The 144,179-nt window shown below is 47.6% G+C and overlaps 1 protein-coding gene across 1 annotated transcript; it reads left to right on the forward strand.

Moving 5' to 3' along the window:
• The first annotated feature begins 27,451 nt into the window (after positions 1-27,451).
• Positions 27,452-108,539, forward strand: LOC147661135 (uncharacterized). Its single transcript, XM_086951296.1, has 2 exons — positions 27,452-27,775; positions 104,472-108,539. Exon 2 carries the CDS (start codon positions 105,610-105,612, stop codon positions 106,753-106,755), a length of 1,146 nt encoding a protein of 381 aa, XP_086807422.1. The 5' UTR covers positions 27,452-27,775; positions 104,472-105,609; the 3' UTR covers positions 106,756-108,539.
• Positions 108,540-144,179: the final 35,640 nt, after the last annotated feature.

The raw sequence follows: 144,179 nt of genomic DNA on the forward strand, positions 1-144,179 counted from the left end.
CTTGGACCCAGTTTATTAGTAATTTTTTAATTATATGTTTACAGGAGACTTGGCTAGTTGATTGTAACTTTTCTCTTGAAGGGTACAAAGCCTTTTATGTCCCTGCGGTCCCCGCAGCTAGAGGGAGAGCTAGGGGAGGTTTGGTAATTTTTACCTCCCTGGCATTAAACTGTAAAATCAGGTCTATCCCCTCTCTGAATAGTGACATACAGGCAATTGTTCTTGAACGGGGAAATCTTAGCCTTTGCCTAATACATTTTTATGATGCTGTTAATAGGGAAGAAGGCAGTAAGATCACGGAGCTGGATACATTTGTTAAGCTGCACTGTGGCCTACAAAGAAAGAGTATAATGATCATGGGGGCTTTAATATACACCCCTGCGGAACGCCCGGGCTCTCCAAAATGATTGAAATGGGCTGCCTGAAGGTGAAGGTCCTACACTTCGAGCACTCAACACAAGGTGATGCACTAAACGATATGCTAGACGATTTTGATCTTTTCCTAGCCGCTAGTCTGTTATCCCCACTAAATATTCAAAAGCTACCCACTTTTAAAGGAGGTCATGGTGGGTCATTTATTGACCATATATTAGTTTCTACTAATTTCTATACCTCGATAACGGGTTACACAACCTTGGAAAGCCCCTCTAGTGATCATAACCCCGTCTGTACCAGAATAAGCAATAATCTCTTGCCTAGGAAGGAGCTTGTGCAGGCAGTGGGGACCCTTAAAACAACTAATAACAGGCGGCGCCTTAAGTGGACCCAAGTAACTCCCCCATTGTTTTATGAAAATCTGCAAGAATTATTTAAGGCAGAATTCTTGTATTGCTTAGACCCCGAGTCCTCTGCCATGGGCACAATACCTGCCTTCAAAGGTATAATTAGCAAAGTTGGGACCCTGTTAACCGTTGGTGGCCAGAATAAAATCAATGACGATCCAAAATGGATCGACCACAGTTGTTCAAAAGCTGCCAGGAACCTAAAAGATGCTTTAAAGAGTACCCCTAGGGACCATGTGTTAATCCGCTCTGCTCGAGCTGCATATAAAACACAGCTAGGTTCGTAAGAGGGAGGTGAAGGAGGACATATGGCGAGAACTCTTAGAGCCCCAGACTCTATCAAGTAGCTCCAGATTCTGGAATATTATTAATAGTCCTTTATTTCCATCTAAAAAATCTGAAGATCGGGGAACTAACATAACAGAGGAGGAATGGACGGACCATTTCAGGGCTATCTTTGAATGCACAACATCTGCCCCGTGTTTCAAATAAACTCAGAGCGTGGAAATGATATCATATTTACAGCACAAGAAGTGGAAAATAGCATTAATAACCTTATGTGTAAAAAGGCTCCAGGCCCGGACGGTGCTCCACCTGATCTCTACAAATCCAATTTATCCCTGTGGGTGCCAGTCTCGGTGGCAGTATTGAATGCAGCAGTAAAGGCTGGATGCCCTGAACCGGGGGGATTGTCTACAATAGTACCTGTGTTTAAAAAGGGGGACAGAAATTGTACAATGAATTACAGACCCTCCTCCCTGATCGATTCAGTCGTGAAAGTTGTAGGGGGAATAGTGTTGAACAGATTGAGTGCTTGGCCCGAAGAAAATAAAATTATATCAGAAGTGCAGTATAGGTTTCGCCCGGGAAGATCTACTGTGGCCCAATGTGTCAATTTACATCTCATTCTGGGAAAATACACTGTAGCCCGAGGGGGAACAATCTACATGGCATTCATGGACCTATCCTCAGCCTACGACTGTGTTAATCGGGAGGGGCTGTGGGGGTCCATGGATGCCATGGGGGTTGACGCTAACCTGGTGGATTTCTTGAGAGATCTCCACAAAGAGGCCAAGGCAAACGTCAGGTACTCGCAGGATCTAAGGGTCTCGAGGGATTTTAGCTCAGAAAGGGTGGTACGTCAGGGTTGTATCCAAGCCCCCTTTCTTTTGAACCTTTATATAAATGATTTGGACCGAATCTTGCAGGCAACTGGGGTGGATTATCCGTATGTGGGTGACAGGGGTCTTACCGTCTTGCTATACGCAGACAACGCGGATCTCCTAGCACGAACCCCTAAAAGCCTACAAGTTCTGCTAAACACATTTTGGGGGTTTATGGCAGAAAGAGATCTGGCCATAAACAATGCAAAATCTTTTATAATGCAGGTGGGGCCTGGATCTAAGCTCCAATACCCATTAATGGTAAATGGAACGAGAGTGCCAACAACCTCTACCTTCTCGAATCTGGGCGTTCTCCTAGACGAGAGACAAAACTGGGCCCCCTTGATTAAGAAGAAGCGGGGGGAGGTGACCAGGAGCAACGCTGCAATTCGTAACTTTGCGAGCAAGATGGGCAATCGCCCAGTGGCCGCAATGTTGAAAATGTATCAAGCCAGGAGCGTAGCCATAGCCACATACGGGAGGGAGTGAGTTGTGGGGGTACACCAGAGCTGAAGGGATTCAGGTGGCCGAAAATACCTTCCTAAAACAACTGCTGGGGGTCCCCCAAGGGACATCAAACTTCTCCGATCACGAAGAAACTGGTGTTCAATACATCTGCTGTGGTATTGGGTTCTCCAGGTCTACATATTCCGCAAAACCGCTTACACCATAAAGAGAAATTGGCACGGAAACTGGAAAATGCAAAAGACAAGTTTATTAAGACCCCATGGGGTGGAGGTACATTCCTACAGCACCCTTCGGCAATGCAAGAAGTATCACCCCGAACATCGGTGCGGGACCTCTTTTATACAGTTTTACAGTAATAAAAAGAGTAGGCGGAACACATTTGCTCAGTTTAGGAACATATAAGGTCATTTTTGGAACACAGCCAACTTATGGGAGGAGTTACAACACCACTGGTCAGTTCGGAGAACATTCCTAAGTGATGACTGTTCACTAGTACAAAGGGTTTAACTGCGCATATGCGAGCTTGACCAGTACTAAAAATAGCCTGTTGCTGGGCAAGTTTAAGTGGTCAGTGGTACAGAGAAAGGACAAAAGGGCATGCTGACCACGAGGCAGTGCGTTCATATAAAATGGACGCCAGTGTTCTCAAAATGGCCTCCGAACACCATAGTCAAGATAAGGGGAAATCCGTGTAGCAAAGCTTAACGCTAACCCGATCACTGTCAAATTACGACACTGCGACACCCTTGGCTTGCACCCCATGCTCTTCTGGCTAAAAAGTTGGCTAAACAAAGATCTCGTTCTTACACACAAAATATACAGGGATTTGTTGAATTTGGACCACATGCCTGTAATACCTTGGTTCAAATACTTAATGAGATCCTTTAATGAGCTGGGACGCCTGGATCTTTTCTTAACTCCAGAGTGCATAACAAAGGAAGGCGTGGCCTTTGAAAAGGAATCCTCTTTAGAGCGTAAGCAGATCAAGCATGAGGAACAGGAACTCCAGAAATCTGGAGCACGCAGACATCTAATGCTCAAAACTTCTCCAGGAATGGAGGACTATCTTGCATGGACTCTATCAATGCACAAAAGATTTCTGCAGGTAAGGTTTAGATTGGACTATTTTCACCTCTTACTGGCAGTACCTAGGGGGAGCCATAAAGGACAGGTGTTAGCACCCTGTGGCTGCGAAAACCTGTCTCCACAGGATCTGTTACACTTTGTCCTTTTTTGCGACTTTTATGCGGCCCCGTAGATTGTTTTTAAAATCTCTCTTAAAAAACAACATTTTTCACAGGCACGCCCAGCTTTGTTTTACCTGCAATTGTTAAAACCCGACTGTATACCGCTGATTGTAGGGTTTTTAAAATGCTCTTTAAGATACAGAAAAAGCCTGGATTTCAAATGAATAGGAAAAAATGTATTACTATGAATTGCTTTTAACTTTATATATTGCCTTTATACTCTTACTTAATGTGTACCGACCCTATTGAACTCATGTAACCTGATCCGTGATGTCCATTTTTAAATTCGCTTGTTCACTTGTGTAAATGTAACTTTTATGGTTCTCATTTTTGAAGCCGAATAAAGTTTAAATGAAATGAAATGAATGAATGAAATCAGCACAGCGTAGCAGAGTCGAGAGACTGTGGCATGCAAAGATCTACATGCATTCCTTCCAGGGGCTTCAGGGGATCGCACGCCTTCACCAGCTCTAACCCCGCAAGCTGAGGGCTGTTATGTTATGTTAAATTAATTTTGTATAGCACACAGCTACCCAAAAAGGGTTTCGCAGTGCTAAACCTGACAGAGAGCAAAAGAAAACAAGACTGCAGAGGGAAGCAAACTATTGGTTAAATAACCACGTTTTTAAAAGTTTCCGAAAATTCATGTAAGAAGTTTTATTATGAAGTGCGATAGGAGGAGAGTTCCATATGGATGGGCCAAGGGAAGCAAATGAGCGACCTCCCATTCTGGAAAGTTTAATCCTCGGCACCAGGAATTTTCCCTGAGTGGTCGATCGTAATAGACGGGACGGTTGATAAAGTTGAACTAAGGTTTGCAAGTATTTAGGAGCAGAGCCAGCCTTGATTTTATACATGTAGCTCAGGCCTTAAACTTAACGTGGTTTTCAATCCTGAGCTAATGAAGGTTACGCAAAACACTGGAGGTGGAAGATGTTTTAGAAAGCTGACAGAGCAGCCTGGCAGCAGAGTTCTGTATTACCTGCAGCCTCCGCATGACATCCTTATTTGAACCCAAATAAAGGATGTTACCGTAGTCCATTCTAGATGTCACACGTGCCTGGACTACGTTTTTTTTGAGTGGAGACCGGGAGCATCCAGATGATTTTTTTCAACCATTTTAAAATGGTGAAACAAGTAGCTGCCACTTTTACTACCTGCTGCTTCACAGATAATTTGTCATCAATGATGACTCCCAAGTTACGGACATGATCAGTGGGCTGATGTAGAGCACCCATTTCACTAGGCCAGTGCTGTGGGCCCCCAAGATTTTTATTTTTTCCCGAAAATTAGGACTTCAGTTTTCTCGCTGTTAAGCTTGAGTAGATTTATTTGCATCCAAGATGCAATGTTTTTCAGGCCAATCTGAAGAACTGAAGGTCCAGGCATCCTATCCATAGATAGGGAAAAGATGATTTGAGTATCATCTGCATAGGAAAAAAGGCTCAACCCTGCCTCTTCTGCAAAGGTCGCCAAAGGTTTAACATACAAGTTGAACAGGAGAGGACTAAGGATTGAACCTTGGGGTACCCCATAAGAAGAGGTCTGTATTTTAGAGTTGGCTCTAGATGAAAACACTTGAAATGTCCATTTAGTTAAAAAAGATGAAAGCCAGTCAAGCTCTGAACCGGTGATGCCAAGAGATTGCAAGGACTTAATTAACACAGTGTCGCTGTCTTAGCATTTCTGTTACTCCAAGAAGAGTAGTTTCAGTCGAATAGCCGGCCCTAAAGCCAGATTGAGAGGAGTGCAGAAAGTCAGCAGATTCGACAAATTGGGTTATTTGTAAGTTAACAGAGTATGCGAACAGTTCTGGGCTTTAGAAATAGTGGAAGACACATAGTCCTTCCTAGCTGTTTTACAAAGTGCTTGATAGTACTTTAACACTTGCTTATATTTTAATTTGGCCTCCTGTGCGTAATTTCTTCTCCAACTTCTTTCCAGAGCTTTACATTTGTTTTCTTCAATTTTCAAGTGCTCCGTGAACCAAGGAGCTGGAAGACGATGATTATAGATTTTTTTTAAAGATAAAGGAAAACAGTACTCAACTGCATTAAAGATCCAATCGTGTATTGACCTCAATGAAGTGGTTGACATATGATCAATAGAAGGTGTACTATTAGCAAGGTGTTTGTTAAAAGCATCCATGTCCAGCTTACTCCAATTCCAGGATTTCTGTGGAATACTAGTATTATCAACATTTGGAGTCACCGAAAAAATACAATAAAATTTAACTGCAAAATGATCTGACCAGCAGATAGGAAGAGCAGGGTCACACTGCAGATCAGATAAGTTTGAAAAAATTGGATCTAGAAGGTGGGCAGCAATATGTGTGGAACCAGTATTACAAAGAATGAGATTTAATGCAACAAACTCAGCGATCAATGTATTGCTGACCGTGCAGTCTGGTTTATCGAGATGTAAATTAAAATCACCCAAAATAGTGAAATTTGCCGCTTTAAGAAGATGGGGGGTGACAAGTCTGGACGTGAAGAAACCCAGGAGCTTGATGGTGCGGGAGGCCGATAGATAAGAATAACAGAAAAGGTCATTTGCGGGGTCATTGTAATTTTAAATAGAGCTGCTTCACAGCTCAGAAAAGATGAATCTTACAGTTTACATTGATAGGATTTATCATAGATTTTAGCAATTCTTCAGCCTTTCCCGTCAAGTCTATCATTTCTAACTATAGCATAGTTAGATGGTAAGCCTGAGGCCACATCAGTGCCGGAGATATCATGAAGCCACATTTCAGTTACAAAGATGGCATCAGGATGTTCACTATTCAAGAAGTCAAATATGTCCATCCTATGTTTAGGAAGGGAACGGCAATAAATATTCCAAAAAGTAAAAGCTTTATTAATAGGGTTATTGCCCAATGATAAGCTGTTTTTTAAAAGAGGTGAGTTATTTGAAATCTTACTTGGATAGGCTTTTAAGGATGTTGTGCAAAACATAAAATTACAACAAGGGCAGCAAGACGCATTGTCTAACGGCAGACAAACGTTGCAGTCCGATCAATAATTGGATCAGTTGTTCAGCAGAATGATGTATTGAGGTGTCAGATTAATAAAATATTTGACCAGGTTCATGGCCCTTGGTCCCGAAAGGGCGCAGACGGGCTTGCCTTTGGCGCACCTTCGGCTGTGGGGCCCCTGGGGGTGCTGTGTCGCATCCCACAGAGGCCTTGTAGTTCCAGGGAAGGCCCTGCTGTCTGTTTTCAAAATGGTGGGCGCGCCATCTAGTGCTTGGCTGAGGGGGTGCTAAACTCCATCGATACTGCACTGATGGCCTGGAGTCATTCTCCATGCACTATCGTTGCTTCCACTGTGGATTAATGACTGCCCAGGTACTGACATATGGGAGGTAATGTCGGCACAGGGTGCTTCTCCCGCAACTAGCTGCCTTGTAACTCAGCCTCTCCAGTTACACTAGGGACCCAGGGCTCCTCTCCTTTCTGGGGCCCGGGGTGCCCCTGTTCCCATCTGGAGACAAGGCAGGGGGCACAACATGAGCTAAAGGGTATACATCGGGGGTTCCCTTTCTCGCGCTTACGGGAGAGTTTAAACTAAAAGACACACCTGCCGTGTTAACGCTAATTTTGCATCTGTGTACTGTGCAAATACAATCAGGCACTAGTGAAACATGCCCAGAACAACAAGCGTGCTACAGTGAGCACCAACAGGTCTGTGCTGACCAACCAGCTACAAACCTTCCTGTCTTGGCAGAGCCCACCTCCATAATTAGAGTAAACAGGAACTGCATCCCCTGATAATGCAGTATACTTCAGCCCTACAAGAGCTTTCCAGGGGATATATTGGCCACACTATAGCTAAATGGACACATTCCAGCAATCTAGAGGGCACAAAGACATCTAAGAAGGCCGTGGCCCATCGCTTGGGGGAACTAACTCGCCAACCTTGTACTTGCATCAGAAGCCATATTCCACAGGCCTCAGAAAACCCCACAAAAGAACAGTGTGTCGAGCTACTTTGAACTGACTGAAGTACAAGACTTGCACTCATCTGCAACCACATAAGGCAAAATGGAATTAACTAAGGAGGATCTCCTATCCTCCCCTCAGGACTTTAAAAAAGAATTGCGAGAAGAACTTAAAGAAGACCTCGCTACCTCTCTGGAGAATTTGCAGACAGACCTCCACTCCAAATTCACTACTCTACAACAAGACGTATGCTCCATTGGAGTGCGGACACTTGACCTCGATACTACATGCCAGACCCGTGTTCCTAATATACCTTGGGAGAGAGTAAACTCCAATCTGTGTTCCTAGTATATTTTAGGAGTGTGTAAACTCCAACCTGTGTTCCTAGTATACCTTGGGAGTGTGTAAACTCCAACCTGTGTTCCTAGTATACCTTGGGAGTGTGTAAACTCCAACCTGTGTTCCTTGTATACCTTGGGAGTGTGTAAACTTCAACCTCTGTTCCTAGGATGCCTTGGGAGTGTGTATACTTCAACCTGTGTTCCTAGTATACCTTGGGAGTGTGTAAACTCCAGCCTGTGTTCCTAGTATACCTTACGAGTGTGTAAACTTCAACCTGTGTCCTAGTATACCTTGGGGGTGTGTAAACTCCAGCCTGTGTTCCTAGTATACCTTGGGAGTGTGTAAACCCCAACCTGTGTTTCTAGTATATCTTGGGAGTGTGTAAACTTCAACCTGTGTTCCTAGTATACCTTGGGAGTGTGTAAGCTCCAGCCTGTGTTCCTTGTAAACCTTGGGAGTGTGTAAACTTCAACCTGTGTTCCTAGTATACATTGGGAGTGTGTAAACTTCAACCTGTGTTCCTGGTATACCTTGGGAGTGTGTAAACTCCAGCCTGTGTTCCTTGTATACCTTGGGAGTGTGTAAACTCCAACCTGTGTTCCTAGTATACCTTGGGAGTGTGTAAACTCCAGCCTGTGTTCCTTGTATACCTTGGGAGTGTGTAAACTCCAGCCTGTGTTCCTAGTATACCTTGGGAGTGTGTAAACTCCAGCCTGTGTTCCTTGTATACATTGGGAGTGTGTAAACTCCAGCCTGTGTTCCTTGTATACCTTGGGAGTGCCAGAAACTCTACCTTGTGTTTCAAGTGTGCTCTCCAACTCATGTTTTAAGTGTGACCTTGAGAGTGCCAGAAAACTCCAACTCATGTTCCAAGTTTTATCCCAGGAGTCCCAGAGTCTCCAAGCTGGGCTATGACTTTTCCTCGAGAGTCTCAGAGATTCCAAGTTGTGAATTTTATCATTCACCTTTCATGCCATATGCAGAAGAAGCGTGTAAGTGAATGTCATGTAAGTTTATGCAATGCACATGCATGATAAGGCCTGTTGGTGTATGATGGTAATTGTGTCTTCTTGTTTTTCCAGTGCATTGCGTCTTTGCAAGCCAGAGGACCATGTCCTGCGCTCATCTACCTTTGAAGACTCAGCCGCTCTCTAGTTTTTGCTGTGTCGCACACTTGCTGACCGTAACTAGCACCGCAAGTCGCAGTTTACTTTTTTTGTTACAACCTCCCTTCTCCCCAGTGGCCATGCTTTGTTTAGGTCTTGCCCTGCGAGGGATAGGAGGTCTAGCATCAGCTCAAGTGTCTCCACGGTTGGAACCAGGTGAGTGTGAGACACTCTGCGTAACCTGCTAACACCAAGACAAAACAGCAGCAACTCTGGGCCACCTGGAAACGGGTAAAGTGACTAACAGGCAAATGAAACTGCCCTTTGAAACATGGTGTGAGTCCCAGTTGACCTCTCAGGGACAGCCGCCTCTGAAAGAGATCGACACCCGTCCTTTTTAGACCCGGCTGGGTAGGACATGAACGTCTTGCTCAAGGTGACACAGGACAGGCTCGTTTTCATAGACACCAAGATGGATGCCATGACGTATCGCATGGATTCCATAACAAGCAAGATGGAAAAGCATGAGGACCACTTGACGGAGGCTGAACACCACATTTCCACAACTGTGGACATGCTTGCGTCGAAAAGAAAAATGCTTCAAAATATGGAGAAGGTCCTCTGAGTCAATGCTGTAAAAAATGAACATTTAGAGGCCAGGTTGTGCTGCAATAATATTCACATGCTAGGTGCTCACGAATCAGTGAATACTGACCTGATGGAGGACTGCATCGATAGTCTGCTCATAGGTTTGTTTGGTGGGGAGCGCTTCTCTCGACTACTGGTGGTGGAGAGGACACACAGTGCCACCAGGAGACCCTGCACGGCCAATAACAGCACTTCTGCTAAACTTTTGCCATTGAGATACAGCACTAAGCCGCACCAGAGAAAAGGGGAAATAAACTTTGATGGAAACAACATCTCCATTTACCCAGACTTCACACTGGCAGTCCAGGAGGCCAGGCGTAAGATCCTGCCACAGCATTTTACCTATGGGCGATATGTTATTTACTGAAGCTATGGCTCACACAGGAGCACACTCAGCTATACATGCTCCCATCATGACTGACACAGGGCACACTCAGATTCCTGAGATGGTGTGCATCACATGGAATGTGCGATAGTTGGGGGGGGGTCCACGTTAAAAGCGCCTTCTCTAATAGACATAAGCTATCAATAGGCCTACGGCAGAAAACTCATTTCAACCCAAAGGCAGCCCTGCCTTTGACAGGAAGTAGGCGTTGCACATATAACTACCCTCCTACTCCTCATATGTGAGAGGTGAGGCCCTACCTATTAAGAAAAAAACTCCCTTAAGGGTGGAGGAGTCACACTCGGACCACTAGGGTTTATATGTGATGGTAGATGGGGGACGCTGCCTCTCACGACTGTGAACTGCTATGGTTCCAACAATGATGACCCTCACTTCTTCAACGCTCTATGGGGGATCATAGCGTCCTCCTCCCTACTTTGGGCAGGAGACTTTAACTGCCCCTCAACAACACCCAGGACATATCCTGGTGTCTCACTCATGACAGAGCTCTGGGGACCAGGTGCCTGAGAGATATAGTTGAAGATCATATGGTGGTTGAGATTGGGAGACGGAAATCAGGTTGTATGATGTTACAATGCATGCCAACCCCCGCATGCCGTTGCAACGCAAATCTTTACCCCGACTTGCTGTCGGGGCGCTCTGGAAGTTGGAATAGTGTAATTTACTATAGGGAAGGTGTTGGAGTTAAATCCAACACCTTCTACCCCCTGCAACAAGCCTTTTGCGTTGCAATGACATGCAGGGCAATGGCATGCATTGTAACGCATGCGTTGCAACAGTTGTTTCCCGCAAAATCCTGATGGGCGGGAGGTCACCTTCTACTCAGCTGTTCATGAGGTGTGGTCCAGAATTGTTTTTTGGCTTGCTTCTCTGGACGTGTGCCTGTGGGTCACATGTGTGCAATTCCTCGCTCATACATTTTCTGAGCATTCCCTGGTTGTTCTGCATGAAGCGTTGTCCTGGAGAGGGTGTGATTGGCACCTAAATGCCTGGAGGATGACAAGGTAGATCATTGGCGTAACAAATTAAACACCCCTGGGCATCATTCTGTAGTCTATCAGGGTGTTATGTTATGTTATGTTAAAATTATTTCTACCGCGCACGGTCACCAGTCGGTTTCATGGCGCACATTATGAGACTCCACAGATCCTGCACAACTTCCACACACATTATTCCAACCTCTATACCATCTGAGGAACCTCCAGTACCAATCTGTGAGCGAATATTTAGACAATGTCACGCTGGGCTGGCGTACGTCAACGCAGCATCAGTTCCTGTCTCAGCCTATCACATTGGACGAACTCGAGGAGGTGATCTGTGGCCAGCTGACACATAAAGCCCCACATCCGTTAGCACTGTAAGAAGAATCACGAGCAAAACATGTTCTCCCTGAACCTCTGTGAAGCCATCCTAGTTACCTTGATAAAACCATCTCAATACTGTGATCAATACCGCCCTTTATCACTGCTAAATGAAGACAACAGTTTCATCCAAAGTATTTACCAAGCAACAAGATGAGAGCAATAAGGCTAACAAAGATTTTAAGGATTCAGTGTTGTTCTCAAAACTAGAGAAATGCAAAAAAGACTTAGAGAAGTTTTCAAAGGAGAAAGTGTATCCCTACACTAGCGCCACATACACACCAACACCATACAATAGAAATGGGAGGAAAGGAGGTTCAACTTATGGCACCTCAACGTCCGAAGATCTTTCCAGTGATTCTGATTCTTCAAACCAGGGCTCCAATATGAATTACAACCGTGGGAGAGGCAATAGAAGACAAAGGAGAGGCAATACCTTTAATCAAGGGCAATTCAATCCATGGTGGATTCCCAACCCATGGACTCCGGGTCAATTTCCCTTTACGCATCAAGCAGGACCCTATGGTCCATCACCTTTCCCACCAGGTCAAAATTTTCCACCAAGTCAAAATCTACCTCCTTTTTTAGGGTTTGGCCAAGGGAGACCGCGTGGCAGGAGAAGAGCTCAGCAAAGTCAGGTACAGTGGAATCTGCCCCCACAGTGGATGGACTTGAGGAGCGGGAGGAAAATACCCCAGGATCAAGCGAGCACCAGCACCAACACGGAGAAGGGCTCATAGTGAATCTCAGTTCACGGACACTGACACCCATTGAAGAGAAAGTCCTAAATCGTGGTCTGGGTTTTGTAGCAACGAACCAAGGTGATGCTTTTTAAACCCAGATTGAACTCTCCAAGTTCTTCCGTAAAATACGGTTACATTTCTTCTTTGAAAAAAACACCGGCAAGAACATTGAACAAACCACGACTGAACTAAATACGGGCTTAAGAAACCCTTCAACTTTCCCGCCTCTCAATACTACAGTTCCAGCCAAAGTTACAGCCTTTGAAGAAGCTGTCAAACATGATGTGCAAAATCTTTTTTTGGAAAGACACAAACCTTTTGTTAACATTACAAAAGCGGAACAGGAAGCAATTCGAAAATTGTCCAAAGACCCTCTTATCACGATAAAACCGGGTGATAAGGGCGGAGCCACTGTCCTGCTGGATACTACAACCTACAGGACAGAGTGCATGAAACAATTGAGCGACAGTCAAGCGTATAGACGTCTACCGGAAGATCCCACACCTAGACTGATGACACAGATTGGCCATCTGGTGGAAGAAGCACTCTCTGAAGGTTGGATAACCTCCAATGAAAGTAACTATCTACGCAGAACACATCCCACCATGCCATACTTCTACATCTTACCCAAGATTCACAAAGCACAGCGGCCGCCCCCAGGACGCCCGATAATCTCGGGCATTGGCTCACTTATGGAACCTCTTTCATCATTTGTGGATTTTTTTCTGAGACCACTGGTGCGAACTATGCCGTCTTACTTACAAGACACCAAAGACGTGCTCAGGCTACTACCGGGAATTGAATTCGACTCCACATCGGACATACTTGTATCCTTCGATGTGGAGTCGCTCTACACCTCTATTCCACAAAATGAGACACTTGAAGTAATTGAAGAACTTCTCAATGCGAGCAATTTGGATTCCATCACGCCGGTCTCATTTATCATGGACCTTGCATCCTTAGCGATGAAAGAAAATTTCTTTCAGTTTGAGGACGATGTCTATCTACAAACGTCAGGTACCAGTATGGGCAGCGTTTTTGCGCCAAGCCTGCAAACCTCTATATGCACAAATTTGAACAAGACCATGCATTGAATATCGCAAACCCGTATTTATCATCTATACGGGTTTGGAAGAGGTACATAGATGACATTCTGGTGGTCTGGAGGGGTGAGGTGAAAGATCTCTTACATTTTCACTCCTGGTTGAACAACTGCAACAACTTTCTTAAGTTCACCATAGAGTACAATCACCAATCTTTTGCTTTTTTGGATCTACTGATAACTGTATCCCCAGATGGACTGCAATCAGAGCTGTATAAGAAACCGATGGCCCGCAACTCACTCCTGGAATATGGGAGCTGTCATCCTAAATCTCTGAGGAACAATCTCCCATTTGGACAATTTTTACGTGTCCAACGTAATTGTTCTACAACAGAGTCTTTCAAAAAGCATGCCCATGATTTGGAAGAGAAACTCCTTGAGAGGAAATATCTCAATAAACTGATTCGCACATCCCAGAAGAGGGCTTCTCACAACAACCGTGAGGCTCTGCTGGAACCACCTCTACCTAAAGAACAGAACGAGAGAATCACGTGTGTTAACACGTTCAGTACCAGATCCAATGCCATCCAACAGATCATCCGCAGACATTGGAAGATCCTCAATACTGGTGCTGACGAGCTAGAACAACCCCTATTTGCTTTCAAGAGGGGTACCAGCATCAGAGATCAAATTATACATACAAGACCACGTCCGGCTACCATCCACCAGATTGGGCCACTGTGGGACATGCCTGCAGTGACCGGACACCACCCTTGTGGAAATTGTGCAGCTTGCCCGCAAACAAATAAATCTACAAGCATCAATATTGGGACAAGCAGAGCCTGGGAACAACGACGTTTTACTAATTGTATTAGCAGCAATCTAATATATTTAATCACTTGCCCATGCTCTTTGAGATATGTCGGAATGACGACCAGGAAAGTAAGAACTAGGATCTCTGAGCATAAAAGCACCATCCGCTGCGAAAAATAGGTGACCCGCCTAACCAACCATTTCTTGGAAGTCAACCATAAACCCACAGACTTCGTTTGGACAGTGATTGAACAACCTGTCATTCCAACTCATATCACTGATGTGTCAAAATACCTGTTCAAATTAGAACAGAAATGGGTATACAAACTTAACACTGATAAGGCTGGGCTTAATGAGGATATCCCATGGATGTCATTGTAGATTCCTTTAGGTTAAAGCTTAAAATTCTGGACTGTAATAAAATGATCAGTTTTACATACATGCGCCTTCTTCCATGCATTTGGACCCACCTCTGATGATAAATATGACATCTCTTGTTCATAACTGCCAAGAGATACTATTGCTCCAGGCTTATCTGCTCAATTTACACATTAGGTATAGTGGCTCTATGTCAAAAGCTGCACCTAGGCTACTGCGCACTGCTCTCCTTCTCCCTTATTAACTTCCACACACATTGAGGCATATATAGCATGTTTAATGATTACAGCTATGCCTAATTCATTTTAATACTACTTATACCTTTACCATATTGAATATGCTGGCAATAAATAAACAACAGTAACCTGCAACAGGTATGTGGCACGACCAGCGTAATGATCAGTACACGTTTGTATTCCTAACTTCAGATTGGCAGATGTATGTGAACCGAACAACATGCTTATGATCAGATCAAAAATCGGCACACGAATGTGAACCGAACTACATTTCCCGGCAGACGTTGGCGCGTATGCGTCTACTGCACGGAGAATACAGAACCGGACTACAATTCCCGGCAAACCTAGTCGCGCACGAGCACCTTCGAAGCGTACTAATGACGCTGACAAACCGAGCCCGGGTACCTCCCCAGACAGCCCAGACGGCTGCTGAGTGTACCGACGGGCAGGTAAGCCCTATACCTCCTTGCGTGTTTGGAATGAGTGGGCGCACGAACAGATAGGCTTGTGTGTGAAAGGTGTATACAAAACTAAGATCGGCTCGATTAAACTAACGTTGGCGGTACTATAATTATCTTAGTGACTACCGCTACAAATGCAGCATTAATACAATGCAAAGACCTCGAGTACAAGTGATAACACAAAAGAATGAATGCTGGGTCAGAAAAACGAACACATGTACGCTGGGGCAATCATGTACACTGATGTGATAACTTGCATTCAAGCCACTACCGCTTGCATAAGGTTCTGAACGGTGCATTTATAGCATGTAGCGCTTTACGACCTGAACCATAATATGGATAATGGTAGATCATCGGGGTAAAAAGAAAGAACAAAAGTAGTCTGAGATGAGACAGAGAGGGATGAGAAGCGCACAGGGCAGCTGTTTGTCCTTTAGACATTCAATTAGACCGATGTTAAACACATGAAGTGACCTTGATTTATAAATTGGTTTAATCCGGGAGACATCTCCGAGCAGAAATAAGCAACATAAGCGGTTGGGTATAGGTTATGCGACTATATGAACAAGAGACATTTTACATGGGCTTTGATACCTTTTCTGAATAAGAGGAAGTGTTGTAATTACTGGCCTTCGCGTTGTTTTTATTTTGACTTGCACATATCACTTTCTCTATATCTTAGAGCAGTGCGCTATCTTCCTGAGCTGTGGCCAGGCGAGGAGTGGCACGTTCCTCTTACCCTATAGGTGAGCGAGAGGGCTTTTATCTACCTGGCGACCAGATACTGACTGCTTTAGGTTTTCCACATAATCATGTGTCCAAAAGAGATGACTTACACTAATTTTGGTAATGTCGTTTTTGTCTTTGTTTGTGTCTAATATCTATGTTATTGTGTCTTGATGACGTTTGTTCCTGGGACATCCCTTGCAGAATTGAGAGGACAACCAGGTTTGAGCAGGTGATATCTGTATCAGAAACCTTTTTATATCGCACTTTTTGAGCAGTAGCAAATGTTATAGGTCCTGAAGAAGCGGGAGATACGTAGTGATCTTTAAACTACCGCAGAAACATGTCGACCAACATCTAGGGTCAGTGACTATTAGGGTTAATCACTGACTGTTTTGCACTGAATGGTTTTAATTTTGAAAATGAACGGCACCAGAATAAAGTTTTCTTGCGTTCATTATTCAATTTTATCTTAGAGCACGTCACTATCTTTCTTTTGATTTTCATAACTTTCTTTTGCACTGCTCCTCAGTTACAAATACAGCACTTCCGCTTGCACCATTTTGTACAACACTAACCTTTCCCTGCCTAGGTGGCAACAACCTAGACTCTCCACTATGGGAAGTGGTTCAAAGGATGAAAGGGCGGAAAAGGAAGAGTAACTGATGGATTTCCTTCCCAAACAGTGCGATGTCTGGTTGTGTGCTTTTTTAACAACTTCTAGCACACATTGACTCATCTAGACACATTTCATTTCTTTGACACATTTTCTGACCCATAGTTATTCTTTGTTGTATTTACTGATCTGAGTAGGGGGCTGTAACTGTGTGGTCGTTAAATATTCCCTGGGACCCTCCACCCAAAAATTTTCTTGTTGTTTATGCCAGTCTGGAGCAACCAGACCAGTGTCGTAGTTTTCAAAGTTCGTCGCCAAGATGGCCACTAGCCAACGGACCAGTGACCGGTTAGGCGCGTCGAGTGGCAAAATGCAGAAGGGCCCCATGCAGATCGTGGAGATGCTGGAGTGCTCACACCAGGTGCAAATGCTGCCCGGGGTTGGGGCTTCTCAGTCCCAAAGCACAACTTGGAGGGAGCCTCGGTTGTCACGCTGTCAGCTTTTCGGGTGTCTTCCAAGATGGCTGGCTCCACGTGTCTCGGTGCCTCCACGGGTCTCTTTGCAGGGACTGTGGATCGGGCTGTGAAAGGTCTGGAGGTCCAGTTCTTGTTGGTCTCTGAGCTTGGGCTCCGGCGGGAGGCGGCGGCAAAGCAGAAGTCGAGTAGCTGGGTGGTCACTCCTTGACCACAAGGGAAATTTTTCTTCAGTCTTCTGTGCAGCAGAACTTCGAAGTTCCCGTTTTCTTCTTGGTATTAAGTTGATTTCAGGATGTCTGAAGTCCTAGGACACAGCTCCTACCTTTAAACGAATTCTAGGGGCTGGACTACCTGCTAGGTCCCTCCTATGGGTGGGACCAGGAAGGGGGGTGGTTACACCCCCTATCCTTTGTCCAGTTTCACGCCAGAGCTGGGGCTGGAGTGCCCCAGCACTGGTTTGAACTGGACTATGCACGGGGACACCTTGTGGGCCCCAAGCCCTGCCTGACCAATATACAAAATCCTGTCTGGGGTGGTGTTAGCAGCTCCCCTGGCAGAAAACCCTTTGTCCACGTCTCCCAAGCTGGAAGGACTCCCAGCAGCAGGAGAGCAGACTTGTGTCGCGGTGGCAGCATCCATTTTGTGAACACTGAGGCTGTGTTTAAGTTTAACCGGGGTTCAGGTTATGTACATGTCGTATCCCTCTAAAAGGGTGGAAAGCTACCCCCGTCGCCAGAACTGGCGAGGGGGTAGTATTCCAATTCGTATGACACCTTACCCGACATGTTTTGATAAAGCCAAACCAAAGATAGCATTTAACCGCGAGGTTCATAATGCACTTAAGAGTATATGGTATGGCAATATCTAGAAACAGCTAAAGGACATGGTTCCGAAAGCTGCAGACAGGCTCAGCTCATGCCAGAGCACCATCTCACATAAAACCAAGCACTCTGCCTCCAGGATTGTTATGGCCTGCCATAGAATAGAAGTGACTTATAGGTTAACATGTGTTCCATTTAAGGTTAGGTATAGGCATACTACACCTAAGTAAGAGGTGGATACACCAACTTACCCCAGCTGAGTGATCAGCCAGTTGTGTCAAATTGATAGGCCAGGCCAGGGGTGGCATAATACATGCTGCAGCCCCTGGTAGGCCTCAGATACACCTATGCCCTGGGTACCTAGGGTACACTAGTACAGGGGCTCACAAGGTGATCCAGTTCCAATTGGTAATGCACCTAAAGTGCATTGGTATGTACCTACGGTACATGGAGTCCATTTTAGGGAGAGAGCAATTAGCCTGGGCGCCTGATTAGCAGGATCCCAGGCCAACTAAAACCAGCTAAACATTACGCAAAAATTTGGGGGTAACCATTGTCAGATATCCACCTTCCTACACACCCCAGTTCAGACATGGCCATATGGAAATCAGTCTGACCCTGTGCCTCATGGGAACAGGCCAGCCCGAACTTCCAAGCCATGCCTTCCCTGGACCGGACACAAGCTTCTGAGGACCGGTACCACTTTGTTCGCCATAAGTTGGCAGGGTATGCTCAGACGTGACTACTGCCTTCGATGCGGACAGCAGGGCTCACAATTTAGATGCAGTGGCGATTGCAGATGACGCACCCCAGTACGCAAGACACGTTGCTCCAAGTGTGGCCCACACAGACCGCGCATGTGTAACAGGCTGTGCACACGCTTCAGGTGCTACTAACTCACTGCGCCACAAGTCATCGCCACATGGCCTTATTAAGGCAGAATTTATTAGACAAAAGACATTGCTCCCAGTGCAGCCCGCCAGGACCACGTATCATTGTAGGGTGCGCACACACTGAGTGCTCCAGGTGCTGCTAACTGTGCAGCTCAACTCAATGCCATGTGGCTGTGCGCCCATCCTGACCGCTGCCTCCGGCCTACACTGGGGTTACCACGGTTCGCAAGTCAAGATTAGTAGCAATGCAAATTGTGTAAGTGACTATAATGGGTTAAGTAGACCAAATGCTCCCAATCTGTGCAACTTAAGTCAACGTCACGTGGCTGTGGGCCTTTGCTGACCGCTGCCTCTGGCCTACACTGTAGAAGGCCGGCGACACGTGGTGCCACTAACCCTCTTTAACACAAGCCAACCCCACATGTGTAACTGTGCCCTGAGTCCTGAATGGCAGTGACCCCAAGTCCGTGGCACCAACCACAGCACCACACTCCCTCAGATTAGTGAGGCATATTTCGATATGCAAGGCCAGTGACAGGAAGTCCCACTAACTCTCTTTAACGCAAGCCGATCCCACACGTGTAACTGTGTCCTGAGTCCTGAATGACAGTGACCCCAAGTCTGTGGCAGCGACAACAGCACCATACTCCCTTCAATTTGTGAGGCATATTTTTATATGCAAGCCGGTGACACGTTGTGCCACTAACCCTCTTTAACAGAAGCCGATCCCACATGTGTAACTGTGTCTTGAGTCCTGATTGGCAGTGACCCCAACTTCGTGACAGTGACCACAGCACCTGACTCCCTTCGATTAGTGAGGAGTATTTGCATATTGAAGGCTGGCAAAAAGAGGTGCCACTGAACCTGCACTATGCAGGCCGGTAGGGCCACCGACACATGCACATGGCTGTGGGCCCTTCCTCGTCGCTACCTCAGGCCAACACTACGGTCAGCAGGCCTCACAATCCAGATACAGTCCTGACTCCACATGACGCAGTCCAGTAGGCAACACTCATTACTCCCAGTGAGGTCATCCACACCAGGCACCATCCCAGGCTCACACAGTCTCAATACTTCTGGTGCCACTAACCCTATTTAACACAAACCAATCCCACATGTGTAACTGTGTCCTGAGTCATGAGTGGCAGCGACCACAGCACCAGACTCCCTTCGATCAGTGAGGCATATTTCCATATGCAAGGCTGGTGACACGTAGTCCCACTAACCCTCTTTAACACAAGCCGATCCCATATGTGTAACTGTGTCCTGAGTCCTGAATGGCAGTGACCCCAACTTCGTGGCAGCAACCACAGCACCAGACTCCCTTCAGTCTTATTTGTTGTTTTCTTTACATACATTTTTTATATGCAAATCTATACATGACTAAGATTCTTCTTTGTCCAACCACACAGGGACACTTCCGGGCCCAAGAAGGGTGTTGAGGGTATGTTGGTAATGTGGGAAGAGGGTATGTTACCTGCTAATGTGGGGAGAGGGAGCGTCAAAGGGGTATCTCTCACAGAAAGAACTCCAATATTCTTTCACAAATGCCTCGGACAGATGCCAGCTGATTAACTGAATCACAAAATGATTCTTTACTACGTATGTAGTGTGAGTTATGAATAGTTTTCACCCAGTCTCGCAAAGAGACCGCTGTGGCCCATCCGCTCGACTCACAGATGCAGTTCTACGAGCCGTCCGCGTCATTGTGGCTATCCCTGCCCTGTTCTGTCATACGCCACGCCACTCCGATTACCTTCTGACATTGGCCCCACATAGCTACCTGTCGCAGGCATACTCGCTGCAGGTTTGCAGGTCAGTGGTCTAGTTCTCAACATATTACGGCCACTCCCTGAGGGCAGGTTTGCATACACACACACCCATCCGGCACATGCGTCACAGATCAAGTGACCATGCAAATATAATAGATCGACAATGTCACATCCTTTATTGCCGATGCTGACTGGATGGCGGACACTCCACGGGTCTCAACCATAAAGAGTCCATAAAAAATTACGCAGAAGGCCGTCAGAAACCTTCCATCCCCTTGGCGCGAACTTCATATACATAGGGATAATGCCACCCGAAACTCATGTGGCCATAAGGCTGCCAGAAAGGAAGAGATCCTTTTTAGGTCTCGGCCTAGCATACACTGCGCAGCTGAGAATTTATGTCTCTTAGTACGGGGGCTTGAACCCGCCCCTCTTCTCCATTGGCTGGCTTCCTAAACTCTGTTTAAGCCCCGTCTTTTTCGGATTCAGGGGCGTGTTTTTAGCAGTTTTTTAACTCTGTGACATCATCAGTCACTCAACTGCAAAAACCACGCCCCGAATGCGAAAATGGCGCCGCTTTTGTGGCGCTATTTCTGCCCGACCGCCGCAAGAAGTTGAGAAGCTGCTGAGTCCTCCAGTGAGTACTCGCTTTTCTTGCCTCTCTACCCGGATTGTGCCCGTGTTTTTGCCTCTGTCTCCTCGTTGTGCGTCTGCCCCCTCGTTGTGCATCTGCCCCCTCGCTGTGCTTGCTCCCCTGCCCTCTCATTGCTCGTGCTTGCTCTCCTGCTCCCTCATTCGTTGTGCTTGCTCCCCTGACCCCTTGTTGCTTGTGCTTGCTCCCCTGACCCCTCGTTGCTTGTGCTTGCTCCCCTGCCCCCTCGTTCGTTGTGCTTGCTCCCCTGCCCCCTCGTTGCTTGTGCTTGCTCCCCTGCCCCCTTGTTGCTTGTTGTGCCTCTGTGCCCTGCTTGTGATCCGGTTTTTGTGCCTGTGCCCGGTTTTTGTGCCTCTGTGCTCCCCTGCCCCCTCGTTGCTTGTTGTGCCTCTTTGCACTGATTGTGACCCGGTTTTTGTGCCTCTGTGCCCCCCTGCCCCATCGTTGCTTGTTGTGCCCCCCTAGCCCCTCGTTGCTTGTTGTGCCTCTTTGCCCTGCTTGTGATCCGGTTTTTGTGCCTCTGTGCCTGGTTTTTGTGCCTCTGTGGCCCCCTGCCCCCTTGTTGCTTGTTGTGCCTCTGTGCCCTGCTTGTGATCTGTTTTTTGTGCCTCTGCCCCCCCACCACCCTCGTTTGTTGTGCTTGATGTCCTGCCCCCCCCCTCGTTGGTCATGCTTGCTGTCCTGCCCCCTCGTTGCTTGTGCGTCTGCCCCCTCGCTGTGCTTGCTCCCCTACCCCCTCATTGCTCGTGCTTGCTCTCCTGCTCCCTCGTTCATTGTGCTTGCTCCCCTGTCCCCTTGTTGCGCCTCTGTGCCCTGCTTGTGCTGTTTTTTGTGCCTCTGTGCCCTTTTTTGTGCCTCTGTGCCCCCCTGCCCCCTCGTTGCTTGTTGTGCCTCTGTGTCCCCCTGCCCCCTCGTTGCTTGTTGTGCCTCTATGCCCTGCTTGTGATCCGTTTTTTTTGCCTCTGTGCTGCCTTGCTCGTGATCCGGTTTTTTTGCCTCTGTGCTGCCTTGCTCGTGATCCGGTTTTTGTGCCTCTGTGCTCCCCTGCCTGTGATCCGGTTTTGTGTCTCTGTGCTCACCTTGATCCAGTTTTTGTGCCTTCCTGCCCCCTCGTTGCTTGTTGTGCCTCTGTGCCCTGATTGTGATCCGATTTTTGTGCCTCTGGGCCCCCCTGCCCCCTCGTTGCTTGTTGTGCCTCTGTGCCCTGCTTGTGGTCCGGTTTTTGTGCCTGTCCCCCCCTGTCTCCTCGTTGCTTGTTGTGCCTCCCTGCCCCCTCGTTTTTTGTGCCTCTGTGCCCGGTTTTTGTGCCTCTGTCCTACCCTGCCCCCTCATTGCTCGTGATCCCTCGTTTGTTGTGCTTGCTCCCCTGACCCATCGTTTCTTGTGCTTGCTCCCCTGCCCCCTCGTTAGTTGTGCTTGCTCCCCTGCCCCCTCGTTGCTTGTGCTTGCTCCCCTGCCCCCTCGTTGCTTGTTGTGCCTCTGTGCCCTGCTTGTGATCAGGTTTTTGTGCCTGCTTTTTGTGCCTCTGTGCTCCCCTGCCCCCTCGTTGCTTGTTGTGCCTCTGTGCCCCCCTGCCCCCTTGTTGCTTGTTGTGCCTCTTTGCACTGCTTGTGACCCGGTTTTTGTGCCTCTGTGCCCCCCTGCCCCATCGTTGCTTGTTGGGCCCCCCTACCCCCTTGTTGCTTGTTGTGCCTCTGTGCCCTGCTTGTGATCCGGTTTTGTGCCTCTGGCCCGGTTTTTGTGCCTCTGTGGCCCCCTGCCCCCTCGTTGCTTGTTGTGCCTCTGTGCCCTGCTTGTGATCCGGTTTTTGTGCCTCTGCCCCCCCCTCGTTGGTTGTGCTTGCTGTCCTGCCCCCTTGTTGCTTGTGCTTGTTCCCCTGTCCCCTCGTTGCTTGTTGTGCCTCTGTGCCCTGCTTGTGATCCAGTTTTTATGCCTCTGTGCCCCCCTGCCCCCTCGTTGCTTGCTGTGCCTCTTTTGCACTGCTTGTGACCCGGTTTTTGTGCCTCTGTGCCCTCCTGCCCCATCGTTGCTCGTGGTGCCCCCCTACCCCCACGTTGCTTGTTGTACCTCTGTGCCCTGCTTGTGATCCGTTTTTTGTGCCTCTGTGGCCCCCTGCCCCCTCGTTGCTTGTTGTGCCTCTGTGCCCTGCTTGTGATCCGGTTTTTGTGGCTCTGTGCCCTGCTTGTGATCCGGTTTTTGTGCCTCTGTGCCCTGCTTGTGCCTCTACGCCCTGCTTGTGCCTCTGTTCCCTGCTTGTGATCCGGTTTTTGTGCCCTGCTTGTGACCCGGTTTTTGTGTTGCGCCCCGGCCCCCTCGTTGGTTGTGCTTGCTGTCCTGCCCCCCCCCCCCCTTGTTGGTTATGTTGGCTGTCATGCCCCCCCCCCTTGTTGGTTGTGCTGCTGTCCTGACCCCGCCCTCATTGGTTGCGCTTGCTGTCCTGCCCCCCCTCGTTGGTTGTTCTTGCTGTCCTGCCCCCCCGTTGGTTGTGCTTGCTTGTGATACGGTTTTTGTGCCTCTGTTCCCTGCTTGTGATCCATTTTTTGTGTTGCTCTCCTGCCCCTGCCCCCTCGTTGGTTGTGCTTGCTCTCCTGACCACCCCCCTCGTTTGTTGTGCTTGCTGTCCTGCCCCCCCCCCCTCCCTCGTTGTGCTTGCTGTCCTGCCCCCCCCCCCCCCCCCGCCCCACGGTTGTGCTTGCTTGTGATCCGGTTTTTGTGCCTCTGTGCCCTGCTTGTGCCTCTGTGCGCTGATTGTGATCCGGTTTTTGTGCCTCTGTGCCCTGCTTGTGATTCGGTTTTTGTGCCTCTGTGCCCCACTTGCGATCCGGTTTTTGTGCCTCTGTGCCCTGCTTGTGATCCGGTTTTTGTGCCGCTGTGCCCTGCTTTTGCCTCTGTGCCCTGCTTGTGATCCGGTTTTTCGTGCCTCTGTTCCCTAGGGCATTACTGGGCAGAGAAGTGTTTGTGTGTGTGGCTCTCTGTGGGTGTGTGTGGCTCTCTGTGCGTGTGTGTGGCTCTCTGTGCGTGTGTGTGGCTCTCTGTGCGTGTGTGTGGCTCTCTGTGCGTGTGTGTGGCTCTCTGTGCGTGTGTGTGGCTCTGTGTGTGTGTGTGTGGCTCTGTGTGTGTGTGTGGCTCTGTGTAGGTGGCTCTGTGAATGACTGTGGGTGGCTCTGTATGTGTGTGGGTGGCTTTGTTTGTGTGGGTGTGTGGCTCTGTGTGGGTGTGTGGCTCTGTGTAGGTGGCTCTGTGTAGATTACTCTGTGTAGGTGGCTCTGTGTGAATGACTGTGGGTGGCTCTATGTGTGTGTGTTGGCTTTGTGTGTGTGGCTATGTGTGGGTGCAAATGCAATAGGTCTCGCATTTCTGAGCGATTAAGCTATTGGCATTGTAAATGACAATGCCATTTATTTATGTTTTAAAAACAAAAACATAAATAACAAGCATTGGAAATGCAATAGGTCTCACACCATTAGAGTTAGAGCTTTTAGAAATGTTTTTTGTTTTTTAATTCTTAATGGTGCGAGACCTATTGCATTTGGAACTGAGGAGCCAGGTTGAGGCATGGAGTTGCGATTCTGGAAGCTTCCCGTGCCTATCGGGAAAAAACGTGACCTTGCGTAATGTAACTGTTGTTCATGCACAGAGCTCCAACTACAGGACAAAGGTATGTTTTTTTCTTGAAGCGTTACAATCCTAAAACGAAACAAAACACAATAGTCCTGCGATTGTAACCGGAAGCCCGTCATTTCGGATTGCAACCCTACTAATTGGGTTATCTTGTTTTTACCTCATAAATTAGGAAATAGAGGCTGAAATGCTAGAGCTTCTAGTACCTTAAAACTGCATTTAAAAAGCACAAATAATAGTAATCATTCTTCTTTTCATATACCTCTCCGATTTCCCAGCCGTATCCTCGCGTGTACACAATTATGTCGGAAGTCGGCACAGGCAGGGGAAGTTACTTCCGGTGCAACCGGATGTGTGTACCAAAGTGCTAGGTCAGAAGCGTGCGAGGGGGCGTAGAGCAGGGGGCGGAGCTGGGGGAGGCACGGCCTAGCGGCCGTGCAAGTGATGCAAGTAGAGTAGGGGGAGGAGAGGCAGGGGGAGGAGAGTTAAAGGAGGCACGGCCTAGCGGCCGTGCAACCAGGAAGATTAACGAATAAGCCGATTTGATGGGCGTGGCTTAAAGCGCGTGCACATCATCAAGTCGGATTTCTCGTTAAACTCTGGTTAAGCCCCTATATCTCTTGCCAGCTCAATGCGCATGCGCATCGGAAGGCAAGACCTAAAAATGTCATGAGCAATGCCAATAGCTCAAACTTTAACAATGCTGAGACCATTGCATTGTAAATGCCTGTTTAAAATATGCTGCCTTACTTGTAATGCTCTTACTGGCAGAGGCCCTTACTATCTACGAAAGAAACCGGTAAAACAAGTACCAGGTACAAATCTCAGATTTGGTTCATTAGGACTGCTACAGATCCCTCGTATATGCTTGAGCCGCACTGGGGGTAAAGCCTTTTCGTACCTTGCTCCAAAGTACTGGAACAGACTGCCCATGGCCCTGCAGGAAACTCTGACTTATTGCACCTTCAGGAAACAACTAAAAGCCTTCCTGTTTTAAAATAGCTGCTCACTTGACTCTCAGCTATTTGGTTTTTTTTCCTAGGCAGCGCCAAGATGCCCCAGGGTGAATTGTGCGCTATAAAAGATCTTACAACATAACACCAGCAGATAACAGCATTGGGTTAGGCCCCGGACAGGACTGGGTGGGGAAAAGGGAATGGAGGCAGGGAAGGGCTGCACCAGCAGATAACAGCGCTGGGTCAGAACCCAGACAGGACTCGGTGGGGCCAAGAGTAGGGAGGCAGGAAGGGATGGGTCAGACCCCGGACAGGACTGGGTGGGGGACAAGGGAGGCAGGGAAGGGCTGCACCAGCAGATAACAGCGCTGGGTCAGACCCCAGACAGGACAGGGTGTGGACAAGGGAAGGGCTGGGGCAGCATATAACAGCGCTGGGTTAGACCCCGGACAGGACTGGGAGGGGAGGGGAGGGGACAAAAGAATGGAGGCAGGGAAGGGTTGGAGCAGCAGATAACAGCGCTGGGTCACACCCCGGAGAGGATTGGGTATGGGTAGGGAAAGAGAAGGGAGGCAGGGAAAAGCTGGAGCAGCAGATACTAGCGCTGGGTCAGACCCCGGACAGGACAGGGTGTGGACAAGGGATGGGTCAGTTCAGCCATAAATGTAATCTCCGGAATTCGGCAGGGAGGTGGCTGGCACAGGCCCCTCTTTCTACGGGGAATTTTCACAAGAGAAGAGGTGCTGCAGAGTGTGAGGTGAGGGGGTGGGGATGGTCCGGGGAGCAGTGGGCCTTGGGAGGGATGAAGTACCGTCAAAGTGAAGGGGAGGTGAGATGCTGTTTGTGGCTGGGCCGTCACTATTAAGGACACGTAGACAGCAACAGAGTTTATTTAGGTTTGTGAGAATGCTAGCAAAGATAATGTGTCACCACGAACGGAGGTGGAAACAAAAAACAAAACGTGAAGGAACTATACAGACTGTAGCAAAGAAGAAGTAAGGCGCTGACAGCAGGGCTCACGGTAACTGTGTTTAATGTGCAACCAAAGGGCTAAAATATACCTCCACGCGCGTGCACTTGTTGGGGAAATATAGCAGTAGAAACTCATGAGTGGAATGAGAGCCTCCCTGCGCCAGGCGCAGCAGACCCGCGCCTCGTTTGGAGGCAGTGCAGTGAATTGGATGCGGGTGTGTGTCTGGGGGGTTGGGGGCACAGGAGGAGGACAATGCAGGGAGGTGAAATGCCTCAACGGGGGCACCCAGGGGGAGGGGGAGGAGAGGCAGGGGCGACGCTCGAGAGGGAGGCTGGCTCTCGGGTTAGACGAGTCAATGGCAGAGACAAGAGGGGGAAGGGGCCTCCGGGGGGTCTGGGGGGTGACTGCAGCTCTGCGTGTGAGGCGGTGATCCTCGGCCGCAGGACGGTATACCCCCCCACCCACCACCACCGCAGGCCGGCTCCTCGGGCCGGGGGTGCAGGGCTACAGCAGGGGTGGAGGGGGCTCGAGGCTCTGGGGTTTGAATCTCGGCGCCTCTTGTGACCCTGGGCGGTCGGTCGGTGCGTCTCCCTGGGAGGGGGTCGTTCCGGGGTGGGGTGGCGTGGGGGCCGACGGACGGGGCACTCAGGGGTCTGACCAGGAGGCTGCCGCGGGGAGGGAGCTGCGGCGCCGCCGTCTTTACACGTCTTTAGTCGACGGCGCTGGAGCCCTGTGGTACCGGTGGCCCCCACCGGAGCGCGCGGCCCGCAGCCTGACTGGATATCGCGTCATGACCGATAGTCCACGTCACTGGAACAAGGAACAGAAGAACCCGGAAGGAGCGGAGCACGCGGATGCTCAGCTGTCCACCTCTGACCCCAGAGACGAGGGGCGCGCGAGGCCAGCTGACCCCAGAGACGAGGGGGGCACGAGGCCGACGTCAACAGCTGACCCCAGAGACGAGGGGCGCGCGGCGCGAGGCCAGCTGACCCCAGAGACGAGGGGCGCGCGAGGCCAGCTGACCCCAGAGACGAGGGGGGGCACGAGTCCGACGTCAACAGCTGACCCCAGAGAGGAGGGGCGCGCGAGGCCAACGCCACCACGTTCATGCAGGCGCGCAGCTGACGCGGGTACGTGCGGAGCTGGAGGGGGGCCGGGAGGGGTCAGACTCCATCACCATGGGGGGGGGGGGGGGTTTCTTTTTAAAAAAAAAAATGTATATAATGTGATTTTCTATAGCGCGAACTTTGCCCGATGGTGTCAGAGCGCTTTACAAAAGAACCAGGTTCAAAACATAAGGACTTAGGAATGCATAAGTTACATAAAGGATACAAACAGGAAAACATTGCCAATGTACAAGTTGTAAATTCACTCAAAGAAGGGATACAAATGGATAAACTCTAAGAGACACATAGGAATGGTAGAGAGTACAAAGGTCTACAGCATATACTAGTGATTGGAGTTATCTCTGTATGCATAAATATACACATAGCAGATTTTCTCAGGTCAAGACCCCAAAAAAAACGACAACCAAGAGAGCAGAGTGCCATTAAGTGGGGTGGGGGGGGGGCACAGTCACAGCACCAAGGGAGGGAGGGATACAAGGGTATGGAGAAAAGGCAAATCAGAGGATCATCAAGGGGGAAATGAGAGAAAAGGGTAAAGGGCGAGGGAATGGACAAGATGGCGGGTCGGGGTCCAGAGAAAAGTGGCCGAGAACAGCAGCAAAATGGCGGCCAGGACAAACGAAAAAGTAAAAAGTCCATTAGAGTCCTTCCTGGTTTGTTGACTGATGGCTGGCAGTCACTGATGCTTTTCGTTGGGCCGCTTTATAAATCAAGAGTTGGGTGTCCCACGGTTCCCTGCCTCGAGCTGCAGCTTGAAGAAGGCTGTCCCGCTGTTGGTAGCAGGAGAGCTCACTGGTCTGCCGGCTTCCGTCCTTGCCATTAGCTATTATGGGGTAGCCCAGTGACCCTCAAAACCTGGGTCCTAATGTTTAAACAAAAACAATAGTTCTTGACAGGACTGGTATCTATAATAAGAGATATCATTCAAACCAAGATTGTAGTTGTGTGTCATTGTATACTGCATATTCAATGTGTATGTCAATCAATCAATCAATCAATCAGTGACACTTATAGAGCGCGCTACATACCCGTACGGTTTCAAGGCTCGGGGGGGGGGGGGGCGCTACTGCTCGAACAGCCAGGTCTTCAGCTTCTTCCTGAAGGAGAGGTGGTCTTGGGTCAGGCGCAGGTCGGGAGGGAGGGAGTTCCAGGTCTTGGTAGCCAGGTAGGAGAAGGACCTTCCTCCTGTAGTCGCTCTTCGGATGCGGGGGACGGCGGCGAGGGCGTGGTTGGCTGATCGGAGGTGGCGTTTGGGAGCGTAGAAGTTGATCCGGCTGTTGAGGTAGCTCGGGCCTTGGTCGTGTAGGGCTTTGTGTGCGTGGGTGAGGAGGCGGGAGGTGATTCTTTTGTTGACGGGGAGCCAGTGAAGGTCTCTCAGATGTCCGGTGATGTGGCTGGTTCGTGGGATGTCGAGGATGAGTCTGGCTGAGGCGTTCTGGATCCGCTAGAGTCTCTTCTGGAGCTTGGCGGTGGTACCAGCGTAGAGGGCGTTGCCGTAGTCCAGTCGGCTGGTGACGAGGGCCTGGGTGACGGTCTTCCTGGTCTCGATGGGGATCCACCGGAAGATCTTCCGTAGCATGCGTAGGATGTTGAAGCACGCCGAGGAGACGTTGTTGACTTGCCTGGTCATGGAGAGGGAGGAGTCCAGGATGAAGCCCAGGTTGCGTGCATGGTCTGTCGGTTTGGGTGCGGTGCCCAGGGCGGGAGGCCACCAGGAGTCGTCCCAGGCGGAGGGGGAAGAGCCCAGGATGAGGACCTCCGTCTTGTCAGAGTTCAGTTTCAGGCGGCTGGTCGTCATCCACTCGGCTACCTCTTTCATCCCTTCGTGCAGGTTGGCTCTGGCGGAGGCGGGGTCGTTGGTCAGGGAGAGGATCAGCTGGGTGTCGTCGGCGTAGGAGATTATGCTGAGGTTGTGTTTGCGTACGATGGCCGCGAGGGGGCTCATGTAGACGTTGAAGAGGGTGGGGCTCAGAGATGATCCTTGAGGGACGCCGCAGATGACTTCGGAGGCCTCTGACTTGTACGGTGGTAGGCGGACTCTCTGTGTTCTTCCGTCGAGGAAGGAGATGATCCATTCCAGCGCCTTGTCCTGGATTCCGATGTTGCTGAGGCGCTGTACTAGGGTGCGGTGGCAGACCGTGTCGAATGCCGCGGAGAGGTCTAGGAGGATGAGGGCCGCTGTTTCTCCATTGTCCATCAGGGCTCGGATGTCATCGGTGGCGGCGATGAGGGCGGTCTCGGTGCTGTGATTGGCTCGGAATCCGGACTGTGAGGGGTCGAGGGATCCGTTCGTCTCGAGGAAGGCGGCCATCTGCTTGTTGACGGTCTTCTCGATGACTTTGGCAGGAAACGGGAGGAGCGAGATGGGGCGGTAGTTCTTGAGTTCAGTGGGGTCCGCTGTTGGTTTCTTGAGTAGGGCACTGAGTTCGGCGTGTTTCCAGCTCTCAGGGAAGGTGGCGGTGTCGAATGATGTGTTGATGATGTCTCGCAGGTGGGGTGCGATGACAGCGTCGGCCTTGTTGAAGACGTGGTGAGGGCAGGGGTCGGTCGGTGATCCGGAGTGGATGGAGTTCATCGTGCGGATGGTGTCTTCGGTGCTGATCGGGGTCCAGGCGTGGAGGGTGGTGGTGGGGGGTGGCTGTTCGGTCATGGTTGGTTGTTGAAGCTGTTGTGTATGTCCACGATCTTGTTGTGGAAGTATGAAGCGAGGGAGTTGCAGAGGTCTTGCGATGGGGTGATGTCGTTGTTTCCTGCGCTGGGGTTGGAAAGCTCTTTCACGATGTTGAAGAGTTCCTTGCAGTTGTGTGCGTTGTTGTCCAACCGTTCCTTGAATGCTGTTTTCTTGGCGGCGCGGATCAGCTGGTGGTGCTTCCGGGTGGCAAGTTTGAAGGAGGTCCTGTTGTCCGGTGTAGGTTCCCTTCTCCAGACTTTCTCGAGGGCTCTGCAGTTCTTCTTGGAGCTCTTGAGTTCGTCGGTGAACCACGGGGCTTTCTTGCTTCCGGGTCTGCTGGGCGGGGTCCTCAGAGGGGCGAGCTCGTCCGCGCAGATGCTGATCCACTTCGTGAGGTTGTCGGCGGCCTGGCTGGGGTTCGCTGAGCTGGCAGGAGGGTGCTGGCTCAGGGAGGTGGCGAGCTGGTCTGCTGTGATCTTGTTCCAGCTTCTGCGGGCGGCCTGTTGCTGGTGGGGGTGGGTCGTCGTTCTCTTGAAGGTGAAGTGGACGCAGCTGTGGTCCGTCCATTGAAGCTCTGTGGCGTGGCTGAAGTCGATGTCTGTGCTGGAAGAGAAGACTGCGTCGAGTGTGTGTCCGGCGAGGTGGGTGGGGGTGGACACCAGTTGCTTGAGTCCCAGGTTAGCGAGGTTGTCCAGCAGGGTGGTGGTGTTGCGGTCGTTGTTGTTCTCCAGGTGGAAGTTGAGGTCCCCCAGGAGGATGTAGTCAGCGGAGGGGAGGGCATGCGGGCTGACGAAGTCGGCGATGTCCTCGCTGAATTGTGTGCGTGGTCCAGGGGGTCGGTAGATCAGGGTGCCTCTGAGGGTGGTGTTCGGGTTGGTGTGGATCTGGAAATGCAGGTGTTCGGCGGTGGTCAGGGTGTTGTCGGTGCTGGTCGTGAGACGGATGGTGTTCTTGTGGATGATGGCGATGCCTCCTCCCATCTGGTTGGCGTTGCGGTCCCTCCGGACGATCTTGTAGCCCTCTGGGATAGCGATGGCGATGTCGGGAGCTGATGTGGCGTTCATCCAGGTCTCCGTGAGGAAGGCAACGTCAGGGGCTGTGGCGTCTAGGAGGTTCCAGAGTTCGATGGCATGTCTGTGGACGGAGCGGGTGTTGAGCAGGATGCACTTGAGGTGGGTGCTGCTGGTGTTCGGCTTGGCGGGTGCTGGTGTGAGGCAGGTCCGGATGCAGGTGAATTTGCAGGCGTGGCAGCTGAAAGGTCCGTGGGTGCGTCGTGGTGTGGCTTGATGGCAATCTGGGAGTCGGCCGGAGTTGAGAGCGATGAGGGTGGCGGCGGAGTACGTCAGGCGGGTCGGTCGGGGTCTTCGGGGGCCAGGGGTCCTGGCGCTGGTCGCGATCCGGTCGCAGACGGGCTTACCTTCGGCGCACAATCGGCGCGCCCGCTGCGCGTTCGCACGGTCGCCATATAAAGGCGAAGTGGGCGGAGCAGCTGGGAGGCGGGAGCGGGGAGGGAACAGAAGGAAAAAAGGGGCGGGGTCTGCAGTGGTGGCGGGAAGCGGGGAGCGGGGAGGGAAGACGGAGGGCTGCGAGGTAGGCGGCCAAACAGGAAGGACACAAGCTGAAAAAAGCTGAAAAATAAACAGGCACTAATGGAAAAAAAACGCTAACACGGGCAAGAAATGCAGTATAATACAAAACAGTATGACAAGCACAAATGTCGGACAAAACAAAATAAAAACAAACGACAACAGAGTCAGCCGGCGGCGAGGCAGGCAGCGCGGCAGGGACAAGGCTAAGGGGCACACGCAGCAGCTGGTGGCCGTGCGGCGCGGGGGTGTCCCACAAGTGGGTCACACTTACCTGTGTCGCACGGTCGCCATTTAAAGGCCAAGTGCGCGGGTGGGCGGAGCAGCTGGGAGGCGGGAGCGGGGAGGGAACAGAAGGAAAAAAGGGGCGGGGTCTGCGGTGGTGGCGGGGAGCGGGGAGGGAAGACGGAGGGCGGCGAGGTAGGCGGCCAAACAGGAAGGACACAAGCTGAAAAAAGCTGAAAAATAAACAGGCACTAATGGAAAAAAAACGCTAACACGGGCAAGAAATGCAGTATAATACAAAACAGTATGACAAGCACAAATGTCGGACAAAACAAAATAAAAACAAACGACAACAGAGTCAGCCGGCGGCGAGGCAGGCAGCGCGGCAGGGACAAGGCTAAGGGGCACACGCAGCAGCTGGTGGCCGTGCGGCGCGGGGGTGTCCCACAAGTGGGTCATTGTGCCCATGTATGATTTATTCTAAGTATAGGAAAACACAGAAATTGGTGTACTCCCAACAGAACCACTGTTTTTGTTCCATCCTTGCGGCCCCTGCAGAACATAGAATACCCCGGGTTGTCCAGGCTCTCTGCGATCTTGTTCCCGTGCCCCTTGCAGCTGGGCCGGATCGGGTGCTGCCTTCCCCACCATCCCTGTGTTAGTCCCTATTACTTTCAAAGGTCCCTGTCCTCCCCTATTACCAATACCGCTTCAGTTTCTGGCTGCCGGAGCCAGCAGCGAGAGCCTTCAAATACAGCCTTCCACCCAGAGTTAAGAGACTCATGGGTCGGTATGAGGCCCAGGATCCGTGCCCTGCTTTGGTATAATAAATGAAATAAGAGCTTCACTCGGAGATGCAGTGACCCCCCCCCCCCTAGAAACAGCCATATGTTTAAAATATACACTTAATGTGCAGTGAGTTCAGATTAAGAGAATCATGGATCGCTGTGAGCCACAGGATCCGTGCCCTGCTTTGGTATAATAACTGAAACAAGAGCTTCACTCCGAAATGCAGTGACCACCCCCAGAGACAGCCATATGTTTAAAATAGACACAAAATCTTGATGTTAAGATCACCAACACCAATACAGGGTTTGAAACAAGTTTGTTCTGCAAAAAAACCGACAGGAACAACACTGTACATTATTCGAGTTTCCACCCTCAACCACTCAAAAATCATCTACCATACAGTCAACTCATTCGAGCCAAAAGAATAACTTCTGATCCCAATAAATTCAATGAAGAGGCAAACATTATAATATCACGCTTTAAAGCCCGAGGGTATACGAACCAGATCCTTGAGCAGGCCAAACAACGATGTGCAACCAAATCTAGAGACGATTTACTGAGCATTACAACTACGTCCAAAACCGATGTCATCACTATGGTTTCTAAATATTCCACAGCCAGCCGTAAGTTCAAACAAATCATCAAAAAACACTTGGACATTCTCAGAGTTGAACCTGACTTCAACAAAATCTTCGAGACAGAACCCATCTTTGCTTACTCCCGAGCCAAAAAATTGGGGAAACTTATCAAACATCCTAAAGTCACGTGCCAAATATTCAAAGGAACTATTCCATGTTGGAACTGTAATCACTGCAACAGTGCCATAAAAGGCACAACTGTTAACCATCCTATGAAAGGGCATCAAATAAAGATCAGAGCCACGGCTACGTGTGACACATCCAACGTAATTTATATGTTGAAGTGCCCATGCGGCAAAATTTATGTTGGACAAACCGAGAGAAAACTCAAAATAAGACTCACGGAACATAAGTCTAACATAAGAACTAAACAAACTAAATCAACAATAGCACAACATTTTCTTGAAGCAGGTCATGGCATCAGCCAATTGCGCTTTTGCGCATTGGAAACCGTCACTAAGGAACCAGGCAAAGACAATCACAATGAACTTCTGAGACATGAAAATTATTGGATTTTCACACTGTCCAGCATGAAACCACACAGACTCAATGATCGAGTGGAATATTCTTGTTATTTGTAATCCTCGTTTGGGTATCTCCTGAGTGCGACTATTGGTTAGCCCTGTGTGTTTTACTTTTATTTATGTTCTATCCATTTTCTGTGTAGCAACTATGCTTACACATGCATCGCTTTGTTTATTTGCCTTTCGGTTTATCTTATATATCATATTGTCTGCATTAACTCCTTTTTTTACACGTAGCAGCGTTTTTTTTGCCTGACACTCGCGATTGTTATTGCTTATTGTCACTTGGTTTCCTGTTTCTTTTCCCATTGCAATATGTACATTCCTTCGTTACACATCCAGCACAGATCTCTTTTCCGAGTCCTTTTTTCCTTTCTGATTAGCCTTCACTTCACCGCATTACCGTCAGCGCCACCCGTAACCTAGCAACCACTAACCTTTAACTACTTCCGGGATTTAGCTAAACGCCCTGACCCGGCAGACGACTGCGGTACCTTCACAAATCCTGTCCGTGCACGCCACGGTAAGCTTTTCATTAACTCTCACCCGTTAACTTTAGTTCACGGAAAAACGGCATGTTGTCAGCTTAAACTTCATTTCTTACCCGCATGTTTTTACTCGCGTTCACGTTATCTCACGGTTAGTATTCCGCCATCGTTCTTTCACTTAGTCACGAACCTATTCACTGGTTATCTGGCACCCGTGTTTTTAAATTGAACCGTACACCACTTTTTTCACCGCTATTCTTTCACCTGCACCCCTTTACCGATTTTTTTCATTTTCCAATCACTTCACTGTGATGTATCAGAAACGAAGATCGTTTTCTTAAACACACCCCGTTTTTCTTCTTCATTGACAGATATTTATCCCCTGGAAGAAGGCATCCACGTTATGCCGAAATGCATTGGGATTTATATGAGTGCATTTTGTAAAAATGAAAGATTCTTTTGAACTAAAGATTTTCTTGTGAATACAACAAGATGGAACAATAAAAACAAGCATTTCTAAAAACACGACTTTCACATCGTTTATATTGGTGTAACCTTCATATAAGGACTATTGAGGAGCCCGGGGGACACTTCTCACTACACGAGCAGTGCTACCTTCAGCATTTCTTACGCCCCCTGTCGGAGGGTGATACTCCGGAGCACCTTACAAACTTTAAAACTATCAAAAACAACGCTGTGCGTCCATCAATACCCCTTTGATACACCCCCAGAGACAGCCATATGTTTAAAATAGACACAAAATGTGTAGTGAGTTCAGATTAAGAGAGTCCTGGGTCCGACAACTACATTAGCCTCACCTCCCCCTCCCCCATTATCACCAACTACATTTTTTACTCCAAACGCCCCTCCAAATGGAAGAGCATCTTCCTTCAACACCTCCCACTCTCTAAAATACCAAAAATTCCACATGCATCCAAACTATCCACCACTCCCTCCCCAGCTTTTCTTGGTAATGTTAATATCTCCATCTACAAAACAGGTAACGTCTTCATACAAGCCATCCCATCTTGCCATCTTCGAACTCCACTTCTGCACTATGTCCCTCCTCCTCAAGCACTCGGCACCTAACACTCCACCTCCCCATACGAATAGCACCCCTAACACCTCCCCCCCTGCTCCACCTCCACTCTTTACTACCCGAGTAACACTGACACCCAACAATGGACCTCACTATCTCCCTCCTGGGACCTCTCTACTGAAAATGACATCATCCATCCCCAATCACTTACCTCACATCGCCCTCCTATCTCCCTCTCCCCCACCCCCTTGAACTCCCTCACTTCGAACTCCTTGAGAAATGATTGCCCCCACTCCCAATCACCCACCTACCTCTCCGCTCCCATGACCCCATGACCCCATCTACCCTCGACCCGCCAAAAGCCCTCCTCCCTGGCCCAACCTCTTGTGTACTCCTCTGCACCCTCCCCTCAATCACCTCCTTCACCGGAAACTCTATGCCCCCAAACAACCCAACCCCTCCACTGACACTAAACAGCTCCGTCTCCCATCACTCCTCACCTACCCACTCTCAATCACCCTTTCACCTCCCCCCTCCCACGACCCCACCTCCCCTTGACCCTGAGGAAACTCGACCATATGGGTCAAGCGGTGTTCAAGACGCCTGAAATTCCCCGGGTTCTTCTGCCTCAGCCACACAAGGAGTACTGGACACGTACAGAGACAATGGACACTCCGTCTTGGCGTAACAAGTCGATTTATTAGCTGCAGCTAGCACAGTTGTCTGCGAAGTCACTAGGAGAGCGATATTCGCAAGAGACTGCTCCTTAACATTGTAACAGACAAGCTTAAATACAGTACAATACAATACGAAAAGCAATAACACACATTGTTGAGACTTCGACAAACGAGAAACACAATAAATTGATCTCTGTGTAACTAAATATCAACAACCATGTTTGCATTTTGGCCCTTAAGCAAATTACTGAGAGAATCCCCATTATACGTTTTACAGCTAACGAAAACACAGGTGCGCTCTACAAGGGCAGACATAAGGCTATAGAATGCTTCGAGATGTGTAACAGAAAACTACAGATAAGATAGTAAAGAGGAAAGAATGGTGTGAATCAACAGTCGTCTGGGCAAGGGATTACATAGCTCAAACAACGGCTTAATGCACTCGACCAGTCCCAGACACTTCTTTAGTAAACAAGGTCACAGGAGTCATCTGACACGCGATGCCAGAAACGACAAGAACATCGCTTTCGTCTTGCTGCGGGGTGAAGGCAACCTAAAATGGCGGTGACAACAAAATGGATGCTGAAACATGGGCAAACCATTTTTTCCAGTTCCACAACCGGCCAAACGCCCTCCCCCTGTCCCAACTACTCACGCACTCCACCGCCCTCTCCCCTCAATCTCCCGTTTCACCTGAAACTCTTTGCCCCCCAACAACATAACCCTTCTACTGACACTTAACAACTCCATCTCCCCTCGCTCTTCACCTACCACCCAATCTCACCACCCACTCATCTCGCTACCTTCTGCAAATATTCAAGACCACCCCCTTTACCCAGGCCATATTCCTTGTTTCTCCTACGCCCCCTCCATCCCTCCCCTGAACTACATGTCTCAGAACCCACACAACTCCAAACCTGACCGATCTAACGTGACCACCGAACCCCTCAAAACTCCCAGCCACATTGCCTCCACCACACGTCTATCACCCCATCTCCCCACTCACACACAAATCTACCCTCCACAAATAACTCAGACCGCGCCTCCTCGACATCTCACCTCTCCTTAATTGCCCAAAGCCTACAAAACATTGAACGTGACCTTGTTAATGTAACCACCGAACTGACCTGACTCAGGAAAGATTTCATCTTCCTCCGTGCCAAAACCCTCCCCCACCATAAATCCCCTTCCCACCATCCCTCAAAAATCCGTCACACCACACACAACATTTGAAGATCAATCCCTCTCCACCGCGATGCACACAGACCTCGCCGCTCCTCTAACCATCTCTCCCCTCTGACACTGCCGACCTATGCAACTCCTACCCCCTAATGTACCAACCACAAATCCCCCACTTTCCCACCCCCACATCACGGTTATTATAGATACAAATAGAACCCCTTCCTCCCCCTCTTCCCCCAGACTACTGCCCCTACTCATGTTGATCCCCTCATGCCCTTCCCCCTTATGCAACCACACACCTTTGAAGTGCATGCTCGTCAACTGCCGATCGGCTGTCGTACACGCCACGGAAATCTCGGAAACAATCTTGAGTGAATCCATTGATATCGCATTCCTCACAGGAACCTGGCTAAATGACCACTCAACAAGCATACTTGACCCACTCTCCACTCCTGGATACTCTATTCTTAGAAAAGACAGACCAATCAGAGTGGGGGGTGGTCTCGCCATTATCTTCAAAAATAATTTCCATTTATCCCTTGTTACTAACCCAGGCTTCTCCTCCTGCGAATACCTAGAAGCGAAACTATCAACCCTAAACTCCCTCCCAATTCGCCTACACAGCTTTTATCGCCCCCATGTGCACCACAGCCCTTTATTGAGGATCTATCTGAGCTCCTAACAAAATCTGCTTTATCCAAATCAAAAAATATCTTTCTTAAGGATTTTAACCTCCATTGGAATGATACCAATGACCCCACTATCTCCCTCCTCACTACTCTCCTTGAGATCAGCGAACTCAAACAACTTTGCTCGTTCCCAACACACTCCAAAGGTTCCATACTTGACCTCATTCTGTCCAATGACGATCTGACATCCGTGACCAATATCATCCCCACCGACTGGTCTGACCACCACCTTATACTGTTCACCATAGATACAAAGGCAAGCCTCCCCACCTCTAAAGTTAACAGACCTAAAGGGTATCCCCCCCGACGAACTGGCTCCACCTAAACTCAAAACCCAAAGAAACATCCCCTCTAACTCTTGGTTTAATACTGAGTTAAATAATGAAAGACGGGCACTCAGACTAGCTGAAAGAACCTGGAGACACCAACCCTCTGCCGTCCATCTGGCTCAACTTAGACGTTCTAGATCCACGTACAAAAAGCACATCTTCAAGCAAAAGGCATCCTTCTTCCACACTCAACTAGATCGTGCCAAAAACAGACCCAGGGAACTCTTCAATATAATACCTAAGCAAACATCCCCAGCTCCTCCTAATATGACATCCTCCTTGGCCAGATGCAACAAAATTGCCCATTTCTTCTCCGAAAAAATTGCCAAAATTGATCAATCCTTACCTCCCACAAAACTACCCTCCAACCCATCCCCATACGACCCCTCTCACCCTCCCTCTACTCAACACCCCCCAATCACTCCGCTGACCTCCCTCATACCACTGCTCCGGCTACCAACTCCCCCGACTCACAACTAAAAAACAATGCATCCTTGCTCAACTTCCTCCCTGTCACAGAGCTAGAAGTCCTCAAAATAATTGGCAATCTTAAACCGTCCTCTCACACAAATGATCTTGTACCCTCCAACCTTGTCCCCTCCCTTAAACACATCATCGCCCCCTTCTGGACAAAAATTATCAACACCTCTCTCTCCACGGGCTGTGTCCCCACCTCCCTTCAACTGAGTCAAATGTCGCCCATAGTTAAAAATCCAAACGCAGACCCAAATGACCTTAACAATCTCCGACCTATCTCCAACCGCCCCCATCTCTCAAAGGTCCTTGAAAAACGTGTCCTACTGCAACTTGACAAACACATCGAAAACTTTAACCAACTTGACCCCCTTCAGTCTAGCTTCAGGAGAGGCTGTAGCACCGAAACGGCAATGCTCAATGTCATTGATGAATCCATCAATCACTTGATAATGGAGAGTCCTCCCTTCTTATCCTCCTGGATCTCTCCGCAGCATTCGATACAGTCAACCATTCAGCCTTACTCAATGTTCTTATGACCCGTTTCGGTCTTAACGACACTGCCCTCAAATGGTTCACCTCATACCTTCAAAACCGAACTCTGAAAATAAAAATTCTAAATTGTCTCTCTAATCCCTCTCCCGTCTCCCTTGGAGTCCCCCAAGGTTCTATCCTCTCCCCTTCCCTCTTTAACCTCTTTGTGGAACTTCTCACTCTCATTCTTAAACAAGCTGGCATCAACTACCACCTATACGCTGATGACACCCAAATCTATTACACGATTAAAACTCACGCTGACATCTTACACCTTAACAACTCCCTTCACAAGATCCAATCCTGGTTCCAGTCAAATCATCTCAAACTAAACACAAATAAAATTGAAATCCTCCTCTTCGCCCCTAAAAAGAACCGTCTCCCCATTCAATCGTGGATCTCAGACCATAATGCACTCAACTGCCCACTCACACTGTCCAACTCAGTCAAATCGCTTGGCATTACTATCGATAACGTCCTCACCCTAAACATTCACATAAAAAAATCTGCTAAAGGTGCCCTCTTCGCTCTCCATCACCTCAAGAAAATCAAACCATTCTTACCCATTGATGATTTTAAACTTGCAGTTAAATCACTGGTTCTCTCACGTATTGACTATGGCAACCCCATCCTCAACGGAATCCCCAAGGTCCACCTTGTTCCTATTAAAGCTGTGCTCAACCTTGCAGCCAGGCTCATCACAGACTCCAAACGCTTCGACCATATCTCCCCAGCTCTCAAATTGCTTAAATGGCTCCCAATTGAAGGGAGATCAACTTACATAACGGCCGGCATTACCCATAAAGCTCTCCAACAAAACTCTCTGCAGTACATATCCAAGAAACTCCTTATCGCTGGTACCACTCGTCCTCTGAGAAGCTCCAACGCCCTCCTCCTAATCCCACCTTTGCACAAAAATCTGATCTCGTTCCTTCTCTGGAAATGCCCCTACTATCTGGAACTCCCTCTCGAAAAACCTTTGCTGTAACCCCTCGTACGCCAGCTTAAAAAAAGGCCTCAAAACCCACCTCCTTAACTACTACTGGGGATCCCAATCTTGTGCCTGACTTCTGATCTCATCTCACTATACCATATCTGTCCCTGTAATATAGTGGCCTTCTTACTGTAATCCAATTACCTATATTACCAGTATTATACTGCTTTGTCCCCCCCATTACCCCCAAACGCCTCAGGGGAAATTCTTGCGGTCAGAAGAGTAGATTGGATTGGGAGGGGACCGATGACAGTGGTAGGAGATACTATAGTAATTAACTTTAGGGACACCTCTGCTGTGGACCATATTTCTAATGCCCCGCCTGGTAGACCAAACACCCAAATTTATCCATTACATCTGTCATATTTTTACCCTATCCCCCACCAGACATCAATTTACACGAACAGGGCTCATTGCATTAGGGGTCATTATGATCCACCAAATAGAAGGCAACATTGGCGATTGTCTGGGGAAGGCACATTTCCACACAACCCCACATACCCACTACAAGCCCATTGGAACAGGTTCAGCGTGCTGGGGGAGGTGGATTGACTACTACAGGATGAGAATTCTTCACTAGAAATTGTCAGTGAAGAGTTTACGAAAGGGCCTGAACTGAAGGGAATTATTCCAACCACCACCCTAGTAGTAAGCACGAGGGAAGCAGAGAGACGGGTGAATTGGAGCACCAACGGGGGACCCAGATCACAGCCCATGAGGAACCTAGTAAAGATACTTGGGATTTACCCAGCCCAGTTAAAAGGGAAGAGATAAACTTAAATAAGGAAACTGCCCCAAATTAAATAACGATTAATGAGGGAAATATGACCACCTACCCCGTTGGGGTTGGGCAAGTACTCTAGTTGGGCAGGACACACTAAAAATTGTGTCCTGGAATGTAGCAGGACTTGCTGCTAAATTTGAGGACCAAGAATGGAGGCAATACATCACCAGGTTTCATGTTATATGCCTTCAGGAGACCTGGATGATTGACTCCAATCACTTCTCCATGGAGGGGTTTAAGTGCTTCCCAGTCCCTGCTCAAAGGTCATCTTCAGGGAGAGCGGTGGGAGGGTTAATCACATATGTAGACCTTCGTATAGAAGTGGTCTGGTCCAATTTAAACTGGACATCACATAATATGCAGGCGATAGGTTTCCGCTCAAAAGGGGTAAACATCACCCTGGTTAATTGGTTCAACGCGGTGGGAGCAAATGGCAAGGGAAACACAGTAAAAGAACTGGACTCCTGCTTAAGTGCCCAGCTATCGGTGGCAAAGGCAGCAGTTGCCCCATCGGTGGTTCTTGTAGGTGATTTTAATTGCCATCTTTGTGGGATCCTAAGACCACTAAACAGGGACTGGTCACGGTGCACAGTGGAGAAAGGACCACACTTCCTGCATTCTCCAGAGGGGTGGGAGATAGATAGGGTGATGAAAAGCCATAATCTGGTCCATACCATGGACATGGTTGAAATGGGTAGCGGTGGGGAGCTTAATCCAAACTTTAAGGGCAGAGGATGTAATTCTAATATATATACTATATCATGGTCTCTCTTATACTAAAAACATGGGTTAGTAGGGTGGATATTGAAAATAGCATATTTAGCGACCATAACCCATTGGTGTTGGAGTTAAAGGACTAAAAATTTTAAATGCACCATCTAGAGTAGGAACGATAGAGAGAATATCAGGCCAAGGGAGGAGGCTTAGATGGTCCAAAATAGATGGGGACAGGTTTTATAAAATCTTAATAACCACAGGGTCAGATGCAATAAATATATGCCTCGACCTAAATAACAAGGGCGTGCCGGTAGTATCCGCATTTGAAGAGCTGGCCAACCTCATCGAGGGACTTTTAAAGACCACCACGACTAGGACAATAGCCACTACACCTCGATGGTTTGATAAAGAATGCTCAAAGGCACATAAAGATCTTAAATACAGCCTAAAAACGCATCCCAGGGATAACACTCACATAGTCCAATGTAGGTTGATATATAAGAAGGCCCTAAAAACCCGCAAAACCAGCCTCCAAAGGCTGGCCTGGGAGGACTTAAGGGAGGCGGAGGAGAGAAGAGATCTGACTGAGTTCTGGAAAATTATAAATAAACCATGTTTCCAGGACTCAAAATGCCCCAAAAATTCTGAATACCATTTTACCAGAGCAGTGGCATGCCCACTTCAATAATTTATCTAATCATACAGGTGAAATTAATAATGATGTGGGGCAGAGGCTACAATTGACGGCACAGCTAGAGATTACCCTGGCAGAAGTGGAAGGGGCAATCCTGGGGCTAACCAAAAATAAAGTACCTGGGCCAGACGGCATCCCCCCGACCTTTATCTTAGTAATGTAGAACTGTGGGCACCCATCCTCACAAGGCTCTTTAACGCAGCGGTGGAGGTGGGCCTGCCGCGCTCTTGGTCCACGGCAACTATAGTTCCAATATTTAAAAAAGGGAATCGGGATGACTCTCAATGCTGCCGCCCAATATCCTTGATTGATGTCACGGCGAATGTGCTGGGCCGTGTCATCTTAAACCGCCTGTCTGACTGGGTTGACGACCACCAGTTAATAACAGATATCCAATATGGGTTTAGGGCAGGAAGGTCAACCACGGACCAATGCCTGAACCTCTATCTGTTGATCGCCAAGTATACTATAGCCAGCAAGGAGGCGTCTATCTGGGGTTCATGGACCTCTCTGCGACATTTGACCATGTGAACAGGGAGAAGCTATGGGCCTTGATGATGGACCTAGGGGCAGAAGAAGATTTAGTTAACACCCTCAAGGCCCTGTACTGGAACACAACTGCGTCTGTCTGCTTTAATCAAGATGGAAGCAAGACCTCATCATTTCCATGCACTAGTGGAGTGCGGCAAGGCTGCATCCTAGCTCCATTTTTGTTCTCATTGTACGTTAACAACTTGGACAGGGAACTACGAAAACTTGGAGTGGATTCCCCACAAATAGGTTCCCGCCCAGTCCCCGTCCTGCTTTACGCGGATGATGCGGTGTTGTTAGCCCGGACGCCGCGGGAGCTGCAGAGGCTGATCAACGGATTTGTAAGCTTTATGGCAACACTTGATTTGTCAGCAAACCTGGACAAGTCATATGTTATGTTAGCGGGGGCAAGGCCAGACACAAAATTTTCTTATAAGATAGGAACTTACAAAATTGGTCAGGTTCAGTCTTTTTCCTACCTAGGTGTATTATTTGATGGGCTCTTAAAGTTCAAACCTCTGGTGGACAAACGGGCTGCAAAATTGGTGGCCTCTGCTGGGGCGATAATGGGTTATGGGAGAAGGCTGGGTAGATGGTCCCTGAGCAAGTGATGAATTTATATAGATCAATATGCTGTACTAAAGCAGCATATGGGGCAGAAGTCTGGGGTTTCGCGAATACATACCAGGTTCAGGCAGAAGAAAATAAGTTCTTCAGAAGTATCCTGAAAGTACCACATAGTACGTCTGCCTACATTATACATGAGGAACTGGGAGAACCTTATATTGAAGACCAAATCAAGATCAGGCCGCTTCTGACCTGGGTCAAAATTTGGTCCAACCCAGAGGTTGGCCTGAGTTGGCAAATCATCACAGACTGCCTGAATCGAGACAAAGGGTGCTCCATCCCCTGGATAAAATATGTAAAATCCACTCTAGGGGCTATAGGTTGTAAGAACTTCTATACCGCGCCTGAAGCCCTTATTGCCCAGACTAAGACAACCGTTAAGAAACTGTTTGGTGAATGGACAACCATGCGCAGGGCAGCTACAGAAGAGCGTAAATCTACGGTTGTGTCCTATAGACTATTGAAAACGGAAAGCGGAAGGGAACCCTACCTTTCAGTGACTCCTACCGCACAGGACAGATTTTATATGACCCGTTTTAGGTTTAACATGTTTCATCACTTACTGTCTGATGCTCTTGGTTTTACCTTAACGGTTGAGCGAAGGGTACCTGCGGCTGCGACAATAGGTCTCCGCAGGATACCCTTGTTATGTTATGTTATGTTAAATGGCGTTTTATATAGCGCGCGGCTACTCAAACAGAGTGTCCCGGCGCTGTACAGATCTATAGTGGGGGTCTGAGCACAACATAGCAAACTAAAGTCCAAAAAGCCATGTCTTGAGGTCCTTTCTACAGGACAGAAGGCTGTCTGCTTTCCTCAAAGAAAGGGGGAGCTTGTTCCAGAGCTGCGGCGCGCACGCCCTGTACGATCGACCTCCGATGTGCACGCGCTTTACTACTAGGACGACAGCTAGAGCTTGTGTGGCCGAGCGTAATGATCTGGAAGGGTGATAAAACTGGACATGCTTCCGTAAATAGGCTGCACCAATTCCATGCAGAGATTTAAAGGTCCCCTTCACTTTGTATTGTTATGCTCATTTTATTCATTACCTAGGCGTAAGTTCCTTGTGGGAATCCTGAAACGAGCTAAATTTAGACATGCCAAGGTAGCTCTATTGTTTTTGCAGAAGGCTACTGATGCTTATACATTGTCCTGTATCTCGAGTTTCATCAAGATGGCAATGAGGTTAAGGAACTCGAGACAGATGAGTGGTTTGTAACGCCCTGTATATTGAGACACCGGATATATGGACATAATTGATAAGAATGTAATGTTTTTTATCTTTCTAACTTTTTAATCGGGTTTTTTATCTTTCTCAATGTTTTTATGTACTTTTATCGTATCTTTTGAAGTGCTGAATAAATAAATTGAAAAGAATACTGCTTTGTCTCTTGCTTCATTCCTCCTTGATTTTGTAATATGGTTGTTTTTTACTTTGTTATTATGCTTTTTTACTACTTGTGGCCTTATTCTATCATGATCATGTAAAGCGCTCTGATACCTCTGGGTCTAGCCAGCGCTATATAAAACTTTTAAAATAAATGAGTATAATAACTGAAATAAGAGCTTCACTCTGAGATGCAGTGACCCCCCCCCCTCCACAGAGACAGCCATATGTTTAAAATAGACACTATCACCTCGGGGGCGTAATGCTCCATGCCCTGCTGGTCTATGAGCTTAGGTATGTGGTGATAATATTCACAACTTCTTATTTTAGTGGCCACATTTCTGCCCGGGCGCCCTCCCTCCCCATAGGCTCGCACCACATGTCTGCGTGCAATGTAGCGGATCTCAGATTCTGCCAGTGAGTCGTATTCCCTATTTTGTTCATGTATACGAGCTAGGGTTTCAGGACAGGGATTGTCTGTGTATTGCCTTACTAAACCTGTTAGTTTGTGCTCGGCCTGTGTTAGTTGGCCTCGAAGATCTTTAAGAATGCCCGCTGTGGTGCTAATACAAACCCCTCTAATAGTCACTTTAAAAGCTTCCCAAAGTGTGGATGCACTGTCCACCGTACCTGTGTTTACAGCAAAATATTGTTCAATGGCTTCCCTCACAGTATTATTATACAGCGGATCCAAAAGAGCCTGCGCACGGAAGCGCCATATGTATGGGCGATGTACATTAGTTGCATGTTTAAAGGAGAGCAGCACCGGATTATGAGCCGACGATGTGCGTGGGAGGATCGTGACATCCATAACCCAGTCATTGGCCCTCTCACTGAGAAGCCAGTAGTCCAATCGGGACCAGCTATTGTGTGCAGGTGTAGCATGCGTACCCTCCTTAGCTGTACCATTACGCAGTTTTCAGACATCTACAAGACCAAATTCAAGTATAGCATCATTAATGCACTTTGGTATTTTGGGTGTACGTATCCCCAGCGAGCTTGATTTATCCAGATGAGGATCTAGGTATGTGTTTAGGTCCCCCCTCACACAATGACCGCTTCAGGCCAGCCGTAGGAAGGTGTACGGCTCGTCCGCTATTGGCCCATAAGTGTTTATGATGGTGACAAGGGGGGGTCCAAGCTTACCTTGCCCCATGGCGCATCACCTTTCTTTGTCTATGTATGTGTTAATAGGCATAAATGCAATGCCTCTCTTCACTAATATGAGTACCCCTCTTGCATATGAGGAGTACGAGGAGGCTAGCTTGTATCCTGCCCATTTGCCTGCGATGTTAACCTCAGTGGACATACTCAGATGCGTCTCCTGCAGGAGGGCGATCTGTGCGCTGTGGCGGTCTAAGTAGGCAAACACTTGTGTGATTTCTTTTGGGGGGTATTAAGCCATTTGACACTCCATGTCATACAGTTATATTTCTTGCTCATTGTCATCACGAGGCGTTAAGTGTAATTGTGTCAGTGTCCTGCCGCCAAGGTCAAAGGATGCAATCCGTGTAAGTTCAAGCGTCTCTGGTAATTCAATCCCATTAACAAACCCAGATTTTGAAACTTGCCATCCCCCCTCACCCACCCACTTCAGCCGCACCAAATTGCTAAAGCCATCCCACAAACAAACTCTAGAACCTCCCTTCAAACAAACCCCATTACAAACAAGATGATAATGTGGTGCACACATGGAGGCGGGAGCCGCCCGCCGGAAACCCCAGTGACCTAGTGTATAGGCAGGCTTTTTGGCCCTAGTTGGCAGTGATATAGACTTTAATCTTGCTCACATCTAGGATATGTATTCCTAGCTTGTGTTGGCCCTTTTAAGCCCTTTCTTCCAGACCTAGAAGAGGCCATCTATTGCCTATTGGCTTTGGCCTGTCATTTTTGCTTATAGTAGAGGTTGGATCCTGTGGTCCTGACTTTATATTACACATTGGTATGGTTTATGTAGGTACTCTGACAGAGCTAAGGGTTATTTCATCCTTCTTAGGCGTACAAGGCCCAGAACTAGAGAGACTCCATTTTGATGGAGCTGAGAGGCTTCAGGGGTAAAGGTAAAGTTTATAGTTAAGGCTGTTGACTGCTAGGGGAAAACCAGTCTGGACTGCTTCTTATCCGAGGAATGTGTTTGTCTCTTGGGCCCAGACGTAATAAGCAGCTGGCCACTGTGTTGCGCAAAGAGCTCTGGAGCTGGCACAGGAATTCGGTGGGAGGCAGCCCTCTGTTGGAAATTTCCATGAGGGGAGAGGAATCCATATTAGCGAGCTGCAGGAGAGGAGGAGTGGTCAGTGCAGTTTGGTTCTTGCAGAGGAGAGAGCAGGATGTCTGCTGGAGCTGCAGAATGCAGTGCAGTTCTGGAATGGAGAAAGAAGGCAGATGATTGCTGAAGCTGAAGAGAGAGCAGTGACTATCAGCTGGGACTGCCAGTTTGTCAGAGAGCATCAAAGCAGATGGAGGAGCTAAGGCTGTCAGCTGGAGCAATTGAACCAGAGGCGTGGTGTTGTGGTGACGGAGGGAGAGACTGAGAGAGCCCTGATCCCACCAGAGACAGAGAGAGCCCTGATCCCACCAGAGTCAGAGAGAAATCTTCCTTCTAATAGGTGAGGTAGTCTAAACTAGTCCCCTTTACACTTACACCTTAATCTTGTCCTTATTCCCTAGGCTATTGTATGTCTAATCCTTTTCTTTCAGCGGTGTGTTAAAAGTTCCTGTCCCCGCAGATAACCTTGTACTGTATATCTAATCCTTTTATTTCAGCGGTGTGTTAAAGTTCCTGTTAGTTATAGAGACCCCGCAGATTTGTGTATGTGTATTTCATCATTGTTAAAATAAAGAGACCCCAGTTCTTAGTGAACTAGTGTGTATGGGTTGTTTTTTTTTTGATAGAGAGTGTTTTTATTCCTGCAAACAGAGTGTCTCCTATTTCAGAGAACAGGTAACCTTTTCTTCTAGTCAGATGTTACAGCCAGAACAGATGCTGCCCCTGATCCGGTAAGTCTGAACAAGTAGGGAGAAAGAGGAGCCCTTGAGCTAGGGAATTGTTGACACTAAGTGATTCGGCCATCCCATAATATTATTGTAGAAGCGAACCCTTAGTGAATAGTGAGAGAGACTTCCCAACATAGAGACAGAGAGCTGAAGGTATTCATAGGAAAGTGGTTGTCATTTGTAAGTGGCGTTAGTGAGAACACTGATTGTGGTCAGTGTTTAGATCTGCCGGATTGTAGATTGTGTGTAAATGAGAGCACTGGGAAGGAGACCAGTGTTTAGATCTGCCGGACTGAAGATCGTGTGAAAGAGAGTGAGCACTGAGGCTGCAGCTCAGTGTGTATGGCACGCCAGATTGCGTGTCGAGTGAGCACTGAGGGTAATCAGTGTGTAATGGTAGATAATCAGAACTGCCCCAGGGTAGATTAGTCTGGACCCATGTGGTCGCGAGACTATGAGGTATGAGTGTGGTGTAGGGCATGGATGTCCTTAGTAATCAGTGAGTATTCTTAGTATCCCTATAGATTTAGTGGTGTTTCTGATGATTTGAGCTTGTATATTGCGAGTTCCCCATCCTCAGGTAGGTACCCAGGTGCCTGGATAGATGGTCCTGAGGAGGGAGGTGGTTACGTTCCGGCTGGGTTAGAGGGGCTCTCAGGAGCTGATCCCATCTGGTCCAAAAATCCAGTCGTTACACCTAGTCACACGGGGGGGGCGTTGCTTAATCATCTAAGTTCCACCTTGCAGACCTCTGACCTCGGTGAAGAAACCACTTATCATGAAAAATGCAGACCACAGCACCAAGAAAAGCTCTACATCATGTGCATGCCCCCAAAGTAAAATTTCAGGAACCATACATCATGACATGTGTTCATGGTGTTTACTTATCTGTGTCCATGCAGCTCGTCCTCGGCTACAGACAAGCTGCAATGACCCAGTACTGTACAAGGGTCGAGGGGGTCCGTCAATCATTCAACGTCTGAAGTGTGTCCTTACTCCTCCTGCACGCCCTTCGATAATTTTCTAAGTGGTACTGGAGCGCCCTTCAGCGGCAAAAATTTAAGGACCTCCTTAGGGTTATTGTAGTTTTTGTTTTTCTCCCCCTTCGGTGATCCGAAGCCGTGCTGGGTAGAGCATCGCTTATGGAATATTCTGGTCCCTCAGTGATTTCTTGACTGCTACAAACTTTTTCCGCGCCTCTTGCACTTATTGCGTGAAATCTGGGTATATGGAAATATTCATCCCATCATGTGTTAAGGTTCCCAGCTCCCTGGCTTTTCGAAGCACCGCAAACCGATCTCTATAGTTAAAAGGTTTTGCAATGATCGGACCCGGTCTGGCCCCCGGCGGAGGCGGCGGGGCAAGTAATCTGTGTGCTCTTTCAACGATGAAGACATCCGAGAATGTGTCTTTGCCAAAAAGGGTCACTAGTAAATTTTTGATGTAGCGCTCCATGTTTCCCATGTTTGTCGTTTCCCCTACACCCATGACGCGCAAGTTGTTATTGCGGGATCTCGCCTCTAAATCTTTTGATTTAGCCATGATAGCAGCCAATGCTTTCTTGACCGTTTCTCGTTTTGTGTCCATGTGGCATTGTGCGTCTTCTGAATCCGGTATCCGTCTTTCCAACATATCTATCCTCTCATTGTGGGATCGAGCCGTTCCGACATATGATCCACTCTATAGGTCAAGGTATCGAACTTCCCATCTATGTTAGTCAGCGTGGCTTGGATCGTCGTGAACATTGACTGAAAATCCACCGACGCAGCAGGGTTCGCGTCCCCCATAGGCGCTTGAGTGGAGGATTGTTCCGCTGTGCCTGAATCTGTTGTTTTCTTGGCTTGATCAAAATGTATTTTTGGCTGAGATTTATCCGGTTTCCCCATTGTGCGGCCTGTCGGAGGCCGTGCCGGGGTGCTGCATCTCGTGGGACCAATATTGGTGGCGAGGGTAGTACTAGACGCAACGAACTCCACAACGCCGCTCCTGCAACGTATCCTCTGCAGCTGGGAAGAACAATAGGCCCCCAGTCAGAATTAAGCATGGGCGGAAAATCCGTTCCGCTCGTGGATTTTGCGGATTTTCGGTAAATTCGCAATCCGCGAACTCCCGCGAATTTACTGAAAATCCGCAAATCCGCGAGCGGCGGATTTTTCCGGGGGCAAAAGTTCAAGCCTGGCCTGTTGTAACTATTTTAGGATGGCGCCGGCAAGCTGCCAGCGCCATCCTAAAATACTTACTAAATTAGCTTCAACAGGAAGCTCTAATAGATAAAATAAAGCAGGTGCGAGCACCTTGCCCGCGCCTTCCTAAAATATTTACAACATGCCTTTCCTGTGACACTTCCTGTGACTCATTCGTCGTCGAGGCAGGTGTGCCTTCTTCCCAAATCTACCGTGGAAAATCAGCTGTGGTGCTGGATAGAGGCTTTTGCATCCTTGACTTTCACGAGGGCAATACCCGTGCTGTTCCTGTGACCAGGAGCTTTTTCTCTTCATCTGCTGAACTGATCTTTCTCTGACCTTTTATGCACACAAGAGGCATGTGAACTCGCATGGAAGCCCCGCACGTTTGGCCCCGCGCACACACTCGCGGTTTGCACCGTCTTCCCGCCATTCACCCACTATGATGGACAGCTCACTCAAGGGACCCCTGCGCCCTTCGGGGCGATTGCATAGTAACACACACATGGTCGCTCAAACTAGTTGATGCTCAAATTCAGTGACTCATTCATTAGCCCAAAAACAATCATGAGCGTCTTCGAGGCTGGACAGGTGTGCCTCTTCCCAAATCTACCGTGGAAAGTCAGCTGTGATGCTGGGTAGAGGCCTTTGCATCCTTGACTTTCATGAGCGCAATCCCCGTGCTGTTCCTGTGACCAGGATCTTCTTTCTCTTCATATTATTGTGTTCGCACGGGTTGCTGCAAGTTTGCACGCGTTTTGTACAATTTCGCAATTTGCAAAATTGTACAAAACCCTCGCGAACTTGCAGAAACCCGTGCGAACATAAAAATAAAAAAATCCGCAAATTCGCGAGAATTCGCAGATTTTGCGGATTGCGAGTTCGCAAATCCGCAAAATCCGCGAACGCGAGATCCGCAAAATTCGCCCATGCTTAGTCAGCATGTGTGTAGTGGCCAGGCTCTGTGGTGCTCGGGCGCCCTAGATTAAACTTGGCGCTAACCGTGTTTAATGAGTGAAGGCCACCAAGAATTCAGAGCAGTGGTATGCCCGCGTCCGGAGACGCATGATGGTCCCCGGACAACACTCTCAGACAATTCCACCCTCCCGAGCAGTGATTGTGGGCCTCAGTAATGTACAGTTTCAGATGCCAGGTGGGGATTTCTCTGTAGCTCGATGCAGAGTCAAGTGGGAATACCTCTGTAGCCCCGTGCAGAGCCTCCCCCGATGTGTGCATCTCAGTTGTTGCCGCTGCTAAAGCTAGGTTTTGGGGAGGGTTTCAATCTCGCAGCCCAGTCCCGGTCACGGCTGTCTCCTCCCCTGTGTGCAACCGCAGTCTTGGGGGAGTCACTGATTAAAACTGACTGCAATCACCCTCCAGCGCTCAAAGGATTCTCAGGTGTGTGCGAGCTCTCACTGCGGCATGGGACGTCGGCGCGTCTGTTACTTGGGGCAGTCCGACACTCACAGCCGCATCGGGCCGATCACGGGTTCTACTGAGTCCCCAGTCCGCATACACGCCGCACGGCTGCAACCTCTCAGGACCCAATACCACTCATGAGAGGGCGGGCACCTCCATCCCGTCGATCTCCTCATTGGTCTCTATGTCCAAATTAGGCCATCCGCTCCACGGGGGCACAGTGCAGGAGGGTCACGGGGATCGCACAGCAGCACTTCACCTCCGCTGCACGGCTGCAGACAACGATTTGATATAGGGCCTGCGATCTCCATAGCTACACCACCGTGGGCCACAGGGTCTCGTGCATACGCTTCTCCCAGGCCTCGCGGCGGCCGCAAGTCGAGAGCAGTTGTCAGGGGTTACAGGAGCGACGACGTCCGCCTTTGCTGGTAAGGTTTATCGCTGCGGTCTTCCAGCATCATTGTCCGTTCGTCTCATCACCCGAGACAGACTGCTGTTGTAGGATAGTTGCAGGATTGTGAAGCGACTGTGCAAGCTCGCTTACAGAGCGGCCATTAGCAGGCGTGGCTAGCTCCGCCCCCTCCTCCAAGTGGGAGCTCACCTTATTCCCCTGATCATACATCGTCAGCTTTAGAAGAGTGAGCTCAGCCCAGTCGGTATAGATGGAGTTTAGTTCCCCCCCCTTTAGGGCAGTGACCTTTCTTTGGAGGGGTTTCCTTCTGAGACTTTTTTCTGCAGCTCTTCGTTTATTCAGGGAGGAATTTAAAGCTATGCAATACCCCTTTAGTACAACCTTAAAGGCATCCCAAGTGTTTGAGGAAGGGGAGTCACCTGGTTATGTTAAGCTGGAAATATTTCCTGATCAATTTCCGTAGGTCATGGCGCCCGAGTTGATCCCGAACCAGTCCCCTACCGGTTTCAAGATCATACAGATCACTCCCAGTCTCAGGGTGGGGGTAAGATTCCACGGTCGAAGGTCACCCAAAAAAACCACAGTAATGTCAGTGGCAGTGTACGCTCGATAGAAATCAGGTGACAACCCATCTCCAGGGGCCTTAGCTCCCGGGAGCATCAGTAGGGCCTCCTGTACTTCCTCAAGGAACTACTTTGCGTCTAGCTCTTTAGAGGAAAAATGAGGGGAGGTGCATCAGGGTCATTGTTTGCAGGAATGGTATGTATCGGTTCTCCCTGACCGCCGGGTCAGCTGCATAGACTGTCTGTCGGTGTCGTTGGAACACCTCCAGGATTGTGGCCTATCGATTTGCAGTGGTCAAGGTAGGGGCTTGCTCCCTCTGGAGAATCCAAGCTAAAAGGCGTACGGTCCTGTCCCCCTCTCTATGCAGCTTCTGCTGATACTGACGGAGCGTATATTTAATCTAGTCTTTCCCATATGTCACTGATGCGTGTACGTACGACCCACTCCAGAGCAGCAGCTGGTTTGGTCAGATCTTCAGCACGTGCTCCCGCTAATGCCATCTCCTCTGCCCTGAGGACTCATTGCAGCTGCCTGCGAACGCCGCATGTCAGTCTCATACAGGCCTCCCGTACCACCACTTTCAGTGCCTCCCATTCCGTTGCCCTATTGGTGGTCGCAACCTCCCAGTAGATTGTCATGTAGTACGTCAACACATGGGATGTGGTCTCCTTCCCAACCAGGTCTTCTAGAATGTCTGCCGGCATTTGCCATGTTCTGGGTAGGTGAGTGGGAGTGAACCAGCAGGCCACACAACTGATCAGGGCATGATCAGACAGCAATCGAGCCAGATGGGACACCTCCGCGTTAGGAAGGCCTCCATCCCCGACACCAAGACCCTGTCCAACCTGCTGTGTGTGTTATGAGCAGGTATACGATTCGATTCAAAATCTTTATTCGGATTCAACAAATCCATAAAAGCAATACATCATATAATCCCAAAAATAAAATAATTGGCCAAGGTACATTTAAAACCAACATATTAAACATGTTACAGATTTCCATATTTACATAGAACTTAGCAGCAATAATACAGGCGCTATATCAAGGATTTTCCATAGTTTTGCGTACATAGGTAATAACTCTCAGAAAAGTGATGACGCGGAATATCAATTCATCGTTATCCAGATTGAGCAACATTAGATAGGACTGTTCCAGGGAAAGTGGTCTATGTTTCTTAAAATATGGGGCTAAAAACCATTTAATATATTTCCCCACGGAAATAGCATAAAGCTGTTTTGTCCCAGGCCCACAAGACATGATAAAAGGTTTTTAAAAATTTACTTTAAGATCTAGATTTTCCATGTATTGTATAAAGTTTTTGACCAGTGCACGTAAGGCATTTGGTGTAAGGCCCATGAGCACCGCATCATCAGCATAGAGCAGTGATGGTAACAGCCCCCCCCTTATTTTTGGGACATCCATAGTTGCCTGTTTCAGGGAGTCACTCAGCCCGTTAATGTAGATAATAAACAATAGGGGTGCTAAAACGCACCTCTGTCTGACTCCTCTTTCCACCTTTATGGCCCCAGAGATCTCCCCTGCCATACCAATCCTCACTTGGGCTTTTGTGTCGGTATGCAAATAGGCCACAAAATGTACAAGGGGCTCATCTAGACCGTAATCTAGAAGGATGGACCACAATTTAGACATGTTTACTAAGTCAAATGCGGATGATAAGTCCATAAAGGCTAAATAAATTGGTGATGACCTGGCAATGTTATATTTACCGATTATTAAGTTTAAATTCAGACACTGCTCTGTAGTCCCAACTTTGCTTCTAAAGCCCATTTGACAGCGATCTAAAACCCCGGATTCTTCAGCCCAGTCATTCACTGTTATATAGGACTCATCCCAGGGTTTTCAGGGTTTTATCCAACAATGAAATAGGTCTATAATTAGCGGGATCTGTTCTCTCACCCTTCTTGTATATTGGCACTATTATGCTTGTGGACCATGTATCTGGCATTGGTACTAGCGGCAAGCTGTTAAAAACGTTTGTTAAAATTGGTCTCCAAAGTGCAGGTTTCCATTTGATAATGTCTATTGGTAAACCATCTGGACCGGGGGCCGTGTTGCCAAGGCTCTGATTGATGGCCATGGTCACCTCACCCAAAGTAATCTCTAGGGGTCGCAGTTGCCCAGGCATATAGTTGTCTTTGACATTAAGCGGTGTAGCATATATTTTGGAGAAATGTTCTTCCCGCTGATGACTCGAAAGGGTGCAGCTAATTGTGGATAATTGGTTACCCATATTCCGCATGTTTTTTACTGCGGACCAGAAAGTCGCACCATTCCTCCCGGCAGCGGAAATAGTTCCTCCCAATTGCTCTGTCCAGATAGCTGCCTTTCCCTCCCCTATTGTTAGTTTATACCATGGGACAGAAACAGCCTTGATAAAGGCTGCTGATGACATACGGGCAATTAGGAATCAGGGGGGAACAGCGATCCTGGTAATGCTGGATCTGTCTGCAGCCTTCGACACGGTCGACCATACCATCTTGGTCGACCGTGTCGAAAAGATTGGCCTCTGTCACCTTGCCAAAGACTTGCTGGCATCTTTTCTAGCCAATAGAACCCAAGCAGTCACCTTAGGACCCTATCAATCGACACCACAATCGTCACCATGTGGAGTTCCTCAAGGCTCATCCCTCAGTCCGACACTTTTTAATATCTATGTGTCGGACCTTGCTAATGTCATCAAAGCACATGGGATGAGCCTAACCTCCTATGCTGACGACACTCAGTTGGTGCTAGCTATTAAAGGCGATGGACCTCAAATAGCAAAGAAATTTAATAAAGGACTGCTAGATATAGGAGAATGGATGGCTAGTAATTGTTTAAGACTGAACTCAGATAAAACTGAGGTGTTCATCTTTGGACCCCTTCTCCCAAGTTGGCCATTAAATTGGTGGCCAGAAACTTTTGGCATCCCCCCAACCCCAACAGCCAAGGTGAGGAACTTGGGCATCATCTTCGATGATGGACTAAATTTTATGGACCACGCTAACAAAACAGCATCCACAGCCCATTTTAAATTGAAGATGATTAGGAAGATTCGTCCTTTTCTCCCAGAAACAGCCATCAAAACTTTGGTTAGCTCATTAGTCCTGTCCACTTTGGACTACTGCAACGGATTATTCCTTAACGCACAATCCAGAGTCATAGGGAAACTTCAATCCATTCAAAATGTGGCAGCTCGCCTACTCGCGAGGAAAACAAAGTTTGAGCCCACATCAAAAGTTATAAAGGAATATCACTGGCTCACAATCAGGAACAGAATACACTTTAAATCCTTATGCATAGTATATAAGGCTTTGAATGATCAAGGTCCATACTTCCTAAAAGAGCAACTCCAATTCTATACACCAGGCAGAACGCTCCGATCAGCCACCCTCCAGCAGTTAACCGTTCCACGGGCCCGAACAGTTTCCTCGGGCGATCGCCGCTTTTTGGTGGCTGCCCCGAAACTGTGGAATACTCTCCCCCGACATATCAGGCAAAGCCCTTCCCTTTTTCAGTTTCGTAAACAACTAAAAACTTGGCTCTTTGAGCAGTAGCCTTCCCACCACGATATTCAGCTTTCCCAATGACAAATAATTGCAGTTTAGCGCCAAGACGCCCACGGGTATATGTTGCGCTTTAGAAATGTCAACAAATAAATAAATAAATAAATACTTCTGTCTTGCTGCCCTAACCTCCATTTGGCATCTAGGTTTAGCACTCAAGGCCTTACGAAGGTCCCTATTTGCGGCTGAGCAATTGCTATCGAACCACCTCGGATCCCTAATTATTCTCTGATTGGGCACGCTTAAAAGTGACTTTATGACGGTGCACAGACTAGAGAAGTCCTTAATTACCCTTAAATTATTCCCATCGGAGAGGGTGCATGAGTCAATTAAATGTTGGTGATTACTTATGAAAGAATTGACAATGCGTCCACTATCAACCCCCTCCATTTCAGCCTCAAATTGTTTGTCGAGGGGGTGATATCCCTTGCTCCTGGGGTGCGGATGAATTCAGTAGAAGGTCCCAGTCTAATGTTCGCCACTAGTGCATTGTGATCCCCATAGGCGGTTTCTAAAACTTTTTGTGATATTATCAATTATTCTGGTGACATAAAAATATAATCAATGATGGTAGAATAATCTCTGCCTCTAAAGGTCGAACATAATTAGTTATAGGGGTAGGGCTTACATCCATTACATTAGTTAGGATATGATTCTGAATGAAGCAATCCAGTTCCCTGCCCCTTTTGGTTGCTCTGTCCATTTGGGTATTTCCCTCTTTGGAATTAAAATGCGAAAACTTTGCGTTAAAATCCCTGGCTAAAATAACCCTGTTGCCCACGCTATTATCTGGTAACTCTACCACCTCAGTTAAATTTTTAAAAAGTTCTATGAAATTTTATTTGGGATTGAATGGAAATCGTTATTATAAAAATTAATCAAGTAGAAAGGGAACCTTCTTGTGTACTCAATGATCTGGATATTCGGGCTTTTAGTTGGTATTATCTTTATGGTGCCACCTACAGTTATCCTAATCCCAATTAGTAGCCCACCAATTGGGCGGCCAAAATCAGGCTTGGTGGCAGTGCTACTATTGCAGTGAAACCCCTCTATATCTAAGTCAGCAGTAGCCCATGTCTCTTGCAGCATTATTACATCTTTGTCGGATAGGATTTTTAGCCAATCCTGATCCGACAATCGCTGTTGCAACCCTGCTTCATTCCAACTGGGGATCCTGAGCTCAGATTTAGTGGTCCTTTTTGGACAGGGTTTTTCAGGTTTCCTATGTATGGCCACATCTTTTAAAAGACTATAGTTGTCTGAAACACTATCTTCCTTATCTCCAAAACTACTGCTCCTTTCAGTTGCCACCCTTATAGCTGATGTCTTCTGTCTGATAGGAACTACATCTGTTTGTACAACTACGCCACTCTCTACAGGTGGGAGCCTTTGGTTACTAATGACCATCGCGTTTTCGCTCTCCTTACGCTTTCTGGGTCCCTTCTGAGTTCTGTTAGGGGACTCAGTAAGCGGTGAGAGTCAATCGACCATCTCCAGACAAATAAACCTGTTGAAGGACGGGATCCCTCTGAATGTATCCCTAAATACTCAATTTCTCTGAAAGCTTCCTCCCCACTCTCCCCAATTACCTCCCTTATCCCAGTGGCCTACCCTGCTCCAACCCCCATCAAAGTCATGATCATAATAACCCGACCCGGTATGACTCCTAGGCGGATAGAAAAAAGAAAGACAGACAACAAAAAGCACACAGTGGATTTGCTATATTTGGTCCGCACATCTGTACACACGTATTCCCTTTAGTAATGATTGCAATCTAATGTGTATATTACACTCTATTGGAGTGCTCTTTGGTATCGTGCTTATCCACCCAGAAGCAACAATCCACGATCTCCTACTCACTCAAGGCGAGACGGAATCTCGTACACAAATTAGAAAAAGTACCAAGGCACATCCCTCTTAGTTACTATTCTCCAAATAGCATTTAGCCATTACAGCTCTTACGAAAGGTGATTTCACAAGTTCCTCATGGTCCTCAAAAAGACATGTACAATGTTGAATATTATTCCAAGTCCATTTATTAACAATTCCTTTCTTTTGCCACACCGTCACAGCCGACGCGCGTTTCGCCCTCCGCGGGCTTTTTCAAGGCTGAAATTCATACATAAAACTGTGTGTTACAAAAAGGAATGAGATAAAATCCACCTATATGCGTACTCATATTCGCATATCAAACTCTAGATTCATCAATTTTTTCTCTTTGTTTTTATACATCCTATTCCTCTCATAGTGATGCTTACTTATCACAGGGCATATATAAATAACATGAGAAACACACAATAATAAAAACACCATCATTGTTATTGGTCCATTTCATTAATCTCTCCCATGTACACTCCCAATGTGCCATCTTTACATCCATATTGGAATAATTGGTAAACCCATATTGCATAAAAGTAGAGGAAAACCACAGATCTTAGCATAAGTGCGTACCACAAAACATTCCCGTTTCCTGCATCTAAAAGTTTAGCACAATTTAATGGGTAGTTTTAAAGATTATATGTCACCACTCAGAAAAATGTCTATTGCTTTGGCAGGTATGCCACAACCACTTTCTCCAACCGAACTCATCTTTAGCGATGCCATTATTACTGCATGATTTACTTGAAGGGTTCACTTACCTAACAAATTACGTGGTGAGCATGTATCTTTTGCCGCCAATAAAAAATCGTATAGCCTGAGCGTAAAGGGGTCCTGTAAGTGCATAGATATATATCATTAATGTTTTTTATCCCCATGTATCACTTAAATCCATTAATGCCCAAGTGACTAGCCAAAGCACATAGTGCCGGGCTTACCTTTAAATTGTTTGTTTGGTACACCGGGAATTATGCTCGTGGAATATGGAGTCAGTCCTTCCGTTCTTTGGTCAGTAACAAGTAATTACTTATTAGATGGAGCCATGATAAGTCCCATCTGTAATAAAATGTCATATTATAGATATTTGTTCAGTTAATTAGTCAAATGTTAAGTCACTATTTAAATAAAAACATACTGGAGAAACTAAATTATAAAACCACCCAGTATTTGTATCCAGAGTAAAATCACTCGTCGGTACTTTTTTGTGCACCCATTATGTTTAAAAATATGTCATCTGCATTTGGTGTCTATGATTCAGAATGTAAGTTAAAAAAGTAAGTTAAAAAAGGGGGAGGGTGGTCATATGCATGTTTATTTCCCCCAAAAAAAACATATATGTGCACACTCAATTGTCCCGCATATTGTCCTTAGTACGTCCGTAACAGCTTTTCTGCTAAGTGAAATTGCCCTCAGTTAGTCTGTAAACACTCGATCAGTATAAACCCGGTCTGGTGTCAAAAGTATTATTCTATGCGTAGTCACATAATCCCACCGTTATGTTTAAGATGACCCATAGCGTCTGACATAACCATTTTTATTTCATGACCGCACGCTCAGCAAGTGTACACAACCTGCCTTAATTCTTCCTTATATATTCCGCGCGGACTCTATTTTTTTATCCACTCTCCCCCATATCAGTTTTGGAAAATAACGTATTCTACAAACATAAGCTACGCAGCACACTACAAAGTTTCCGACAAATACGGTCCAAGCCGGCGCCTGTAGGCAAACCGTCACGTTTAAAATATATCCGGCACACGCATATTCTACTGGTTTTAAACTTACCGCCATCCCGTGTTATCGCGTCTCTCGTATGGAGTCCCGTTTCGTTTGGTCTGACAGCAACCCTTGCATCTCCCTTCCAGTTTATAAAAAATAGTCAGTGAAGAAGGACTACCCCAAACACTATATTCAACGTCTCCCATTTACGTGGTGGCCATTTTGGAGTGTCACAATTCACTTTTAAGTACCAAATAAAGTGAACGACCAAATTTAATAGAATCTTAATCATAACGGTTGCAGGTACATTTTCCCAAAAATTGTCACAGTCAATTATTTGTATTTTACCCTCGTGTGTATGGGTTTAATCACCGGCGAGACAGACCATATGTTTTGTTCTTTGATTACAAGATAGTTACATATGTCCTATTAGCCATTCGTAGAAATTTAAAATGGGCATTAAATGCATCTGATTACTCAATGATATGCTATTCAACGCAGTGTGAATATGACCATAAAACAATACTCCACGTGTGAGTATATTCACCTAAAACAGGTTATACCATTAACCAATATTTCCTTTCCAACGGCACATTGTAAAACAGAGAGTTGTAACATGGGTTAAACTTTTGGTTTCCATAACACATATTCTTTGATCATCTCAGCATTCCATTCAGGTGTATTAATTCAGACATATTTTTGTCTACAGAAACTCATACATTTCTTTATCAATATTGGCCCCTTTTCCACTGCTCTAAGTGAGATTATCCATTTACTCTCTAATTGCCGCAGTTTTCGTTCGCGATTACCTCCTCTGTTCCCTACTGTTGCAACATCGATACCATGGAATTTAATCCTATGTAACTCATTAGGCTGATGTGTCGTGTTGAAGTGTACTGCAAAAGGATATTGCGTATTATTGTTACGGATCGCACGAATGTGCTCCTGCATTCTTTCCTTTAGGGGTCTAATTGAACTGCCTATGTATATCCAGTCACAGATACATTTCATACAGTACACTGTATGGGTAGTGTTACAATTGATAAATTGCTGAATCACATGTAGTTTTTGACTGTTGTATTTAAAACTAGTTGTTTTGTTTAATGCAAAGCAACAGATGCAGCAGCCGCCACATCTATAAAATCCTTTCGGGGCCCTAGGTAACCACTCCTGTGTTTTTAGGGGCGCAATGTAACTTGGGCATAGCTCCTGTCTCAATGTTCTACCTCTGCTGAAGGTAATGGACGGTTTTAGTCCAACTTTCTCATGTAAACTATTGTCTTCCATCAGCAGATGCCAATGCTTATTAAGTATTTTATATAGATCTGTACTCACTGTGCTATAAGGTGTTATGAATCTTACATTTCTTTTGCGCTTCGCTGATTTTTGTTGTTTATACTTCAGCAATGAGTTTCTGTTGATCTTATCAATTCTATTTCTTGCATCAATTACTGTTTCTTTCTTATAGCCTCTAGATAAGAATCTCATTTCTACGGCTCTCAGTTCTGTATCTATTCTATCTTCATCACTGCAATTTCTCTTGGTTCTCACCATTTCCCCATAGGGGATAGCTTTTATTTGTGAGATAGGATGCGCACTTTGTGCATGTAATAGAGAATTACATGCAGTATCTTTTCTATAAGGAACAGTGTGTAATTTGTTATTTTTGACAATAATGGTGATGTCCAAAAAATTAATTTTTGACACGCTTTGCTCTTTTGTAAATTGAAGGTTGAATGGATTGTCATTAAGATGGTCAAAGAACATCTCCAATTCCTCTCTATTGCCAGTCCAGAACATGAGTAAATCATCAATGTATCTGCCTAGATACAAGATGTTTTCAGTTAGGTTTGTTGGACCCTTTCTCCATATGTGGGTTAACTCAAAATATCCCATGTAAAGATTGGCCAATGAGGGCGAAAATTTCGCCCCCATTGCCACACCCTTTATCTGACGGTACCATTCTCCATTGTGTAAAAAGATGTTATTTGCAAGTACCAGTTGAATCATTGATATCAGCATATTTGAATGTGCATATGTCTCAATGGGTCTGCTGTCTAAGAAGTGACGTACCGCCATTAGTCCTTTGTCACAAGGTATGCTCGTATATAGCGAGCATACATCTAACGTGACTAACCAGTGTCCATCCACCCAATCTACATCCCCAATTTTGTTTAAAACATCCCCAGTATCCTTAATATACGTGGGGAGATTCACCACAAATGGTTGCAAGAAAAGGTCTATGTATTCAGATATTTTCTCAGTGGGCGATCCTATACCTGCTATGATGGGCCTGCCTGGAGGAAAATCGCTTTTTTTATGTACCTTAGGCAGGCAATATATGCAGGGATATGTCGGTGTATCATTGTACAGATATTTCATTTCTGTTTCAGAAATCAGACACTGTTCCTTCCAAGTTCTGAGATGATCGAAAATGATTGCCTTTGTTTCCTTTATAGGGTTGACTTTCAACTTGGTATATGTATTAGTGTCTGCAAGTTGTTTGTCAATTTCCCCCATATAATCACTGCGATTCATCAAAACTATATTTCCTCCCTTGTCAGCCTCCCGGATGACAAGGGAGTCTCTCTTTTTTAGATTTGCCACTGCCCTCCATTCTTCATATGTGATGTTCTGTGTTTTATACTTAGATGTTTTCAAAAATGTATCCTCTAAGAGGTAAAGATCTTGTACTACATTTCGCCAATGCTGGACTTTATTCTGTAGGGACCAGGTAGGTTCATCGTTATGACCTGCCACCTCTGGGACCCCAGTCATAACTACCACAAAGGGGCCCGCATCTAGGGGCAAGTTAACTGCAGATCTCTCTTTACTTCCCCTATTCCAATCCTTATTTGGGATTAAAGTTTGGGGCAGGTATACAATTTCTGCATTGGGTGCCTATCTCTCCATATGTCCCTTATTCCCAAGTCCTGCATTACCTTCCAATGCCTCTTGGTCATCTGCGGCTTATTTCCCTGTCTAGGAGGGTGCCTTTCCAAGTTTGGATGCAACACTCAATTAAAATCCCCCATCCAGAGAAGAGGCGCGTCCAGGTCCGGGGCCAGAATGTCTTGTATGGACTGATAAAAGCCTGGATCATCTACGTTCGGGGCATAGATATTTAGGATCGTGTTATCCTGTCTGTCAAGGATCACCCTGAGTAGGACATAGCGGGCGTTCACGTTGGCTTTCATGTACTGCAAGACAAACAGCGTCCTAGGAGCCACCCATATCAGTACACCCCTCGCATAAGTAAAGTAGGAGGCGTGAAATATCTGGCCTCTTCATTTTTTTTTTTGGCTCCCACATCATCCAGGTAGGTTTCTTGCAAGCAGGCCACTCAGACGTGGTGTCGCTTAAGAAACTCAAGTACTCTGTTACATTTTGTACCCAATTCCCTTACATCTCAATAAGGAACTTAACCTCCATTGCCATAGCGATATCTAGCTTGGTGTTGTCCCAGTCCCCAGCTGTGCACTCCACCCACATTCCACATGTGCTGCATACAACAACGACTAACAAACAAAGAAAACTGTGCCATGCTCCCTCCACCCCCCAAGGACCAGTAACGTGCAACAGCGCTATATTCAATTCCCTCCCCATGCTTGTTCCAGGATGTGAGCAGCTTCCCTTGCAGTCCAACAGGGGCCACTGAACTTCCCAAATTAACCAGCCTCACGACCTAGCCCGCCCATCACTATACCTACAAAATGCCCGTCGAGGAAAGTGTAGTCCAGCGGGGTCCCCAATAAGGTTGCAGTACTCTCAATGTTCCATTGGATTGTCGTTTCTCCTCTTGCCACTCCAGGTACCTCCGCCACCCCCCCCCCCAGGTTGTTCACGCTCATTCTGCCCCTCCCCCCACCACCCCAGTAGTAAATGTGTGGCCCACATGCACTTCATTCTTTAATTATGATAAATTTCAGAGCAGCCAACAGTAGTTCAGTGCCTGTGTGAATGTCCCCTTTTCCATGTAGCTTCTGTCGCTGGAGCTGCTTCCAGGATGGTTTCAAGGACTATGTATGTCGTTGGGTTCAGTGTTTCCGGGGTATCCTCTGTGTCAGGCCCAGATTCAGTGTTCGGTGAGGAGGAGGCACCCAGCTTGATGGTTTTCAGATGCATGGTGCCGTCCTCGCCCACCGTAATTCTATGTTCATCTGGTGGGTCCTTGTCAGCGGACTGACCCGGGTACCTTTTATTTCGAGTTCTTCCACCTGACCAAGTGCCCCATCCCCGTCTTATGTTATGCTGTTCTTCGGGGGGAGGGCATCACCTCGGATCTCCAGCCATTCACACACCTCCAGCATCTCAAAGAAATTGGCCCTGCCTTGTGCAATTACCTTCAGTTTGGCTGGATATAGCAGCAAGTACTGTAGTTGCATATCACAGAGCTTCCGTTTTACAGCCATTAAGGTTTTCCGCTGCTCCTGGACCTGCTTGGTATACTCCGGTAATATGACTATTTTACTGTTTTCATAGCAGAGATTCTAAGTCTCTCTTGCAGCCCAGAGGATACAGTCCCTATTTGATAGATCAATATTTAGGGAATGATTGCCTGGGAGGGAACCCGGGGGGGAAGTAATGGGTAGGGGTGAAGGCACCAAGGCTCTGTGTTCTCTGTCCACTGCAAAGATTTCGGATAAGCCTCACGGACACAACTGGGTGCGTATCCATCGCTCCAGGAATTGCTTTTCCATGTCCTCCTCAACTTGTTCAGGGAACCCTATGACTCTTATGTTGCTGTGCCTTGCGTGCCTCTCCGCAACTTTAGCCCGGCACACAAGGGCCCTTGTGACTGGACATCTGGGCCACGTGCTGCTTAAATGCTGCCATCTCTCCTTTTAAGTCCACTATATCTCCCTCCGCCGTGGATACTTTATCTGCTACTTTACGTAAATCGGCTCTCAATATGTTCACATCAATAGACACAGTTTCAATTTGTCTTTCCAGGAGCTTCCTGTAACCCCGGAAGGCCGCCAGAGCTCCACACATGGTAGTTTGCAAGTTGCGCCATCTTCCCCCTCATTACCAGTGCCGGTTTGTCTTGTTATTCTTTGCGGGGGGTGTCGAGGGGTAGTATACTGTGTGATTGTGTTGGCCCTAGCAAAGCAGGCCGTTTTGTCCTTGTCCATTGTGTTCACACCCGGTGCCCCGTGCTCTAGATCCAGGTTGCATCAACCACCTCAGTTCATCAGCCACCAAAGGCTTCTGCGTCTTTGTCAATCTGGGCACTGTAGTCACTGTATTATCCTCTCTGGAGTGTGGTGGGGGTGGAGAAAGAAACAAGAAGGGGAGGCAGCTCTGTCTGACACCCCCCTACCCCCAGGCCGACCTAAATGGCCTACAGCAGTAGGACCAGGCCACGTGCAGCTCGACTGCAAACCCTTTGTGTCAAATGTATTGTAATTGCCTGTGATATTGTGCAGCATCCCATGCGCCGCATAGCACCCTCAAGGAGATGTTCGGTCCCCAGCACCCCAGGAGATTTCCCCCTTGGCCTTGCTCAGCAGCAATCAAGGCCCCACCTCTCAACCCACAGTCCAGGGGGCCACAGGGGTCCAACCACAACTGTTCCTTGACTCCAGCAGGATCAAGAATGTGCAACTGCACAATCTGCAGCCACCGCTGCAAAGGGAAATCGTCCTCGAGCTACACAGAGGCCGTCTGACTCACAAGCTCAAGATTTGGGGACAAAATAGGATCCCTCAGATGCATGGACTGCCTTATTGACATCGCACAAGATACTGAATCCATTTGTGGGTTGGAAAGATCACCACAAAAGAAAGGTCTTTATCAAAAAGGACATAGCCTTGAGAAAGTAGCGGGATGATTTTCCTTTGTAAGCAATGAAATACGTGTTGGCTGTCTGAAGCAAGACAAAAAGAATAAAAATTAAAAGAAATGAAATAACTTGTGTATAATTTGTGCTTACATCGTGCACTTAACAAATTGTGGATACACCTATGACTGTGTGCTGAGGATTTCTTTGTGCATTCAGTTTTTGTATTTCACCCACAACTTGAACACCGAAAGACGTAATCTAAGATTAGCAGAAAGAGCCTGGAGATCCTCTCCATCCATAGAACTTCTAAAATGCTTAAGATCAACGAGGAACACGTACAACAGAAGAATAAGCTATGTGAAAGCTAATTTCTTTAGAGCACAGCTTGACCAAGCCAGAAATGCGCCCCAAAACTATTTGAAATAGTCAAGCAGCAGTCACGCCGGAACCAGCGCCCTCCCAAACTGTGAAGAACTGGCTGCCTTCTTCATGGAAAAAACCACAAAGTTGGGAATGAGCTACAACTAGTGAATGAACTACTATTGGTTTCCTCACTCAGTTTTTCACTCACCACGCAGTATACTGAAGGTAGTGATCCATCCAGGGACCCTTCCAAAAACAATGCCTCTTGCCAGACCTTCTCCTCAAACAATGAAAGTGACATTTACAAAATCCTTTCATCATTAAACCCATCTAATCACTTCACTGACCCTCTACCTCCATCTATATTCAAAGAGATCAACACCTTCATTCTCCCCTATGGTCTAAGATAGTAAATGCCTCGCTACATCACAGCACTATCCCTGATTGCCTAAAAGCAGGACACCCCCACTTTTTAAAAAAAACAACGCAGACTGCTCTGATCCTAATAACTTTCAGCCCATCTCCAACATCCCTACTCTTGCGAATCTCTTAGAAAAATGTGTCTAGATCCAACTCTGCAACCACATAGACAACTTTTAACTCCTTGACCAACACCAATCAGTTTTCCATCAAGGTCACAGCACTGAATCTGCCCTTACTCATTTTGTGGATGACACATTAATGCTGGATCTTAATGAATCATCCCTCATGATACTGCTCAACGTTATGGCTGCCTTTGACAGTTAATCACGATAGACTACTGAAACTATTGGAGCAAAGGATGGGCTTATTAGGGGTCGTATTGCAATGGTTTTCCTCATTCCTCTAGCACAGATCTCAGAGAGTCCAAATGAATCCATCTCTGTCTAAGCCCCATAAGATCACTCTTGGCTTTCCGCAGGGATCTGCTCTCTCACCCATTCCCTTCAATCTATTCCTGGAACCACTGGCAAACCACTCACAATCCGCTACCATCCACTATAATATGTACACTGATGACACTCTGCTGTATCTCAAAATCACCTTCCCAGAGGACATTATTTTCCTCAATTCCACTTTGCTTTTGGAGGGGCCTCCGGATAGTCAAGTCAAGTCAAATAATTTATATAGCGCGCTACATACCCAGAGGGTCTCAAGGCGCTTGAAGAAGGGTGGGGAGTTACTTGTCGAATATCCAGGTTTTTAGTTGCTTTCTGAATGCTAGGTGGTTCTGAGTGAGGCGAAGGTGAATGGGAAGTGAGTTCCAGGTTTTAGCCGCCAAGTAGGAGAAGGATCTTCCTCCCATGGTGGTTTTGTTGAAGCGAGGTACAGCGGCAAGGGCTTGGTTGGAAGAGCGTATGTTAGACGGAGACCCGGAGGGTCGGCCGAGCACAGGGGGAGAGGCCTCCGGTGAGGGCCGTCTCCTAGCGATCGTACAGACAGGTAACTTCCCCACCACAAATGGACACCACACAAGGATGCGATCTGCACACTTTATATAGGATTCTTGAGGCAAGGTTATCAACGATACAGTGGGGGCAGGACACAAGGATCCTCCCAATTCTAGTCTCTGTAGGGTAAGGGGTAGCGGGACAGTCTAGGTACCGGTGTGGTACAGGGGCGGCCAGAAGGAGCTCACAATCCTCGAGCTCAGGTGTCAGCAAGGTCGGGCCGCGGCGGCGCCAGCAGGCTTGGATGATAGTTCTCGGCAAGGGGGGCCGCGGCAGCGCCAGCAGGCTAGGATGACTTCACGTTGCAGAAGGCTGCGGCAGCTCCAGCAGGCAGAGCGATGATTCTCAAGGATGGGCCGCGGCAGCGCCAGCAGGCTGAGCGATGATTCTCAAGGATGGGCCGCGGCAGCGCCAGCAGGCAGAGCGATGGTTCTCATGGATGGGCCTCGGCAGCGCCAGCAGGTCCCGATGAAGATGCACGTTGCAGAGGGCTGCGGCAGTGCCGGCTTCGGAGATAGTTCACAAGGCAGGGCTGCAGCAGCGCCAGCAGTCCGTCAAGGATGAGTTCTTCAAGGTGTCTCTCGACTCCAGGATACAACTGCCTTCCTGCTCTGGAGCTGCCCCAGTTATAGGTCTGGTCTCCTTTGATGTCCGGACCCTCGCACTTGGAGGTCGGGAGGTCCGGGATGAGGGTGTCCAGACACCCAGCAGGGGGGTGGAGCCAGCGCCCGGGGAGGCCGGGGGCGATCGGCACCTGGCGGGGGAGAGACATCGACACTCCTTTCTCCCATTGACCTGCCAAGTGGTCTCTTCACCTCCTGGGTGGATGGTGGTGCCTCGATGTCGGGGCCTGGCCAGGCCCAGGGTTGGGGTCGAGCTGAGGCCACGCGGCCTCATGGTGCAGTGTCCAAGATGGCGGCTGGGCCGGGGCGATGGTGCTGAAGGAGGCCCGGGACAGCCGATGCTGGGATGTTCGGGAGCAGGCGTCCCGTTGGGGACGGGTTGCGGGTTGCTTCGGCGGGTTGCCGGGGTGGTTCTTTCAAGGGGTACAGTGAGAGCCGGTGTCCGGACCCTATCATGCGGGGAGGGAGCGGGCCTTTCACGAGGCCTGTCCAACATGCGTCCCCCCCAGCTGAAGGCAGGGAGAGTCACCCATCCTCTTGGGTACTCTCCTCGCCGAGGCGGAAAAAGCGTGACAGGCCGTCGGCGTTGGCGTGGTCCTGGCCAGGACGATGCCCCACAGTGAAGTCCATCCCTTGCAGGGAGATGGACCATCGCAACAGTTTTGGGTTCTCCCCCCGCATCTGCATCAGCCATTTCAGGGGTCGGTGGTCGGTCTGTACCCGGAAATGGGTACCGAAGAGGTAGGGCCGGAGTTTCTTGAGAGCCCATACCACTGCGAAGGCCTCCCGCTCGATGGTGCTCCAGCGCTGTTCTCGAGCCAGTAGGCGTCGGCTGATGAAGGCCACTGGCTGATCGACTCCCTCGGTGTTGAGTTGCGAGAGGACGGCCCCAACGCCACGATCGGAGGCGTCCGTCTGGACTATGAATTCCCGGCTGTAGTCGGGGCCTGAAGCACGGGGGCTGTGCACATGGCGGCCTTCAACTTCTCGAAGGCCGCTTGACAGTCTGGAGTCCAGTTGACTGTTTTGGGGTTTTTCTTGGATGTGAGTTCTGTGAGGGGCCCCACAATACTGCCATAGTCTTTTACAAACCGCCGGTAGTATCAGGTGAGCCCCAGGAAGGCTCGTACCTCGGTTTGGGTGACAGGTGGTTGCCAGGACTGGATGGCAGCGATCTTGAGCTGAAGGGGGGCCACCAGACCGCTCCCCACTCGGTGTCCGAGGTAGGTCACGGACCCCTGGCCAATCTGGCATTTGCTGGCTTTGATGGTGAGGCCGGCCTGCTGGAGGGCGTGCAGGACTTCTCGGAGGTGGTGAAGGTGGTCTGCCCTGTGGTGACTGTACACAGCGATATCGTCCAGGTAGGCGGCACTGAATTCTTCGAGGCCCGCCAGTACCTGGTTCACGAGTCGTTGGAAGGTAGCTGGAGCGTTTTTCATGCCGAAGGGCATCACTTTGAAGTGGTAGTGGCCATCCGGGGTAGAGAAGGCGGATCGTTCTTGGGCCCTGGGGGTGAGGCCGATTTGCCAGTAGCCCGCTGTTAGGTCAAAGATGCTCAGGTAGCGGGCGGCCCCCATGCGGTCAACTAGCTCATCCGCCCGGGGGATGGGGTGAGCGTCGGTTCTGGTAACAGCGTTCAGGCCCCGATAGTCTACACAGAACCGGAGTTCGGGGGCAACGCCCGGGGCGGCAGCCTTGGGGACCAGTACGACTGGGCTGGCCCAGGGGCTGTCGGATGGCTCGATCACTCCTAGGGCCAGCATTTTGGTGACTTCGTTCTGGATGCAGGCGCGCACCCGATCTGGCACTCGGTACGCCCTGTGTCGAATAGGTGGACTATCCCCAGTGTCCACGTCGTGAAGGCACCTGGGGGTGACTCCGGGGGTGAGGGAGAACAGGTTCGCAAATTGTAGCAGGAGAGCCCGACAGTCTCGGCGTTGTTCCGGGGACAAGGCATCGGAGAGTCTGACCCCCTCCATGGAGCCATCTTTTTCACGGGTCCTCAATAGGTCAGGGAGGGGCTCGGAGTCTTCTTCCGTCCCACTATCTGTTGCCATCAGTAGGCTGAGCTCCGTACGTACGAAGTGGGGTTTGAGTCTGTTGGCGTGGAGGACTCGCAAGGGGTTCCGGGGGGATTCCATGTCTATTAGGTACGTGACAGGGCCCTTGCGCTCTATCACCTTGAAGGGTCCTGTCCATTTGTCCTGCAGGGCACAGGGTTCGACTGGAGACATCACCCAGACTTGCTGGCCTGGTTCGAACTCGATGGAGGAGGCATGCTGATCGTACCATTTCTTCATGTCCTCCTGACTGGCCTCCAGGTTGGCTTTGGCGAGTTCCCTGAATCGCCGGGTCTGGTTGCGGAGGGTCAGGAGATACTTATACACATCCAGAGGAGTCTTCTGGGAGGCCATCTCCCACCCTTCCTTGACCAGGCTGAGGGGGCCCCGGACGGGGTGTCCGTACAGGAGCTCGAAGGGGCTGAATCCGAGGGATTTCTGGGGAACTTCTCGATAGGCGAAGAGGAGGCACGGGAGCAGCACGTCCCACTGGCGACGTAGGGGTTCTTCTAGGCCCATGATCATTCCTTTGAGAGTGCGGTTAAACCGCTCGACTAGTCCATTTCCTTGCGGGCGATAAGGGGCCGTGAACCGGTAGGTGACCCCGCACTGTTGCCAGAGAGACCTCATGTACTTCGAGATAAAGTTCGTGCCCCTGTCGCTGACGACTTCCCGGGGGAAGCCCACTCGAGAGAAGATCCCCATCAGGGCTCGGCCTACCACTGGTGCTGTCACGGTCCGAAGAGGAATGGCCTCGGGATAGCGGGTGGCGTGGTCCACCAGGACCAGGATGAACCGGTGCCGCCCGGGGGTCCAGGGGCCCCACAATGTCTATTCCCACCCGTTCGAACGGGGTGGTGACGACGGGAAAGGGTTGCAAGGGTGCTCTGATCTTCCGGCCGCTCTTCCCACTGGCCTGGCAGGTGGGGCAGGCCCGGCAGTGGTTGGAGACATCATTTCGCATTTTGGGCCAGTAGAAGTGAGTTACTAGGCGGTTGTATGTTTTGTCTTGCCCCAGGTGCCCAGCAAGGGGGACATCATGTGCCAAGTTCAAAAGGAAGTCTCTGAAGCGGAGGGGCACCACCAGCACCCGACTGGCCCCCAATTCAGCAATTCTTTGCTCACTGTAGAGCAGGTCATTGTCCCAATAAATCCAGTGGGCCCCGGAGGTGTCCCCTGTGCTCTGGGCGAGGGCTTGCTGCCGGAGTCCCTCGAGGGAGGGACAGGTCTTCTGCTCTTGTCGGAACTGTTCCTGGGTGGGGCCACCCTCTTGACGCCACTGGGCCAGTTCGGGAAGGTCCTGGAGTTGAACGGGCCCTTCGTCACTCTGCTCTGGGGGATCGGTGCTTAGGGCGGCTCCCTCCGGGATGACTGGGGGAGGAGGCTCTGGCCATTCAGGGTCTTCGGGACTGGGGATGGCGCGGGCAGCCATGGACCGGGTCGTTATGCAGGCCCATGCAGGAAGGCCCAACATCCCCAGGTGTTCTTTTCTCTCGACGGCTGCCCAGGGGGAACTTTCGAGGTCATTCCCCAGGAGGCAGTCCACTGGTGCATCATCGCGGACAGTGACTTTCAGCATTCCGGACACCCCTCCCCACTCGAAGGGGACGCAGGCCATCCGACACAGGCTTTCTGAGTTGTCGGCTGACCGGACGGGGCAAAGGACGTTCGGCAAGATCTGCTCCGGGGTCACCAGGTGGGCGCGGACTGCGGTCACACTGGCCCAGGTTTCGCGGAGGGCCTCAGCACGTCGCCCATTAATGTTGACCCACTGGCCGTATTTTCGCGTATTGGCGGGTAGGGGAGCCCGCGGGATCATGCCTCTTTCCCCTAGACAGACCAGGGACATGGCGGCTGGTTCCCACTCGGGCTGGTCGGACTCGTACTCTTCAGAATCTTCTGGGGTTTGCTCTTCTCCCAGGGCGGCGGCAGCGACCTGGCGGGGCATAGGGTTCTGGTTCTTCGGGCAATTAGGGTCGTTGGCGTAGTGGCCGGGTCGCTGGCATCGGTGGCAAGTAACATTGGCTCGGAACCCTGGACGCATCGGGGGTTTCCCCTGCCGGCCGGGGGCGGGGCGCTGCTGGCGGGAGCCGCCGGGACGGCGTCTCTGCCCTGACCCTGGCCTCCTCCTCCCCCTCGGGGGCGATGGGGTCCCTGGTTGGTTCGGTTTGGTTCGCTGGGCCCGCTTCGGGCAACTCGGGTGCTTTCCCATCGGTCAGCTTCGGCAGCAAGTTGCCGAGGTTCAGTCAGTTTACTGTCGAGAAGGTGCTGCCTCAGCTCGACGAAGCAATTGTTCGAGAGGTGCTCCCACACAATAAGGTCAAAGAGTTGCTCGTAAGTGGTCACCTTGCTGCCCTTGATCCACCCCTCGAAGGCTCTGCTAAAAAAGTTCACGTACTCCACCCAAGTGGTACCCGGGATCCGTTTTCAGTCGCGGAACCGCTGGCGGTACATCTCGGGCGTGAGTCCGTATGGAGTGAGGAGGGCAGCTTTCATGTGGTCGTAGGAGGTCATCTGATGGTCCGGGAGTTGCAGCAGGGCGTCTCGCCCCTCGTTAACGAACCTCCCCCATAGCCCGGCTCCCCAGTCGCTTCGGGGAATCCGGTGTGAGGTCATGGCTACCTCGTAGGCTTTGAACCATTGCTGGATGTCGTCGTACCGGTAATATTCTCTGACGACATCCTTGGGGATGTGGACTTTAGGGTCTGTGGTGGCAGGAGTGTTCGGGCGCTCGGGCACCCCGAGATCTTTATTCTGTTTTCGAAGCTCTATCTCTTTTAGGTTGCGCTCATGTTCGTAGGCTAGCTTCTTCTCTTCTAGCTCTCTCTGTCTTTGTTTCTCTTCCCGCTCCTCTCGGAGCCGCAGGTGTTCCAATGTTATTTTTTGTTCCGCCAATTTCAGTTCTCCATCCAACCGAAGTCGAGCCAGCTCCAATTCGTGGAGTCTGCTTTTTTCCCGTTCTCGGATCTCCTCTGGGGAGAGACCCGATCTTCTTTCTTCCGTCGGAGCGGTGTTCGTTTCCGGTGCCTCGAGGCTTTGGTTTTAGGGTACGGCCGTACCCGTTTCTGCCCAGGATTCCAGGGCTTTCTTGAAGTCTTCTTTCGTGTTCAGTCCTGTGGTAGCGATGCTTAGCTCCATGCAGAATTGCTTTAGTTCTCTGTGGTTATATTCTTCTAGTTTTTTCATCTGGAATTTTTCTGTGGTTCCGCTCTCTTTTGTTGTCATTGTGGTTGTGTCGTGGGGTGAGTTACTCTCTGTACGATTACGCATTGGTTCGGATCGCGCTGCTGGCCACCAATGTTAGATGGAGACCCAGAGGGTCGGCCGAGCACAGGGGGAGAGGCCTCCGGTGAGGGCCGTCTCCTAGCGATCGTACAGACAGGTAACTTCCCCCCCACAAATGGACACCACACAAGGATGCGATCTGCACACTTTATATAGGATTCTTGAGGCAAGGTTATCAACGATACAGTGGGGGCAGGACACGAGGATCCTCCTAATTCTAGTCTCTGTAGGGTAAGGGGTAGCGGGACAGTCTTGGTACCGGTGTGGTACAGGGGCGGCCAGAAGGAGCTCACAATCCTCGAGCTCAGGTGTCGGCAAGGTCGGGCTGCGGCGGCGCCAGCAGGCTTGGATGATAGTTCTCGGCAAGGGGGCCACGGCAGCGCCAGCAGGCTAGGATGACTTCACGTTGCAGAAGGCCGCGGCAGAGCCAGCAGGCAGAGCGATGATTCTCAAGGATGGGCCGCGGCAGCGCCAGCAGGCTGAGCAATGATTCTCAAGGATGGGCCGCGGCAGCGCCAGCAGGCAGAGCGATGGTTCTCAAGGATGGGCCGCGGCAGCGCCAGCAGGTCCCGATGGAGATGCACGTTGCAGAGGGCCGCGGCAGCGCCAGCAGGCTTCGGAGATAGTTCACAAGGCAGGGCTGCGGCAGCGCCAGCAGTCCGTCAAGGATGAGTTCTTCAAGGTGTCTCTCGACTCCAGGATACAACTGCCTTCCTGCTCTGGAGCTGCCCCAGTTATAGGTCTGGTCTCCTTTGATGTCCGGACCCTCGCACTTGGAGGTCGGGAGGTCCGGGATGAGGGAGTCCAGACACCCAGCAGGGGGGTGGAGCCAGCGCCCGGGGAGGCCGGGGGCGATCGGCACCTGGCGGGGGAGAGCCATCGACACTCCTTTCTCCCATTGACCTGCCAAGTGGTCTCTTCACCTCCTGGGTGGATGGTGGTGCCTCGATGTCGGGGCCTGGCCAGGCCCAGGGTTGGGGTCGAGCTGAGGCCACGCGGCCTCGTGGTGCAGTGTCCAAGATGGCGGCTGGGCAGGGGCGATGGTGCTGTAGGAGGCCCGGGACAGCCGATGCTGGGCTGTTCGGGAGCAGGCGTCCCGTTGGGGACGGGTTGCGGGATGCTTCGTCAGGTGGCCGGGGTGGTTCTTTCAAGGGGTACAGTGAGAGCCGGTGTCCGGACCCTATCATGCGGGGAGGGAGCGGGCCTTTCACGAGGCCTGTCCAACAGCGTAGCTGGCGGGAGGGGGTGTAGAAGGAAAGTCGTGTGTTGAGGCATTCGGGTCCAAGTTCGTAAAGTGCTTTGTGTGCGTGGGTTAGGAGGCGGAATGTTATCCTCTTATTGACGGGGAGCCAGTGGAGGTTTTTCAGGTGATCGGAAATGTGGTCTTTACGCGGGATGTCTAGTATGAGTCTGGCTGATGCGTTCTGGATGCGTTGGAGTTTTTTCTGAAGTTTTGCGGTGGTACCGGCTTATAGGGTGTTTCCGTAGTCCAGGCGGCTTGTAACCAGTGCGTGGGTGACCGTTTTTCTAGTTTCGGTGGGGATCCAGCGAAATGTTTTTTTGAGTATGCGAAGAATGTTGAAGCAAGATGATGAAACGGCGTTGACTTGTCTGGTCATCGAGAGTGAGGAGTCCAGGATGACGCCCAGGTTCCGGGCGTGGTCCGTCGGGATGGGTGCTTTTCCAAGGGCCTCTGGCCACCAAGAGTCGTCCTAGACGGAGGGGGAGGTACCTAAGATAAGGACTTCTGTTTTTTCTGAATTCAGTTTCAGCCGGCTGTGTTTCATCCACTCGGCAACTTCTTTCATTCCTTCATTTAGGTTGGTTTTGGCGGTGTTAGGGTCTTTGGTGAGTGAGAGGATCAGTTGGGTGTCATCAGCGTATGAGATGATGTTGAGGTTGTGTTGGCGTGCGATGGCCGTGAGGGGGCTCATGTATACGTTGAAGAGGGTGGGGCTGAGTGAAGATTCTTGTGGCACGCCGCAAATGACTTCAGTGGCCTCTGACTTGAATGGTGGGAGGCGGACTCTCTGAGTTCTTCCGGCAAGGAACGAGGTGATCCATTCCAGTGCTTTTCCTTGGATTCCGATGTTTCTGAGGCGCTGTAACAGGGTGCTATGACAGACTGTGTCGAAGGCTGCGGAGAGGTCAAGGAGGATGAGGGCGACTGTGTCTCCATTGTCCAGTAGAGTTCGAATGTCGTCTGTTGCTGCGATGAGGGCGTTCTCGGTGCTGTGTTTTGCTCGGAAGCCGGACTGTGAGGAGTCAAGGGATTTGTTAGTTTCGAGGAAGGCGGCGAGCTGGCTGTTGACGGCTTTCTCGATGACTTTGGCCGGGAATGGAAGGAGCGAGATTGGGCGGTAGTTTTTGAGTTCGGTGGGGTCAGCTGTGGGTTTTTTCAGAAGGGCGCTGAGTTCGGCGTGTTTCCAGCTTTCCGGGAAGGTGGCGGAGTTGAGGGAGCAGTTGATGACGTCTCGGAGGTGTGGTGCTATGATGGTATCTGCTTTGTTGAAGATGTAGTGAGGGCATGGGTCTGTGGGGGATCCTGAGTGGATGGAGTTCATCAGGCGGTTGGTGTCCTCAGTGGAGATTTCGTTCTAGTCGTTAAGGATGTTCAAGGGGGGTGAAGGTACATCAGAAGGTTGGGTGGGTTGGACTCCGGGTTGGTTGTCGAAGCCGTTGTGAATGTCTGCGATTTTGTCGTGGAAGAACGAAGCTAGGGAGTCTCAAAGGGTTTGAGAGGGAGTGATGTCGTTGGAGTTGGCAGTGGGGTTGGTAAACTCTTTAACGATGTTGAATAATTCCTTGCTGTTGTGGGCGTTGTTGTCTAGTCGGTCTTTGAATGCGGCTTTCTTGGCAGTCCGGATCAGTTGGTGGTGTATGCGGGTGGCGTTTTTGAAGGCGTCCCTGGTGCTGGTGTTTGGGTCTTTTTTCCAGGCCTTCTCAAGGGAGCGACAGAGTTTCTTGGATTTCTTAAGATCATCGTTGAACCAGGGGGCGTTTTTGCTGCCTAGTTTGATTTGACGTTTTTTCAAAGGTGCTAGGTTGTTGGCGCTGTTGGTTAGCCATTGAGTGAGGTTAATGGCTGCTTGGTTGGGGTTCGAAGAGTGGGCAGGGGGGTTTTGAAGAAGCGATGAGGAGGTCTGGTCGATGGTGATTTTGTTACAGTTTCTTCGCAGAGTAGGTTGAGGATGGTTGTGGGTTGTGGTCTTTTTGTAGATAAAGTGAACACAGCTGTGGTCCGTCCAATGGAGAGCTGTGGTGTGACTGAAGGAGATATGTTTGCTGGAGGTGAAGATAGGGTCGAGTGTGTGACCTGCGTAGTGAGTGGGGGTATTGACGAGTTGTTTGAGTCCGAGGTTGGCGAGATTGTCCAGAAGGGTGGTGGTGTTGCTGTCGTTGCTCTTTTCCAGGTGAAAATTGAGGTCTCCCAATAGAATGTAGTCCTCGGAGGAGAGGGCGTGTGGGGTGATAAAGTCAGTGATGTCTTCACTGAATTGTGCACGGGGTCCTGGTGGCCTGTAGAGGAGGGTGCCTCTGAGTGTGGTCTTGAGGTCGGTGTGGATCTGGAAGTGAAGGTGTTCGGCGGTAGCGAGGTTGACGTCGGAGCGGTCAAAGCAAGTGAATTAAGCAGCTAGCAAAGCAACATTCCGCCATCCAAACCCCCCGTTGTAACTCAGGATAATGTCCGTACCAAATTGGCACCAGGATTAGTGAGGTTTCTTTTAAAGTTTAGAGGAAAACAGGATCCATTGCTGCACAATCAAATAATACAAAAGCAAGGGGACAGCGAAAGTCAGGATATACATGGTCAGGACTACTGCAGGCAGGACGATAAATCCAGTACACAATATCAGGATAGACAAAAAGCTATACATTCCGCCCCCTACACAGCAGGTGCCCGCCTCAACACAAAAATTTTGTAATAACATCCCCCCCTGCAATTCATACCACCAGAGCGTACGGAGAGTAGCCCGTTACTTAGTCCTAAGAAAGACGAAAAGAAGATAAGTAGAGAAAAGCTGAAAGAGGCAGAAGAGAAAAAGAGGCCCTAGAAACAGAAAAAGGAAAGATAATATTACCCCCACGCAAACCCCCAACCTGGACCCCAGCCCCCCCCTCAGCAGCGTGCCTGTCGCCCAATGTGAACCCGAAATATAGGAGAGAAGAGAAGTAGAAAGAAGAAAAAACGTAGTGGGAGGGGGTCCCCAGTTCAGGCCCCCCCCCCCCCCGGCTTAGTGCACATCTAAAATGGCGTCGCCGCTGAACAATCAAGACACTCCTCAATATAAATTAACAATCGACGCGCCAGAACACCCAAGCACCCAACCTCGATGGTGACCCCTCCCTTAGCAGCCCAGAAAAACGATCCTCCCCCCGCAGCCCCGGCATACCCGGTCGAAACAATGCTGTATCCCAGCCCAAACCTTACGTCGCCATTTAAGCATAGTAGTGAGGGTACAGTAAGAATGAATGACCAGGGGAAAACAGGAGATCTTGCAGTGTCCTGGAGCACAACACTTTCCTGAAGCTGCCCGCCATCCTCGACAGCCTCCCGATCAGCCATGCAGGTACAGGTCGGTACAAATAGTCAGACTGCGCAGTTTACGTAGCATGACGATAGCAACCGCTGGTGAAAAGGCAGCCCTGAGGTCACCCCATGTTTCACATCAACGGAGTTACCGATGATTCCATGCGCCGGGGTGGCAGGCACCGTTCCGAAGAAACCTTCCGTAGCGATCAGGGAAGTCACACAGACCAATTCACACTTGCCAGCATCATACAAGGACGTATCAAATACATCCGTCCGGGCCCTACCACGAACTGAAGGGGGAGTCACTGAGACATAGTCATCCGGAAAAAGTGTCAGCATCAATGCATTCGTGACACCGCAAAAGCTGGGGTCCAAGCTCACAATTGAACGTTGCCGTTGCATCAGGGTGGATATTCAAACCCCCTGCTCCAAGCCAGGTGTGCATCGCCGTCTGTGCCGGTGGGAGCGGCTCTGCAGAGACGACACCATCAATCAGGGCCCACAGCATAAGTGCCGCCGGAGCCCTCACACAAGCAGCCATTTTGTCGAGTATCAGGGCGTCTCTCCAGTTGCAGACGGTGTAACAGCCACCCCGGCCTTCGACCCGGTGGTCCCACACATTTCTCACTGTGCATCCGAGCGATACCAAATCACAACCCATTAGCTGGCTCCGAACACCAAAACACGGACACAATCCACTTCAGCCGATGTGCTTTCATTTCCATCAGGGAAACAAAGAGCAACGCCGCAGTCCTCCATCAGCGAGGCAGCAATCAAGGGAGGAGGGAGGGTCCATACAACACGGGGAGCCGGCTCTCCACAGCAAGAGCAGGGGCTCCTCTCGGGGCTAGATAAACACCCCGGCGGGTGTCTGGCGCCACTCGAGTCTTCCTGACCGATGTTGTTGTGTCCATGGCGGCAGCGACCTCGCGCAAGTCCCCGGCGCCGGGACCCGCGCAGGCCCCGCCGACCGAAGGGCATATCTCTGCCATCCGAACTCGGAGAGCCGCCAGAGTCACTCCCAGCGGGTCAGGGCACATTCCGTCGTTCGACAAACCGTCGGCGGCGCCACCGCAACAGCTGGATCAAGTGGCCGGAGGAGAAGGCCGTCTGAGCCGGGAGCCCCGGCGACCATCTTGGCCGCCGGCCTGGCTCCGCCCCCCTCGGATGGAATTCTTATGGACGATAGCGATGCCTCCTCCTGTTTGGTAGGTGCGGTCTTTTCGGATGATCTTGTAGCCTTCCGGGATGGCGATGGTGATGTCTGGGGTTGAGGAGGCGTTCATCCATGTTTCTGTTAGGAAGGCGACGTCAGGAGAGATGGTGTCTAGTAGATTCCAAAGGTCGATGGCGTGTCTGTGGACCGAGCGGGTGTTGAGCAGGATGCATTTAAGGTGGTTGGTGTCAGATCTCTGTTTGGTGTTGGTGGAGGAGGAGTTGGTCTTGGTGCCTTCATACTTGCAGGAGTTGCATATGAAGGGTCCATGGGTGTGTCCAGGTGCGGCTTGGGCGCAGTTGGGGAGTCGGCCGGGGTTTAGGGCTAAGAGGTTGGAGGCGTCGTATGTAAAGCGGGTGGGGTGGGTGGTACGGGGGCCAGGGGGTCTGGCATGGGCGCGGTCCAGGCACGGACGGGCGTAGACGGAGTACCTTTGGCGCACCTTCGGTGCGAATGGGGTGCGACCACTGCGCGTGAACGCTGCACGCAAATGCATCTGTCATAAGTGGGTGGGGAGGGGGGAGGGGCGAGGGAGGAGCAGCTGGGAGGCGGGTGCGTGGTGGAGGGGGCGGGCTCCGGGCTCAACAACAACAATAATGGCGGCTGGAACTGAAGCGCCGACCGGGTTGGGGCAATTGATTAAATGGAATGCGTTGGTCAGCGAGGCGCCTGAGGAGAGGAGCACACAAGCAATGGGTCACAGCAGCAAGTGACAAGTGAATAAAACGATCGGCAATTCGAGCGAGCACAGGCACTCAAAGTCGGTGAGACAATACAGGCAAATATTACAATACAGGCGGTTTGAACTGATGTAATTAGATAAGTTAATGCAGGCACGGTAAAGCGCTATGAATGTCAGCAGAGCAGCGCTACGATACCCAAGGTAGAGTAGGTAGAGTGAGCAGGGGCAGTAGGGAGCGACCGCTTCTGACGAAGTTAATAAAGAAAAGACGGAAATCATGTAGTGGAATCAGGAGGTGGTGCTCCCTGAAGTGAAGTTACGGATGAAGTACCTTGGAATTCATTTGGTCCAGGACATCACATAGACATCGAAAGTAAATTTAGATAGAGTATATAAGGATATATGTGGACAGTTACAGCGTTGGTCCGGGCTTCCATTACACCTCTTTCGGAGGGTTAACCTCATAAAAATGATAATACTGCCGAAGGTAACTTTTTTGTTTAATTCAGTACCCTTATCTTTTAATTGAAAGGATATAGCTAGACTACAAGGAAAAATCGGTTCTTTTATTTGGAACTCAAAATCGCCTAGAATTTCTACTAGGAAGTTAAGAAGACAATTGAAAATGGGAGGACTTGCGTTACCTGATATTCTCCATTATTGCCATTCTTTTCATTTTAAAAACTTCAGGTTAATGGCAGATAAAGCTGATACATCTTTTTTGGGACGTCTATTTCAGGCATTATTGCATGGTATTCCCCAAAGCCATGAATTTTTTCTGTTTAAGTTTCAAGACCCAAGATTCTATAAAAAGGTCAGACTAAAGATATTACTTACAGCTCTGAAGAATTGGGTTTTTTTCAGGAAAAAGCTAGAAATCTCATATTATGCATCCCAGGCCCCGATATGGGATTCGCCAGGTACTCCGGATTGCCTAAATGACCAACTGTCAACTCCACTTAAGATAGCTGGGTTGATTCAATAGAAAGACCTGCAAGATAATCAGCAGCTATTGGGGTGGGATTCCCTCTTTAGGTTGACAGGAGGAACCCTTACTAGGTTTAAATAATACCAGTTATCAAGCTGGTGGTCTACTATAACATGGGATGATGTATCTAACTCCAAATTTGATCTAGTAAATAGGAAGGGGCATTGGGATAAAGAGCTTTCTTATTGGTATGAGGCCCTGATTGAAAAGGATGGAGTTACTGAGGTGGAACTTAACAAGCTCTGGGGAAACGTAGAGGGCCTAGATAGCAATAACATAGTCGACCTATGGGTGGATTCCTTTAGTCTGTTGAACACAATAGTAAAGCCAGCTCCTCTCAAACGGAATCATTTGTTTACTCTCTACAGAGTATATTTTTCTCCGAAGATCACAAACCTGCAATATGGCTGCCCACGGTGTAAATTACCAGAGGCTGATGATTTACATATGTTTGTCGAATGCCCAAGTCTTAATCTTTTCTGGACTAGAATTGAGGGTTTCTTGGTAGATGTGTTGGGCACGCAGATTGTGATATCATCTAGAACGATTCTGTTTGGCCTAGAAGCAGAGTACCATCTGAATGATTTGCAGACTAAATTTATCTTTTATGTAATGTTATTAGCAAGACGAGAGATGTGCAAGATATGAAAGTCTGAAAATGCTCCCATTTTTTCTGTGCCTGAAGTATATCATATATACTAGTGAGTCAGACATAGCGTGTGAGAATTCCTCTCAGGATAAGATTTGGGAGCTCCTAGTGGCATGGCGGAACCGATGAGAATATTCCGATGATTTCACCTGGTTACTGTTGGTGCTTGGTACTCAACCAAACCGAGGGCTGTCAAGTTTTGCAGGTTGAGGTGGATAAGCAAACAGTAAAGACTGGAGGGGGGTTTCTTCACCTCTCCCCATAGACATCAAATCATGTGGCCGGAATATTGAGATGTTGGGGAGGAGGAGAGGATCCCTTTCCAGAACACCCACTATTAGTATATGAGGAATAAAAAAATAAATAAAAAATTCCACTTTGCAAAATACACATCACTGGCTCACGGATAACCATCTCAAACTCAATACTGCGAAAACTGAATTCTTTCTCATCTCACCGCCGAATAACATCCCCAAGATTGATCTTTGGTTGAAACCTCTTGTAGCCCTCAACTGCTCTCCTCACATCATACACTCTGCTAGATCCTTGGGTATTAGATAAACATCTGAATATGCAGGATCACATTAGCGCAGTCACCAAAGGAGCAAATTAGGAGCTGACTATTCTGTGGAAACTTAAACACTACCTTCCACATGAAGACCTAAAACAGCAAGGCCTACCAGTGCTAAGGGTTCGCCCTTCTCTGCACATAAGTCCTCAGACCAGCAAATAGAAGTTAGCACGGAAACTGAAATGTCAAGATAACCATTTATTAAACCTCATGAGGTGGAACTACATTCACACATCACCCTTGGGCAGTGTATGAAGTAGCACAAGGAGTAGAAGAACCATGGGTCTTTTATACCCACACAGGAGCTCAAAAGGAGGCGGTACAAGTTCACATAGGAAGAGTTTCATACATGTGGTCATACAGAGAATGCACAGTCAACAAAGAAGGAGGGGCGATAAGTTGCTGAATCCGGTTAAAACAGCCTGACAGTAACAGACTAGAGCAGGTGCATGGGCGGCTACAGATTCTTGTGAACATGTGCATAGTAGCAAGGGCTAAGTATAGCCAGTTCTTGAGCAAAGCACAAGGGCAAGCAACAGCAAAGAAGGAGAGAGCACATGGTGAGCACATGGTCGGACAAGGTGGCTTCAGCTCAATGCTAACAGCACTCTGCCAAATTTCCACAGACTTCCCTTTTAGCATTAGCTGAAGACATCTATAATCTAGGAGAGTCTAAGTATACATCATGTACAATGATCTGCATCATTTCATCAACTTCTTTGTCTAGTACACATTGGGCATTTATTTGTTTAACATCACGTCTGGCAGGTGTACAAGCAGTGATACAGATGGAGCAAAGTATTGGACCACATTGTATACATAGGCAGCATGTCAGTAGAATTTAAAGCAATATACACAGAACTGTTAACAGTTTCCAGGTGACAAACAATGTACATAGCCAACCAGTTAAAGTTCATGTTCCAGTATCAGGGTGATTCTCAGCAGCAATCTTATGTAGTTTAGATATCGCATCAAAATCTGAAGGGGCATGATCTGGAATGTACACGCAGCAACTACTCCCGATGATTGAATTGAATTGAAAGAGTACTTGTATAGCGCCATACTACCCGGAGGCCTCGTAGCGCTTCAAGACCAGAAGTGACAATTCAATGAAGACATTAGTTGAAAAGATGTGTCTTCAGGTGTTTACGGAAGGCAGTAAGGTTGCCCATCTCTCTCAAAGATTGGGGATGAGCATTCCAGGATTTGGCCGCTAGATGTGAAAAGGAGCGGCCTCCCCATCTCACCTTCTTTATCCTTTTGATGGAGGCTAAAAAATGGTTACTAGATCGAAGCGACCTGGAAGGAGGGTAGAGTGGTATTAAAGAGTGGAGAATTTTTGGGCCTGTTTTCCAGATGGCTTTATGAGTTATACACAATGTTTTAAATTGAATTCTGGCATTCATTGGAAGCCAATGTAATTGACGGAGAGCTTGTTTGGCCGATTGTCTCCTAGGAATTTGAAGGAGGAGTCTAGCTGCATTGTTTTGTACCACTTGTAATTTGTTAATGGTGGACAAAGGAGTTCCCAGATATAGGGAGTTTCCGTAATCTAGACGGGATAAAATTAAGGCCTGAATCATGATTTTTCGTGCTGCAAAAGGGAGGAGAGGGAGAATTTTCCGCATCATCCTTAACAGGGTGTGACATGTTGCTGATACCATTGTGGCTTGATGATTGAAGGTCAGTTTCTCATCGAGCCACATTCCCAGACTCTTTATATGTGATTTGGGTGGTGGAGCTGGTCCCAAACATGTAGGCCATAAGGACGTGATGGTGGTAGGGGTGACATTACCTAACAACATTATGTCGTGAACTGACTGAATTACAAGCAGCGCAAGAACACGCATGCGCCACTAACCTTGCGTCCAGTGCCAGCAGAGACGATACGACGAGAGTCCTCAAAGCCTCTCCCCATATAACTCTCAGCACTGGGTAATTCACCACTGTGTGAGGAAATCTGGAGGGAGGCCACGAGGTGAATGATAAGAGGACTTCTTTGGTTCCTCACCTTCCTTAGGTCAAGGTTATCAAGGTAGGCTTGGGGATGGACAGTACTGCAAGTGGAGGAAACAGACAAACAACAGGCTTTTAGTACCACGACTGTTGTTGCCCTTCCCAATGTCCCCCTTAGCGCTTAACTCACCAAGTGTTTTGCTTCTTCTGTCTGTTGAATGCACAGGAGAATCAGAAGCAGTTTTAATGGCCCAAAGTGTATTGGAAGTTACGTCACTTCTCAAATGTAACATTCACCTTTTCTGTAATGTATAAATGATAGCAACTATCACAGGACGTTAAGACGTTAATAGCACGTCTAGGCAGCACCACAATACTTCTTGTGGAATTGGCCGGAAACAAAACGGTAATTCTTTCTTCTTATACGAGCGCCGGGAGGTATCAAGGAAATTAGGCAATCCCCACACGCACGTTGTTCTACAGTGATTCAGATTTCAGAAACGGAATGACATGTAATTAACAGAAATGAGGAGGCGATCCCGCGCTCCTCTCAATACTTGCAGTGCGTCGATCTGGCTTGTGCACTGCTTCCGCGTTGGTGTGAAACTGGCAGGTTCCTTTCCGACGAGGCGCGGGTGTAGGCTCTGACCGCGCTGGCTCTTCGTCGGCTCAGGAACACCCACGGAGGCTGACCGCGCTGGCTCTTCGTCGGCGCTGGCAACCTTGCAAACTCTGACCTCGCTGGCTCTTCGTCGGCTCAGGAACACCCACGGAGGCTGACCGCGCTGGCTCTTCGTCGGCTCAGGAACACCCACGGAGGCTGACCGCGCTGGCTCTTCGTCGGCGCTGGCAGTCACAGGAACGCGAACCTCACGGTTCTCTACGTCGACTCTCTCCAACTCAGACATCCACAGGAAAGGAAACGGAATAGCTCGGAACAACATTGACAAGCACTGGTCCGATACATGGGAGGACCTTATATAGCGTCCGCCCACTTCTCTGATTCCTGGCGCCGCATTGCCCTCTGGTACCAGTAGTTCTTCCATTTGGGAAGCGCGATGAAAACACACTTGTTCTTCCTAGTTCTGGCTTGCGTGATCGCTACACATTATTTCAGTTTTTTCTCTGTTAAGGCGGAGGCAGGAGTCCTCCATCCATTCGGCTACTGCCTCAAGGCAGGGTGTCAGTTTACCAGACGAGTCCAAGTCTTGGCTCAGTGATACCACCAATTGTGTATCGTCTGCGTAACTGACGATCTTAATGCCGAAGGGATGAACCACTGCCGCCAATGGCTTCATGTAAATATTGAATAATGTTGGGCTTAATGCCGAGCCCTGAGGGACTCCGCATTCCAACCGCTGGACTGATGAAACTGTGTCTCCCTCAAAGACTTGCAAATGGCGCTCACTGAGGAAGGAGGAAATCCAATTTAGTGCAGCACCCGACACCCCGCTCATTCTGAGACGGTTGATTAAGATGGAATGTTTAACAGTGTCGAACGCTGCGCTAAGGTCCAACAAGATGATAGCTGCCCTTCCTCCTTCGTCAACCAATTTCCTTGCCTCTTCCGTTACTAGCAACAGTGCAGTCGCATGATGCGACATGCACCACCTCGATCAGCCAGGACTACGTCCAGGACCATACAGTTTTGGAGCACCACAATCCCCACAATCTGTAGTTCCTCTGTGATGTTTCCAAGTGCCATAGCTGTCTGGTTGGTTACAACCTCTACGACCGCGTCAAACGTGTGATATTCCTACTGTTCAAGGCAGCACCAACAAAGAACAGCCTCAAATTAAAATCAACATATTGCTGTTGTGAGGTGTCAGTCTGATCCACCTCATCGTGATTTGCTGTCCTCTTAAATCTGTTTTTGTAAAAGTCATTAAACAGTTTTGAGTCCTTGTGATATGATGCAGGGCAATAAAAAAGACACATAGCAAACTCCAGACCATCCAACAGGTAGATGGTAGTATCCCTTATTTCCACATATAAAATAGGTGTTATGTGAAGACGTGAAGCTACTATTATTATTACCAGCAATGTTCAGAACTAAAGTACATTCACTTTTCCCCACTGGAATTTTCCCAACACTACTCGCACATAAATCTGCTTGGGCTCTAGTTACAGCTATAACAAATGGTCTATTACCCATTGCAGTTTGAGTATTTGGGTAAACATAATGTCTTGAAGCATTTCCTCGTCGGTACTCCTCCATCTCCCATTTAGTCCCTTTTAGCTTGCGGATCACCTTATTCATCAGGATAACACGCTTTATTAAAATAATAGATTAATCTCCCCACACCCATATCAGTAATATTAGTCACTTCAGAAGCAAATAAAAGTGCAAACCAGGCTTGACAACCGTTATGAGAAAATGGAAGAGGAATAAAAGGTGTTCCTCCCTTTTTACGCCTCGCTGAGCCAGCGTGCATGTGTTGCTCTGCGAAAGTTAAGTAAGGGCTCTCAAAAATGCTTCCAAAGTCTGCAGGTGGATCAGGCACAGTGCACGTGCGCCGGGCGCGCACACCATTTGTCCACTTGCAGCCTTTGGGAGGAGTTTCGCAGCCGCTTTGATGTTCTCAGTGAGCCGCTCGGCCACTGAGAACATCAAAGCGGACGCAAAAGTGCTCACCATTTGCCACCCCCTCCCTTATCCCACTTGTTATGTTATGTTATGTTATTTTTATACTTCTATAGCGCACGGCCACTCCACGGAGTATCCCGGCGCTTTATCGAAGGAAACCCAAAACCGAAGAAGGGAGAACATAACACTGAGAGGACGTGCAGACACAGGAAGCAGCATCAAATTAAGGGAAAAGCCATGTCTTAAGGGCCTTTCGGAAGGACAGAAGGCTAGAGGTCTGTCTCAAAGAGATTGGGAGGTCATTCCAAGCATGAGGAGCTAAGTAGCGAAAAGACCGTCCTCCTGCTCTAGCACGCTTGATAATGGGAACACTCATTTTTGATAGGGACGAAGATCTGAGAGATCTGGGGGGGTTATACCAGGACAATCGTTTGGAAATATATTTGGGTCCTATGCCATGTAAGGCCTTGAAAGTTGTGGTCAAAGTTTTAAACAGAATCCTTTTAGCAATTGGAAGCCAGTGTAGTGTTGAGAGAAGATCAGTGGCTCTGGCTTTTCTTGGAAGACCAAAGATGGCTCGGGCTGCAGAATTCTGGGCGATTTGCAGACGCCTGACCAGATATTTGGGAAGTCCCAGAAACAAAACATTAGCATAATCCAGCCTAGAGCCAATCAGTGCCTGGACAATGATTTTTCTGTGCTGGATAGAAACTAGAGGGAGGAATTTACGAAGCATCCGAAGGATGCCGAAACATTTCCCAGTAAGAGATGAAATATGCGGTCCGAAAGATAGCTCGCTGTCAATCATAACTCCCAAATTTTTGGCTTTCAAAGACGAACTAGTGGGAGGAAACATATCTTGCGGCCACCAGGGTTTCCAATCAGGCTCAGAGGTACAGCCAAAGAAGAGCAACTCCGACTTGTCGGAGTTGCACTTCAGCCCATGACGTCCAAACCACTCAAAAACAGCGCTCAAACAGCCCTTGACCTGGGCACCGTCAAACAGGCCATCTTTGTTGCTTACAAAGAGGAGCTGGGTGTCATCAGCATAGGTGACAATCCGGGCGCCGAAAGACTCCGCCGTCACCGCCAGGGGGGCCATAAAGATGTTAAAAAGGAGGGGGCTCAGGATGGAACCTTGAGGAACCCCCACTTCAAGCGGTGACATTTCGGCGGAGTAGGGAGGCGCCCAGATTGTCTGCCGGCGGTCGGCTAAGAAGGATTTAAGCCAATTCCACACCGTTCCCCGCAGACCAAAGTCCCAGAGTCTGGAAAGAAGAAGTGCGTGGGGAACGGTGTCGAAAGCCGCCGACAGGTCTAGCATAATCAGTACCACTTTTTTTCCAACATCCAACTCCTCCCTGATGGCATCTGTGACTTCAAGGAGCGCGGTCTCCGTGCTGAAATTTGCACGGAAGCCAGATTGAGTGCTATGCAACAGACCCTTTTCCTCGATGAAATTAGAAATAGATCTGTGAACAAACCTCTCAGTCACTTTCGCCAGAGCAGGGAGTAGGGAGATGGGTCTATAATTCGCATGGACTGAAGGGTCGAGCGCTGGTTTTTTAATGAGTGGCAGGATCATGGCGCTCTTCCAAGCTTTGGGAAACTACCCCGGAAGAGAGCGACAGATTCAAGATGGGATTTACCAGGTCATTTAAAACAGGTGCCATATTTGCTAGACACTTGGCAGGGCACTTCCTACTTGTTGCTGAAAGAATCGTTCCTTAGTGAAGCGAGGCCGAAATGTTGGTGGTTTTCATGCACACACATCCCACCTTGCAAAACCGACAAAATCTGCACATCCCTTCGATACCAAATTAGAGGCAGCAGCGCGTTTTACATACGCAAAATAAAGTACAATGTGATATAATGTATAAAACTAATGCACTCTGGGAGTCCTCGTTTTTTTTCATTTCAATGGACCCTGTTTGGGACATGGTGGCTGTTTGTAAAGTGAAAGGTCGTGGCTAGACAGTTGTGATCGCAATGACACCCAGTTAGTTGGCAAAAGTATCTCTTGTCTGAACTCTGGGGTCAGGCCAGGATGATAGCCACAAACAATCAAATGTGATTGTTCATGGCTTCCAGGAGTATTGATAATGTCCTAGATCGAGAGTTCACCTGTTTGCACCCCGTCTCCCATACAGAGAGTAGATATGCCTATCTTCTTTCACCCCCTCCCCTAGAAGAAGCAGTAATAATTAACATAAGTAGTGAAAGTGCGTCCTTTATATATGTAGACACCTATTTGCAAAGCGCGTTGCCAAAAAAATACTACGGAGCATTTTGAGAAAAATAACGGAATAGCCACGCTTGGTTTATAGAAATGCCAGCTTTGTCAATGCGAAGGGAGTTTTCTGAGAGGGTAAGTCTGAGGCAGGCAGCCGGGTTTTTGTGAGATCTCCAGAGTTTCTGACACACTATTCCATCTGAGAAGTTGGTGGGGCTGGGCAGAGTCGGCCACGTGTCAGGATTAAATGTATCTGAGTGCATTCTGGATTTTGAAATTCTGCTGATATATCTGTTATTAACTGGCACCAAGTCACACAGCATGATTTTCATATATATGAGCCTGCTGGGAATGCATTTCCACTTTCATTATTGTTAACAGCTGCCTACAAGTACCAAGATTCCCGGTGCTGTTTGCTGTAAAACTAGGATTGACTAAAAGCCTTCATCATGCCACGTGACTGGTAGACAGCTATATGTGTGCCCTGGAGAGTTCACTAGCCTGGAAGATGGTATTGGTTGGAGAGAGGCTGGACTCTAAATTGAGCAATTTTTGCTCCAAGCACATTCCAATGCCTTCTGCTTCTTTGGTGTCTTGTATGAAACAGGGTTGATCTGAACTCTCATCATGCGACTAAAGTTTATTTCCTGGTGGCGACGAAAGAGAAGAGTTTTATTTAACCCAGAATTTCTTTCTCACTGCCATGTTTTCATCTACCATAGGGAACTGGGTTGTGGTGGTGGAAGTGATTTTGGTTTTTTTGTGGACAGATGGGGACATGAGGTTCCAGGGACAATGCAAGTTTTGCAGCGTGAATCTTTCTGGATTCACTATGCTGTGCATTATTCTGCGGTCTTGCGGTTGGGTCCAGAATCGTAGCCTTTTTTTTTTTGTAGCCCAGGTAGGCGTCGACGTCCCACCTTTTGGTGTATTTCCGGTGACGTCGGCATGCTTCAGCGGAAGCTCCCACTCCTGGGCGCCATCTTCAGATTCTTTTTTCTGCTGTTGGGTCTGGATCGTTCTTGAAAGGGCTCCATACTTTTTGGGAGAAAGAAGATGAAAAACACGCAGTTTTTGGACGAAAAGATATTGGGAAGACTATAGGAGACTACTTCATCGAAGAGGACGACGAAGGAAGAAAAGAACTTCAAGCACTTCGATGTCCATCGGGGAATGCACGCTCAGGGGGACGCCTGAACGCATGAGATGGACAACACTCCTTTCAAGTTCTGCTGTAACTGCCACCACAAGTACGCGCAGAAGGACCAGCACCCGGTTTGCAACCTTTGTCTACCGGTCGACCACGAGAGCGAGGACTGCAACGCCTGCTCTGCCTTCACGCAAAGACTCTTCGAGTTAGAGCGAGACAGAGGGTAGCCAACGCCAGCATGCAGGGCAAGGGCCAGCCACCGTCCCTTCGAGACCTGGGGCTATCATTAGACGAGGAGGACAACAACGCCGCCGAAGATGATGGCTACATGGTCGTAGAGACCGATAATACGAAGACTTCTAAGAAGGTAGGAGACTTTATGGCCCCTAGACTCCCGAGAGACCCTGAGTCTTGAAGAAATGAGGCGAAAACCTTGAAAGCGCCGACGCCGTAGACTTCGGCGTCCGCAGCTACACCCAGGCCCAGCGAATCCTCTGAGAAGGACTATCCGGCGCCGAGAGCTGATGAAAAGACGTCGAAAACGTCCCCAAAAAGGAGCGTTCGACGCCGAGGGAAAAAGACCCGAAGAGCACTTCGGCACCGACAAAGGACCCAAAAGTCAGCTCAGCACTGAAACCTTGGACGCCGAAGGTTGGCTCGGCGCCGACTGTCCGCCGAAAAGGCCGGCTGAACCATTCGGCGCAGACCACGCTGCTAAAATGGAGAAAAAGAAGAGACGGCTCGAGGCCGAGATGGAGAACATCCTGCAGCAAAAGAAAGAATTCGACGCCAGGATGAAAGACTTCATAATCCTGACAAAGCCTAAGCTACAGGTGGTCGAGATAGCGGAGGAGGAGGACTATGACGTTGAAGGACAGTCTGAGAACTTCGAGGATTTTGACGATCCAGAACAAGAAGAAGCCTCCTACTACGACTATAAAGGAGACGACGACCTCAGGACGCTCCTCGGGTCTGCCTCCTCGGAGACTCAGGAGATAGAATGGCAAGACGTCGACACAGAGAGCCCAGAAGAGGGCGTCAACACGTATCCTTCGAGGCCCTCGCTGCCGGATGACATTGGGGTTTACAACACAGTCATCAGAAATGCAGCTGCAGTTTTCAAGGTAAAACTCGACGAAGAGAAGCAGAAGGCAGACTTCCTTCTAGAGACACTGCTCCCCACACAAACTAGGAGCCAGTACCTGCCCATGCTCGAAAGCGTAATGGCACAGGGGAAAGAGGCTTTCAAGGAGCCTGCAACATGCAAAGCCGTCACTCCCAGGACGGCGAAAAAGTATAAGCATTCCTCCAAGGACCCACCCTACATCCAGGGATCGGTCTCAGCAGATTCCATCATTGCAGCCACGGCAAGGAAGAGGGCCAATGTGTCAACTACTTCAGGGCGACCTCCAGACAAAGAAAGCAGGGGAATGGACCTCGTGGGCAGAATTGAACGGAATGGCGCAACGCACTGGCGCATGGCAAATTCCAACGCGCTGCTCAACAGGCACCAGTACCAGATCCTGGATGAACTGGGCCAGTTATTAAAGAACATGCCTCAGGAATTCAAGCAAAGAGCTGAAAACTTTGTCGAGGAGGGGAAGAATGTGGCAAACTCTTGCATCAAAACCGCCCTAGATGGAGCAGACACCTCCAGCAGGCTCATGATGATGGGCATCACGGAAAGGAGACAAGCCTGGCTCAAGATTTCAGGCTTCAAGCCAGAAGTGCAACACCGCATCCTGAACACCCCGTTCAATGGAGAGACGCTGTTCGGGGCCCCAGTAGATGAGAAGCTCAGCCAACTGAAAAAGGATAACAAGACAGCAAGATCCATGGGAGCATTGCAGTTCAGAGGTACTAAAAGAGGCACCCCCCTCGCGAAGAGCTAACGGGAGGGGAGGTAACCAACCAGGAACTTCACACCAGGCGTTCCAACAAGTCCATCAGGCAGACACCCAGTCACAGCAAGGGCAGCAAAAACAGTCCTGGCAGTACCAGCAGAGAGGCCAGTCCTTTAGCGGGAGAGGGAATGGATGTGGACAGAATAGGAGAGGGGGACAACAACCCCCCTCTAAGTGTCTTAATCAAAGTCCATGTGCCCACCCAAGCAAAAACTCCCAGGGTGGAGCACAAACACTACACACAGGAGTTACGCGAATTAAACACCCGCGAGCATGTAAGACCAGTGGGAAGAAGACTAAAGCACTTCTTCCAGGAGTGGAAGAGGATAACTTCAGACAAATGGGTACTCAACATCATACAGTTCGGGTACTGCATAGAGTTGGAAAGGAAACCAGCAAACAGAAAGCCAAAAAGAAGAAGCTATCAAGGAAAGACCTAGAGATACTTCAAAAGGAAGCAAAAGAGTTCCTGCAAAAGCAGGCCAAAGAACCAGTGCCTTACAGAGAAAGGAACATGGCTGTGTACTCAACATACTTTCTGGTGCCAAAAGTAGACGAAACGATGAGACCCATCCTAGAACTAAGATTCTTAAACAAATTCATAAGAACGCAAAAGTTCAAAATGTCCTCCCTACAAGAGGTAGTTCCTCAATTGCAAAGCAGAGACTTCATGGTCACCATAGACCTCAAGAATGCCTACCTGCACATCCCAATGAACAGAGGGCACAATTATCTGCTCAGATTCATCATCGGAGAAGACCACTCACTACCAGTTCACAACCCTGGCGTTCTGACTCAAATCAGCACCAAGGTTCTTCACAAAGTGCTTCGCAACAGTCCCAGCACACCTACGAAGGGAGGGCATACACGTATACCCTTACCTGGACGACTGGCTAATAAAAGCAAGCTCATACAGAACGTGCAAGCAGCACGCACAGAGGGTGACAAGCACACTGATGAACCTGGGATTCTCCATCCACTGGGGGAAATCCTCAATGGAACCGGAGCAAATAAAAATCTTCCTGGGAGCACAGATCGACACCTTACAAAGCAAGGTGTTTCCGAGCAAAAAGAGAGAGGCAGCACTAGTGAAGGAGACGCAACTCTTCCAGAATGTAATGTAAAGTAATGTAATGGACTCTTATTTAGCACAGACTTGACTCCAGGGAGTATCTTGGCGCTTCAGAAGGGGCAAGCTCGGACAGTGAGGACAGCGAGCAAAATCATGGGCATGATGGCATCATGCATACACCTAGTGCGAAATGTACGGCTACACATGAGACCCTTACAGGAATGGCTGCAGGAGCAATGGTCACAAGCTACAGGTCGTTGGGAGGATCTAGTGGTTGTAACGCACTCAGTGCAGAAAGAGATGGCATGGTGGAACATGGGGAACCTAACAAGGGGGAAGCCTCTGACGCCACCAACGCCAATAGTGACCATCACCACAGATGCATCCCAGAAAGGATGGGGAGCTCACATGGAGAAACTCAGAGTGAGGGGGTCTGTGGACACCAGCAGATGCGGTCAGACACATCAATTATCTGGGGTTGAAGACAGTTTTCCTCGCTATAAAAGCCTTCCAGACAAAGCTGTACAACCAGAGAGTGTTGATACAGACAGACAACACAACAGCGATGTTCTACATCAACAAGCAGGGTGGGACGCAATCAACCCGCTTTCGAAGCTAACGCAGGAGATATGGGCATGGGCCATCCCACTCAAGATAGACCTGCTAGCCATAAAATCTACCAGGGAAGGCCAATGTAGAGGCAGATTAGCTCAGCAGACAGACACCGGCATCCCACGAGCGGGAACTCAATGCACAAGAAACAAGGAGGCTGTTCGACAGGTGGGGGACACCGTCGGTGGACCTATTTGCAACACGCCAGAATGCAAACTGCCGAAACTTTGTATCCAGGCTACCCGGGGAGGGGTCCCCGGGGAATGCCCTATGGATAGACTGGTCGAGGACATTTGCTTATGCTTTCCCCCCGATACCGCTGATGCACAAGGTACTCAGCAAGTGTAGAACGAGCAACATGACACTGATACTGGTCGCACCGCAGTGGGCCAGGCAGACATGGTATTCACAGATCATGGAGATGGTACAGAGTGCACCCCACAGGTTCGGGAGGAGAAAAGACCTACTCTCCATGCAAAACAGAGAGGTGCTGCACCCAGAGCCAGAGAGCCTGAGCCTAGTAGTGTGGCTCCTGAGGACATAGAATTTGCGCATCTGAAACTACCAAAAAACACCCTGAGGGTGCTTCGGGAGGCACGGAGGCCCAGTACACGAAAATGCTACGTATCAAAATGGAAGAGATTCACACTGTGGTGCAGAAGGGAAAGGCTGCATAATAAGATGCAGAAGGACTCAACAGTGCTAAAATACCTCACACACCTGCTCGACAAAACACTAAGTTCATCCTCATTGAGAGTTCACTTGGCAGCGATAGTCGCTTACACAAGAGGGGAAACATGTAAGAGTTTCTTCACATCACAGGTGGTTAAGCGATTCCCGGAGTGAGCAAAGAGGATTGCACCACCAAAAAGGGTGCCGCCACTTGCATGGAACCTTAATCTAGTCCTAACGGAGCTCATGAAAGAGCCTTTTGAGCCAATTCACAAAGCAGCCCTAGAAATGCTAACCATGAAAACAGCTTTCCTGGTAGCAATCACCTCACTGCGCAGAGTGAGCGAGCTACAGGCGCTAACGCTACAAGAACCCTACATCCAGATTCACAACGATAGGGTGGTAATGAGAACGGACCCACACTTCATGCCAAAGGTGGTGTCAAGGTTCCACATGAACCAGACTATACAAATACCAAGCTTCTTCCAGAAACCGGCCACAAGCGCCGAACGGGCTCTGCACACCCTAGACGCAAGAAGGGCAGTCATGCACTACATTGAGAGAACAAAGGGACACAAGAAGACAAATCAGTTCTTTGTGTCCTTCGCTAACAGTTTCATGGGGAAACCAGTAACTAAAGGAACAATTGCGCAATGGATCGCCCAAACAATACAGTTCTGCCACAAGCGGACAAGACAGGAACTAGCAGGGGGACACATGCCCACTCTACCAGGAAAAAGGGAGCTACAATAGCCTTCCTAGCCAACACACCCATTCAGGACATATGCTTGGCGGCAACATGGGCTTCAGTGCACACGTTCACGAAGCACTACTGTGTGGATATACAGATGAACAAGGAAGCACAAGTCGGACAAAAGGTGCTTCAACACATATTCAATAACCAACGCTCATCTTCCACCCAGCCGCCACAAACATGAGAAACCGCTGCAAAGTCTATGCACAACATAGTGAATCCAGAAAGATTCAGGCTGCAAAACGAATAGTTTCTTACCTGTCGGTGTAGTTTTGCAGCTTGAAGATCTTTCTGGATTCACTGGCGAACCCACCCACCTCCGCCAGGAAGATGAGGCTGAAGAGAAAAGGGGGTTTAAACAAAGACAATACTTGGAATAACAAACCTTGGAGGCTAAAGCGGTGAATAATTTGGTTGAACATTGCCATAACATCGGTAACAGAACAAACACGAGAAAAAAGAATCCGAAGATGGCGCCCAGGAGTGGGAGCTTCCGCAGGAAGCATGCTGACGTCACCGGAAATACACCAAAAGATGGGATGTCGACGCCCACCTGGGCTACAAAAAAAAAGAAAAGACTACGATTCCGGACCCAACCACAAGACCGCGGAATAATGCACAGCATATTGAATCCAGAAAGATCTTCAAGCTGCAAAACTACAATGATAGGTAAGAAACTATTTGTTCAGTGCCATGTGCAAAACACACTAAAAACAGCCCTTGGCCCAAACAGACGGGACTGGAACTCAGCAATTATATGGCTTGCTACTTCCTTTGCTATAGATTTCCCCAACGTCCACTTTGCGCCACTCGTAAATGAAAGCGCGGGAAGTCTGTTTCCTGTGCGGTTCAATGTACCCAATTATAGATGTCTATAGATGCCTAATAGACACAAATACAGACTTATTTACATGAACCTCAGATGTGACGTGTAGGAACTGGGTTCGCTAGGTCCCCGGGAAGGGTAGCTTGGACCGAGCAGACAGGCACCCACAGCTTAGGTGTTAAGTGACTATACAGCACACACATCCACTGAGCCAATAAGAGCACGCAAAGACTGAGTCCACACCAGAATGCTTGATTCAAATAAATAAGTTTTATCTGGGATTAGAATCAGGGCAGTCAAAAATCACAGCAGCATTAACTCATTGCCTTTCCTTTAAAACACAGGCTTTGCATTACTCAGCAAAAAATACTTAAATACATAAATATTAAATATCAAATAACTGTAGGCCTGGTAACAGCCTTGCTCCTAGTCAGCACCAGCAAGGAATTCCCTTTTAAGACATTTAAATAACATTTAATTACTCAGCAGCAGTTACTAAATGGAGGGTAAACATTTCCTAGCTGCGAAGATAAGCCATTTATCAGCAAATGTAGTGCATTTCACCAGGCTGGAATAAAGCAATTCAATAATTAGAAATTAGCATTTCTATTGGCCAGAATAGGCAGGACATTACTCTCAGGAGCTAAGCATGACAATTCCATTAACAATCAGGCCACCATAACAGAATAACCTTTCCTCTACTAAGGGGTTAACTTTCCTTATGGATAGTCACAAGAGCCCCCTTTAGGGCTCCACTAATGACACAGGGCTCCTGCCCAGTCCTCAGTACTTATCGGGGCCAACGGGGCCCAACTACAGCCTCCCGCGGGGAGGGCGGTCTTGGTCCGGGGTTTACCTTACTTCTTCGGCCCCTGTTTGGGCCCTTGCGAAGGTTCAGTACACTGAGGGGTGATACCCGGAAGCGCGCTCTCCCTACTGCGCCCTCCGGTGGTATTGAAGGCTCTTGGGTTCCTTCTGAGCCCTCCGGTGAAGTCGGGGCGGGCGGGGGTTCCGGTCCTCTTCGCGAGCCCCCACGCAGGTGTCAGTGCCGGTCCCGGTCCTCCCTCATTGCCTGCAGGGACCGGGAACCAATGGGAGGCCAAGGCGCCCAGCGACCGCCAATAGCAGAGCGGCTCGCAGGGGCACAGCACAGGGATCCAATCAGCACACGGCGGGGGCGGAGTCAACACAGGCACCCCCGTCACGTGACGCCAGATCCCGGCTTCAGGTCTAGCGGGGCCTACTGCGGCCTGACAAGATTTCACGGCGGCCCTCTCCTGGCTCCGGGGGCCGCCGAGGGGTGCAGAAGGTGGCGCTGGCATCTCGGAGAAGGTGCTGGGCCGCAACTATGTCGGCATGGCTCAAAGGGCTCCTGGGCTGAAGCAGTAAGTTCAGGAGCACGCTTGGTGGAAAGCGCGACAAGGGGGCACCACTGAGGAGCACCTGGTAGTTAAAGCGCTCGATCCTCGTATCGCTTTGGGGGCAATTCACAATCGCGCCTCGGGCCGCACTCTTAGGGCCCACCGAGGGTCTCCACGCAGTAGCGCTTCTCAAGGGGGGCACAGCGCTAGCCAGTCAGCAGTTCAAAGCGCTTCCCAAGGGGGATCAGACAGATTTGCAGGTCAGATAGCCCAGGACATGCCACACGACAGTGGCGGAACAGCAGAAGGGACCCAGGTGAAGTCAGGGAGCGCAGGGGGGTGACACAGCGCCAATACCTGGTTGATTCCCCACCAGTCCTGTGGCTGTGAGAAGGTCTTTTTGGCGCTAGCTGGTTCCTACTCCCTTGGTAGAAGTTTCTTGAAGAGAGGTGGGGGTTTGAGTTGAAGGCTGGTCAAGTTTCCTCAGCAGATCACTTCAGGAGGTCCCTGGGTTCCCCTCCCGCTGGGCCAAATCAGTGGGCTAGTTCAGTGTTCCTCACACAGCTTGGTGGATAGCGCCTCAACCCTGTCTCCCCCAGTAGCATAGGTTCCTGACTAGGCCTTACCGCCTAAGTCTCCTGCGGAGAGTCCCCCAGGTCAGTGGTGCCCCAACTGACTAGAAAATTTCCGTCCCTTTCCTTTTATAGCGACAGTTGGCAGTTGGTGTCTACTCCCCTATTCTGTAAGGTTCCAGGAGCTTCCTAACTCCAGCTATGGGCAGGCTGGCATTGCAACAATGTTTAAGGGTTCCAGCCAGCTCCTGGCTACTAGAGTGCGCCTAAAAAGACCACGCTGCAGTAGCAGGGGTCAGTGGTAGCCATCTTAGGGGAAGAGAGCACCTGCACCTTAGCCTTGATTTTAACATCTCAACCTCACAAGGCCTATACAACTTCGTTACAATGGGGGGACATCCTGAATTAGGGGAGCGAAAAGTGAAATATTTCAGGAAAAAGGGCCAAGTCCAACATGATGTAATTTACAAATAATTACAGGTATTCGTAAACATACGAACTTTCGCTCATCGTTTGTTTTTGAATATTGTGATACACTCTTTTTACCATCTCAAGTAATTATGTATAAAATGGCTAAGAAGCACGCACACATGAGCGTGTATGCGCACAAGCAAGTTGCCTGGCTATTCGAAGCCGTGATTACAGCGCTGTCACGTGAACAGTTCTAACCATCATATGATCCCACCGTAGCAATAAAAAGTTCTCATCTAAATATTCTGTACTCAATATGCCTTCCACAAACCTAATTTGAAACCTACCCCCCCCCCTCTCCCTCTCACACGCAAACACCCTCCTCTCTCATAAGTATGTATCGGTACCTTCAGAGGGGAGAGCGGGCATCGAAACTTAGCACGTCTGCCCAGATCACAGCACATTACTAGCATAAATCAGGAACTGTAGTTCTAGACTGAACACATGTATTGCATATAAACTTAGTGTCATGGTCTACACCCCCAAAAGCCCCACCCCGTCGCTCGCACACACACATATACACACATGCTCTTCCTCCTTTCTATGTCCCTTTTTAACACGCCTGCACACATGACACATCGTTCTCCAATCGCTTTTTTAAAAACGCACAGGTTATTTTTGTACCCCACTGACACAGACCCCCTAACTCTCTTTTGCTCACACACACACACATGTTCCTTCTCACATACATCCCAATCTCACACTCATTCTACCATATCTTTAACTTCCACACACCCTCTTTAACTCTCACAGACCCACACTCTACATTTTACACTATTTTGTCTCCCTGACACAATTTCCCTCACACATAAATACACACTGTCTTTCACAGACATACAAATCTTCCTCTCTCACACCTGTTCTCACCATCTCTCACAAACATACACTTGGATGCTAAGGTACATCCACATTATTTTGAGACACACATACACACACACACACACGTTCCTTCTCACACACATCCCAATGTCTCACACAGTCTACCATATCTTTCACTCACGCACACCCTCTTTGACTCTGACAGATCCACACTCTACCTCTTACTGACTCACTATTTTGTCTCCCTGGCACAATTTCCCTCTTACATGAATACACGCTCACTGTCTTTCACAGACATATAAATCTTACTCTCTATCACACATGTGCTCTCACCATCTCTCACAAACACTCTTATGCTAAGGTACACCCACATTATTTTGTCTCTCAAACACACACACACACACACTACCTTATGTTCCTCTCACAAACGCACCCTTCACATGTCTTTCTCACTATCTTGTACATAAAGATGCACTACTCTCTATGCTCGCTCTTTTCTCTTTCACACACCACCTGCCTCACATGCATTCTTTCTATCTTGCAAGCACACACCAACTACCTCTCCCCTTACACACAAATACACGCACACACATATGTACTGCCTCAGTCTCTTGCTCTCATACATTCTTTCACTTTCACACACACTCCTCCACTTGACTACCGTCTTACACACACATAATATATTTGGTTTCTGACAAAAGCACACTCTACCTCACAGACACATGCAGTTTCTCACAAAGAATCACAAACTCTCATACACCCACTAACCTCAATCTTCCTCTCTCACACACCCTCTGCCTCACGTATATACACATACACCATCCTTATGCAGACTCTATAGCTTCGTTCTCTTGAATCACAAACTCTCATACACCCACTAACCTCAATCTTCCTCTCTCACACACCCTCTGCCTCACGTATATACACATACACCATCCTTATGCAGACTCTATAGCTTCGTTCTCTTATCTCTCTCATACACACACTACCCAATTCTTCTGTCTCCTTTCTCTCACACACACCGATATATCATTTCTGAATCACTTTCACACAAAGTTCTATTCTCTCACAGACACCTACAGCAACACTTTTCTGTATTTCTGTCTCACTCACACATTGACATATGCACAAACTGACTCAAGCTTTCTTTTACCCACACACATTACATTTTTCTCTTACACTCACACACACTGCACAATTATCTACCCCCTCTCTGTGGCCCACACATACAAACTTGTCTCTCACACATACAAGCACACATTTAGCTTTTATGGAAACTCCTATCTCAAATCAAAACAGCTGTATTCGGTGACAACAAGGCAAACACCATAAACGCATACTAACACACATGTATCTAAAAGAAAATACATTCTGACTATATTTCAGGAGGTAAGATTAATTATGATAAAATATATGCAAATTTAGGCTTCAGGGGGATCTACCACTAGTTCAGACAATAAAGTGCAAGTGCGATCAGTGCAAAAGAATGCGATTAATGAAAGGTATTACTCATCTTTTTCATACAGCAGAGCGTCCAAAAGTGCATAATCTTTTCTTTTTCTAATTGATTGTTGTATGAAGCAGATTACAGAGCTTATAATTTTATAGTGTCCAAGCTGCAAATAAAATTAAAACGCATCCTTATACTTAAAAAGCAATTTTTTTTAAATAGTGGTTTTAATACAGTTTTTCGAATATCCATATAAAAGGGGCAAAAGAGAATAAAGTGCAGAGTGGACTGTGAGGTTTTGCCATCACATGGGCAAGGGGGCAGAGTTCTGTGCCATTTCTCAGTTCTTGGAAAGGCAAATAAATAATGTAAAGTGCTCATCCTTAGCCTGGTCAGATAAAATCTGTGCTGGACGTTCTGAACCAAGATAAGATATAACTGAGTACGCCTCATGTATGGGCGTTCACAGTAAGCTGCCACTGTCTGTTTTTGCCTAATCGTCCTATCCCTATCATGTTCTGTGGCAGTAATATATCTAAATTTCAGGTCACTTTTACAATATTCTCGTATGCTTATGGGGTTGTCTGTGCTTATTTCACATTTTATCAAAAGTTTTGAAATGTGACACAGCCATGGTATTTTCATACTATGATCTAACGCTAGACAATCTGTAATTAGATCCTTAGAAAATGTAGTTTTTTCCTTTGTATATAAGCCATGTCTCTTATCCCCCACTATCTCTTTCAGACATATTTTCCACATCATTTCAATCTCACTCCTATCTATTTGTACTTACACATGCATGAACAAATACAGACAAATAAATACAGTAGGAAAGAGCTGTTTCTATATTTTCATTCACTCTTTTTGTCACATCTCACATGCTTGTAAACTCCTGGAACCAGGTGAACAGCTTTTTTTCTGTCTTGGACGCTGTTTTAATAAATGGTGCGTTGCAGTTTCTCACCACCAATTCTGCCCTGCTAGGGGTGTGGGCTTCCAGAAACTGAGGAGTTGTGTTTGGAATATATATATATCCACACCATCTTGCTACCTCCAATGAGAAGACACAGCACTGCAGACTCGGATGCAGTTTAAACTTTCTTTATTTTCTTATTTTTTCCTTAGTGCAAAAAGACGTACAGCCTATGTATTTCGGCACCCAGCCTTCTACTGGACCATATAAATATACACACACACACACACACACACACACACCAAGGACTTCTGTAGAAGTTAAATTACAGAACGACACTCCAAGTAGTGGTACGTTGTTTATTCGGCACGGCCGATCAAAGAGTGTGCAGCGTCAGACGCATTTAAACTTCTAAAGCCTTTTTCACGACGCATGCGCACAAAAAGCACTTCCTATTTACACCAACACTTTAACACTGAAAATGGAAATGGATTCTATGAATCTGTAGTGGCCTTGTTGGAATACTCAAGCTCATATGTATTGTGCATAGTATGCTTATACATTGAATTCCTACTCGGTAACTGTAATTGTTGCTGGCTAATGCCGCAGTGGGCAACACGTTTTCATTTGTATTTTGTCATTGGGACAAGTAGGCCCAACCCCCTGCAGCAGAATCCCCTTGGCTGCCAGTTTACAGTACCACATTATGGATCAGGAAAGGGCACTGTCTGCAGTTAAGGTAATATTTTTGTCCAAGCTGTTCAAGCTTGTAATTATGGTTCATTAATTGAAAGCATTTATTATTAGGGTGAGAGTAATTGTTGTAAGCTCCAACTGCACTACTGACCGTGGTTCCACTATAGGAACGTGTACACACGTTTTCAAAGCTTAGCAATATGAGGCTACGTATAATGCCCCCAGAATGCTCTCTTATTTGATGCAAATATTTGCAGAAAATCGAAAGCAAGATTGATGAGTCTTTGCTTTCAAAATAAAATGTTCAACAAATAAATGAAAGCAAAAATAAATAAATTCGCTAAACTACTGTAACATTTCAGATACATTTTTTTTGCAGCTGCAGCATCGTTTAGTAACGTGTTGACGCACGCTAGTATTTCCCAATACAATTCATTATGGAAAATCAGTAGTTCCTGGCATTGAGCAAAACTACTGTGTGCCGATATGCTCCTTATGAAAGCAGAATGCTGTCACTCACAGTGAAGCCAGCCGATACAGAGAGAGAGATAACATTTTAAGAAACGCAAAACGTCCTGGTTAACGCCAGACCAAATTAGGGAACCAATTCTTAAAGAAAGTCTAAAAAGTGCACCCATGGGATATGACCATGGGTGCACTATTGAAGCTATACCGCTTTTGTGAATTCCCAAGTATTTTCAGAAGCAGGACAAAAAATAGTACTCGTAGAAAATATTTGTGAACTGCATTTTGGCATGAACAAATATGCATGTCTATCTTTGCTCATGCAAACATCTGAGCTTTGCAATTGAACTTTCCCTCCAACCACTCTTTTTCCCAACTCTGTAAGATTGTTTACGTCTGCCATTGTAAGGAGTAAATCTCCAACATTTCTCAGTATGGGATAAGATCAGAGAAGGGTTGTTGAAAAACCTAAAAACATGCAAGTTAGTAGGTTCGCACAGACTCAAAAGGGCATTCTAACCCTGGAACTATTGTGTACCACTACCTAAAGCCCCAGTATGTAGATCTGCGGAAATGTGGCAACATAAGGGGATCGCACATATTCAAACGCTATCATGGTATGAACCCTGGCATAATCCGAGAATCCATATCAGAGCTCTTATATATGGAGGTTGCTGCCATAATTTGTCACCACACTACATGGCGCTAAAGGGACAAGTGGATTTTGTTACAGGACAAGTAGATTTCTGAAGCAACCTTCCTATGGACAAGTAGATATTTTATTAAATTCCACACCCCTGGTCTAGGTTATGTGACGGTATGGGGTCAGCTTTGTCTTTGGCATATTTAGCTGCTGATTGCAGTTTTGCAGTAAGCTTTTCATTGTCTTTTTAGGCTCTCTTTTTCTGTCTTGATTACCTGTGATGAAGGTGATGTCTTACTTTTCAGAGGTTTTTAGTACAAGCTATGACTCGTTGCACCAGAGAAGTATTTATAGCTATAGTGTGTATTTTATAAGTTGTTTGTGTGGTGAGGGTATGTTATGTAAATTGGCATAGGTCATCAATGTCCACCTCTAACATCTGGTTTGTTGTCCTGTTGAGGCGTATAGTTGTGTTTGGCAAAGGCATAGAGATCCATCTAGGTGTGCTTGATACTGTATGTCTGTGGTGGTTGGAGATCTATGCAGTCCCCTAGTTTCCTGAGCCGTAGTTATTTCAACTACCAGCGTAAGGTTGGCCATGATATTCCATAATTCTTTACTTATCTTGTCTATTGTCGACTCTAAGTTGTTAACACATGCTTGACCGGGAGAAGTAGCATTGTTTGTGGTGCTGGGAAGGGGAGACTCTTATGAGGGTGGGGATGCTTGTTCTTTGAGATATTGCTTGCCTGGTTTGGGGACTTGTGCAAAGAGGTATACCACACAGTGAGTTGGAGGAAGTTTTGAGAAGACACTTGAATAGCTTACTGATGTGCACAAAAACTGTTCATCAGAATTTCCATCTTTAGACCTCAACCGAGTGTTCCATTGTTCTCAAGCTTTCTATCTCGAAAATTCCTAGAGCCCTCTCATCCCTCTCTCAAAATGAACTCAGAATCTGGATGTCTATATTAGCTAATAAATGTTATTCCTTTGTTCCAGTTTGCATTCTTTAACAATCTCTGGTTTTAAATCCACAGGTGATTGAAGAGTGGGCGTAGAAGACAAAATGGTAGTCAGTATTAAGCAAATAATTGAAAACTATTAAAGGACAGATGCTAAAGAAGTAAAGTTGCTTCAGAGCTCCAACAAGAGGAAAGTATCTAATGAAAAGATGTGGTGAGAAACGTGGATTAGAGTAAAATAAAGAATGCGAAAGCAGTTTCTCTTTATAGACTTCCTGCTGCTCTAATGGTATATGAGGAATGCCCTAGAGATGCTAACCCAGGGCAGGAAGACCATCTGTCTGAACCAGCGAGGACAAGCATCAGTCTAAAGTTCTGTCCAGTCCAAGAGAATATAATACACACAGAACAAGTGGGACTTGAAGAATTTTTAACAGACTTCAGCAAATGGAACACCTGAGCACCATATCCAGTGAATTCTCTTGATATCAAAAACAAATATCTGTTTGTCACTTATACAGTGTAAACGAAGCTGCTTAAAAGACAGGTAGTCCGCTTAGAACTAAGATACCTGTTATTTACGAACTAGCGATGTGGGTATATCCGGGATAAAGGGAAGGAGAATGAGGGAGAAAAATGCACCTCTAGGACCAATGACCACCTTTTGCTTGTAGTTCAGGTCCACATGTCCACTATCATTCTTGCCCATTAGATATGACCTTGGGTACTTGTTACCGGGCAAGACCTGCAAAATCCTTAAAATCCTCATTGTAGTTTTATATACAGACATAGAAGACATCTGTAAGAAGGGTGACTAGAAACAATGTGCTGCTACTGATGCACAATAGTATTCTGAATTTCATGACAATACATAATGTGAATATGTACCTAGCTTTGAAATACAGAACACCAACCAAAGACCTGATCAGTGCTTCATTAACTCATTAATAAATAAGTATGAGAAAAGGGTTAGAGAATCCACATGGATGTAATGAAGAGGCAATAATCCCATGAGAAGCTTCCCCATAAGTACCAGGGGCTGCTGATATTAAGGTTGTAGGGTGAATTAGGTTGCCTACAGAGATTTTAAACTGTGATCTCCACAGAGAAGTGATCTTTGACTAAATACATGTCCAAGTGTTAAGTTCAACAAGTGCAGCACATTTGAGTGGGTGATGCCAAACACATGCTGAATAAGATTTAGTCTTGTCTTATGGCATGTCTGCTAGAAAAATCCCAACTTGGAGATATTAACTTCAGAAAGGTATCTTATCTCATAATGGAATGTATACAAGACAAAACCGAACTTGGAGATATTAGCACCAAAAAGAAGTCTCATGCATGCTCTGAATGTGAGAAGAGCTTTAGTTGTCAATCCAGACTCAGTCAGCATGAGAAAATTCACACTGGGGAAAAACTTCATCAGTGCTCTGAATGCCTGAAACGCTTCATTCACAAACAACAGCTGACTCAACATGTGAGAATTCACACTGGGGAAAAACCTCATAAGTGCTCTGAATGCCACAAAGGTTTCAGTTTTAAATGCAGCCTTATTCGACATGAGAGAATACATACTGGAGAAAAACCTTTTCATTGCTCTGAATGTCTGAAAAGCTTCAATTGTAAAACCCTTCTCCGTCAACATGAGCGCACTCACACTGGACAGAAACCGTATCAGTGCTCTGAATGCCTAAATAGTTACCAATGTAAATCAGATCTCACTCGACATGAGAGAACGCACACTGGGCAAAAACCTCATAAGTGCTCTGAATGCCAGAAAACCTTCAGTCGGAAAACCATTCTCACCCGGCATGAGTTAACCCATTCTGGGCAGAAATGCCATCAGTGCTCTGAATGCCCAAAAAACTTTAGTCGCAAATACCTTCTCACTCAACATGAGAGAACCCACACCGGAGAAAAACCATATCACTGCTCTGAATGCCAGAAAAGATATTGTCTGAAAAGTGGTCTTAAATTCCATGAGAGAACTCACACTGGGGAGAAACCATATAAGTGCTCTGAATGTCACAAAAACTTTAGAGAAAGAGCTAGTCTCACTCACCATGAACAAACCCACACTGGGCAAAAACCTTATCAGTGTTCTGAATGCCTAAAAAAGTTCATTTATAAAATCAGTCTTATTATACATCAGAGAACTCACACTGGGGAAAAACCTTATCAGTGCCTTGAATGCCAGAAAAGCTTCAGTTATAAACGCAGACTAACTTTACATGAGAGAACTCACTCTGGGGAAAAACCTCATCAGTGCTCTGTATGCGAGAAAACCTTTAGTCTGAAAAGTCATCTTACTGTTCATGAGAGAACACACAATGGGGGAAGAACCTTTTCGGTGCTCTGAATTCCAGAGAAGCTTTAGTTATAAAATAATTCTCACTCCACATATAAAAGCCCATCCTAGCTAAAATAATGTATGAGTGTTATGAAGGCATGTAAAGATTCAGTTGGATGGTCAAAGTTATAAAGGAAAAGTGTTTATTAGTGTTTTGAATGCCAGAAAAGCTTTATTCAGAAAATTAATTTCAATGAACATGAAAGAATGCATCCTGTGCCAAATCCTTATCACTGTTCTGAATGTCAGGAACACTTGAGTTGTAAAATTGATGCCCGTCGACATGAGGGAACCCCCACTGAGTGAAAACCCTTAAACATATACCCTTTGCCAGAAGCACTTGTCACACCCATTGCAGTGATTGTAAACCATCTCTACTAAGAGCAAAACTGGTTTACTTCCTATCTCAAAAAGCTGATGCTGATAATTCCTCAAATAGGTCTTTGGTTCTACCAAGCACAGTTCGCAGCCCCTCTTCTAAGATTCATGGGTTACCTTCGCAACAGCTTTTAGAATGACTTGATGTTTTCCTTTTTTCTCTTAAACATATCTTTATTGCACATTTTATAGCTTATGTTTTAACGCACCCCTCCAAGTGGACAGTCCATTCTTAAGATTAATTCATGTCACATCTTATACAAAGATCAAACATGTATACATATATTGCTATCTTTCCCACGTAGAAGACACCTGTGGAAAAATGTATCCAATTGACCCCCATTCCCACATCTTATAGTGAATATAAAGGTGCTCTACTATCCCTCTTCTAGTATAGCCACTCACCCGACAGAGGTGGCCACAACCTTGAACCTTTTCTCCTTGCCGCCTCTCCTTTTTAGATCGAGCCTCCGCAGCGCGCATGCGCTGCAAAGGAAAACAACCTGCTCAAGTTCAGAAAGAGCCTTAAAACATGGCTGTTCTCTGCCTAATTCCCCCTCATCGCAAGAAGTGAGTTCTGTAACGATAGCGCCGAGGCACCCGTACGGGTATTTGCGCGCTTTAAAAATTGCATTAAAAAAAAAAAAAAAAAAAATACCTTTTCCGAGCGCTTAGGCTTTTCAACCAAGCACGTGCACGCGTTCTATTTCCTTCATTGGCAACGCGTATACGTCAGGAGATTCACTCGCGGGAGCATGCGGCCCATCTGGTCGCAATTTTCTATCCCGCGACTGAATCCCTTCTCACTGCTGCCGCGCAAGCGCTTTTTTCTTGGTTTTTTTAGGAGCGCGGCCGCTCACTTCTAAAATGTTGGCTTCTTGTTACATTAGTTCTGTCTTGGAAAATGGCGAGTGAACTCCACTGTGCGCGCTGAGCGGAGCACCCTGATCTCGAGACAACATTCACAAGCAGCCACCTGCCAAGCAAAGCAGCTTTCTGGCCATTGCTGCATTTTTTTCTCAGACGGAGCGGTGATATAGTGCACACCACTAAAAAACAGACGGCATGCCTAGCCTCGGCGCCTGGAGTCGTGCACCAGGGCCCCTCCCGCCTCGGCTGCCACTTAAACTGGTAGTAATAACAAACCTCCCAGGACATCAATAGTGTCACTGTGTTGAATAATCACAGCGCCCAGGCAGGAGGCTTCCAGCAGGCGCAGCGGCGGCTCCGTCACCCGTGACATCACCGGTGGAGCTCAGACCGCTCTCCGAGCACCCGTCTCCAGGCTGTCCGCTCTCTCCGCGGCTCATCCGCGTCCACAGACCCCAGCACAGGAAGCTGCCTGCCTGCAAGGGGAGACGCTGGGAACGGGGAGAACCCCGAAGCCACGGAGCTTGGAAAGCAGGCGCGCTGCACCATGGATTTCATCTCTGCATTTTACTTGCTGCCTTTTCTCCCGGCTCTGGCTCTCGGCGCTAGGTAAGTGAGATTTTGCAGAGTGAATCTTTCTGGATTCACTATGCGTGCATTATTCCGCATTCTGGTGGTTGGGTCCGGAATCGTAGTCTTTTCTCCCTTTTTTTCGTAGCCCAGGTGGGCGTCGACGTCCCACCATCTGGTGCACCTTTCGTGACGTCGGCATGCTTCCTGCGGTAGCTCCCACCCTTGGGCACCATCTTCAGATTCTTTTTTCCGCCATTGGGTCTGGATCGTCGCGTGAAGCTCCAGAAGTTTTGGAGGAGAAAAGGAGAGAAATAAGCGGATTTCTTCGGGAAAGAACATCAAGAAGACCAGGAGGAAAAGATCACCAGAGCCGGGACGACGAAGGAGTAGAGGAACCTCGCGATCTTCGACGTCCAACGGAAAATGCGTACTCAGGGGGCCCCCTGAGCGCAGTAATGGACAACACACTGTTCAAATTCTGCCGTAATTGCCACCACAAATACGCGCAGAGAGACCAGCACTCAGTCTGCAACCTCTGTCTGCCGGTCGTACACAGAAGCGAGGACTGCAACGCCTGCTCAGTCTTCACGCCGAAGACACTGAAGATTCGGGAGAAACAGAGGATAACTCACCATACGATGCAGGGCAAGGGCAAGGCCCCGTCGCTGTACGAACTGGGCCTCTCCACCGACGACGAGGACAACATCGCCGAAGGTCCAGATGACTCCACGGTCGCAGAGACCGATAAGAAAACAGACAAGGTAGGAGAGTCTACAACCCGAAACCCTCGACAGGGCCTCGAAAACCTGAGGTTGACTCTCGAAAATCAGAGTAAGGAACCTCGAGGGGACCACCGGCGTCAAAAGCCTCGACGACTGGAGCTGCAGGCCTCGAAAAACAGCCCAGCGGAACCTTCGAGAAGGACTCCCAGGCGGCGAAGACCCGCGAAAAGCAAAGGTCATCGAAGCAAGCTCCCGAAAAGGGTCCCTCGACTTTCAAAGAGAAGAAGCCAAGAACCGCCTCGACGTCGATGGTGCCGTTGAAAAGGGCTGCCGAAACACTCGACGCCGAGCAGGCCGAGCAGATGGAGAGAAAGAAGAGAAGGCTCGAAGCCGAGATGGACAACATCATCCAGAGGAAGAAGGGTTTCAATGACAAAATGAGAAGCTTCAGAATTCCCTCGAGGCCCACGACGGCCCTCGAAGAGATAGAAGAACAGGAGGAGTTTGACGCCGAAGAGCCGCCGAATACTTCGGAGCCCTCGGAACAGGAAGAAGAGGAAGACCTCTATTACACAGAGGGTGACTATGGGGACCAGCATTCGAGCTACGACTCGGGATCCTCGACGGCGCAAAACCTGGATTGGCAGGACATCGAGGCCGAAAGCCCGGAGGAGGCTGTGGAGACATACCCCTCGAGGCCTTCGCCGCCAGATGACATTGGGGCCTACTATGAGGTGGCCAAGAAGGCTGCAGCAGCTTATGGAGTCAAATTGGAGGAGGAGAAAGCAAAGGCAGATTTCCTGCTCCCCTCACAGACAAAAAGCCATTTCCTACTCATGCTGAAGAGTATAACGGCACAAGGGAAAGAGGCGTTCAAGGAACCAGCTACCTGCAGGTCTGCCCGCCAAGGACGGAGAAGTACAAGTTCTCCTTCCAGGACCCCCCTTACATCCAGGGGACAGTCTCAGAAGACTCAATCATAGCCGCAACAGCCAGAAGAAGGGCCAATGTGCCAACAACATCTGGGCCACCACCTGACAAGGAAAGCAGGAGGATGGACCTAACAGGCAGGAAAATTGTGAGAAATGCAGCAATGCACTGGAGGAGGGCAAACTCCAACGCCCTCCTGAACAGACACCAGTACCAGATTTGGGACGAGATGAACCAATTGCTCAAACACCTCCCACAGGAATACCAGCAGAGAGCTGCTTACCTCGTGGTAGAGGGGAAAAGCATCACAAACTCATGCCTAAAGACCGCCTTAGATGGGGCTGAAACAGCCAGCAGGCTGATGGCTATAGGGATCACAGAGAGAAGGCAAGCCTGGCTCAGGATCTCAGGCTTCAAGACGGAGGTTTAAAATAACATCCTGAACACCCCTTTCAATGGAGAAACATAATTCGGGGCCCCAGTTGATGAGAAGCTCAACCAACTGGAAAAGGACAACGAGACTGCATGGGGGCCCTGCAATCCAGGGAAATGAGAAGAGGCACTCCGACGCGGAGGCCGAACGGAAGGGGTGGAAACCAGCAAGGACAGTCACACCAAGCGTTCCACCAGGGTCAACAGAGTGACAACCAAGGTCACCAGGGCCAGCAGAAGCAAAACTGGAACTACCAGAACAGGGGCCAGTCCTTTCGCAGGAGAGGAAACCGACGGGGCCAAAGGAGAGGCGGTGAACAACCCCCCCCTAAGTGACTTCACATGGAAAAGGGTGCTCAACCACTCAAACCCTCCGAGGGAAAAACACGGAAAAGCAAGGAGGAGAGGGTTACACGGACAGGACACAAAAGAGCATGTAACACCAGTAGGAGGCAGGCTGAGATTTTTTCTCCGAGAGTGGAGAAAAATAACCACGGACAAGTAGGTATTCAACGTTATACAGTTCGGATACTGCATAGAGTTGGAAAAGCGACCACCAAACAGAAAGCCAAAGAGAAAGCAGCACTCGGGAAAGGAGCTGCAATTGCTCCAAGAGGAAGCTCAAGAACTCCTCGTCAAAGAAGCGATCAAACCGGTACCATTCAAAGAACGAAACAGGGGAGTGTACTCAAACTACTTCCTGGTGCCAAAAGTGGACGAAAGCCTAAGACCCATCCTGGATCTACGGTTCCTAAACAAATATGTAAAGACTCAAAAATTCAAGATGACGTCCCTACAAGAGGTCATCCCACAGAAAAGGGCCGGGGACTTCTTGTCCACCATAGACCTCAAAGATGCGTACCTTCACATCCCTATGAACAGGCAACACAAGCACATGCTAAGATTCACAGTAAACAAGGATCACTATCAATTCACAACCCTGGCTTTCGGTCTAATGTCCGCACCAAGGGTATTTACCAAATGCCTCGCAGCAGTGGCCGCACACCTACGAAGAGAGGGGATACACGTATACCCCTACCTTGACGACTGGCTCATTAAAGCAAGCTCTTACAGGACATGCAGGGATCATGCAGAGCAGGTCACAAGAATGTTAGCAAGCCTGGGGTTCTCCATACACTGGGGAAATTGCTCAATGAATCCGGAGCAAGTGAAGATCTTCCTGGGAGCTCAAATCAACACCGTCCAATGCAGGGTGTTGCCCAGCGAGAAGAGGACCCTCAGCCTCCTGAGGGAGAAACGTCACTACCAGAAGGGGCGAGCTCTGACAGTGAGGACAGTGAGCAAGATCTTGGGAATGATGGCGTCATGCATACACCTGGTCCCCAATGTACGCCTGCAGATGAGACCACTGCAAGAGTGGCTGCAACAGCAATGGTCACAAGCTACAGGAAGTTGGGAGGATCTGGTGGTTGTAACGCACAAAGTGCAGGAAGAAATGAAGTGGTGGACCAAAGAGTACATAACAATAGGGAAGCGTCTAACGCCACCGGACCCAACAGTGACCATCACCACAGACGCATCCCAGAAGGTCAGGCACATCAATTACCTAGAGATGAAAACAGTGTTGCTGGCCCTCAAGGCCTTTCAGAAACAACTGTACAACCAGAGGGTGCTGATACAGACAGACAACACCACAACAATGTTTTACATCAACAAGCAGGGGGGAACTCAATCATTCCCTCTGTCAAACTTGGCACAGGAAGTCTGGTGATGGGCAACACCACTCAAAATAGACCTGCTAGCCATACACCTGCCAGGGAAGGACAATGTAGAAGCGGATTGGCTCAGCAGACAGACTTCAGCATCCCACGATTGGGAACTCAACATACAGGAGACAGAGAGACTATTCAGGAGGTGGGGCACCCCGACAATAGACCTGTTTGCAACAAGCCAGAAAGCACAATGCCAGTACTTTGCATCCAGACAACCAGAGGCACTATCCCAGGGGAATGCCCTATGGATAAGCTGGTCAAAAACATTTGCCTACGCTTTTCCCCCTGATACCGCTGAACCCCAGGGTTCTCAACAAATGCATGACGAGCAATATGACGCTCATCCTGGTGGCACCACAATGGGCCAGGCAGACCTGGTACTCACAGATAATGGAGATGGCGCAGGGGCCACCCCACAAGTTCTCAAAAAGAAAAGACCTACTCTCCATGGAAAACGGAGAAATTCTACACCCAGAGCCGGAGAGCCTCAGCCTAGCAGCTTGGCTCCTGAGGACTTAGAGTTTGCGCACCTAAAACTACCAGAAAGCACCCTGCGGGTGCTGCGAGAGGCAAGGAGGTCCAGCACACGAAAGTGCTATGGAGAAAAATGGAAAAGATTCACTCAATGGTGCTGCAAGAAAAAACTACAGAGAAAGCTGACCAGAGAATCAACGGTGCTAATATACCTCACGCACCTAATTAAGGCCAAACTAAGCTCATCCTCGCTGAGGGTACACCTGGCAGCGATTGTGGCATACATAAGAGGAGATGATACAAAAGGGGATGATGGACTGAGCATTTGAGCAAATCAAACACTCGCCCCCAGTCAACTGATCTGGGTTTAATCTATCACCATTCTTTAGCTCACTCCGCCACCCCAGTTCAGACATGGCCATATGCAAATCAGTCTGACCCTGTGCCTCATGGGAACAGTCCAGTCCGAACTGCCAAGCCATATCTTCCCTGGACCGGAAACAAGCATCCTGGGACCGGTTTCGGATTCATAATCCTCATCAGCCAGGCTACCTTGAATCCAGCGGCAAAGTGAGCAAGGGACTCACGTCTGAGCATACCCTGCCACACTTAGGGCGAACAAAGCGATACAAAAGGGGATGATGGACGGAGCATTTGAGCAAATCAAACACTCGCCCCCAGTCAACTGATCTGGGTTTAATCCATCACCATTGTAATGTAATGTAATGTAAATGCCAATTTGTATCAGGCAACAATCGCTCCAAGGAGCATCTAGGCGCCCGAGTAAGGACAACCAGATGTCAGGTTGCCTCTATGCTTGCTTGACCAGATCCAAAAATCACACTAGGCTTCTGGCAGTTGTATCTTGGAGATTAAAGATCCAGGTTTTTAGGTGTTTACGAAAGTCTATTTCCTTGTCCAATAATCTCAGATGTGGGGGGAGAGTATTCCACGCTTTTGCACCCAATACCGCCAGGGACTTTCCCCCTCGGGTTTTGAGTCTGAAACCTGGGACGGTAAGCAGTTTGGCAGTTGAGGATCGTAATGCTCGAGTTGGGCAGTATCTACTAAATTTTTTCCTTAGGTATAATGGGCCTAGGTCATGAATAGCTCGAAAGGTAATTAGTAGTACTTTAAACAAGACCCTTTTTGTTATGGGCAACCAGTGTAGTGCATTGAGGGCTTTGGTTGCTGATGATCTTTTCGGCCATTTCAGAACCAGCCTTGCTGCAGCATCCTGCACCATCTGAAGTTTATGTGTGACTGCTTTATTTGTACCAGCTTAGATGCTGTTGCAGTAGTCGATGCGTGATGTTACTAGTGCAACCGTAACTGTTTTTCTTGCTTCAAAGGGCAACAAATCAAAGAACTTTCTCAGTCCCTTTATCACCCCAAAGCACATGCCTGCCACTCAAAAGGGGATGATGGACGGAGCATTTGAGCAAATCAAACACTCGCCCCCAGTCAACTGATCTGGGTTTAATCCATCACCATTCTTTAGCTCACTCCGCCACCCCAGTTCAGACATGGCCATATGCAAATCAGTCTGACCCTGTGCCTCATGGGAACAGTCCAGTCCGAACTGCCAAGCCATATCTTCCCTGGACCGGAAACAAGCATCCTGGGACAGGTTTCGGATTCATAATCCGCATCAGCCAGGCTACCTTGAATCCAGTGGCAAAGTGAGCAAGGGACTCACGTCTGAGCATACCCTGCCACACTTAGGGCGAACAAAGCGATACAAAAGGGGATGATGGACGGAGCATTTGAGCAAATCAAACACTCGCCCCCAGTCAACTGATCTGGGTTTAATCCATCACCATTCTTTAGCTCACTCCGCCACCCCAGTTCAGACATGACCATATGCAAATCAGTCTGACCCTGTGCCTCATGGGAACAGTCCAGCCCGAATTGCCAAGCCATATCTTCCCTGGACCGGAAACAAGCATCCTGGGACCGGTTTCGGATTCATAATCCTCATCAGCCAGGCTACCTTGAATCCAGTGGCAAAGTGAGCAAGGGACTCATGTCTCAGCATACCCTGCCACACTTAGGGCGAACAAAGCAATACAAAAGGGGATGATGGACAGAGCATTTGAGAAAATCAAACACTCGCCCCCAGTCAACTGATCTGGGTTTAATCCATCACCATTCTTTAGCTCACTCCGCCACCCCAGTTCAGACACAAGAGGAGAAACAGGGAGAAGCTTCTTTACATCTCAAGTAGTAAAAAGATTCTTGGAAGGGGCTAAAACAATAGCGCCACCAAAAAGGATGCCGCCTCCGGCATGGAACCTCAATGTGGTTCTGACAGAGTTCATGAAAGTACCTTTCGAACCCATCCACAAAGCAACACTACAAATGCTAACAATGAAAGCGACTTTTCTGGTAGCAATCACCTCACTATGCGTTGTAAGCGAGCTCCAAGCACCAACATGACAAGAACCCTATATACAGATACATAGTGACAGGGTCGTGATGAGAACGGACCCACACTTCATGCCAAAGGTGGTGTCATGTTTCCATATGAATCAGAGTATACAGATACCGAGCTTCTTCCAAAAGCCAACAACAAGCGCCGAGAGGGCGCTCCACACTCTAGACGCAAGAAGAACAGTGATGCACTACATAGAAAGGACAAAGGACCACAGGAAGACGAAACAGTTATTCGTGTCCTTCGCAAAAAAAAAAAAAAAAAAATCCTGGGTAGACCAGTGACAAAAAGCACCATCGCTCGATGGATCGCACAAACGATACAATTCTGCCACAAGCAAGCAGGGCAGGAACTAACAGGAGGGGCACGGGCCCACTCCACCAGGAAGAAAGGGGCAACAATCGCCTTTCTGGCCAATACACCAATTCAGGACATATGCCTGGCGGCAACATGGGCTTCAGTGCACACGTTCACTAAGCACTACTGCGTGGATATACAAATGAACAAGGAAGCACAAGTTGGACAAAGAGTGCTTCAACATATATTCAACAACCAACGCTCATCTTTCACCCAGCCGCCACAGATGTAACAAAACCGCTACAAAATCTATGTAGTTTTGCAGCTTGAAAGATCTTTCTGGATTCACTAGCGAACCCACCCACCTCCGCCAGAAAAGATGAGGCTGGGGCGGAATGGGGTGAAAATACAAGGAATATTCGTGAAAAACAAGCCTTTGATGGTTGAAAGCGGTAAATAACTTAGTTGAACATTGCCGTAACTTCAGCAACAGAACAGACACAAGAAAAAAGAATCCGAAGATGGTGCCCAAGGGTGGGAGCTTCCGCTGGAAGCATGCCGACGTCTCGAAAGGTGCACCAAATGGTGGGACGTCGACGCCCACCTGGGCTACAAAAATAAAAAAAAATAGAAAAGACTACGATTCCGGACCCAACCACCAGAATGCGGAATAATGCACAGCATTGTGAATCCAGAAAGATCTTTCAAGCTGCAAAACTACACCGACAGGTAAGAAACTATTCGTTTTGGATTTTGTTCCAACCCCTTTCTGGGTGCATAACTGCTCGCTTTCCATTGTTACTGTGCGCAGGGAAGGATACTGTTTTCTTTCGCGGGATCAATTTCCGCGTGTGGGACTGGTGTGCAGATGATGGGTACCGAGATCCCACCTGCACGGACACGCTGGTGTGTCAGTCAGCCCCATCCGTGGCAGGTGTAGTTCTTCCGTGACCTTTTAAATAGTTATGTGGCTGTAATTTGGCAAACAGCAAACATCACAAAAACAAGTGAATGCAGCGACCTGTCACAGGCGCTAATTAATCCTGTGACTTTGGAAACAGCCAGGGAAGCCGGCGTTCCCTCTGCTTGCCAGGCACAGCTTTCCTAGAATGCAACTCTATTTGGAAGGACTATTGCAGCATGCTGCTAGCATCAAAGAAGTATTTTCTAAGCGTGTGACGTCTTTTGGAAATAAATATTAATACATTGTAGAAGTAATATTTGTTGCAGTTTCCTAATATTAACTCTGGTTTGCTAGCAAGTATCCCTGACATATAGTTATAAAAACATATGCAACCTGCAAATCGTGCGTTGCTCGCATGTTTTTTGTTGGGGTGCCAGATTTGCAGGGCTTATGGCGAACAGTGTGTGCATGTGCTGAAGTGACAGATTGGGGCACTCTGGGTACGAGAAAAGGTAATCGTGGGTCTCTGGTTTGAAGGACTGGGCTATTCTAAGGCCCAGCGGTGCCAGGGGACAACACCTGAAGCCTTCGCGGGTTACCTGTTCCGGCGTACAAATCACAGAGACACAGGACACTTCCTTCGGCATCAAAGATCAGCGTTTATTTACTGCAGGGATACAGAAATCGCTAGAAGTACAACAGAGTGTAGGTTCTGAGAGTCTGCTTCGAATTGCAAAAGTGGATCGCTCCTTTTATACACATTTTCGTCATTGAACAACATAGCGAACAAAAGGTTACAACTCAGTTCCCACAGTAAACTTCAAAAGGATTGCATTCATGTTTTTAGAAGCCCGGAACATAATTACAGTAACATTGCCGGTTCCCAACTGTAAAAGCACGTTATCTCACCATTAGGCACATTCCATTCTAGCTGTAAATGAGCTAAGAGAAGAGACAGAAACAGGTGCAAGGAAGACAAAGACAGACAACAGATTGAAAAGAGTGTAGGGGCAATATCGGAAGCGTGATCACAGGATCAAAGGATTCGAGCCTAATGCATGCAAGGCTGAAACAGTAGACCGGCATGGCAAGATGAGCCTCGAGCGGAGCCATCTGCCTTTGCCGTGTCATCCCCCTAGTCATAAAGACACACTCAAAGGAATATGCATCTTCCGCAGGAGCTTGGGAATCCCAGGGTCATGAAGCGGACATTGTCCGTTCGCCGGCTACGTGAGGGCAAGAAACAAAATGGATGCCGTATCTAAAATGGAACCCGAGGGTTCAGATGGAGAAACCCACGAATAAGACGAACCCTGCAAAGTAGTGTAGCGAAAACGCGTACACCTACTAAACTCGTCATTTGCGGTTTGTAGATACCAAACTCGTCCATATCCGAACATGCCCAAAACGTCGTTACGATTCTCACGGAACCTCAGACGCTCCTTTTGCCCTCATGTAGGCAAGCACTAGTCGATATCAGAATCAATTTCGATATTCATCAGATCGTTCAGTTGTTGCTGGAACATTATTCTATCCATCAATGTCTCTTTGGTAACAGATGGCCTTCTTATACACGTTGTAGCACAGAGGCCACATAAGGCTGGACCACACTGTACACAAAGACAACACGTGAACAGGAACGTCACAACAACCCCTACAATCATCAGAATCTTCCAACCCCAAGTCGACATCAGACCCCAAAACCATCCTAGAAGCGTCCAATTGCAACTTCGAGATGGCTTGATAAACAGTTGGAGCGTTATCAGGTATGAAAATACAGCAGCTCGAATGGATCACCTTGCACACACCACCTCTATCTGCGAGTACAACGTCTAAAACCATACGGTTCTGCAACGTCATAAGTCTATCCGCTTGAAGCTCTGCTGTCAGGTTACCAAGAGCACTTGCAGTTATGTTAGCAGTCGATTCTACCACACGAGTCAACTGTCTCAGGTTCCTACTATTGACCATAGGTCCCCAAAACGGTAGGAAACCCATAAAGAAGTCTCCTGCTTCTTGACCGGCAGTGTCCTCTTTGCTAATAACGCCTCTCACAACTCTAGTCTTGTGATAGTCTGAGGCAACTGTAAAAGTCGGTGGCAAAAGATTCGCGATATAACATGTACCCGAGAAATCACGGGGCAACCACGTATAAGCGCGATCATAACATACAAAATAGGTACCCTTGGCAGTCAGTAAGACAGGGGAAGAGAGCATCGGTAAAACGAACGTTTCAGTACAAGCACTCTTCCCAAGCTGAGCTCTCGGATTTCGACCAAGACCTTGCAGGCAGAAATGACCAAGATGGGGTACGATCCAGATTGGAGATGAGCTCTTAAGCTGTCTATCACCCACTGACATACTATACTCAGCCTCACTCAGATCCTTGTATGCTCGCACCTCTTCCTCTGGAACAAGCGATGCATCAAAAATATCTCTATCTAGATCAGCAATCGCTATCGCCAAAGACTTGTGGTACGGGCCGGGACCAAGGTCTGCGGAGCGTCGCTCTCGACGGGGGTAGGAATCTAGTGCACTACAGAACATAGTTTGGAATGCTCGAGCTGATCCCTGGGAGCTATAAGGAAGAACCAAATACGGAATACCCTTATTCATGGTATGTGGCATTAACCCACACACCCAACAGTTGGTAGTATTCATCACCAACTGATGCTGATGCAGAAGTTGGACAAAGGAGTTGTTCATAAATTCCGCACGTCTGACTTGTTCATGTTGGGGCAGAAGATGAAAGAAATGTGGAGAAATAGTGGGAACAGAATTCAGATCATGAGAAGGAGAAGTAGGTGAAGTGTAAGGTAATAACGACTGAATCCCAAGATACACCCCACCCACCAGTAGCATAGAAACAGTTAGGAATAACATGAAAACCTGAAACAAAAAACATTTTGTTCGCAAAAGCTTATGCAATTTGGATCTTTGCGCCAACATCCTCTCTATTTCCGACAGCTTAGAGAACTCCATCCTCTAAAGACCGTCTGTAACGTTCTTGACGCACCTGGTTCTGAGTAGCGATTATCAATTCCCAGGAGTTCCCAGGAATCGACAAAAGTAAACGACCTAGTGTCAGAAACCTGCTAAACAGAAGTAGGTACCCGCACGGCCCTACGGCCAACCCGGATGATAGGTTTTAATCAAATAAACATTCAATTTAATATAAGTCTCCTAGCTGCACAGAAGAGGAACACACGTGAAAAAAGAACTCAAAAATCAGGAAAAAAAAAATGCAAATGTCCACAATGTTCATAGCAACAGTGAGGGGGTAATGTGAATTTAAAAACAAAAAAGGAATTTTTTATTAGTCCTTGTCACGCGATCGAAGAAAATATCGACTTTTTCCAGGTCGAGTTTGCTCTTCAAACAACGGTTCAGATGGCAAAACAGTGTTCGATTGTTCAGATGACAGTTCAGAACTTGAATTCTCCAATGCTGAAGATGAAGGTACAGTTCCAGATGATTCAACAGGTGTATCTGACTGAACTGAATCGTTCTCTACAAGTTGAGCATCACTGAATGGCACGTAGCGTGGAAGGGCATCGGTCTCGGTCGGGGCAAATCCTTTCTTCACCCAGTTATCTGCTGGCAAAGGAAGCGGGACTTTCTTCGTATGGGTGGCATGCACCCAATGCTTCCTGCCGTCCAGCCGAACTGCAGTCCTCGTTGCCAGCAAGACTTGGTAGGGTCCCACAAACCTTGGCTCAAGATTACGTTTTCTCCCAAAGTTGCGGGTTACCACCCAGTCGCCAGGTTGGAGCCGATGACCAGGACCCTCTGTTTGTGCCGGTAGAGCTTCAAAAACCTGTTGATGAATCAAACTCAATTTAGCAGTCAGATCGTAAAGATAGTCAATCAACATTGGATATTCAAGACTGTCAAACTCTTTAGGCCTCGGAACTCCCCAAATGTTCACAGGACGGCCGAACACAATCTCATATGGGCTAAGCCCTACTCGAGAGTGCACAGTCGCCCTGGTCGATAAGAGAGCTAGAGGCAGTGCATCAGGCCATGACAAACCAGTCGTTGCTTGAATTTTGGCAAGTTTCAGTTTCAGAGTACCATTGTACCCTTCCACTAAACCCGCCGATTGGGAATGGTTAGCACTATGAAATTTCTGACAGATTCCCAGGCCCTTACACACACTCTTCATCACACTTCCCACAAACTCACTTCCATTATCCGACCATACAATCCGTGGCATGCCGTACCTGGGAAAATATTCCTTGAGTAGAACTTTTGCCGTGGACAGGGCAGTATTATCCTTAAGAGGATAGGCCTCGATCCATCTGGAGAACGCGCAAACCACAACCAAGACATATTTCAGGTTATTGCATCTCTCCATATGGATGAAGTCCAACTGGATAACTTCAAAGGGGCATGTAGGAGGAGCAAAATGACCAGGTGGAGTGGGGGTGCCCTTGTCAGGATTATACATCACACATACCATACAGTTCTTAACCACTCTCTCAGCACACTTAGCAATCCCATCATTCTTCCATACAGGAGACAACAACTTACATATACCTTTCGCGCTAATATGTGACATGCCGTGGGCCATAGTAACAACGGCAAGCACATACGCATCCGGTAACATCCATCTCTGATATTCTGACAAATCAACCCAACATCCATTCACGTCTAACTTCCCCGTGCTTTCTTTCCACTTAGTCTTTTCAGTTTCGGTGGCCTCATTCTGAATCGCTTTCACACTCTCAACTGTGTCCTCACACATACCAGTCTCCGTCGGCCATCTCACTGAACTCGTAACATACATTCGAGTTGTCAGATTCTTAGCCGTTTCCTTAGCAATCTCATCCGCAAACGCGTTACCACGACCAACATCATCCGTAATCTTTCGATGCGCGCTGCATTTAATGATTGCCACCTGCTTAGGCAATGTAAGTGCATCCAAAAGATCGTTCACGAGCTGTCCGTGTTGGATCTTCGTACCATGCGACGTCATAAATCCTCTTTCTCTCCACAATCGACCAAAGCTTTGCGCTACGCCACATGCATACTGGCTGTCGGTAAACACATTCACTCGCTTCCCTTTAGACAAAACACACGCTCTCGTTAACGCAATCAACTCTGCCGCTTGCGCTGAATTCTGACTCAATCTCGCAGTTTCCACAACCGTACTCAGCGTCACTACAGCATATGCAGTCGTCACATCACCATTCGGCAACTTGAAGCATGAACCATCAACATACAAAGTACCATCGGGATCTACCAATGGAGTGTTTTTCAGGTCGATACGACCCTTCGTTTCTTCTTCAGTTCTTTAGTAACAGTCATGTGGTGCTACATCACCTGATTCCACATTAATCGGCAACAATGTCGCGATACTGTAGCAGTTTTGCAAATTTGCTCAGTGTCAGCAGCCACTAACAGATCATCAACGTACTGAATCAAGGCCGCACCAGCCGGTAACACAAATGCATCTAGTTGACTCTTAAGGGCTTGACTGTAGATCGATGGACTCTCACAGTAGCCCTGTGGTGCGCATTTAAACCTAAAACTGCGACCACCTAATGAGAAGCCGAATAGATCCCTGCTTTCCTCAGCAATTGGAATTCTAAAGAAAGCATTCTTTAGATCGATCATAGAGAACCAGGAGGCAGAGGCTGGAATCAGGGTCAGCAAAGCTGTAATGTCAGGCACCACGGGAAACTGTGGGATCACGATTTTATTCACTTCTCTCAAATCAATGACAAAACGGTACACAGGAGGCTTGGATGCGTCAGTTCGTTTCAGAATAGGTAACACAGGACTATTACACACATTTCCCCGAGTTTCTTCGATGACATCCTTTTCGATCAAATCATAAATGATCGCTAAGAGCGCTCGCTCGCCATCAAGAAAGATACGATACTGGGGAATACGTGGTAATCTCACATTCGATTTCAATTGGACGACATAAGGTGGAATGTCCAGTAGGCCCACATCATTGGGACCAGTTGCCCCTAATGACTCCGGAAGGGAACTCAATTCTGGTGGGAGCTTATCAGTTGACAAGTACATAGGAGAGATCACTCTCTGACCTAATGTAAGCTCCACTCCCGTAGGAGAGCAATACAGAGTTGCATACTCTATTATTGGATGTTAATCTCATGGTGGCACCTGCCTAAAAGGCGCTTTTAAACTTATAATATCCACCATTCTTTAAAATTAAACTGTGGACGCAGGATGTATTTTCTAGCCTGAAACATATTTACATAATGCAAATATTCGCTCTTTTAGCTTAAAATATAATTGAATAAAGCACATATTATTTACCTTTATAGCATGTTGGATCTATAAGAATCCGGCACATTAAAGACCATTGCTCAAGACATTGTGAGATATACATCACAGAAACGTGACCCCCAACAGAAAGACGCTATTTGACAAATTACAAGGTATATAATGTATTAGCAGACACATATTCATGTGTCTCACAACAAAATTTGTATGACACTCTGTTCTGTCTTGCATCACCATTGCACTTAAATTAAGGAGGGACTTTCCCATAATACTGAACAAATTGTATAAATATTTTTCATAGGTATTCGTCACAATGGTTGCGAAAGTATACTAAGGAAGTGACTCACAATTAATCCTTCATGAGAAGAAACAGATAAGCCCTACTTAAATCCAGACAGTGACTTACCTGGTAAGAAATATCATGCATGTTCTGACTAGATTATGATCAATAGGGAAACATCCAACATCCAAAGGATTAAAGAATAAGGTGCATAGCTATAACAACAAGACTCTAATCTCTCCCTTTTATAAGAAAATGTCATGGTCACCTTTTTTAAGAAAATGTTATGATTACTTAAAGGTTCTCTCTTTTCAAGAAAATATTATGGTCACCTAAATGTTCTTTTTACTGCTCATTCCAGCATCGGTAATAATCTCTGCTCTACCTACCAGATCGTGAATATATATGTTAGCTAGTCCTGTTCTTATGCAAAGAATATAGAAATTTCAATCCCAAAATAGAACAAACTAGAAACTATGTTGGAAAGAAGGAAATGCTTCAGTGGAGTTGTTTTTAGTTCAAAACTGAATGTTAAATGAATGTAAATTATGTATAAAGTATGTAAATAGTATATATGTTTTTGGTTTTTATAAAAAAATAGATAGCATAAGTAGATTATGAAAAATGTATATATGTATAAATTGTAATTAATGTAGATATATGTGTCATTTGTAGCCCTGAAGAAGTCCTTTTGGACGAAACGCATAGGCACCGGCTACAACATTGTTTTTATGAAGACAGAATCCATGCTTTTTGAATCGAATAAAGAATTTACTATTCATCCACTGAAGACTCATAACTTACCAGGATTAACTGAATGAAATATTGTGACTCTATATTGTACATCAAAAAGAAAAAAAAAATTCTTTGTTATTATACTATACAGAAATAGATCGTTCTTACATTGTTAAAGAGTGCTGGACATTGTGAAAAATTATGTTTGTTTGAGACTTCTTCAGTCTCAGGGAGACCTAGGGGTTCTGGATCTCCTGTCCTTAGCACCTAAAATTTGCAGATATTAGTGTGACACTAGTGGATAGGTGCAATATCGTATAGCCTCAAACCCCTGTGCTCGGTGTGTATAACAGAGTCGCATATAACCGCTTCAACAAATCCAGACCCAAAAGATTCTCACCACAACCAGTAGTTAAAATCAAAGGGGCCTCTAGCTCACGTGGCCCGATCATAAGGGACAAAGGGCTAGAAACTGGATTGCTAACCGGGGCGCCAGAGAATCCAACAGAAACATTTGTTAAGCCAGACAAAGGTGCGCCAGGGAGTTTCGAATGCATGATGGAACTTTTTGATGCACCAGTGTCCAACAGAAAAGGCTCAACTACGCCCGATGTGGCAACTGCGACATAAGACCCTCTCTGATCAACCGGAACTGATACTACTCCCTCTCTCTGTCCATGGCTGTCCTAGTAATTGTTGTCTGCATCAATCTCATGCTCGACATAATAGTCATCCACATGATACTATGCAGATCTACCAGACGATGTATTTCGTTGATCAAAACAATTGTCCGCGTCCGATGAAGGAGTAGAACGCTCATTTTGATTTTGAGAGGTGCCACGACCTCTACCTCGAGATGCCTGCTGAGGACCACTACGACCTCCTCGGGCCGAGACACCATTATTTCGGTCACGTAAAACAGGGCAATTAAACTTCAAATGGCCCTCACCCCTACAATATGCACACTGATTATACCCAAGCATAGATCTGGATGTAGAGTCAGAACGCGACTGCATCCTAGAAGACTGCGCTTGTGGTCGACATTGCTGTTGCGAGTCATTTTGATTCGATCGCGGAGGATATGCTTGCTGCAATAAGACCTTAGTTTTAAGCTCTTTCGTTTTCTTATCTGCACGATCATTCTCTTCTTTTTCTCTATTTTCATAATATTGAGCTGTTGCTAATATTTGAGCAGTGGTTGAAACAGCCCATGCACTTTCAGAATTTTTCAATTTGTTGCATAGCTCAGGAAACAGATTTAATACAAACTTATCGACAAACAGTCGCTGACCTCCCTCAGTGCTCATATCCTGACCACTATGATCGATGAATGCCTCCTCAAATCTAGTTAAGAAATCGGAGACACTCTTGTCTTTCTTTTGTTTGCAAGCAGACAATTTATCCCAGTTCACCCTCATCGCTGGCATGAGCGTTTTCATGAGCGTAATAATTCTCTGGGGCAGGTCCATAATCAACTGTTCAGGCTTAGCCCCACCAATTTGCCGTCCGTCGGCCGCTACAAGAGCAGCCCAATCACCACCCAACTCAGCTGCATGATTCTCTGGACGAATTTTCGCCCAAATCGGTTGCGGTACGACATTACCAAACAACATATCGATATCAGCAAGGTTCATAATAGAAGCATCCACAAGTTGGGATAACTCCTTGTAATAACCTGCCGGATTCTTTCGGGGGCCAGGCAAAGATTGTTTCACCTGCAAAACTTACGATCGCTTCCATGGGAGGTGTATCCAAACTCTCTGGAAGTGTGGCAAAATTGGAGGAGCGACAGTAGCATCACCTGGCATCCACACTGGGGGAACTTCTCGCATAGGATACTGACCAGATGTCGCTTTCGGATCATCAGAGTCGTCATCAAACGACACTCGAGGAGGCACGGTAGAACTAAAAGCTAACAAACGCTCTAAGGCACGTCGTACATCACCGCCTACAATCATGCCGTTCGAAAACTGATTCTGAAGTTCAGTCATATCAGGCGGTACATTATCTAGCTCATCATTATCCCACTCTTCTCTCAAGGATTTACACATCTCCTCAAACACGAATCTCTGTGTGGGCTCATTAAACTGAGAAAACGTATTGAAAACTGCGCGGAGTGTACTTAGCAGGATGTCTAATCCACCTACGCGCCATAGTTACTAACGTCGCGCTTTCCCTTCCACCTGGAATTTGACAACGTCTCTGAGAGATGTCAGCGGCATCGGACTCAAGTAACGATCCGAAAAGCGGAGAATAGAGAGTAGCAACAGTATGAGGTATACGGCTACGAACAGAAGGAGAAGAGGAGAGAAGTACAGGAGCAAAAATATTAGGAGTAAACGTAGGAACAGTAGGAGTAGCCAAGATAGCAGGAGTAGTAGTAACAATAGACTGAAAAGGTACAGGCAAAGGAGCAGTAGGAAGAAGGGGAGGTAAAGGAGCAGGGCCCACTTGAGGAACAAGGGGATTCGGAGGAACAGGACCAACAACAGGCTGACCAGCAGCCGCCGGAACAACAGGTGGGGGAACAGGAGGAACTACAGGGGCTGTAGTACCCTGTACATAAGGAGGTGGTGATTTTAATAAATAGGATAACAAAGGATCCTCTTTCGATTCTTCTCCCTTCTTTTCAGAACTTGACGGTAAAACCGGATAACATTTATCCACCACCATACGATGCAATCTGGTAGAAACATCCTTTTCCTTCTTTTCTTAGTCTCGCTGATACTGTTCTGCACTTTGCATCATCGTAATGATACCGTCTCTCTTATTTTTCTTTATCTGCTTGATTTCTTTCTGTCTGGCCTCATTGCGCCATAACCGAAAGGTATCAAACATTGCTGGCCTAGCTTTCTTTTTAAACAATTTCGCTTCGAGATTATCTAAAATCTCAACTTCAAAACTACAATGGGGTGGCCAACTAAGGACACCATCGTTTTTCGTATAACGGATCCAACATTCATTATATACGTTAGGGCCCACTCCATGTCGACTATAGAGCTCATAAATCGGAGTTCCAACTGGAGGTATCGGACATGAGTCCTCCAACCGGGAATCCGTGTTGCAACATTTAAGGAAACCAAACAAAATACTACGGCCAGGCATCGTGCACACTAACCGAGTTTACAAACTTCAAGGGTTATCGAATTACGATATATCCTCGCAAAAATACGAGACCCTCGGTTTTTTGGCAATTGCAATCGTCAAAGAAAAACCCAAAGGAGAGAACCAACAACTAAGAACCACAAATGCAACGGAACCATGCAAACAACCAAGTTTCAACAACAACAACCAAGTATCAGAATACGAAGCAACACATGTTCCAAGAAGGAACCAAAGAGTTAACCTAAGAACTGGGAGCGACCCACAAATACTTACCTGAGAGAACAATGGCGTCACCAGGAAGGCCCGTCAATCGTCTCGCTGTACAAAGGACTACGCCAGGCGCCAAAACAGGTTGACAGTCAGGGCATCAGTCCGTCGCAGCCGTCAGGAGGCGGGAATCTTCGCGGGAAAAATCTTCGGACCACTTATGTCGACAACAGGATCGATGAAGCGGGGTGCACCTTCCCTCGGAGATTTCACACGAAGTTCCTCACGATCGTCAGGCTTTGGACCGGTACCGCTGATGTCGCCCCACGTTGGGCGCCAACTGAAGGACTGGGCTATTCTAAGGCCCAGCGGTGCCAGGGGACAACACCTGAAACCTTCGTGGGTTACCTGTTCCGGCGTACAAATCACAGAGAGACGGGACACTTCCTTCGGCGTCAAAGATCAGCGTTTATTTACTGCATGGATACAGAAATCGCTAGAAGTACAACAGAGTGTAGGTTCTGAGAGTCTGCTTCGAATTGCAAAAGTGGATCGCTCCTTTTATACACATTTTCGTCATTGAACAACATAGCGAACAAAAGGTTACAACTCAGTTCCCACAGTAAACTTCAAAAGGATTGCATTCATGTTTTCAGAAGCCCGGAACATAATTACATTAACATTGCCGGTTCCCAACTGTAAAAGCACGTTATCTCACCATTAGGCACATTCCTTTCTAGCTGTAAAGGAGCTAAGAGAAGAGACAGAAACAAGTGCAAGGAAGACAAAGACAGACAACAGATTGAAAAGAGTGTAGGGGCAATATCGGAGGCGTGATCACAGGATCAAAGGATTCGAGCCTAATGCATGCAAGGCTGAAACAATAGACCGGCACGGCAAGATGAGCCTCGAGCGGAGGCATCTGCCTTTGCCGTGTCATCCCCCTAGTCATAAAGACACACTCAAAGGAATATGCATCTTCCGCAGGAGCTTGGGAATCCCAGGGTCATGAAGCGGACATTGTCCGTTCGCCGGCTACGTGAGGGCAAGAAACAAAATGGATGCCGTATCTAAAATGGAACCCGAGGGTTCAGATGGAGAAACCCACGAATAAGACGAACCCTGCAAAGTAGTGTAGCGAAAACGCGTACACCTACTAAACTCGTCATTTGCGGTTCGTAGATACCAAACTCGTCCATATCCGAACATGCCCAAAACGTCGTTACGATTCTCACGGAAACTCAGGTTGGCGCAAGTATTGTAGTATGTAAATGTAGTAGTATTTGTATAGCGCACCGAATCGACCCCTGAAGGGGTATCTCAGGCGCTTGTACGCATACCGCTGTGGAACCCTTCCTGGCTTTTCCCTGTGAAATGCCCACTCATTGGCACCCCCAAGGTGAAGCCAGGCATCCCAGCGCTGTTGGGGCTGTTGTGGAGATTAAGCAAGCTATTGCCCAGAGTTGCAGAGTGGGACCCATGATTAGAATAGGCACAGAGGCGAGAATTATCAGGTCCGAGGAAATTGAGCCCAAGACCCGCCGAAGCGGGAATTGAACCCTGGTCCCGGGCCAGACCTCTGCATCAGGGTCTGCCGCTCTAACCATTGAGCCACACTTCTCCACTATTCACTTGTGACAAGCGGGAACCCTCTCCTCTAAGTCAGGGCAAAGGACTTACTCTCAGAAATAACCCCTGCTCACCCTCTAGGCGGCGTGGCGCGAGCAGACTAGGCTAAACTCCTGAGCACATACGGTTAAGCATTTAGTGCAACACACACAATAAATCATCATCAACCCACCACACAGGGACGGACACAAGACTAGTTTTGTAAAAATATATTCCTTTATATAGAAACTCTCAAGCAGGCTTGTAAATACAGTCTTAACGATTTCAGGATGATTCCAGTTACTCGTAAAATGCCACAGTTCTTAATATCCCAATGTTCAGTCTTTTGGAAGGGTTGAGTACCTCTAAACACCCCTTCACTGTTCTTTAGGCACTGTCTTTAGGGGTAATGTACTGTACGTTCAAGGTCTGGGCCCTCTGGAGCGCTCCTGTGCACTCCGTACGATCACCGGACAAAGGCCCTACTGAATCTCACTCCTCCCGCGTGAGATACGTACGTTGCAAGTGGACCAAACAGGGTGTACGAGTCATACCAGACTCGTGCGACTCGTACTACAGTGCGTTTTGAGCACAAGCACCGCACGGACACTGCAGTCAGGAGCGCGGGGTACGGTCAGGCGTACTTGGTGCAGATTTGTGTCGAGCGAGGCGGGGAGATTCGTTGGTTGGCAGTGAGACTCACACCTGGTTATAGCGTACAGTACATTTTGATCGTAGGGGTACGGGGCGGACATAAGCAGGCGTAGAGGGGATGTCCGACGTCGCGGTGCAGTCTTCCTTTGTGGCGAGCTACGGCTCGTGGCTCGGGAGGGCTGTGCTGCGTTGCGGCCAAGTCTTTTCTGCGGTGTGCTCTGGTTCTGAAAATAGGGGGCGGGCCCCGGGAAGCAGTGTGAGGGGCGAACAAAGGCCTCCACGAGTACATCGTGTACTCCTTCTCTCCACGCGCCGCTGCTGTTCACGAACAGTGGCCGCTGCGGATTTCAGGGCAGTTTCACCTCGGGGAAGACGGGCACAAGGCGAGGTCAGTTCTTGCGGTGCAGACAACAGTTAGGCAGGCGGCAGTCACGGTGCTTGAGCCAGCGTGGCTGGTCTTTGCGGTGTAAGCTGGGACTTGTCAGATAGCAGATGCTTTGCTCGACGGTACAGGGTGCCCAGGGCCTTTCGGAGGGCACAGCGATTTCCTCACGGCGCGCTCAGCTTCTCCTTGGTAGAGCTGCGGGGAAGATGCAACACTCACAGCAGCTTCTCTTTTCAAGGGGGGGAGCACCCACTGTTCCTGGGGCGCAGTTCAAGGGGGCAAGTTCACCAGCAAGCCCTTGGAGATTGTTCAAATGCACAAGTTGAATTTAAAAGTCTCTCAGTCTTTTCTTCCTCTCTCCTTCTTGCAGCAAGGCACCCACCACAGGCCAGTCTCTCAGGATTAGAGACAGTAGTCCTCCATGCAGCTTTCCCAGGTCCTTCTCTTCAGGCAGAGTTTCTTCTTGGCGTAAAAAGGATCTGATTTCTTAGGAGCAGGGCTCCTACTTTTATATGTCATTTCTTATGTTCTTGCAGGCCAGGGGGGCCTTTGCTTAGTCCAGTCAGTCTCTGAGCACTTTGTTTTGCAGGCTCTGGTTTCTCCTTTCAGTGTGCAGGGCAGGGACATCAGACACTCTGCAAGAGGTGGAGCCAGCATTGTGATGACAAGTACAGCCAGGAGCACTCTGTTGACAGTCTTCCCTCTTCCTGGACCAGGTGCAGGGAAGAGTCATTGGTCTCTCCCCAGGGGGCGGAGCCACATTGTGGTGGCAGAGCACAGCCCTATTCAGAGTCAAGGGGCACTCCCTCCACCCTTCCTGGTGTAATCCCTCTATTCACCACCTGTCATCCCTAGCCCTGTCACTCACAGAACCCAGAAAGCAGATACACATAAGAGCAGAGGCGGGCTGAAATGGTTAGGCAAGCAAGTGCTAACTTTCTAAAAGTGGCATTTGCAAACACAGGATATTAAAATAAACTTTACTAAAAGAAATATTTTATTATCCTGAGTTCAGGCATACTAAACTTGACTTTCTACCATGTTCCCTGAGCCTGCTGGGATTATAGAGTGTAATCATTCTAGCAGCCCATTCTGGCCTATGAGAACAGGTAGCCTTACAATCGTGAAAAACGAAATTGACTGTAATTCACTATTAGAACATGCCACACACATCAGCGCTTGTCCTGCCTTATGCTTACAATGCACCCTGCCCATGGGCCTACCATAGGGGTGACTAATATGAAGTTAAGGGAAGGTTTAGGGACTGGCAAGTAGGTGTACTTGCCCAGTCAGCATGACAGTACCAGACTGCACGCAGGTTCTGCAATGGCAGCTCTTAGACACATTTTACACAGCCGCTTCTGTAGGTGGCACAACCAGTGCTGCAAGCCCACCAGCAGCATTTGTATTTACAAGCCCTGGCACTCCTGGTGCACTTTACTGGGGACTGACAGTAAACCAAATAAGTCAATCATGAAAACCAATCACATATACATTTTACAGTAGGGAGAGCATATGCACTTTAGCACTGGTCAGCAGTGGTAAAGTGCCCAGAGTCCTAAACCAACAAAAACAGGTCAGAGAGAATATTGGAAGAAGGCAAAAAGTTCAGGTATGACCCTGCACAGAGGGCCAAATCCAACAGTGGTGACTTACGAGGCACTGCAAGGTCTGCGCTGCAGCTGGTACTAAATGCCACAGCTGCAGTGTTTGCGAGATAGCGTCATCATGTTACTGTGCAGGCATGGTGGGGAGATTCATTCATGCCTTCAAACTAAGTAGCCATTTTGGTCCAAACATATAGCCAAGGGCATTGACATTGCCCGGGGGATGGCTTGTGGGAGCTTGTGTCTTCTGAGCACCGCAGCAGCAGTCTAAGCGCTCCCAGGGGTACTGTCTCTTACACTCCAACACTAACCTCCGAACAGGGACAATGTTTGGGAAAAACAGTGAAGCTCCTTCGAGTTCTGGTATGATTGACAGGCTCGCCGGGACCTGCAATTGCAGCAGTGACAGGGAGAAGGCACCGGCTTTCAGTTTCACTAGTGTTCATTTATTGTTAATAAGTACTGGTTAGTATCTTAACTGGTAAAGGTCCAGTTTAACCTGATTTCATGAAGTATCCGATCTATTTCAAAGCCTCCTTTTAAATGATGATGTCACAGTGCTGAAAATAATGTCTTTGTTAATTCTTGTTTTTATTTGCGAACTGAGCCAGCCATGCATATGAATAGTGCAGGCTGAGTGGCAAGCAATCATGGAGGGTTTATGTTGTATCCACAAAGCCTTAACAGAACCCAGTTTAATATGCTGTCTTGTGATTTTGTTTTTTCTCTTTGAATCAAATTTTAAAACAATGAAACACGAAGCACTATTCAAGGGTCTCTCAGGTAGAAAAAAATATAAGCTTGGAACTGTGGCTCAAGTATTCGTCTGCCCGACACAAACTTTGCAAAGTACTGACCGCTCTTCCGAATGCGTGCGCTCCTGAGTAATGCTTGAGGATCATTATTTAATCCATTATGACATAACTATTGGGTGCCAACAAGATGAGGCATCGTGTGTACAGTTGTTACCTTGAGAACATCTGGCTTGAGTATGGTCCCTTTCTGGCGTTACTCAGCAGTATTGATGCAGGAAATGCTGAATCATTCTCTGCTCTGTGTAGCAACATAAAGGTGGCGATTACAAGTCACACAGAGCAATATGAACTTCTGAAAAATAGATTCACTCACTGGTAACTAATATTTCTGTTAACTGAAACAGCTCCACATTGCATGCAAGCGACGTGCCGCTCCTATAGTAGAGGTCTCATTAAAGTAACTATTGGCTGTGTCAATGGTTGTTAGTTGAATAAGATAAATAAGCAGCAACTATGGCTTGTATAAAATATTGAAAAAGCTTCCACTTAAAGCCCTGGTGACACCACAACAATGTGGCTGCTCCTGAGTTTAAAAAAGAGAAGGGAAATCCAGAGAGAAAATCACTCTCTTTAAAGGAATTCCCTTCCCCTCCAACACTCACCTGGCATGACCTCATGCTGTAACTTCTCCACTAGTGAGCAGTGTAAGCACGTGCAGTCCAGACAAAGCACAGTCCGCCTGCGCCAGAGCATAAAACAGAGCCCGATAGAGACCCGCTTCGAGGCCCCCTTTAAACAAGCATTGGCATAGCCAATAGGTCTCGTCTTTGAGACCTTATAAGTGTTTTGCCATGCAACAGTTAATGTTGCAGTAAGGATATTGTGCTGCATAACAAAATACTTATAAGGTCCCAAAGGCGAGACCTATTGGCTATACCAATGCTTGTTTTGCATATACTGCCACTTCCGTATGATAAATAGCCATTAGACGAGCGAGCCATTGTTGGACCGATGGTGCAGGGACGTCTTGCCATGCCGTAGCCAAGCTTGGCCGAAAATCCATCATTACAATAAACACAAATGCCTGTGCCTGGCTAGGGATTGATTCATTACTAATCCCCAGTAATATAAATTGTGGGCTCTGTACTATACTTAGTCCCAGTCTTCCCTCCAGGAACTCAGTAATGTCCCCAATGAGGCCACCTTGGGCTGGGCAGGTTGCAAACAGCGTATCAAATGCGCCCCGTGTGAATGACATTGGGTACAATGCTTTTTTCTGGTTCCACCCCATTTAGCTATTTCTCCCAGAGTGTAGTACAACTTGTAATCTGTTTTAAAATGCTGTACTTGAGAAAGGCAAAACTTAAGATTGTCTGTGCCAGATTTCTGGACTCTGAGAGGACGTCTGTTCCTGCTTGAACCTTCTCTTCCCACAACATTATCTGCTTTTCTATATCATCTGGCATGAGCTTATTCGGGTTTGCTAATCGACTCTATCCACCAGTTCAACCTTATAAATACCTTTGCGCCTCCTGCTTTTTTCATTAAAAAAATCAGAGCTGAAGATATTTTAAAAAACTTGTGATGCCCTAGATTAAACCTGTGCCGTAGGGTCTTAAACAATTCATATAAGAGTCCCAAAAAATTACCGGGAGATAAAATGTTTGTGTAATGCAGTGTAGAAGTTCATCCAACCCAGGCCTACTTTCTTCAGTACCGCGGCCCATATTTTGAACAAACAATGGAGGTTCTTAAATCGAATTCTTTTATAGTATCCATACTAAAGCTGCCTCCAAAATACACCCCATGCCACATCCCCTATCAGAAGCCTGTACAGGATTAGTACTTTGATAAGCCTCTCATTTTATCCCCAATAAAATAGATCTCTGTTGCAGGGCAGTGGCCCAGTAGTAGATTGTTATGTTAGGTACCGCTAACCCCCTGCGCTCTCTCAGGAGGGTCAGATATTTCAGCACCATTATAAGCCTAGTATAAGCCCACAAAAATCTAGAGATCGTCCCATCAATAACCTTAAACCATTGGTTCCCTACTTCAACAGGGATGGCCCTAAAAAGTAGAGTATTTTAGGGATCTTGATCAAATTGATTCTACCTATTAAAGACATTTGTAAGTTGTTTATTCTGCCAGATTCTACCCTTGTACTTTTTATTAATGGATCCAAATTTGTCTGTATAATTTTATCTACCTCAACTATGATTTTTACCCCTAAATAGGTAGCCCCCTCAACCACTCGCCAATCCTCCCATTCTACTTCTGTGTTTTTAACAATTTGGTTCTTATCCTGATTTAATGGATATCCAGAATATCTGCCGAACTGCTCAGCCTCTCCATTTATTTCTCTTAATCCTTCCCTGGGATCTGTAGTAACTACTGCCAAGTCATCGGCCAGTATTTTCCTTTCCCAATCATGCAACCCAATAGGCTGAATAATTTTTTTTTCCTATCCTCCTTCTCATAGGATCAATATCCTAGGCAAATAACAAGGGAGAGCAGGGACATCCTGTGTAGTACCTCACTGTATTTTTATTAGTTCTGACTGGCCTTCCATAATGGAAATCCTAGCCTTGAGATGCTGATACAATGCTTTCAAGGCCATTTAAAGTTTGGCCCCTAAACCAATCTGCTTGATCAGAGACCGTGCCAGGAGACCCTGTCAAATGATTTTTCAACATCCAAGTGTATTTGCACCATTGAGTCTCCCTTCACTGCTGCTGCGTCAAAGTTTAATTACCCGCCTGACGTGGTCAGTTGTTCCTTGATCCGGAACAAAGCTGTGTTTCCAAGCAGACACGATTTTGCTAATTGTTCCAGACAGCCTTGTAGCCCAGATCTTGGAGTAGATTTTAGAGTCACTGTTCATTAGGTCAATCGGCTGGTATGAGCCTAGTTCTAATATAGACTTTCCTTATTTTAGGAATACCACAATATTTATTAAGGCCCAAGACCCATGTGGCGCCTCCCCTCCCTGTACTATCAGCAAAAGTTCCAGCAGGTACTTATTAAGGCAGGGGGACAAAATCTTATAGAACTCTCCCGGAATGAGTTCCGTTCCAGCTGCCTTTCCAGCTGCGAGGGCGGAAGTTGCTAACTCAATTTCCTCCGCAGTGATTGGTTGACCTAAATATTCCTGGTCTTCCTCTCCTATATTCCCCATCATCATGGAGTTCAGATATCTTATCAAGTCCTCAGACTCCTCTCCCACATCCTCGGTATATACCTTTAGTAAAATCTCTAAAAGGCAGCCTTTATTCCTTCTGGATCTGAGACTATTCCTGACAAAGGATCTTGAACTTTCTGAATATGGGACTGGGTTATTTTCTGCCTAGCCCACACGGCCAACAGATGACCCACCCCTAACTATATTTAAAAAAATTATATTTCTGTGCCAGAAATGTGTCTGTGGCCTTCTTTGTCCAAAAACTCACTGTTGCTGCTTTAGCCACCGCCATTTTCAGCTGTGCCGTCTGAGTCTCCATACCCAAGGCCACTGTTTCCCTCACCATAGCTTCTTCGAGTGACAGCCTTTTATAGAGGTCACCCAGAAGGAGTCTCTCTTTTTTGACCGGCCCAGCTGTACCAGTCAGTCTCGCCTCGAACCCCATCATGGAAGGCATCCCAGATTATCCCAACGGGAGCACTACCCATGTTTTTGGCATAGAAACCAAAATCCATTCCTGCATGTAATTGAGGTATGCATCATCCAGTAACAGAGCCCGTTCAAAAGACCAACCCCACGACTGACCCAACTTATCTAGATTAGGGACCTCTAGTACCTACGGGTTATGGTCTGACGTGACCGGGGGATATTTCTCTATTCAGCAACCCTGCAAAAGATCTAGGGAAATAAATAAAAAATAGTCTAGCCTTGCATAAATGTTATGTGGAGCTGAAAAATTAGGGACTGATGCTAATCAGTCAGCCCTGGGGGTAGTCCCCGACAAAATTGCTACTCAAAAATGGAGAAAGAAGACCAGAACAAGCTGAACCGGCCAAGACACGGATACCAGCTCTGCCCGCAAACTAAGATGGGACTATTCTACTACCCATCAGGTTTACAGTGAGGACGGGGGAGGAAAAAGCTTAACACAAGTTGGCTCTGGCAACTTCCCTGATCTTAAAGACCTCCCTCTATTGAACTTATTTACTCCACCTTAAAGCAAATGCAACTGGATGCCTGGTTGGAAAATTGTTGGGCTCACTAGGCCACAAAAAATTGCTATGGTCAACTTGGAAAATCTGTAAAACGTGCTCAGAAATGAAGAAGAGCGTGACCCTTGTAGAGGAAGGGGCCGAAGTAACAGAGGGGAAAGGCGGGAAACTATAAAAGCATAACGAGGCACATTATTCACACATGACGGATGTAATGTGGAAACTTGAGGAATTCGAGAACCAACATCACTGAAACAATCTAAGGTTTCTGGGTCTAGCACAAAGCATTGAAGGGAGTGATATCAAATGTATTATGGTGAGACTTCTTAAGGGAGTTTTTCCAGACTTACCTCAGTGGAGCTGGGAAGTTGAGGTGCAGCAAGCTCATAGTTTTCCGATGACGCTAAGAAAAAAACAAGTGGCAGGACAACCTGAATGGCCTCTGGCAGTTTTATTTTTCTTGGGTAACTTCCTACTCCGGTAAGCCATATTCAACAAGGCAGAAGGCAAGCGCACCCGAGGTGCATACGTTCTTTGTCCGCTTGCACTTTTGCCACACTATTGTAAAAAGGCGATGCCGACTACGCCAGCTGATTTCATACTTTCAGGGACTAGGTAGAGAGGCATATCTGTTATATCCAGCCCGTCTTAAAGTCTCTAATGGGAGGGTGCAGATTTCTGAAATGAAGGCTGAATAGTATCTGAAGGAGATCAAAGCAGGTCCAGGTGCCAGGATTAGAATGAAAAGTTGCCCATAATATTAACTCTGTGAGGATTTCTGCAGCCGACAGTCTATGGACTTTAAGAAGGGGGCTCTTTTTTTTTCCTTCTTCTTACTTATATTATATTTACCACCGAATCTCTCTTTTCCTTCGTTTGTCTTTTTTTCTGCCCTGATTTTTCCATGAGGGTTGGAGCCTGGGGATGGTGGAGTGGGTGGCATCAACAGGATCAGATCTGATCTATTTGCTTGTTTGTGGTGGAGGTGGTCAGGGGGTGAGTGCCTTCGGGTGGGTTGGGGGAGATGTCGGGTGGGGTAGGGGCAGGGGAGGTCATCAGAGTAGACGGGGACAGTCATGCACAAGGGGGGTGACAATTGGTTTTTCACACATTATCAATGAGTCATTTTCAGATTGCAACTATTAACATTTATGGGTTAAATGACCCCATTAAAAGGCGTAGGGTAGCCCTTAATATGCTTTATCTCAAGGCAGGCATGTGTGCAAGAGACACATTGAAGGTCCTAGGAAGACACTCTTAGAGTGTTTAGGGTACCAAGTGGTCGGTAGTACTTCACAAGGAGCACGTAAACGGGGGTGGCAATTTTGGCGTGGAAAGGCGGGGCATGTTCCCAAGGGTTTGGGTAGACAAAAAAGGGCGCTGGGTCATCGCTCAGTGTCAGTTCCCCTAAGAGGGTTTTACACTTTGTTCAGTATATGGGTCAGTCTTAGATGACCCAGCGGTGTTTGTGTGTTTAAATTCTGAGTTCTCATTATGGCCACTCCCTCTTATCATGTGTGGGGATTTCTATATCAATTTGAATGTGGATTTGATAGGCACGGGCCCTAGAAAGTATAAAGGTCGTACATCTAAGGCTCTTCAGTCTCTGCTGGATCTATGCACCACCCATGTTCTGAGGGACGTTTGGAGAAAGAAATATACCTCAGATCCTTGTTTTACATATTTGACGTGAAGTTTTCCAATGGCAAGATCATTAATATGCTCACTAATATAAATGTCCAATATTCGCCAGAATGAGATCATTGTCCTTGCAGACCGACGCCCCTTCTGGGATTTCAAGTACCGCCTAAACCCCCCCCCCCCCACCTCATCCGTGCATTCCCTAACTCTATCTCAGCAGCTAACCCTGCAACTCGAACTACCTCAAAGACACTACCTCAAAGACGCCCCTCAGGAGCAAGACAATTCTGTTAATCCCTGAACTCGTATGAATATTTGTCTTTTTGTTGTATTGTTCCACACTTGTCCCCCCAGATCGACTGTAAAGCGCTCCAATACCCTCAGGTCTGGTCAGCGCTATAGAAAACTCCAAAAATAAATAAAAAATAAATAAATTCCTGTGCCACACCTGTTGAAAGCATTTGTAAATAAAATCAACAAACTAAAACCTGTTACCACCTGCTCAAAAGCCTACAGTGCCAAAACCATTTAACATGACCAATATGCCTTCGTGACAATAATCACCATATTTGTCAAAACATCTCTGTTGGTAGGAAACATCCCAGACATACATGCTATTATAATGACACCTCTTGTAAAGACACCTGCCAGTGACCTGAATGTCCTTGCCAATTATAGACTGATTTCTGGCCTGCACCAGTATTACTAAATCCTGGAAGTGTCGTAGTGACTTCTAGCCAGTCATCAGGCACCAAAGACATATTAAAACTATCCTATTGAACCTCAGGTAAGCATCCCTCTCTGCCAGGGACTACAGTAAAAGCTGCATATTGATCCTCCTAGTCCTGTTTACAGCTTTGTATACACACAATCACATCATTCTCTCTTCTCAACTTTAGACCTCTTTTGGACTCAAATGTGTTTGACTCCAGTGGCTCTGATCGGATTTTACTAACTGCAATGACCAGTGATGTTTCTGAGGGTTCATCTCTCAGACCAACTCTCTTCACCGACAAAGACTCCACTCACTTCTATCCTCGACAACACCAGCAGTGGCTACCACCATGCTGACAATACCATAATACACATTAAAATCCTAAAAGAACTAGAGAAAAAAGGTAACTGCATCATTGCCTCCAACAAATACAGAAATGATTGACAAAGAATTGGCTATGTCCGAATAGCAGCAAAGCTATAGACTCTGTCTAGTTCCTCTCTCCCAACCCAATAAATCAGTTACAAACCTTGGAATCTTTTTCAACGATGAACTGTAAGTCTCCACTTGCATTGTCTTTTTTCTTCCTTTTCTGCTGCCTTTGTGGACATCCACCCTTTTGAATATCATGTCAAATTCAACAAACGGATGAGGATGCCAACATTTTTTAACATTTTGACAATCACCATGCTGCCAAGTTGTTGAAGCTCCAACTAGGCGATCTGGTACTTGCCTAGTCGAGTATTCATCACAAGGATGATACAGATTTAGCCCCTCAGCTTTTTGTGATCACCAATGTCCATGGCACCATGACTGTAGCCTGGTGAGATGAACACACCATCACTCGCAACTCATCATATTTCAAGGCTCTACTAGGAGGAGAGCGTAAGTTAGTGATGAGAGATGACGTTAAAGATGACTCCAGCAACCCTGGAATACTTGATGCTGGAGGAGAAAATCATGAAGGAGCACGAGACCAACTACCAAACAAACTGTGCACCCTTAGTTTGTTTCCCAGTCCTTGACGTCTTTGTTTTCTAATGGAAAAACAAGACCATAACTCCTAGAGTGAAAATAAAAAATAAAATTGGCACAGCATATCACGACAGGACTTGAGAAACTTTGCAGTTAAAACAATGGCTAACTTGCTACCTTCGCCAAGCATATTGTGTCCTCTCTCTAAAAATTCACCTGCTCTGTTCTTTGTGTCCCTCTGTTTAAAACCTCTCTGTTGTAATATAATTATGTATTGCTTGTTCAAAACTTAGTTTTCCTTTATAAGGCATTCTCCACCCTCTATTTACATTCACTGTGCTTTCACTCTCAATTCTCTCTTCACTTTCTGTTTGGTAGGTGTTTATTTTCTTATGTGTTTGTTCCTATTTTTCCTTTGCTCTATTGCAGCGCATGCTCCATCTCCATTGTGTGTACATAAAGAGCTTCTGCCCGTAGGCTAGTCAGTTGCTGTTGTTTCCTGGCCTTGTATGTCTGCACAGGGACTGTAATTCCAGGAAACAATAAACTGCTTTTTCAAGACTTACCGCCAATGGCACAACTCTAAAGTTTGGTCACAAGTTACTCTGCAGTCCTTTGTGGTGTCCACACCCTGCACCACAACTGATACAGGTTTTTATGTCCTGTATTCACATCAGTATTTCTCATAACTGCGCTTTCCTGCTGGCTGATATTTTCTTCAAAAGTGGTTTCCTGAATCTTTGGCTGTACCGGTCAAAATTGCTTTGTGATGTTTATTTTCCTGATCAATGCATTTCATCAACTTGGAGGGGATGCACCCTGTTATTGTGTAGCAGTGTCACTTAATGTTTAAGTTAAATAACGCTTCTGGCAATTAATTTCAGTAAAGCTTTATGTGCCCTGAAATCTTAAATTTACAAGCTTTACAAACTCAAGTTGCTAATTTTCACATAAAGGTGTTCATTAAAAACAGTTAGCTTAAATGTGTGTGACTATATATATATATTCACTGGAAAAAAACATCGGTTTCAAGCAGGTTATAGTTAGGAATTATCATTTAAATAACCTTAGAAATTCACCAAAAAAAACATAAGTTTCAGTGGTGTTATAGTTAGTTGGACATTTCACTCGTACAAAACCATAGAAATTCCCCCGTTATAGTGATGTAATATGTGACCTCATCAGCAGTGCATTGCGGTCACGTGAGTTATAGTTAGCAGAACTAACTATAAAGGGGGAATTTCTATGGTTTTGTACGAGTGAAATGTCCAACTACCTATAAGGTTTTTTAAATGACAATTCCGAATTATAATGTTCACCACTTCTCCATATTTTCAACAAGAAGCCAAATCTGTACTGCTACCTAAAAAAACAGGCAATAGTTCCACTTACCACTAACAAATTAACATCAACATTTAACTAGTGTAAGGATGTTGACTATGTACTGCATGAATTACATTCAACTTATACCCATATTTAAAGAGGAATATGTGATAGAGGTACTAAGTATAAACTTTCGACACCCAACAAAATTACAATACCCAGCTCCACCACCACTACAACCACCCTTACTGTCCCCTCCCCCTCTACTACCTCAGAGGCAGCGCAAAACAGGACAACGGACCTTCCCAAAATAATATATCCCCTCAACAGCACACTAGCTCAATGTTCAGAGATATGGCAACCAACTATGGGAAGGAACTCGCACATCAACAATAATCTACACAATGCCAAGACTACCAGTGAAATGCTATACATAACTCACTATAGAAACCAAAAACTTTTCCGTGTGTAGATATACTATTAATACATGTAGTGTACTGCACAGTGGGCGCAACCATATTTCAGATACTGGGGAATATTTCGGTCATGTAGCTGTATTGTCCCCCCCTCTTGAAGCAGAAGCGGAGTGGGCTGGTCCAACGTATGCAACGTCAGCTTAATACTATAAATAATTAGCCTACGCCTTGGGCGTGGTTGACTTCTGCAAAGAGAAGAGACTCCGCCATAGCGAAGGTCCGCACCCTGCCACGTGGCTGCCGCCATGACCACGTGCCTCAACCACGTGCCTCCTCCATACAGGCCCTTTGCGAACTCAGCGCCACAGCACCGCAGACTTATGTCTGAATTGACTACTGCCTTCGATCTACACTGCGGACAGCAGGGTTCACAACTTAAAATCAGCTTTGGATCTACACTACAGACAGCATTGAAGTTAGCCTTGATTTATGTAGGGCAAAGACAATTATACTCTATGTCCTCAGACTTTGTTAAAATAAGTGACAAAAATTCTTTGTCGATATCTGTGCTGACTACTGCCTTCGATCTAAAGTGCGGTCAGTAGAGTTTACAACTTGATACCAGTTGCGCATCAGCACTACAGACAACATTGAATTCATTCTTGATTTATTTAAGGCACAGACAATCATACTATGTCCTCAGATTTTGTTAAAGTATGTAACAAAAAAGCATTCCACTATGTCTGTGTCAACTACTGCCTTCTATCTACACTGCGGACAACAGGGTTCACAACTTGAATTCTTCTTTGTATCTACACTATGGACCGCATTGAAGTTAGCCTTGATTTATGTAAGGCAGAGGCAATTTTGTTAAATGATACAACAAAAAACATTCCTCAATGTCTGTACTGAGTACTGCCTTCAAATGTACACTGCGATCAACAGAGTTCACTACTTGAAACCAGAAGCGCATCAGCACTAGAGACAACATTAAATTCATTCTTGCGTTATTTAAGACAGAGACAATTGTACTTTGTCCTCAGATTTTGTTAACGTATGTGACTAAAAAGCATTTGTCGATGTTTGTGTCGACTACTGCCTTCGATGTACACTGCGGACAGCAGGGTTCACAACTTGAATTCAACTTTGCATCTATACTACGGACAGTAGGGAATTCACCCTTGATTTATTTAATGCAGAGTCAATTCTACTGTATGTGTTCAGATTTTTTTTAAAATAAGTGACAAAAATCATTTGTCGATATCTGTGCTGACTACTGCCTTCGATCTACAGTGCGGACAACAGGGTTCACAACTTTAATTCAGCTTTGAATCTATACTATGGAAAGCATGAAATTTAGCCTTGATTTATTTAAGAAGAGATAATTGTAATTTATGTCCTCAGATTTTGTTAAAGGATATGACAAAAAGAATTTCTTTATGTTTGTGATGACTACTGTCTTTGATCTACATTGTGAGGGCCCACAATTCAGGTGGAATGGGGATTGCACATGACACATTCCAGTAGGCAAGAGACATTGTACAAGGGCGACCCGCCCAAACCATGTATCATCGCCGGGTGCGCACACGCTGAGTTCTTCAAGTAGCACTAACTCACTGCACCACAAGTAATCTCCCTGTGGCCTTATTAAGGCAGAATTCACTAGGCAAAAAACATTGCTCCCACTGGAGCCTGCCCGGACCACGCATCATCGCAGGTTACGTACACCCGCAGTGCCAAAGCTACTACTAACACAGTGCACCATAATGTGCACCATAATCCATCGCCACATGACCGTATTGAGACAGATGTCTTTTTGGAAGAAAACATATCATAGTTTTTAGAGACCTACTACAACTTACTCCCATAAAAGGACAACCAGTATTTATAAGAAAACTTGATTTTAAAGACTTTGCTAGCAGTGCGTCCTGCTCGGACCACGCATCATCGCAGGCTTCATAGAACCTTGTTGCTTCATGTGCCACTATGTGCACCACTTATCGCTGGCTGCACACACACAAAATTACCAATACTGTGCAGCTCTACTCAACGCCACGTGGCCGTGGGCTCTTGCTAACCGCTGCCACCTGCCTAGACTGCGATCATCAGAGCTCACAATTAAATAGACTGTTGGATCATTTGCAGTGTGCAATACTAAGCATGGGCGAATTTTGCGAATCAGTGATCCGCAAATACGCATGAAATCGGCCCCAAAAATCCGCGAATTCGCTGATTTTTGGGGGCGATTTTTAAACATCTGTTCAGCACACCTGTCCAGCTCACAATTGTTTTTGGGCTGATGAATGGGTTACTGAATTTGAGCTTCAACTCGGGCACCTGCTTTATTTATATCTGTAAGTGCTTCCTGTTGAGGTTTAAATTTTGTGACAGGAGCATCGTGCCAGAATGAACTTTGCCCTTCATATTTATCCATACGCCATCGTTTTGTGCGATACCTCTACTCAACTGGAGTACTTCTACTGGCTAATCAGTAAGTGCCACCTCGTTGGGTAAATGAAAATGATAGTGCTTTTCCTACACTACAGCTGCATAAAGTTCCAGAAGAGTTGTCTCCAGTGACCATGTGTGCGTTACTATGCCATCGCGCTGTAGGGCTCAGGGGTCCCTTAGGTGAGCTGCTGGCCATACCAAAAAAAGAAATCCGCTCCCCTCGCGAATTCGCTGATTTTTGGCAATTTTGCGTGATTCATAGATCGTGAAATTGCCAAAAATCCGCAAATTTCGCGAGCGGAGCGAATTTTCGGCCCATGCTTATGCAATACCAAACTAAGTAGAACATTTATCAAACCCTATACAATATCCCTTTAGTATGCTTCCTTTAAGAACTTATT

This window comes from Lissotriton vulgaris, unplaced genomic scaffold (assembly GCF_964263255.1).
Source record: "Lissotriton vulgaris unplaced genomic scaffold, aLisVul1.2 SCAFFOLD_620, whole genome shotgun sequence".
Classification (NCBI taxonomy): Eukaryota; Metazoa; Chordata; class Amphibia; order Caudata; family Salamandridae; genus Lissotriton; species Lissotriton vulgaris.

Excerpts from the sequence above, each read along its gene's own strand:
- LOC147661135 (XM_086951296.1), top strand. The coding sequence starts at position 105,610 with ATGGCATGTCTGCTAGAAAAATCCCAACTTGGAGATATTAACTTCAGA.